The sequence below is a fragment of the Lissotriton helveticus genome, chromosome 9 (assembly GCF_964261635.1).
Source record: "Lissotriton helveticus chromosome 9, aLisHel1.1, whole genome shotgun sequence".
NCBI classification, from domain to species: Eukaryota; Metazoa; Chordata; class Amphibia; order Caudata; family Salamandridae; genus Lissotriton; species Lissotriton helveticus.
In genome coordinates this window covers 3,886,169-4,030,347 of record NC_136070.1, presented here as the reverse complement: position 1 = coordinate 4,030,347, position 144,179 = coordinate 3,886,169, and the positions used below count along the sequence as shown (strand labels likewise).

General features: G+C 48.5%; 1 protein-coding gene across 2 annotated transcripts; it reads left to right on the top strand.

Annotated features, from left to right (window-relative positions):
• Positions 1–29,106: 29,106 nt before the first annotated feature.
• THBS1 (thrombospondin 1) lies at positions 29,107–104,278 on the top strand. 2 transcript variants are annotated; one of them, XM_078659338.1, is made up of 22 exons: positions 29,107–29,673; positions 43,995–44,084; positions 56,310–56,887; positions 58,998–59,073; positions 62,490–62,686; positions 70,858–70,983; positions 73,192–73,285; positions 75,371–75,544; positions 79,001–79,177; positions 81,816–81,989; positions 82,156–82,283; positions 84,466–84,618; positions 85,976–86,194; positions 89,063–89,170; positions 90,540–90,699; positions 92,919–93,037; positions 95,587–95,821; positions 96,316–96,543; positions 97,035–97,306; positions 98,541–98,638; positions 99,089–99,228; positions 101,409–104,278. In XM_078659338.1, the coding sequence occupies exons 2-22, from the start codon at positions 44,018–44,020 to the stop codon at positions 101,414–101,416; spliced, it is 3,531 nt and encodes a 1,176-aa protein (XP_078515464.1). In that variant the 5' UTR covers positions 29,107–29,673; positions 43,995–44,017; the 3' UTR covers positions 101,417–104,278. The 2 variants fall into 2 exon arrangements, with proteins under 2 accessions (XP_078515464.1, XP_078515465.1); XM_078659339.1 differs by having other exon boundaries at positions 43,992–44,084.
• Positions 104,279–144,179: the final 39,901 nt, after the last annotated feature.

Sequence of the window (144,179 nt, the reverse complement as noted above, 5' to 3'; positions counted from 1 at the left end):
GGGAGGGAATGACTCCAGGGAGGGAATGACCCCGGGGAGGGAATGACCCCGGGGAGGGAATGACCCCAGGGAGGGAATGACTCCAGGGAGGGAATGACCCCGGGGAGGGAATGACCCCGGGGAGGGAATGACCCAGAGGAAGGAATGACCCCGGATAGGGAATGACCCCAGGGAGGGAATGACCCCAGGGAGGGGATGACTCCAAGGAAGGGAATGACCCCAGGGAGGGAATGACCCCAGGGAGGGGATGACTCCAAGGAAGGGAATGACCCCAGGGAGGGGATGACTCCAATGAAGGGAATGACCCCAGGGAGGGAATGACCCCGGGGAGGGAATGACCCCAGGGAGGGAATGACCCTAGGGAGGGAATGACCCCAGGGAGGGAATGACCCCGGTGTTATTACATGGAGCAGACAGCAGGCGATGACATCACAGGCGGGAGATGCTATTTAAAAATGGCGTCTGTGTTCATATTGATAGATTTGATGCCCATGGGTGGGACGCCGGCTCTCGATGTAGAGAACTAAAATGAAGCACACTGTGCAGAGTCCAGTGAGTCCCAGAATGGTCTATAGAGGCAAAGGTAGATAGTTCAAACGCTCTCGTTTGTGGTAGTGTGGGCGAGCAGTTATGCTTATCAGAGGACAGTCTTAGGCATTTGCTGTACTCCCGGAGGCAATAAATGAGACACACACTCAAGAATAAATCCGAAACCAATTTACGAAAATAACACCGATTTCTATATAGTTTTTACAACCAAGATCTTTATTCACAGGTAAGTACGGTTTTAGCTATCATTTTTCACAGTTCTGAAAATAACTCACTGAACAGTCGGTTCTAGGGGTTCACCTTCGAGGTTTAGGGTAGCAGCAGGACAAGGTGCAATGTCCCATCAGCAGATCATCGGGCGCTTCCCAGATTCAGCCGGGAGCAGGGTCATGAGGTCGTTGGTAGCTGGCACTCTATGAAGAACAGGGCCCCCTCAAAACAGGCTGCTCAAGGGGACTTATAGGTAAGTCCGGAGGACCCCAAACGAGGATCGGGTGGCAAGGCCCTCAGGACCACGGGAGCACAGCTGGTGTGTGGGTATCCAGGCTGGGCGGGCTGGGTGCAGAGCCGATAGGTCGTCACGCGATGTGTCAAGATGTTCTTCACAGTCAGGGGCAGGCAGGTTGCAAGGACGACTGCCGGACCTCTGGGCAACTCACGGAGTAGGTCTCAGGGGTCTCGATGTCCCTCGACCGGTGTATGCTTCCTGGAGAGTTGGGGCCTGGATTTGACTCTTCGTCTTGGTGTCAGTTGCAGGGGGTCCGGTACCTCTGGTATTTCTATGGCATGGCTCTGGTAGGTCCTGGTGTCCTCTCGCTAGGCAGGGGGACAGGTCGTACCCCCCGGAGCTGGTGCACCTCTTCTTGGTGGGTACTGCATCGTAGTCGCTGAGAAGCAGCAAGTCGGTAAACCAAACTCTGCTGGATTGTTCCTTGCGGGCTGCAGGAGAGTAGTTTCACTACTACAAGGAAGTTGTCTGGCGATTGCCGAAGGGTTGGAGGTGCTCTGGGGCTCTTTGAGGCCTTACAGCAGCAGGACGAGGACAGCACACCACGATGTCGAGTCCTTGGAGACAGCGGGCAGGGTTTCACGACAAAATACTGCAGCCGCTACTCTGCTCTCGGGTCAGCAGCTCTTCTTTGTCTGTTTTCTTCTTAGGTCCGATGGATCTAAAGTTCCGGGTCCAGGAGGGCCACCTAAATACTGAGGGACAGATTTACAAGCCCCTTGCGTCATTTTTGCACCATCGTTGTGTCACTTTTGTGACGCAGTAGCGGCGTAAAAGTTGAGGCCCATTTACAACGTGGCGCATCTAGGGAGATGTGTCACGTTCCTGCGTCAGGTATAATGTATGCAGAGTAGGCGTTCCCGTGCAGGAAAACCTCGTAAAAGCAATGTTTCTCTTCCTCTCCCTCAAGTCATCCAAATGTCCAAAGTCTGCTCACCAGGTCACGTCCCTTCAAAACAACACAAGAAGTATGATGTTGGTTAGAAGTTTCTAGCCACAGCCAGGAACTGCAAGTCCAAACGGGGAACATCCTTTACAACGCAACTTTTACAACGCAGTACCTTTACGACGCAACCATTACAACGCAACTTTTACAACGTCTTGCGCTGGGGGCGCTCTAGGATAGGGAATAGTTTCCAACACCTTCCCTACTCTCCACGGGGACTGGAGTTGGAATAGTAAATTAAACTATTCACTATCCAGCGCCCCCCAACGCAAGTTGTTGTAACGACTTGCGTTGTAAAACTTGCTTCGTAAAGGCATGCGTTGTAATAGCATGCGTTGTAACGTCATACATCCGTCCAAACACCCTGGAAAAGACAAGGTCCAAGGGAGGGGGGTCTTGGAAGAAGGGGGTGCACAAAGTCCATCACAGCTCTGAGCGACAGTAGAACTCGCTAACCTCCATATGAAACCTGACACTAATCCGACGCACAAGTCCTTACATAGACCATCTAGAGAAAATAGTAAGCCCAGCCTCAAACACTGCAAAACGACATGAGCAAGGGTACACAGGATCATTGAAAAGCTACCCGACCACCTCTGCTTTCATAAAAAACAAGACAACAGATCACATGAGATCTAGGGATGCGCCCAAAAGACCAACAAAAAGAAGCCCAAACTAGCCCAAAATAAATCTCCCAAAAAGGGCATAGCCAGGACACCTGGAGCCATGAGGGTCATGGTGCATGCTGCATGCTGCATGCCGGGACTGGAGGGGTACACGTGTGACCTCAGGGTACCTCCTGATCGCCAACAGCATTCAGGTGTGACACGCCCCCTCTTAGTGCATTCAGGTGTGCACGCCCCCTCTTAGTACATCGCCCTGCACACATGAAGGTCAAATGACTCCGCCCACAGCAATAAGCGCCCCATGCACGTACTAGGATAGATTGGATATTGGGGGGCTGGCGTCGCCCACAGAGCACTAGTTAATAACTGAGACCATTTGCATGCACACCAAGATCACCCTGTAACATATATTTTCAGTCACGTACTGGGGGGACGCCCAACAACCCACAAAAATGAACGCGTCCCACTCTTTAATATAAACCCATCAAAAATGGTACCCCGACTGGGGCCATCTTCCAGTACCTCACTAAAAATGTGCGTAAAGGGAGTGCGGAGAGCACACCCTTAAAGAAAAGTACAGGAACTCCAAAGAAAATAATTGACTGTGGCACATGCAATAATGCACTCTTTTCTTAAATAACCAATGAACGCAGCTCTTATCCAATAGGCCGACCGTCGAGTGTTCAAGTGCGCCACCTATTCAGCGCCACACCAACATCCCAACACAATCTACAGTGTGCGAACTGAGAACTAGAAACTGTACTTTGAACTTTTTGCCTCAAACTTTCTTAACTTAAGACACTCCCATTTACCAGAGGATGACAGACATCTCCCCTGAGTTCATCCCAAGGCCTGCAATGTTCAATAAGTTATGCATGGTTGTATCTCTATGTACCCTCTGTTTACTACGGGTGTTGTTGCAAAGAAATGCCTAGTCAAATGGAGTCTACCCCAAAGCTATCACAGCGCTTGCGTAGGGACCGCTCCCACGTCACTTAAAATTACAGAGAATCCAAGACTAGCATTTCACATGCACTACACAGTGCCCTCTTACACAACATATGGTATCAGCACATGACCACCGTGGGCTCCAAGACATCAGCCAGGTCGAGTAACGTCTGTTCGCTGATCCCACATGCAGTGGGCGCAGACAGGCTTTACTTGTCCCAAGAGGTAGCCCCAGAAAAAACAAAGTGCTTTCTCCACCTGTCCCTACGTAGGATCAGTCCAAGATACAACCACTTACTTTCCAGCTTCTACAAACGGAGGACTCTCACCCTGCAAGGCGGATTTCCAAAGTGCTCCAGGGCACCTAGCGCATCGCCACACGAGGTCTCCTGCCAACTCCTCGCCGCACCCGCTCCGCGGGTGCCGCATCGCTGCATTACAACATCGTCAGCAGCCTTGTGGAGAACACGCAGGACCTACAGCGGCAAGGCGGTAAGGGGCGCGAGAGACCAGCAGGGCTGCGAGCGTGCGGGGACTTCAACTCCCAGAAGTCCCTGCAAGACCAAGGAAGAGCTTCCGGTCCGCTCTCCCTGCTGGCCCGCCCCCCGCCCAACAAAGGTGTTTAAAAAGCGTTTCCGTTCCCGCCATCAGCGGGACACTTACTTTCCAGCTTCTACAAACGGAGGACTCTGACCCAGCAAGGCGGATTTCCAAAGTGCACCAGGGCACCTAGCGCATCGCCACACGAGGTCTCCTGCCAACTCCTCGCCGCACCCGCTCCGCGGGTGCCGCATCGCTGCATTACAACATCGTCAGCAGCCTTGTGGAGAACACGCAGGACCTACAGCGGCAAGGCGGTAAGGGGCGCGAGAGACCAGCAGGGCTGCGAGCGTGCGGGGACTTCAACTCCCAGAAGTCCCTGCAAGACCAAGGAAGAGCTTCCGGTCCGCTCTCCCTGCTGGCCCGCCCCCCGCCCAGGTGCAGCTTCCTACATAAAGGCCAATCACTCCCGCAGCGCGGGACGCAGCCCGGGCTAAGACTGAGTACGGAAGAGTCCGGTCCGGCCCCTTCCTCTAATACCTACACTCCGGCCTCTCCAACACAGGTATCTATAACCAGTCCGTTTCCCCTGTTAATCCGTCAACGTACTAATCTTTTATTTAGCCAGTTATTCACTGTAAAATGAATACTAGAGCTACAAGGCAGAAGAAAACAAAAAAAAACGGTATAGCCGAACAACTTCTAGGTCCTATGGACGATTTTCTCTCCAAAGCTAATACGTTTATAGACCAGAGTATTAGTTTAATCGAAGGTAGAGTCTCCACCGATTTGGCGATTGCACGTCGTTCATCATTGGGACTAATTGCTACAGCAAAAACTCCTGAAACACAGCCAACCTCTACGCTAACGGCGGCGACTACGAATAGACTTAGTCTACCCAATAACGTTGATTTGTCAGCATCTCAAATTTCTGTAACCCTCTCAGAATCTGACCTGGAGAATACCCCCGATATATTTCCCGACATAACACCTGAAGAAACCAGACAAATGAGAGGAAAACGGGAGGGGGCGGTAAAAAAAAGGATTGCAAAGAGTAATTTAAATCATACTATAACCTCTGTATCGTCCAATCCTCCGACAACAGTCCCTAGCCCAAACGAGTTGGTGACTTCTAACCACCCCGCTCCCCCAATTAATAACGTGGTAACAATCCATCACGTACCGCGTGACCTCTGTGATACCTTAATGCCTGATCCAATAGCCACATTAAATCCTGGCAGTCAAAGAGAATCAGCAAGACTAGTCACAGAGGTAGCTTTTCTCCTAAATTCTCATATTCGCCCTCTAGAATCAAGACTCAGTAATATAGAGAGGCAGTTAACTAAAATCATTGGTCTCTTACAAACCACACCTCTACAATCCCACACTAAGCCTCCGTCAAACCCAGAGCCTATTCTTCCCACATCCAAAAAAACTGTTACTGTACCTCCCCCAAAGCCCACAAAGCAACTCACACTAAACCTTCCGACAAATAATCCCATTCCACAAAACGTAGCTTCCACGCCCACGGTAATTCCCTCACAAGCTGGCTCCCAATCAATATCAACTGCAAACTCTATTCCCCCGAAAACCCCTGTTTTAAAAACACCTACAACAATAAGCACCAAGCCACCCCAAACAAAAAATACCCCGAGGGGGACAACTGACCAACCACCCACCTTTAATTTACCACCTGAGGCTACTCCTTACGTGGTGGTTATGACGGGGGTTCCCGAACTCACTGGCGAGGGAACCGAACCAAACTGGTCGTTAATGAATAAGGTCCAGTTTTGGCTGAGTACAAACCGTCCCGTTCCGCCGCTTTGGAAAAGTAAAATAGCCTCAGTGTCCAGGACCCCGTGGGTGGGATATAGAAAAAAAACAATACGAGGAGACTGTATAGTTATTACATTTGAGGACCCCTCCATAGTTGAATATATATGCTCCTGGGAATGTAACAACTTTCCCGGAGGTATTGTAACAAGACCCCTGTCTTACTTCTACCCGAAAAGGTATAACAATAATAGCCACCAACGTAAGTTTGACAACTTTTGGAAGAGGCCAATTCCCCAACCATGGGAGCTAGAATCAGCGGCCAATAATAATCTAATGCGATCCACCGAACCTACCAACTTTCGGTATCCACCTAATCGGAGTTTCCATCAAAGAGAAGTCCCTTGGCAGATTGTGGGCCCCCAAAATAGATTTCGAAGTTGGGAGCACTGGGAGAGACCATCCTACCAAACGCTTGATCCTAACTATGAGATCACTAATAATGGGCAACACTGGTTAGGTTTCCCGACCACGAACAGGTTCAGCGGCTTGGAAATGGTCGATTGACAAACAGCTTTACCCCCAGAACCCTTGTTAACTACGGCGGCATCCTCACATCTAAATTCAACATCCACTCCATTTACACCACATAAGCATAAGGATGTACATGATTGCGGACCCACTCAGCTTCCCATGGTTTTCTGGAACGTTGCCGGTCTTCGCAATAAGATCGAAGACGGATCGGCAGCGGTTTTTCTGAAGGGCTTTCAATTCATTTTTCTCCAGGAAACATGGTCAACGGCAGCGCTCCACTTACTGGGATATAGGACTTTCACATCTCCTGCCCTTCCTAGCACTTCAGGCAGACCGAAGGGAGGTTTGGTAACTTACATGGCAAACACCATTGCAGACTTAATGATCATCAAGACAGACCTTCATCCGAATTTTCAAATTCTTACCTTCTCTGTAGGGAAAAAAATCAATGTTACTGCAGTAAACATATACAATAACCTGGACCTAGAAAATTTTGTGAACGTTCTTGACCAAATTCAAAACAAAATAACGGAACACATTCACTATAAACAGAAAGGGGATACTGCTCACATAATTTGGGGCGGTGACTTCAATTTGCACCCCTGCCCCATTATCGAAACCTGTGGAATAGTAGACGACTCCGACAGCCCTTTAACGCACTTTATCCATTCAGAAGCAGGATCCGCGATGAACAAAGTAATTGCAGACCTGGACCTGCAATTTCTGAATCCCACACTACAATCAACTGACATGTTAGAGCCTACTTATAGAGGTAGGGGCTATGAAACAACAGTGGATTATATATTAGTTACAGAAGTTTTAAAACCGCAACTCGGACCATTTAAAATTTTAGAAAATTGTCTCAGTGATCATTCAGCGCTAAGTTTAAACTTTCAAATATATTTCTCGACTTCCCCGATGGTAACCATAGCCAACACTCTATCTCAGAATAGGCTTGTGCTGAACAAAACCAATGGCTTTACAATCAAATGGGAGAAAGTGGATCCCAATATTCTAACGAAGAAACTAGTTACTCTTGCTTACAAAAACATTGAGATCTGTCTTGATCCCCAAGCAGAGGCTAAGCAAATACTGGAAAACTTCAACGCCATTATAGAACTTGTCAAAAGCCTATTAACCAGAACTTTCAAACAAAACAATAGGAAGACCATAGGCTGGTTTAGTCGAGACTGCACGAAAGCACAGTCAAATCTGAGGAAAGCTCTTAGGGAACCCAACAGAGATGCAATAAAGATTCAAAATCTCAGAAGAGAATACTCTACCATTAGAAAGATGAGGAAAAAGGACCTAAAATCATCCTTGTGGAAGGCCTTACATGAGAGTGCTCTTTCGAAGAACTCCCAGGCTTTCTGGAAAATAGTTAAATCACCTTTTCTTTCCAACTCAATTGGACCAAAAATAGACGTGGCCATAGACGAGGCTACATGGACAAGCCATTTTTCGAAAATCTTTCAAACTACATCTAATAGAGGTTTGCATCAGCCTAGCTGCAATCCAGTCACCTTCCCTATTCATCTGGAAATTGACCTTCAAGATTTCGAAGAGGCGTTATCCTTAAGTAGACCCGGAAAAGCCCCTGGCCCTGACGGGGTCCCCGTCGACCTATTTAAATTCCTTCCCGACTTGTGGATTCCAATAATCACGAGGGTCTGTTTTGCAACCATGGAACTTGGACTGCTGGACTCATGGTCTTCGTCAATAATGGTCCCCATCTTCAAGAAGGGGGACAGGCAAGATGTTAAGTGCTACCGCCCAATCTCCCTTCTTGATTCTTTGGGCAAAGTAGTTGGTAGAGTCCTCCTTGGCAAGCTGCAACAGTGGGTGGCTGACGAAAACATCCTCTCAGACCTACAGTTCGGCTTCAGGGAGGGTTTTGGAACCATTGAGCAAGCCTTAAATCTTTCTTTGCTCATTTCTAAGTACACACTGGCAAAATCAGGTCCTATCTTTATGACATATGTGGATCTCTCCTCTGCATTTGACTGTGTCTCACATACCAAGCTCTGGTCATTACTGAGCAAGATGGGAGTAGATCCTCCTCTCCTTGACTTTTTAAGAGAACTCTACAGCGGGGCCACAGCGAGAGTGCGGTTCGGGACAGGAGGAGAACTGACAGCACCATTTAGGGTAGAGCGGGGAGTGAGGCAAGGCTGCGTCCTCGCCCCCTTTCTCTTTTCTTTATACACCAACGGTCTGGAAGAGTGTATGTTGAAGGGGGGAAGAGACCTCCCAAAAGTAAAAGATCGCCTAATCCCCGCCCTGCTCTACGCGGACGACGCTGTCATTTTAGCCCGAACTCCAATTGAATTACAGAAATCTTTGACTAAATACGCAGATTTCATGGCAGCTCTGGATCTGCATATTAATGTTAAAAAAACCTTTTCTATGGTAGTTGGTGGCTCAAAAAAACCCGCAAAATCCATCTTTTTAAAAGACCAAAAAATTGAGAGAACCTCGCAATATCCCTACTTGGGTATCATGATTGATGATGCCCAAAATCGGAAACCGGCGGTAGAAGCCAGGAGGCACCTTTTTAAAAGAGCGAATATGGCCCTAATGAAATTTTCCAACAAACTAGGGAAAAAACCACCAGTGGAACTGTTGCAAATATATGCGGCGAAGTGCCAATCCACAGCATTATATGGTGCCGGGATCTGGGGCTATACAAACACTGTCCCAATCCAAAAAGAGGAAAATATCTTCACGAGATTCCTTCTGTCAACACCACGAGGCACTTCCATCTATGCCTCGCATATAGAATTAGGAATCCCATTTATCGAAGACCTGATAAAAATCCAACCTCTAATGCTTTGGAGAAGAGTTTGGTTATCTGATGAAAATAACCTGACAAAAAACATTATCCAAGATGTTATGGAGTTGGACCATGCTAAAAAAATTCCTTGGATTTCTTACATCAGAAATTTTCTACAAGATCTGGGATTTGAAAAATACTATTATAACCCAGAACTAATGAAAGAAATCTCCAAAAAAGATCTAAAACAGGTAGCATTGAGTCACTTGGATTCCCTGAGACTAACAATGCTGACTACAAAAAAATCTGTCATGCATGCAATTACTATTCAGCAGACTACGAAAATTCAGCTATATCTCACCTTAGGGATTTCCACTTACGAGAAGATGCTCCTAACAAGGTTCAGGTTGAACTTATTTTTCAGACTGGTGACCTTCCCTGAAAAGAACAATTGGAGTACTGATATGGTACTGTGTCCTTGTGACGAACATTCTCAACAGTCCACTATCCACACCATACTTTTTTGTAAGTTTTACCAACCGCACCGAAAAACTTGGCTTATTCCCCTATTGAAAAAATGGGGACACAGACAATGCCGCCCAGCGTTGTTATCACTTCAATTTTTGGACTCAGAATGTACGGTATATCATGTATTAAATTTTTTAAAATGCATCATGAGACACAGAAACAATCTGTAATACTGTAACCTACCATCTTCTGATAGCTTTTCTAAACTGCCTCAAAAATAATTTGGCCGCGCTAAGAAATCAAATGTATAATTCACTTTTTTTAAACTCAATGTCTTTTAAATGTATTTGTTGTCTTTTATGGCTTTTCGAATTGTAAAAACCGAATAAAGATTATCATTATCACTTAAAATTACAGAGAATCCAAGACTAGCATTTCACATGCACTACACAGTGCCCTCTTACACAACATATGGTATCAGCACATGACCACCGTGGGCTCCAAGACATCAGCCAGGTCGAGTAACGTCTGTTCGCTGATCCCACATGCAGTGGGCGCAGACAGGCTTTACTTGTCCCAAGAGGTAGCCCCAGAAAAAACAAAGTGCTTTCTCCACCTGTCCCTACGTAGGATCAGTCCAAGATACAACCTAACAAAGTAGAACCCCAGAGAGTAGTAGTGAATGTGAACCAATACGAGACCAATCCGAGAGCATTGTATCTTTTCACCGAGTCTAGCGACATTCAGACTGAGCTAGTTAGGATGCGTAGAAAGGGCAGGGAAGACAATTTTTGGCCCCAAGACTTTCCAGAGAAGAGATACTTGGAGGTAGCAAACCCACCACACCGAATCACGAGCACGACCACTCCCGCTTGTGTCTGTGGTCCCAGGGTGGCCCTTAGCGTGTCTGGGGCTGCCTTCTTTAATAACAAATAGACTCCAGACATGGAGTTCCAGTGTAGGGCCATTCACCTTGATAATGTAAGGGGAAACAAGTCTTGTAGGGGAGGGTTGAACCATAGCATAGATACCCCATATCAGGAAATCTGGGCTACTGAGATGAATAGATTTATATGGATCGAGGGGAAGGTACAACCCCTAATTGTACAAAAACTTACACTGTATTGCTTGTGTTTCTGAGCCGAAGGAACCATTCCACTGGGAACAAATGAAAATGGTTGCACAATACTACACATTACGGACATGCAGTCGGGCACCTCCAAGTTGATGGATACTGTTAGACCTGGCACCTTGGCGTGAGTCTGCCTTCCACTTTTTTGCTGATGTGCCTCAGATGTTTTGCTGTTGTTAGCTGCTCAGGGCACTGCGCCACGGCCAATCCGTGCCGCAGTGCAAGTGCTCCCAATGTAAAGTGTACCTGTAATTGATTTCCATGATTGGCTCATTTGATTAACTGTCAGTCCCCAGTAAAGTGCACCAGGAGTGCCAGGGCTGGTAAATACAAATACTGCTAGTGGGCCTGCAGCGCTGGTTGCGCCACCCACAGAAGCAGCCTTTTTAAATGTGTCTAAGGTCTGCCATTGCAGAACCTGCGTGCAGTCTGGTACTGTCATGCTGGCTGGGCACGTGCACCCACTTGCCAGCCTCTAAATCTTCCCTTTACTTCATGTGAGTCACCCCTATGGTAGGCCCTAGGGCCGGGTGCATTGTAAGCATAAGGTAGGACAAGCCCTGATGTGTGTGGCATGTCCTAATAGTGAATTACAGCCATGTTCGTTTTTCACTATTGTAAGGCTACCTGTTCTCATAGGCCAGAATGGGCTGCTGGAATTATTACACTCTATAATCCCAGCAGGCTTAGGGAACATGGTAGAAAGTCAAGTTTAGTATGCCTGAACTCAGAATAATAAAATACTTATTTTAGTAAAGTTTATTTTAATATCCTGTGTTTGCAAATGCTACTTTTAGAAAGTTAGTATTTGCTTGCCTGACCATTTCAGCCCGCCTCTGCTAGGATGTGTATCTGCTGTCTGGTTTCTGTGTGTGACAGGGCTGGGGAATTCCAGGGGGCAGTCTGGGCTGCCAGGTGGTGAATAGAGGGTTTACCCCCAGGATGGGTGGGAGGAGTGCCCCTTAACTCTGAATAGGGCTGTGCTCTGCCACCACAATGCTGGCTCCACCTCCTGCGGAGCGTCTGATGTCCCTGCCCTGCACCCTGAAAGAAGAAGGCAGCTCCCTGTAAACAGAGTACTCCACAACTGGACTGAACCAGGCTCAGGCCCCCTGGCCTGCAAAGACAAAAGAAACTCAGTATAAATGTATGAGCCCTGCTGCTAAGAAATTAGATCCTGTTTTACCACGAAGAACCTCTGCCCGACTAGAAGGACCAGAAAGAAACTGAAGGAGGAAAGACTGACCCTGACCTGGGGGACTGGCCTGCAGTGGTGCCTTGCTGACAAAAGGAGAGGAAAAGACCAGAAAGGACTTTGCTTCATTTGTGCTTGAAACTATCTCCAAGGGCTTGATCTGAGCTTGCCCCTGAACTGAGCCCCAGGACCAGTGGGCTCATTGTGCCTTCGCTCGTCTTCAACCGAATCATGTGCTTCCTTCCCGCCGGAGCTGAGTCCTGTGCACCCTCGTGCCCTCCTAGGCCCGTGACACCCAGGAGCCTGGCCGCCCTTGCCCGCTGAGAGCCCCGCTCTTGAGGAGTCGCTCTCTCCCCGTTGGGCCGGGCCGCCTGTTCCCCTGTCACCCCGCCTGCTATTTGGAGCGCGTCATGTGCTCCCTCGCCCCTCCCGCCGGAATTCTGCTTGGAGCGCGATCTACGCCCCGGACGGCCGCCCGTACGTTGCAACGTACCCGGCCGCCCCGCTTTGCCCTCCAGCTCTTGAAAAAGGTCGCGCCGCCCCCTGAAGCGACCCCCAGTACGGTCCGTACTGGAGGCCCTGGGCCGCGCCTGCCTGCCGGAAGCCGCCAGCCGTTGAAGATATGAGGCTACGCTTGCACCATCGGCGCATACTAGGAGAGTACGACTCGTCCCCGCCTGATACGCCGCGTGGACTTGAGCGCCGTACCTGCAACATCTAATCAAGGTACTGTAACGCTCAAAACTCGACAGCGAGTCTACAACGGACTCGGGATCCACACCGTTCTGTTTTCCCCCACTGCGCTGTACGCCTCGTACGCGAGGCGCGTATAAATTGAAAGCCGTTGTGTACGTTAGCGAGGTACGCCTCGCACAGGAGTGTGACGCCGCACCCCCCTTGTGAATCCTTAGCGGCGTACGCCTCGTACCAAGTGCCGCGCCTCGGACTATCGTGTCCGCGAGGCGCGTGAGGGTTGGCGAGGCTGTACCTTGAGCGCCGCACACAGCGTACAGAAGCGCTACGAAGCGCCCGGCAGTGAGAAACACTGCCAGAACAGAACAGAGCTTGTGCCCTACAGTTTGTGGAAGCAGCTTACCCCATACTTAAGAACTTTAAAAGAACAATTGCCCCTTTGAGATCTTGTGGCCTCATTCTTCAATGTTATATGGTCTTCTGATAACTCTGCATACCTACTTATTTTTATATAAAGCCTATGTATTTTTTATACAAATCTTACGCCTGGTGTCCATTTGTGGTGAGTCACTGTGTTTACTGTATGTGGTCATAAATGCTTAACTAACTTAGCGCCCTGAAGATTAGCCTTGTCTGCTCGTGCCACGCAACCTAGAGTGTGAGCAGGGGTTATTCTAAGGAGTGGTTCCCTTGCCCTGACTAGAGGAGAGGGTCCCTGTTTGTCACAAGTGTACACCTGTGCCAACCAGAGACCCCCAATTCTAACAGATACTTTCTGGCAATGCAGTGAATTTGCCTACACTCAGCTCATCCCCAGATGGCCTGGCAACTGCTCCTCATCACCATACACACCCTGACCCTGGTCATTCCCAGAGAAGATCTGTCAGAGTTGCACCAACATCCGCTAAAGAAGAAGCTGACTCTGTTGCATCAGGCTCAACAAAAAAAACTGCTGATATTTTGCCTGGGCCCAGTACAAGGACATTCTGGAAGAATTCAGACGGTTTTCTGAAGCACAAGTAAATGCGGGAGGGTCCGCACCCTTATTCACTGTGCAGACAAAAGCAAATGTCCGCTGGTTAGAAATAACCAGGTGGAAGACGCTCAAGATGATAAACAGCATTGAGCTCGGCCTTAATGCATTGAAGAACTGAGAGCCATTCACCTCATGGTGCTGCAACATTGATATGTATTGGACTTAATAACCACAATTGAGGGAGGGGTGTGCGCCAAGATCAGTGCATCCTGCTGCACATTTATCCCAGGCAAGGACCTGGATGACAGGACTCTGACTCTTGCTATCCAAGCACTACACCATTTACAAAGAAACGTTTGAGGAAAGAGGTGGCCCTGGTCAGGAATGGTACATGAACTGGTTTTCCTCCCTCCCCCAGTGGCTGAACAAACTGTGCACGTCACTGTTGCCTGTTTTCATATTTATATTGTTCTTGTATGGTTTCCTGCAATTGGGGGTTTCCTGTTGTAAAAATGTATGCCTCATATTGGGTAGAATGCAAGTAGCTAGGGATGTAGCAATGGTCAAAACTGAAGAACAATTCCCAATAATGTGACTGTCATGAAATATGGGTTAGATAATGTAGAGGGGGGAATGTTAATATTGATAGAATCAATACTAATGTTTATAACGATACATTCACACATAAGAACAAAATCGCATCACTATTATCAAATTTGCCCATCATGAACTCTACATCAACCCCTACTCAGAAATATGTGATAAGGCAGGGTCTGAGACCTAGGTTTGAGGTTATCGGTTGACAGGTAACAGGTGGGGTGGCACCTAACTGGCAGACAAAGGCGTAAACAGGAAACTCAGGTCAGGGGTGGGGTGTGCATTCCCAAAACACCATAAACTCAGATGACACATGAAATTAGGAACACCCAGCCAATCAGGACACAGCACACACAGTACACACAGTGATCACACGCCACTCATCCCGGACATCTGGACATGTTAACCATTGGCCCTCATTGTGTCCATGCAAGGTTGAGGCCCACCTGTATTTGTTATCAGGGGTCATATTTATGATTCCAAAGACAAGGTCTGCATTCTTTTCGCAACAAACATTTGCGATGCAATAGGTCTAGCTATACTGAAAGTTTGAATTATTGGCGTTGTTAATAATAATGTAATGCCAATAGCTCAAACTTTCAGTAATGTGAGGGCTATTGCATTGCAGAACAATTGCGGCACTCGCGCTTTCGCTTTAAACATCTCAAGCTAAAGCGCAAGTGCCACAATTGCTTCAAAAGTAAATAATACACAAAAACATTGTTTTTCAATTTCTTTGCTTTTGAAGCAATCGCGGCACCAACGCTTTAGCTTAAGATGTTTATAGCAAAAGCACTAGTGCCGCCATTGTAACAAAAGTAAATAAACAGAAAAAAGGCGTGTGGCCACATTCTGCGATCATAACTAACAAAAGAAAGGTGCAGCCAGCATTATTCCAGCTAAGGCGTGCCGGTTCTGGTTAAATAAAAAACAAAACATTTTACGGGAGAGCGTGTCCAAAGCCATTTAAGAAAATAGTGCTACGAGGCTGAAATGAAAATGTATTGAGGAACAACACATGTAACGGGGTGTCCTCTTGGGAGGTTACAAACAGAGAAAAGGCGGTACGAAGGAGGGACTACTAAGCCTTTTGACCAATGAAAAGCTACCATTTAAAAATAACGTGCAAACTCGCCTTCTGCGATAAACGTGTCACCCAAGTGACTCGTTACCCAGTGAGAAAACACCATGTACAAGGAAGCTTAAAAGGATGCACATGTGGCGATTGCACACAGAAATATGGGCTCAGTTGTGCCTTTATGAGTAGTTTTTGGAGAGTCTGTAAGAAGCCTCCTGTCACAGCATACACAAGTTTCAATGCTTATTTTGAAAAGACTATTTTCAGAGTACCATTTTATGACTGTGGGTCAACCATACAGGTAACATTTCGCAAAGTTAGATTTTTGGTTTCCTTTACAATTAGATTTCAAACGTGGCACACTAATCTGAGCAGTTGCACCACAGCAAATTCTGAAAGCTTTTATTGCAACGGTCTGGTGTGTTGTAATTCATTCTACCTGCACCTGTTCAATTCACTGAGGAGAAGCTACAAATTGTGCTGCCGAGATAGCAATGGGTCCATATTTCTGCCTCCCTTGCTTCCTTACATTGGTGGCCTGTTAAGGAACAGGTTTCGTTTAAGTTGGTCTTTCTGGTGCAGAAGGAGATATTACCTACTGGCGGTCGCCCGTAGGTAGTTATAGTTAGGACCACGTTTCCATAGGAAGAGCATTTTTTGGTTTACTTTTAACTTTGGAGTCGTTAGATGAATCTTCATGAAATTTTCTTAACTAATTCTTTGTTCATATCAGCTCCTATGTTGAAAGTTTGGGGGTGATTTGTCAAGGGGGGCGTAGAAAAAAGGGGGTTCCAAAACGTGTTTTCTCCATGTTAATTTCCATAAGAAACTTTAGACAAGGCTACAGGTCGAACGGGTGAATGGAATTACCCCAAATTTGGCAGGGAGAAGGGTCTTGGTCTAGAAAGCGCGCTTTTGTTTATTTGGTGTGAATCCGTTCAGTAGTTTTTGAGAAATATCGAAATTTACAGATATAGATATTTGGGAATTCTGCCATCTGATTGGCTGAGGCGTTACGAGCACGAGCTTGCTGCTTATTGGCTGTGAGCGGTGTGAGCGTTTGCAACTAGGAAGTGTTGGCCGCCATTTTGTGATTCAGTTGAAGCGACGGAGGGGAAAAAAGGGCGAAAAAATTAGGATAGAGGAGAGGAGGAGCACTGTAACCTCTGTGGGGTGTTTAGGGTGTGCAATAGAGGGGGTGCGAAGCAAAGTATTCACCCCTACCGGTGTGAAAGTGCTGGGCTATGGAAATTTAGTGAGGTATTGCGTAGAGGCTGATGCTGGTAAGGTGAGCTGGTGTGGGACTCGGGGATTAAAGCGTGAGCCCAAATTGTGTGTCTTATGCTGTGAAGTCATGTGCCCTGGCCGCTGTACTACACCTGTTGAAGTAGGGTCAGCATGTGCTTATACCTACTAGGATGAACTACTGACCCCTACTGGTCTGAAAGTCCTGGGGTACGGAAAATATGTGAGGTATTGTCTAGAGTCTCAGGGTGCTAAGCTGAGCTGCTGCCGGACTCTGGGATTAAAGCATGAGCCCAAACTGTGTGTCATAGCTGTGAAGTCATGTGCTCTGGCCGCTGTGCCACATCTGTCCAAGTAGTGTGAGCATGTAGTTATAGCTACTTGGAGTAACTTTTGATTCGAACATTGTAACTTGTATATGGTGCTTAGTGGGTGTTGTACAGGGAATGCAAAGGTAAATTTGCGCATATCAAATCAATTTGGTATTTGTGAAGTGCAAACTACTCACTCCTACGGGTGTGATGGCACTGAGGGCATAAGCTGAGCTGCTAAAGGAGTTGGGGTAAAGTCGCTGAACTACTGACCCCTACCGGTCTGAAAGTGCAGGTACAGAAATTAAGTGATGTATTGCCTAGAGTGTCATGCCGCTAAATTGAGCGCTGCGAACTCGGGGATGAAACCGTGAGCTCAAACTGTGTGTGCTATGAAGTGAAGTCATGTGCTCTGGGTGCTGTGCCACACCTGTTCAACTTGTATATGATGCAAGGTGGTGGTGTTGTATAGGGACTGCAAAGGTAAATCAATACAGTATTTGTAAAATGCAAACTACTGACCCCTATGGGTGAGTAGAACCGGTGATCAAAGCGAGAGCTCTGTGCTGCAAAGTGAGATGGTCTGGCCGCTGCGCCACAGCTGTGTGGATAAAAAATTTAGCGAGGGTCCGGGAGTAGCCATTACCTGGCCCTTAAATAGCGGGCCTAAGTTGTGTGTTAAAGGGTGGCTCTAAAAAGAGCCCTTTTGTTCATTAGTTGGATCTACATATACGTGCGGATGCACAGCTCCAAGTTATTCAGGAAACTCGATTTCCCTGATCTGTGAAGTGTACTCCATCACTTCTGTACATATCGTCATATCAAAATGTATGTTGTTGTTGTATATGGACCCCATTTTGTGGTCTCTGAGGTATGCAAACACAGCTTTGTTGACTTTCTTCTGAGATTTTTCAAACTGAAGACAAAATTGTTTTGACCATTTCCACTTCTGTCTTTGGCATATATTGGAATATACAAAAACAGTTTGAGGCAAAAGTAACATCAATTGTCCAAAGGTGACCTTCATAAGCATTGCCAAAGCTACCCCAGTCAATGTGCCTAGGTCGTTTCCATACATTGCACAATTATGAGGTTAGGGTCTTGGAGATGCAAAGAGGTTTTAACCAAAGGCAACAATTGGTGCCACTTCAGTCCTCTCTGTGCAAACCATTTAATGTCCACATTTTGTAAACCTAGGTCTAAGTCAATACGTCTCTGTTCTGCATACCTCTTGCACCAGAAAGCGTAGCTATGTCCTATGATCCACACTAGCATTTTGAAGGTATGGCTGAAAGGTATGGAAAGATGTCTGTAGGGCATGCAGTTCCTTCGTAGAATAAGTGATATGTTTAAAGATGGGGAACTAGTTTTTTTTCAGATACAAAACGATACCTGATTGGGAGATGAAAAGCGTTGTTTTTTAAAAGTAGGGTGCACATTTGTTTTGTGGAAAAGCATCTTTGGGATTGGTTAAGAAAAAGCAGTTTGAACGTGGGGTACATATTATAGGATAACATTTGCTCAACTCAACCACACCTGCTACTTGCATTTGGAAGGCAGTATTCGAACTTAAAGCAATTGTGAACTTGTCTGCTGTGGCCCTTGTGGCAGGCCACACCAGAATACAGACACACACTTACCGCACTTCCTGCACACAGACATGTGGGAGACACCCCGTTTCCCTTGCCGGATAGGCACATCCCTGCGCTGACCTGTGTACGCCGGACTAGCACATGTGTGTTGTGCTTGCAGGAGGATGCGTGTGTAGCTGCGTGCCCAGGATCATTGCCAACGCTAAGGTGACATGGTAATGTCTGCTGAAGACAGCACACTATGATGTTGCAGGGCCAGTGCCCATCCTGCTAACAGAATCACCACACAGACACACTTGCTCAGATGCGGGTTTGGGGGGCGTTGGTGGTCCTGGGGATGTTGCGATGAGTCTTGTGGCCCATTGACTCTATGGCACCTGTGGGTGTTCTGGTGTGGCTCATGGTTGTGTTTCCTTTCATGCTGCAGGTAGTCGTCCTGCTTAACACCGGCAGAAAGCAGGTGTAAAATTCCTGGTGGTAACGTGGGTTATCGCCGGAATGAATTTTGCATTACAGTTGTGAAAGTTGTAATGTCATTTTTTCGTGTGCAGAACAATATACAAACTGGGCAGTGTATCCCTTCAAGATCCAGCACCTGACGCACAATTCCAGCACCTGACGCACTATTCCTAATCAAAATAAATACAATGAGATTTCTTCATTGATTTTGTGTGTGCACTGTAAGTGCAGGAACTACCTCCGTGCAATTCAATACAGGGTTTTAGTATTTTGAATAAATCGCAAAGGTGCATCTCTCGTGTCTTTTTGCATGGGAACGGCTACTCTGCATTTCATTATTAGCACTTTAATGCAACTAAAGTTGGGATAAATTTAACACAGTAGTCAGAAGTTGGTGCAAACTGCAGAGATCACCAGTATTGCCGCAATAAGTGCTCCAAAATTTAACACCATGGTGGATACCAGCAAATAACAGTAATAAGAACAAGAAAGAGTCACACAGCAGTTAAGAAAACAACAGAAAAGGTTAATAATTTTTTGGGGCAAACTTTATTTTTTTATAAACATATATAAACCATAAATTTATTTTTTAATTACATTTTTTATTAATATATATACCAAAAATAAACCAATACACAAAATTTAACAAACATAATAGAAAACAACAAGGTGGAAGAGTCCTGTGGGGACCATGGATGTCGACGACAGAGCCTGGAAAATAAAGCACAAAATAAGGACGTGTGTAATGCGCATATCAAAGGACTGAGAGAGAGAAACAGAGAAGGGAAAACAAGCCAGAGAGAAAAAGAGAGGGAAGGAAAGAAAGGGAGTGAGAAAGGGAGAAGAGAATGAGGGAGAGGAGGAAAGGAATGAAGAGAGTGAGAGAGAGAGAGATGAGAGGGAAGTGAGAGAGAGAGAGAGAGAGAGAGAGAGAGAGAGAGAGACTGTCGGCTCTGCGCATCCATGAGCAAATAATTACCTGTGCCAGAGGAGTGTGCAGCAGTGGGCTGACTCCACGTGCCCGTCAAAACCCCGCCGATCTCAGATGTGTTGCTGAGTCCTGAGTCCTGAATGGCGGAGACATATCGGCTTCTTCGCGGATCTCCCAGATGTCGATAAGTCCTGAATGGTGGAGACCACTACAGCTTCTCCGTGGCCCGGCAGTACTCACACATGTCGCTGGGTCCTGAGTCGTCAATGGAGGAGACCACCTCGGTGTTTGGTGCCGCTAAGCTTGTGGAACTCAAGTTTGTGCCACGTGGTGGTCAGGCTCCTGATGGCCACATGAGTTTGGGGTGGCACTAACCCTATGCATATGAAGTCAGCGCAAAGGGGATGGTAGGCCGCTGACGGCCATACAGCTGAGGGTGCGACTAACCTTCAGAGCAACTTTTCATGGACTTTTTATGGTTGAGACCCGTGGAGCATTCGCCTGCTAGTCAGCACCGGCAAACCAGGATGTGACGTTGTCGATCTATTATATTTGCGTGGTCACATGGCCTGTGCCGCATGTGTCGGATGGGTGTGGTGTGTGTGCAAAGCTGCCCTCAGGGAATGGCCGTGAGATGTTGAGAACTAGACCACTGACCTGCACACCAAGAGCGAGTACGCCTGCGGCAGGTAGCTATGTGGGGCCAACGTTGGAATATAATCGAAGTGGCGTGGTGTAGCGTACGACAGAACAGGGCAGGGATAGACACAATGACGCAGACGGATCGTAGTACTGCATCTGGGAGGCTAGCGGACGGGCCGCAGCTGTCGCTCAGCGAGCCTGGGTCCGAACTGTTCATAGCTCACACTATATAAGTATTAAAAAACCATTTTGTGATTCAGTTTTCAGCTGGCATCTGTCCGAGGCATTTGTGAAAACATATCAGAGTTATTTCTGTGAGTGATACCCCTTTGACGCTCCCTCTCCCCACATTAGCAGGTAACGCACCTTCTTCCCACATTACCAACATACCCCCAACAACCTTCTGGGGCCCGGAAGTGTCCACGTGTGGTTGGTGAAAGAAGAATCTTAGTCATGTATAGATTTACAAATACAAAAATTATTTAAAGAAAAGAACAACAAATAAGACTGAAGGGAGTTTTGTGCTCTGGTCGCTGTCACGGAGTTGGGGTCACTGCCGTTCAGAACTCAGGACACAGTTACACATGTGGGATTGATTTGTGTTAAATAGGGTTAGTGGTACCAGAAGCATTGAGACTGTATGAGCCTGTGATGATGCTTGGTGTGGACGGGTCGCACTGGGAGCATGTGTGTTGCCTGCTGGACTGTGTCATGTGGAATAGGGACAGTATCTGAATTGTGAGGCCTGCTGACCGTAGTTTAGGCCAGAGGTAGTGATGAGGAAGGGCCCACAGCCATGTGCATACGTTGGTGGCCCCACTGGCCTGCCTAGTGCAGGCTCAGTGTCACCACTTGTCGGCAGTCTTCAATCTGTAAATAATCCTCACTAATCGTAGGGAGTGAAATGTTGTGGTCGCTGATACGAAGTTGGGGTCGCTGCCATTCAGGACTCAGGACACAGTTACACGTGTGGGATCGGCTTGTGTTAAACAGAGTTAGTGGCAGCACGTGTTGCCTGCCTTCCTTATGGCACTATGCCTCACTGCTTGAAGGGAGTCTGCTGCTGTAGTTGTCTCACGGAGTTGGGGTCACTGCTATTCAGGACTCTGGACACAATTACACGTGTGGGATCGGCTTGTGTTGAAGACGGTTAGTGGCACCATGTGTCGCCGGTCTTCCACAGTGTAGGTCAGAGGTAGCGGTGAGCAAGGGTCCATAGCCATGTGCATACATTGGTGACACCACTGGCGTGTGTAGTACAGGTTCAGTGGCACCACGTGTCGCTGGCCTTCCATATTCAAATATCCTTCGCTGATTGAAGAGAGTCTGGTTAAGTAACTTTATTGTTTGATTAATAAAAATCATTACAATGGTGAACATGCGAGCACTATAAAACATATGTCATGAATAGTTAAAATATTTACATTTATACCATCACAATGGGAATCAAAGATAAAATTCATCAGAAAAACAATTTAAAATCCTAATAACCGGTTAATAAAAGTAGTTGTAAACCTTAGTTATCCGTTCTAGTTTTCCCATCTGATCGGATCACATGCAGACATTTGCTTATAAGAAGCAACATTTAATGACTTTAGTAGTATAGTTCAGGGTTTGTGGTGAGGATCCTGGGGTTACAGTCCATATATGTATTTAAGCCCCCTGCTTACAGTGTTTCAGAGGATTCACAGGAAGAGCAGGTCAGTCCATATGCCGGGGCCATTATCAGCTAGTCTTGCGCAGCGCAAGGGACTGTGGAAATCAGGTGATAGTACTACATGGGCGCTGGGCTTCGTCTGTTTTTTAATAGTTAACCGTTGGTGGCTTCCAGGGTCACGCTGTTTGTAAATTTTCTTGCTGTTGCTGTAACAAACTTGGTGAACCTGATGTTAAGCTGTGGATTATCTGGGTTCATTGATGCAAGAATAGCCTGACGAGAGTCTGTTGCTGTGGTCCATGTCACGAAGTTGGGGTCGCTGCCATGGACTCCGGAACCAGTCACATATGTGGGATCGGCTTGTGTTGAACAGGGTTAGTTGGCACCACGTGTTGCCGGTCTTCCAGAGTGCAGACCAGAGGCTGCGGTCAGCAAAGGCACACAGGCAGGTGAAGTTGACTTGAGCTGCCCAGATTGGGAGCATTTGGTCTTCTTAACCCATTATAGTCTCTTACACAATTTGCGTCGCTACTAATCTTGAATTGTGAACGTATAACCCCAGTGTAGGGCACATGAAGCGGTCAGGATGGGCACACAGCCACGTGGCGTTGAGTTAAGCTGCACAGTTAGTGGCACCTGGAGTATTCGGCCTGTGCGCACCCTGTGATGATACGTGGCCCCAGCGGGCCACACTGGGAGCAATGTCTTGCCTTGATAAGGCTACGGGGTGATGACTTATGGTGCAGTGAGTTAGTAGCACCTGAAGCACACAGCGTGTGCGCATCCTGCGATGATGCGTGGTCCCGGCGGGCCGCACTGGGAGCAACGTGTCTTGCGAACTGGACTACGTCATCTGCACTCGCCACTGCATCTGAAGTGTGAGCCCTGCTGTCCGCAGTGTAGATCGAAGGCAGTAGTTAGCATAGTCATCGAGGATTGCTTTTTGTCACTTCTTCTTGACAAAATCCGAGGACATAGAGTACAATTCTCTGTGCAATAAATAAATCAAGGCTGAATTCAAGTTGTGAACCCTGCTGTCCGCCGTGTAGATTGAAGGCAGTAGTCGGTACAGACATAAGTCTGCGGTGCTGTGCCGCTGGGTTCGCGGGGGGTCAGTGTGGAGAAGACCCGCGGTCGTGGTGGATTCCACGTGCCACTGTGAGGACAGCGGCTCTGTAGACTCATTGGTCTTCCCACAAGTGAATCACGCCCAGGGCCTGGCCTATTTATTCATACTCCTACGCTGGAGTGGCGTACGTTGGACCAGACAACTCCGCTTTCGCTACCATGTCGGAGACAACACAACTACATGACCAAGATCTTCCCCACAGCCTGAGGTAACATGGTTGCGTCAACTGTGCACTAAACTACAAGTATCAATAGTATATCTCCACATGGAGAAGTTTGTGTTTTGCATAGTGAGGTCTGTGCACCACATTAGTGTTACACTTGGTATTGTGTGAATTATTATTGATGGGCGACTTGCCTTATTCATATATAGTTTGTTGCCACATCTCCCAACATTCAGCTATTGTGCGGCTGAGGAGGCCATGGTATTTTGGGAAGGTCCGTTGTCCTGTTTTGTGCTGCCTCGGTGGTAGTAGCGGGGGTGGTACCGGGGGTAGTATCTGGTGGTGATGGCGCTGGGTGTTGTGACCTTGTTGGGTGTCGGAGCTGCATGATCAGTAGCTCTATCACGTGTTGGTCTTTAGATCTGCCTGTGAGTTGGGTCTAATTCACGCAGCAGATAGTCGACAACCTTACACCAGTTAACGGTTGATGTTAATTTGTTACTGGTAAGTCGGCTTATCGTCTGCTTTTTGGAGCGCATTGCAGATTTGACTGGTTGTTGAAAATATGGGGAAGTGGTGTTTTCATGTTTTTTTTGCATGAGAATGCCTACTTTGCATATCATTAGCGTTCGTTGTGGCTCTCGTTTGTGGCAATTTTGTTGGCGGAAGCTATCGATGGAAGAGTGGTGAGATTTGCAGTTTTCACCAGGTTGAGAATGGGATGATAATTAAAAAACACAAAAAAAAAGATATTTTTAATGAACATTATAATTAGAAATTAGCATTTAAAAACGTTTGAAATTCACTGAAAAAAACATAGGTTTCAGGAACATTATAGTTAGAAATTAGCATTTAAAAAACCTTTGAAATTCACTGAAAAAAACATAGGTTTTACGGAGGTTATAGTTAGGAATTAGCATTAAAAAAAACATAGAAATTCACAGAATAAACCATAGGTTTCAGGGACGTTATAGTCAGTTGGACATTTCACTTATACAAAACGATAGAAATTCCGCTGTTATATTCAGTTGAGCTAACTATAACTCGCCCCCCGCAATGCACTGCTGACGTCACATATTACATCATTCATGACATAGTCAGTGACATCACTGATGACAACACTGATGACATCTCAAATGACATTACTGATGACATCATCCACGTGACAATCTGATGCACCTCATCAGACCTTAATATAACACTTGATACACTCACTCTAAAATACAGACTATATTTTTCGAAACCATGAACACACCAATAGCAGTTAGTATATATCCACTGACTAATTCCTAGGTCTACACACACATCAATTCATTCACCCATACTGTCACTCATACATACAGTCAGCTATCAATACAACATTATCATATCCTCTCACACATCTGTACAGACACTCAGACACCGCCTCTCATTCGTAGAGTTATTCACACACCTGGTCAGTAATAGAAATAATGAATGACGCTTGTATTTACTCACCTGTTCAGTTATACGCACACCACCTCACGTATTTAAACATATACCTACACATACTTACACTCAAATACCATAACTAATACAAGCACACACCGATCCATACAGGCACTCTCACAATCACTCACTCTCACATATAGTCATTTATATACTCCAACACTCACATATACTGCCTTTGACATATAGAGTTACTCACATGTGTACCACTGAGGCATCCATTCACTCACCAAGACACCCATACACACACTCACCCAGCCATGCAGCCCTTCACGGATACAGACTAGAACACATATACGCAGTGAATTATCCACTCACCCATCTATGCACGGAGTCGCACCCCCACCCACCCCCACAGACACTCAGGCACCCGTACAGGTGCTCAGACAAGCGATCAATGGCCCATATCGAGCCCAATTTAGCTGCTAACCAACCCATGCAACCGCTTACACACCATCTGGTAACCTAAACTGTGTGAATGTCTGTATCAATCGCTAACACATGCATTAAGTAAGACACGATTAATCACTCACTTATACAGACAGTCACGCACCTTCTTAATCACGCATCCTGACTCCTATACACCCATTCATTCTTTAATACACCTTGGAATATATATATATAAAATATATTTACATTTTATAGACACACATAGACACTGGATGATGTCATCAGAGATGTCATTTGAGATCTCATCAGTGATGTCACTCACCATGTCATGAATGAAGTAATATGTGACGTCATCGGCAGTGCATTGCGGGGGCGCGAGTTATAGTTAGCTCAACTAACTATAACAGCGGAATTGCTATCGTTTTGTATGAGAGAAATGTCCAACTAACTATAACCTCCCTGAAACCTATGTTTTTTTCAGTGAATTTCTTAGGTTTATTAAATGCTAATTTGTAACTAAAACGTCTGTAAAACCTGTTTTTCAGTGAATCTTTATATCCATCGATCTATATCAGCCCCTCCCTCTCTGATATTCACGGTTTTCTTATTACTCGTGGCAGACAGATAGGACTATTTCCGACTCTGGGGGTCTTGTGGAGGCGACCCCACAAGGCCGATTTACATTCCCCATCCCCCCAAAAAAGGTGACATCATGGGGGGCCGCGGCCAGTAGGTGAAGGGACCCCCTGCCTTGGGGTGAAGTCTGTGCTATAAAACATGGCATTCAATAACAAAAACATACTAACAGGGTGCGGGGCAGCTCCAGCTCCACGTCACGCCCCCCCCCCCCCCCCCGCGCGCCCCTGGTGGAGGCTGGCCTCGCTGCACCGGGCAGAGAGGGGCTCACAGGGGAGGGGGGGGGGGGGGGGCAGAGCCTGTAAACATGAACCTGTGAGCCCCCAGCGCCCCCTGGTGGAGGCTGGCCTCACTGCAGCACCCTGAGAGCAGGCTCAGAGAGGGGGGGGGCAGTGCCTGTAAACATGAACCTGTGAGCCCCCAGCTACACATCACAGCCCCCAGCGTCCCCTGGTGGAGGCTGGCCTCACTGCAGCACCCTGAGAGCAGGCTCAGAGAGGGGGGGCAGTGCCTGTAAACATGACCTGTGAGCCCCAGCGCCCCCTGGTGGAGGCTGGCCTCACTGCAGCACCCTGAGAGCAGGCTCAGAAGGGGGGGGGGGGGGGCAGTGCCTGTAAACATGAACCTGTGAGCCCCCAGCGCCCCCTGGTGGAGGCCGGCCTCTCTGCAGCGCCCAGAGAGCAGGCTCACAGCTGGCAGAGGGCATGTGCGGGGGGGGCAGAGCCTGTCAGCCCCCCCCCCCCCCCCCCCCCCCCCCAGTCCATAGTAAGGTGTTGGCGTGGGCAGCAAGAAAGGAGCCGGTGAACTGGGGGGGGAGGGAGAGTGGAGGGTGACCCCAGAGATTGGGGGGGCTCGGGTGCCAGGGCGGGAGGACGAGGGGGGGAGAGGAAGACATGAAGAGAGAGATGGAGCCGGAAGTAGACGAGGGAAGGGTCAGTGGAGCCGGAAACAGAGGAGAGAGTGAGAGACAGAGAAACAGAGGTGGAGAGAGGAAAACAGAGGTGGAGAGAGGGGGAGAAACAGAGGGGGAGAGAAACAGGGTGGAGAGAGGGGGAGAAACAGAGGTGGAGAGAGGGGAGAGAAACAGAGGTGGAGAGAGGGGAGAGAAACAGAGGTGGAGAGAGGGGGAGAGAAACAGAGGTGGAGAGAGGGGGAGAAACAGAGGTGGAGAGAGGGGGAGAGAAACAGAGGGGGGAGAGAAACAGGGTGGAGAGAGAAAAACAGAGGTGGTGAGAGGGGGAGAGAAACAGAGGTGGAGAGAGGGGGAGAGAAACAGAGGAGGGAGAGAAACAGGGGTGGAGAGAGAAAAACAGAGGTGGAGAGAGGGGGAGAAACAGAGGGGGAGAGAAACAGGGGTGGAGAGAGAAAAACAGAGGTGGAGAGAGGGGGAGAAACAGAGGTGGAGAGAGGGGAGAGAAACAGAGGTGGAGAGAGGGGGAGAGAAACAGGGGGGAGAGAAACAGGAGTGGAGAGAGAAAAACAGAGGTGGTGAGAGGGGGGGAGAAACAGAGGTGGAGAGAGGGGGAGAAACAGAGGTGGGAGAGAGGGGAGAGAAACAGAGGTGGAGAGAGGGGGAGAAACAGAGGTGGAGAGAGGGGAGAGAAACAGAGGTGGAGAGAGGGGAGAGAAACAGAGGTGGAGAGAGGGGGAGAGAACAGAGGTGGAGAGAGGGGGAGAAACAGAGGTGGAGAGAGGGGAGAGAAACAGAGGGGGAGAGAAACAGGGGTGGAGAGAGAAAAACAGAGGTGGTGAGAGGGGGAGAGAAACAGAGGTGGAGAGAGGGGGAGAGAAACAGAGGAGGGAGAGAAACAGGGTGGAGAGAGAAAAACAGAGGTGGAGAGAGGGGGAGAAACAGAGGGGGGAGAGAAACAGGGGTGGAGAGAGGGGGAGAAACAGAGGGGGAGGAGAAACAGGGGTGGAGAGAGGGGGAGAAACAGAGGGGGAGAGAAACAGGGGTGGAGAGAGGGGGAGAAACAGAGGTGGAGAGAGGGGAGAGAAACAGAGGTGGAGAGAGGGAGAGAAACAGAGGTGGAGAGAGGGGGAGAGAAACAGAGGTGGAGAGAGGGGGAGAAACAGAGGTGGAGAGAGGGGGAGAGAAACAGAGGGGGGAGAGAAACAGGGGTGGAGAGAGAAAAACAGAGGTGGTGAGAGGGGGAGAGAAACAGAGGTGGAGAGAGGGGGAGAGAAACAGAGGAGGGAGAGAAACAGGGGTGGAGAGAGAAAAACAGAGGTGGAGAGAGGGGGAGAAACAGAGGGGGGAGAGAAACAGGGGTGGAGAGAGAAAAACAGAGGTGGAGAGAGGGGGAGAAACAGAGGTGGAGAGAGGGGAGAGAAACAGAGGTGGAGAGAGGGGGAGAGAAACAGGGGGGAGAGAAACAGGAGTGGAGAGAGAAAAACAGAGGTGGTGAGAGGGGGGAGAAACAGAGGTGGAGAGAGGGGGAGAAACAGAGGTGGAGAGAGGGGAGAGAAACAGAGGTGGAGAGAGGGGGAGAGAAACAGAGGGGGGAGAGGAACAGGGGTGGAGAGAGAAAAACAGAGGTGGTGAGAGGGGGGGAGAAACAGAGGTGGAGAGAAACAGGGGTGGAGAGAGAAAAACAGAGGTGAAGAGAGGAAAACAGAGGTGGAGAGAGGGGGAGAAACAGACGCGGGGGCAAGAGAGAGGGGGGCAGATAGAGTCGGTGGGGGAGGGTCAGACAGACCCATGGGGGAGGGGTAGACAGACCAGGCTGGCCTGGAGGGGGAGGGGGGTCAGGTAGACACATGAAGGGGGCGGGGGTCGAACAATCCTGAAGGGGGGGGGCAGACTAACTCTCCCCCAGTCCTGGGCTCTCGGTCGGAGTGAGGGGGACCGGGGGGGGGCACAGCGCTGCCCCCAGCACATGGTTTTCTGGGCGCTCATTCACAGCGCGCCTGGGGGAGGGGCGGGGGGGCATTCTCCGTCTGAGTCTCACATTCCTCAGGATGCGTCAAGGCTCCTTTCCTGCGGGAGGGGCCCGGGGGGGCATCACCTTCCCTCTCTTTGGAAAGTTGTGGTTCAGTCATTGCATAAACAGGAGCCCGGCTTCCTGCCAGCCGCCCTCTGATTGGCTGAGCGGAGGCCCAGGAATGTGAGGGGCGCTTTAAAGAGGCCGCCCCGGGGCTGGGAGGCAGACGAGACCCAGGGACGGCACCGAGCACCAGCCGGGGAGAGGCCAAGCAAGGAAGGGGCACACAGAGCCTGAGGAGAGAGGCCAAGGAAGGAAGGGGCACACAGAGTCCGTGGAGAGAGAGGAGCACCAGGGGCAGCTTGACAAGAGAGGCCAAGGAAGGAAGGGTCACACAGAGCCTGAGGAGAGAGGCAAAGGAAGGAAGGGTCACACAGAGCCTGAGGAGAGAGGCCAAGGAAGGAAGGGTCACACAGAGCCTGAGGAGAGAGGCCAAGGAAGGAAGGGTCACACAGAGCCTGAGGAGAGAGGCCAAGGAAGGAAGGGTCACACAGAGCCTGAGGAGAGAGGCCAAGGAAGGAAGGGTCATACAGAGCCCTGGACCCCTCAGAGGCCATCACGGGGAGACCCTGAGGAGGGAGACCCCTGAGAGGAGCGGGGGCCCTCACACCTGCAGAGGGACCGCCGCACAAAGAGACGTGAAACGGGGCGAACAGAACCCCGAAAACTAACTGGGACCCTTTACACAAGCGGAGGAGAATCCGGACCCCAAGAGAGCGGAGTCTGAGGAGGTACGGGGGGGGGGGGCGAGGTGGACGGTGCACTGAGGGGGGCGCCGAGGTGGAGGGTGCACTGAGGGGGGGCGCCGAGGTGCACAGAGGATAATTGTGCTCTGAGGGGCTTCTGTGCGCTAAGGAGACTGAGGGGTGCACTGACGAGGTACAGTGCACTGAGGGGGGCGCCGAGAGGGCACTCAGGGGTTCTGTGCGCTGTGAGGGACAGGAGGACGGACTGGGAATGTAAACGATGTGAACTGAGGGGGGCGGAGGGGGTGTTGTGCACTGAGGGGGGCGGAGGGGGTGTTGTGCACTGAGGGGGGCGGGGGGGGTGTTGTGCACTGAGGGGGGCATCCTGGGGCTTCACATAGACGGCAGCGAGAAAACACACTGGGGCGCAGCACTTGTACTAGTGAGGTACCCGAGGGCTTGGCGTTGGCTCAGTCCTAGTATTATTGGGGTACCTGTGAGCTCAGTCCTAGTATTATTGGGGTACCTGTGAGCTCAGTCCTAGTATTATTGGGGTACCTGTGAGCTCAGCGCTAGTATTATTGGGGTACCTGTGAGCTCAGCGCTAGTATTGTTGGGGTACCTGTGAGCTCAGCGCTAGTATTATTGGGGTACCTGTGAGCTCAGTGCTAGTATTATTGGGGTACCTGTGAGCTCAGTGCTAGTATTGTTGGGGTACCTGTGAGCTCAGTGCTAGTATTATTGGGGTACCTGTGAGCTCAGCGCTAGTATTATTGGGGTACCTGTGGGCTCAGCGCTAGTATTGTTGGGGTACCTGTGAGCTCAGTGCTAGTATTATTGGGGTACCTGTGAGCTCAGTCCTAGTATTATTGGGGTACCTGTGAGCTCAGTCCTAGTATTATTGGGGTACCTGTGAGCTCAGCGCTAGTATTATTGGGGTACCCGTGAGCTCAGTGCTAGTATTATTGGGGTACCTGTGAGCTCAGTCCTAGTAGTATTGGGGTACCTGTGAGCTCAGTCCTAGTATTATTGGGGTACCTGTGAGCTCAGTCCTAGTATTATTGGGGTACCTGTGGGGTACCTGTGAGCTCAGTGCTAGTATTATTGGGGTACCTGTGAGCTCAGCGCTAGTATTATTGGGGTACCTGTGGGCTCAGTGCTAGTATTATTGGGGTACCTGTGGGCTCAGTGCTAGTATTACTGAGGTACCTGTGGGCTCAGCGCTAGTATTGTTGGGGTACCTGTGGGCTCAGTGCTAGTATTACTGAGGTACCTGTGGGCTCAGTGCTAGTATTATTGGGGTACCTGTGGGCTCAGTGCTAGTATTATTGGGGTACCTGTGGGCTCAGTGCTAGTATTACTGAGGTACCTGTGGGCTCAGTGCTAGTATTATTGGGGTACCTGTGGGCTCAGTGCTAGTATTACTGAGGTACCTGTGGGCTCAGCACTAGTATTATTGGGGTACCTGTGGGCTCAGTGCTAGTATTAGTGAGAGACCTGTGAGCTCAGTGCTAGTATTATTGGGGTACCTGTGAGCTCAGTGCTAGTATTATTAGGGTACCTGTGAGCTCAGTCCTAGTATTATTGGGGTACCTGTGAGCTCAGTCCTAGTATTATTGGGGTACCTGTGAGCTCAGTCCTAGTATTATTGGGGTACCTGTGGGCTCAGTGCTAGTATTACTGGGGTACCTGTGAGCTCAGTGCTAGTATTATTGGGGTACCTGTGGGCTCAGTGCTAGTATTAGTGAGGTACCTGTGAGCTCAGTGCTAGTATTACTGAGGTACCTGTGAGCTCAGTGCTAGTATTAGTGAGGTACCTGTGAGCTCAGTGCTAGTATTACTGAGGTACCTGTGAGCTCAGTGCTAGTATTACTGAGGTACCTGTGGGCTCAGTGCTAGTATTACTGAGGTACCTGTGAGCTCAGTGCTAGTATTAGTGAGGTACCTGTGAGCTCAGTGCTAGTATTACTGAGGTACCTGTGAGCTCAGTGCTAGTATTACTGAGGTACCTGTGGGCTCAGTGCTAGTATTACTGAGGTACCTGTGGGCTCAGCGCTAGTATTACTCAGGTACCTGTGAGCTAAGTGCTAGTATTACTGAGGTACCTGTGGGCTCAGCGCTAGTATTACTGAGGTACCTGTGAGCTCAGTGCTAGTATTACTGAGGTACCTGTGGGCTCAGCGATAGTATTACTGAGGTACCTGTGGGCTAAGTGCTAGTATTACTGAGGTACCCGTGAGCTCAGTGCTAGTATTATTGGGGTACCTGTGAGCTCAGTCCTAGTATTATTGGGGTACCTGTGAGCTCAGCACTAGTATTATTGGGGTACCTGTGAGCTCAGCACTAGTATTATTGGGGTACCCGTGAGCTCAGTGCTAGTATTATTGGGGTACCTGTGGGCTCAGTGCTAGTATTAGTGAGAGACCGGTGAGCTCAGTGCTAGTATTATTGGGGTACCTGTGAGCTCAGTGCTAGTATTACTGAGGTACCTGTGGGCTCAGTGCTAGTATTACTGAGGTACCTGTGGGCTCAGTGCTAGTATTACTGAGGTACCTGTGGGCTCAGTGCTAGTATTAGTGAGGTACCTGTGGGCTCAGCACTAGTATTCCTGAGGTACCTGTGGGCTCGGTGCTAGTATTACTGAGGTACCTGTGGGCTCAGCACTAGTATTCCAGAGGTACCTGTGGGCTCAGCGTTAGTATTACTGAGGTACCTGTGGGCTCAGCGCTAGTATTAGTGAGGTACCTGTGGGCTCAGCGCTGGTATTAGTGAGGTACCTGTGGGCTCAGCACTAGTATTCCTGAGGTACCTGTATGCTCGGTGCAAGTATTACTGATGTACCTGTGGGCTCAGCACTAGTATTCCCGAGGTACCTGTGGGCTCAGTGCTAGTATTACTGAGGTACCTGTGGGCTCAGCGCTGGTATTAGTGAGGTACCTGTGGGCTCAGTGCTAGTATTAGTGAGGTACCTGTGGGCTCAGCGCTGGTATTAGTGAGGTACCTGTGGGCTCAGCACTAGTATTCCTGAGGTACCTGTATGCTCGGTGCAAGTATTACTGATGTACCTGTGGGCTCAGCACTAGTATTCCTGAGGTACCTGTATGCTCGGTGCAAGTATTACTGATGTACCTGTGGGCTCAGCACTAGTATTCCCGAGGTACCTGTGGGCTCAGCGCTGGTATTAGTGAGGTACCTGTGGGCTCAGCACTAGTATTCCCGAGGTACCTGTGAGCTCAGTGCTAGTATTAGTGAGGTACCTATGGTCTCAGCGCTAGTATTACTGAGGTACCTGTGGGCTAAGTGCTAGTATTACTGAGGTACCTGTGAGCTCAGTGCTAGTATTACTGAGGTACCTGTGCGCTCAGCGCTAGTATTACTGAGGTACCTGTGGGCTAAGTGCTAGTATTACTGAGGTACCTGTGGACTCAGTGCTAGTATTACTGAGGTACCTGTGGGCTCAGTGCTAGTATTACTGAGGTACCTGTGGGCTAAGTGCTAGTATTACTGAGGTACCTGTGGGCTCGGTGCTAGTATTCCTGAGGTACCTGTGGGCTCAGCGCTAGTATTACTGAGGTACCTGTGAGCTCAGTGCTAGTATTACTGAGGTACCTGTGGGCTCAGCGATAGTATTACTGAGGTACCTGTGGGCTCAGCACTAGTATTACTGAGGTACCTGTGAGCTCAGTGCTAGTATTACTGATGTACCTGTGGGCTCAGTGCTAGTATTACTGAGGTACCTGTGGGCTCAGCGCTAGTATTACTGAGGTACCTGTGAGCTCAGTGCTAGTATTACTGAGGTACCTGTGGGCTCAGTGCTAGTATTACTGAGGTACCTGTGGGCTCAGTGCTAGTATTACTGAGGTACCTGTGGACTCAGTGCTAGTATTACTGAGGTACCTGTGGGCTCAGCGATAGTATTACTGAGGTACCTGTGGACTCAGTGCTAGTATTACTGAGGTACCTGTGGGCTGTGGAGAAGTGTGGCTCAGGGGTGGAGAAGTGTGGCTCAGGGGTTAGAGGCAGCAGACCCAGAAGCTGAGATCGGTCCTGGACCAGGGTTCAATTCCCCGCCTCGGCGGGTCTTGGGCTAAAAATTCCACGGACTCGATAATTCTCGCCCCGGTGCCTCCTCGACTCACGGGTTCACACTCTGCGACTCTGGGCAATAGCTTGCTTAATCTCCACAACGGCCCCTCGCGGCGGGATGCCTGACTTTCACCTTGTGGATACCCTGCTATCTCACAGGGGAATACCAGGACGGGTTCCCTAAGCAAGCGCCGGGAAACCCACTGCGGGTACCTGTGCGCTATATAAGCTCAACTACATTTACATTTACATTACTGAGGTACCTGTGGGCTCAGCGATAGTATTACTGAGGTACCTGTGGACTCAGTGCTAGTATTACTGAGGTACCTGTGGGCTCAGTGCTAGTATTAGTGAGGTAACTGTGGGCTCGGTGCTAGTATTACTGAGGTACCTGTGGGCTCAGCGCTAGTATTTTTGAGGTATCTGTGGGTTCTGCAATAATGTTACTGACGTACATGTGGGCTCACCACTGGTATTAGTGAGGTATTTATGAGCTCAGCACTAGTATTGGTGAGGTGCCTGTTAACCTGGTTAGTGGTTATCTGTGGGTTTAGTGCTGGTATTACTGGGGCACCTCTGGGTTCAGCGCTGGTATTGCTGGGGTACCTCTATGTTCTAGCATCAGTGGGTACCTGTGGGGTTACTGCTGGTATTATGGAAGGCACCTCTGGGTTTAAATCTAGTATTACTGGGGCCTCTCTGAGTTCAGACCTAGTATTGCAGAAGGCAGTACCTCTGGATCACTGCTGGTAGTACTCAGTACTTCTGAATGCAGTGCTAGTAGTACTCGGTCCCTTCGGGTCACTGCTGGTATTACTCGGTCCCTTCGGGTCACTGCTGGTATTACTCGGTACCTCTGGGTCACTGCTGGTAGTACTCAGTACTTCTGGGTGCAGTGCTAGTAGTACTCGGTCCCTTCGGGTCACTGCTGGTATTACTCAGTACCTCTGGGTCACTGCTGGTAGTACTCGGTACCTCTGGGTCAGTGCTGGAAGTACTCGGTACATCTGGGTCACTGCTGGTAGTACTCGGTACCTCTGGGTTTGCGTTGGTAGTACTCGGTACCTCTGGGTCACTGCTGGTAGTACTCGGTACCTCTGGGTTTGCGTTGCTAGTATTCGGTACCTTTGGGTGCAGTGCTGGTAGTACTGGGTCCCTTTGGGTCACTGCTGATAGCACTCAGTAACTCTAGGTCACTGCCGGTAATTCTCGGTACCTCTGGGTCAGTGCCGGTAGCACTCCGTCCCTTTTGGTCACTGGTGGTAGTACTCGGGACCTCTGGGTCACTGCTGGTAGTACTCGGTCCCTCGGTCCCTTTGGGTCACTGCTAGTAGTACTTGGTACCTCTGGGTCACTGCTGGTAGTACTTGGTAACTTTGGGTCACTGCTGGTATTACTCGGTGCATCTGGGTCAGTGCTGGTAGTACTCGATGCCTCTGGGTCACTGCTGGTAGTACTCGGTACCTCTGGGTCTGCATTAGTACTCGATGCCTCTGGGTCACTGCTGGTAGTACTCGGTACCTCTGGGTGCTGTGCTGGTAGTACTCTGTACCTTTGGGTCACTGCTGGTAGTACTCGGTACCTCTGGGTCACTGCTGGTAGTACTGGGTCCCTCTGGGTCACTGCTAGTAGCACTCAGTACCTCTGGGTCAGTGCTGGAAGTACTCGGTACATCTGGGTCACTGCTGGTAGTACTCAGTCCCTTTGGGTCACTTCTGGTAGTACTCAGTACCTCTGGGTCACTGCTGGTAGTACTCGGTACATCTGGGTCACTGCTGGTAGCACTCAGTACCTCTCGGTCATTGCTGGTAGTACTTGGTACCTCTGGGTGCAGTGCTGGTAGTACTCAGTCCCTTTGGGTCACTTCTGGTAGTACTCAGTACCTCTGGGTCACTGCTGGTAGCACTCAGTACCTCTCGGTCATTGCTGGTAGTACTTGGTACCTCTGGGTGCAGTGCTGGTAGTACTCAGTCCCTTTGGGTCACTTCTGGTAGTACTCACTACCTCTGGGTCACTGCTGGTAGCACTCAGTACCTCTCGGTCACTGCTGGTAGTACCCAGTACCTCTGGGTGCAGTGCTGGTAGTTCTCGGTACCTCTGGGTCACTGCTGATAGTACTCAATACCTCTGGGTCACTGCTGGTAGTACTCGGTCCCTTTGGGCCACTGCTGGTAGTACTTGGTACCACTGGGTCACTGCTGGTAGTACTCAGTACATCTGGGTCACTGCTGGTAGTACTCGGTGCCTCTTGGTGCAGTGCTGGTAGTACTCGGTACCAATGGGTCAGCGTTGGTAGTACTCGGTGCCTCCGGGTCGGTGTTGGTCGTACTCAGTACCTCTGGTTCACTGCTAGTAGTAGTACTGGGTCCCTTTGAGTCACTGCTGGTAGTACTGGGTCCCTTTGGGTCACTGCGGGTAGTACTGGGTCCCTTTGGGTCACTGCTGGTAGTACTGGGTCCCTTTGGGTCACTACTGGTAGTACTCGGTACCTCTGGGTCTGCGTTGGTAGTACTCGGTACCTCTGGGTCACTGCTGGTAGTACTGGGTCCCTTTGGGTTACTTCTGGTAGTGCTGGGTCCCTTTGGGTCACTACTGGTAGTACTCGGTACCTCTGGGTCTGCATTAGTACTAGGCACCTCTGGGTCGGTGTTGGTAGTACTTGGTACCTCTGGGTGCAGTGCTGGTAGTACTCGATACCTCTGGGTCACTGCTGGTAGTACTCGATACCTCTGGGTCACTGCTGGTAGTACTCGGTCCCTTTGGGCCACTGCTGGTAGTACTCGGTACATCTGGGTCACTGCTGGTAGTACTCAATACCTCTGGATCACTGCTGGTAGTACTCGGTCCCTTTGGGTCACTGCTGGTAGTACTCGGTACCAATGGGTCAGCGTTGGTAGTACTCGGTACCTCTGGGTCAGTGCTGGTAGTACTGGGTCCCTTCGGGTCACTTCAGGTAGTACTCGATGCCTCCGGGTCGGCGTTGGTCGTACTCCGTACCTCTGGTTCACTGCTAGTAGTAGCACTGGGTCCCTTTGGGTCACTACTGGTAGTACTTGGTACCTCTGGGTCTGCGTTGGTAGTACTCGATACCTCTGGGTCTGGGTTGGTAGTACTCGGTACCTCTGGGTCGGCATTGGTAGTACTCGGTACCTCTGGGTCACTGCTGGTTGTACTCGGTACCTCTGGGTCACTGCTGGTCGTACTCGGTACTGCTGGGTGCAGTGCTGGTAGTACTCTGTCCCTTTGCGTCACTGCTGGTTGTACTCGGTACATCTGGGTTGACGTTGGTAGTACTCGGTACCACTGGGTGCAGTTCTGGTGGTACTCGGTCCCTTTGCGTCACTGCTGGTTGTACTCAGTACCTCTGAGTCTGCGTTGGTAGTACTCGGTACCTCTGGGTCACTGCTGGTTGTACTCGGTACATCTGGGTTGACGTTGGTAGTACTCTGTACCTCTGGGTGCAGTGCTGGTAGTACTGGGCTCCTTTGGGTCACTTCTGGTATTAGTCTCTACCTCTGGGTCGGCATTGGAAGTACTCGGTACCTCTGGGTCACTGCTGGTAGTACTCGGTCCCTTTGGGTCAGTACAAGTAGTACTCGGTACCTCTGGGTCGGCGCTGGTAGTAGCCAGGTATTTGTGGTAGTTTCTGTTGCCATTATTCGAGGGTCCCTGTAGGTTTAGTGTTGGTGTGTATGTGGGACTTGCCCTACCAGTAGTGATGCACCTGTGATGCCACTGTTGTTAAACGTGTGGTATAATCAAGACGTTGTGGGCACTGCTGCAGCATTCCTTGGTATCAGGGCACTTTGTGGATGGGGAGTGAGTGGTGGTGGATGTCACCGGGTGAGTGGTGGTGGATGGCACAGAGTGTACGATGTTGGGTGGTGGTGAGTGTGCAGTCGCGGATGGCACTCAGTGTGCAGCGGTGTGTGGTACTGAGTGTGTGGTTTTGGTTGATACTGAGTATCCAGTGGTGGGTGGCACTGAGGGTCTGGTGTTGGGTGGTGCTGAGTGTGTAGTGGTGGATGCAACTGAGTGTACGATGTTGGGTGGTGCTGTGTGCAGTCGCGGATGGCACTCAGTGTGCAGCGGTGTGTGGTACTGAGTGTGTGGTTTTGGTTGATACTGAGTATCCAGTGGTGAGTGGCACTGAGGGTCTGGTGTTGGGTGGTGCTGAATGTGTAGTGGTGGATGCAACTGAGTGTACGGTGTTGGACAGTGTGAGTGTACAGTGCCGGGTGGCACCGAGTGTGTGGTGGTGGGTGGTGCTAAGTGTACATTAGTGGGTGACCCTGTGTGGTGGATGGCATTGGCTGCTCAATGGTGTGTGGCACTGAGTGCATTGTGTTGGTTGGTGCTGAGTGTGCAGTGGTGGATGGCACTGAGTGCATCGTGTTGGTTGATGCTGAGTGTGCAGTGGTGGATGGCACTGAGTGCATTGTGTTGGCTGGTGCTGAGTGTGCAGTGGTGGAAGGCACTGAGTGTGCAGATGTGGATGTTTTTGAGTGTGCAGCGATAGATGGTACTAAGTGTATTCTGTTGGGTAGTGCTGAGTGTGCAGTGGTGGATGACACTGAGTGTGCAGTGGTGGATGACACTGAGTGTGCAGTGGTGGATGGTGCGGAACCTCAGCGGGTGTCCCTTGCCAGTAAGTTATTGAGTCTTTGGTGGTGGTGGGTTGTACTGAGATGTGCCATGGTGGATGGCACCGAGTGCATGGTGTTGGATGGTACCGAGTATGCAGTGGTGTATGACACCAAGTGTGCACTGGTGGGTGGCGCCAAATGTAGAGTGGTGGATGGCACAGTGCTTAGTGGTGGAGTGAATGGTGTTGGGTGGCGTTGAGTGTGCTGTGGTGGATGGTGATGAACCTCAGAGGGTGTTCCTTTCTAGTAGACATTGAGTCTTCAGTGATGGTGGGAGGAGGCACACCTCCCTTGGCAGTAGGACACTGAGTGTGTGGTGGTGGGTGGTACCAAGTGTGAAGTAGTAGGTGAACCTGGGTACTGAGTGGTTGTTGGTGCCAAGTGTGTGCTGGTGAGTGTATGTTGTTGTGTGGTGCTGAGTGTGCAGTGATAGATGGCACTGAGTGCATGGTGTGTGGTGCCGAGTGTGCTCTGGTGGATGGCATGGAGTGTGTGATGGTGGGTTGTGCTGAGTGAGCAGTGGTAGGTGGCTCTGGGTGCTGAGTGGTGGTTGGAGTTGAGTGTGGAGTGGTGGATGGTGCTGAGTGTGCTGTGGTGGATGGTGGTGAACCTTAGCGGGTCTACCTTGCCAGTAAGTCAATAAATCTTCGATCATGGTGGGAGATGGTACACCTCTCTTGGCAATAGGGCACTGAGTGTGCAGTGGTGGGTGTTGCTCAGTCTGCAATGGTAGATGGCACTGGGCACTGAGTGGTGGTTGGCTCCGAGTGTGTGGGGTGAGTGCATGGTGTTGGGTGGTGCTGAGTGTGCAGTGGTGGATGGCATCGAGCATGCAGTGGTGAGTGGTATCAAGTGTGCAGTAGTAGCTGGCACTGGGTCCAGAGTGGTGGTTGGCGCTGAGTGTGTGGGGTGACTGCATAGTGTTGGGTGGTGGTGAGTGTGCAGTGGTGGATGGCACTGAGTGTGTGGTGGTGAGTGGTATCCAGGGTGCAGTAGTAGCTGGCACTGGGCACTGAGTGGTGGTTGGTGCTGAGTGTGCAGGGTGAGTGCATGGTGTTGGGTGGTGCCAAGTGTGCAGTGTGTATGGCACCGAGTGTGCGGTGGTGAGTGGTATCAAGTGTGCAGTAGTAGCTGGCACTGGGTGCTGAGTGGTGGTTGGCGCTGAGTGTGTGGGGTGGCTGCATAGTGTTGGGTGGTGGTGAGTGTGCAGTGTGTATGGCACCGAGTGTGTGGCAGTGGGTGGTATTGAGTGTGCTGTAGCTGGCACTGGGTGCTGAATGGTGGTTGGTGCAGAGTGTGCGAGGTGAGTGCATGGTGTGAAGTGGTGCTGAGTGTGCAGTGGTGGATGGCACTGAGTGTGTGGTGGTGAGTGGTATCCAGGGTGCAGTAGTAGCTGGCACTGGGCACTGAGTGGTGGTTGGTGCTGAGTGTGCAGGGTGAGTGCATGGTGTTGGGTGGTGCCAAGTGTGCAGTGTGTATGGCACCGTGTGTGCGGTGGTGAGTGGTATCAAGTGTGCAGTAGTAGCTGGCACTGGGTGCTGAGTGGTGGTTGGCGCTGAGTGTGTGGGGTGGCTGCATAGTGTTGGGTGGTGGTGAGTGTGCAGTGTGTATGGCACCGAGTGTGTGGCGGTGGGTGGTATTGAGTGTGCTGTAGCTGGCACTGGGTGCTGAATGGTGGTTGGTGCAGAGTGTGCGAGGTGAGTGCATGGTGTGAAGTGGTGCTGAGTGTGCAGTGGTGGATAGCACTGAGTGTGTGGTGGTGAGTGGTATCAACTGTGCAGTAGTAGCTGGCACTGGGTACTGAGTGTGCATGGTGGATGGTGATGAACCTCAGAGGGCCACTGCTAGACCCGGCGCCCTGGCACCAGGGCACACAGGGGTTACTGCGTTCCAATCGCCTCACCTGGACTGTTCCCCGCTGGTGTGCTGGGGCCTCAGTACTAGTGGACCCAAAACTGGATAACCAAGTACTCCTCTCCAGCACTTGACTGTCTCAGGGTAGTGAGGCAGAGTAGTCTATGGCTTACTCAAGGAGGTGAGGTGCGGTTAGACATTCAGAATACAGTGCACACCGTACTACCAGCTGATAAAATCAATGTCCAGTCAGTGGTTAACTTTTTATAAAAGAAAAGTACTGTAATACACACAAGATAATTATACTACACATAAAACTAGGGTAAACAGTGAAAACCAGAAGTCTCTACAACCCTCTGGGACAGAGTTCTGACTCCAAACAGTATTGCAGTACCTAGATGCCAAGCACCATAAAAACACAGTTAACATGAAGACACACAATTGGCATTGCATCTTCCAGACCATGTGACACACGGCTGCTCTCATTCGCTAGAGCCTTGATACCAATTGTTGGATTGAAAGGATATAGTTTCAGCGTATGATTTGAAGTCAAAGGTTCTTGATAAGACTCACCCAAAGCAACAGAAGTGCCCCCCGCCCTGAGGGAGGACACTGCTCTTGTGGCTTCAGGGATCTGATCACAGGTGCCTGATGTCTTGGCACAGTTTACTGGAGTCCCACTAGTCCAGTAGCCACTGGCTAGCTGTAGGAGGGTAGTGGCTGGACAGAGAGCCATTTCACCCTGATACCCCCAGAGATCACAAAATGAAAGGTGGGGGCCTGTACAGGCTTCCACAGCGCAGGGGAGGAGCTTAGAGGGGATTTGATCTCACACTCAAGGGCTAGAATCAAGCTTCCCCCTATCTGGCTTCCTTGATGCGCTGCAAGCTTCCTTTTCACACCAACTCCATTGATGTGTCGCAAGTTTCATTTTCGCACCAACTCCCTTGATGTGCCGCAAGCTTCCATTCCACACCAGCTTCCTTGATGTGCCGCAAGCTTCCTTTTCACGTGCTGCAAGCTTCCATTCCACACCAGCTTCCTTGATGTGCCGCAAGCTTCCTTTTCACGTGCTGCAAGCTTCCATTCCACACCAGCTTCCCTTGATGTGCCGCAAGCTTCCTTTCCACACCTTGGGCAGCTGTCTGCAATGTCTTTATTCAAGACGGCACACTCCACAAGTCTCACAAAAACAGCTGGTCTTCTCCCATGCTGCTGATGCCCTGGATTCTCATTGAACTCTTGGCAGCAGACGCCATCCGTCATAGAGAAAACTTCCTTAAGTTCCAGAGGCAGTGAACAGTGTCTTATCTCCTCTCATCACACTGGGGGTAGCGGCTGGCTACCTTCAGCCGACCTGGTGTGGCCGCCTCTTCAGTCATAGACCAGTCTTGAACAACAGCTGACCACTCGGGCCAGACTTTTATCACCTCTGATTGATAGGCTCATCCAATCAGAGGGTCTGATACATTTGCATCCTGAAAACACCTCCAATCACAAACCATTCATGGCGTGTTCAAAGCATGGCTGAAGCGCGCAGGATTACCCTCCATGTTTCCTGGCACCAGCCTGGGCAATTACCCAAAGAGGAGGTTTAATGAATTCCAGACCAGGAGGCACTGGGGGGGGGGGTCCTCTTCGCAGAGTTAGTGCAGCTGAACCCATGTAAGAGCTGAGTGTCTACCCCAGCGCGCCAGGGGGAGGGGCACGGGGGAGCTGGGTTGTCCAGCTGAACCGCTGGCATTCCTGGCGCTGGCTCCGCTCACCATCCCTCCCCAGTGCACCCGCGGGCTCTCAGACGCACGCCAGGTAGACACAGGCAACAGGCCCACAGGCATGGCAGACCGCACAGACGTGGTCAGGAGGGTGCCTGGGGACTCACCATCCCTCCCCAGTGCACCCGTGGGCTCTCAGACGCACGCCAGGTAGACACAGGCAAGAGGCCCACAGGCATGGCAGACCGCACAGACGTGGTCAGAGGGATGGCGAGGGACTCAGCCCTCCTGACTGTAGATTTATTGCTGCCACCACTGTCAGTCTACCACAGCCTGGGTAGAGAGGGCAGTAGCCACTCTCTGAAACATAGGGGTGCAGTAGGCATGCCCCCTCGATCTCAGAGCCAAGCTCTAGGGTCTCAATCATGTAAACACGAAGACCCTCAGTGGACATGTATGACTGTCATGCTCACTGAGGTAGGGATCTCAGAAGCCATACAGTAGCATTTGAGTGACTTGCCTGGAGACCAGCATTAGGCAGGGGAAGCACTCTCTCCAGAGACATGCAGGAGAGTGCCCGTCCCAACAGTCTCCTTCGCCAGTAAGTCATTGAGGCTTCAGTGATGGTGGGAGGAGGCACACATCCCTTGGCAGCAGGGCACCAAGTGCACGGTGGTGTACAGGGGTGGGTGGCACTGACTGTGCGGTGTTGAGTGATGCTAAGTTGGCAGTGATGTGTGGCCCTGAGTTTATGGTGTTGGGTGGCGCTGAGTGTGCAGTGGTGGATGGCACTGAGTGTACGTGTTGGGTGGTGCTGAGTGTGCAGTGGTGGATGGCACTGAGTGTACGTGTTGGGTGGTGCTGAGAGTGCAGTGGTGGGTGGCTGTGAGTGTACGGTGTTGAGTGGCACTGAGAGTGAAGTGGTGGGTGGCTGTGAGTGTACGGTGTTGAGTGGCACTGAGAGTTAAGTGGTGGGTGGCCCTGAGTGTACGGTGTTGGGTGGTGCTGAGTGTGCAGTGATGGGTGGCTGTGAGTGTACGGTGTTGAGTGGCACTGAGAGTGAAGTGGTGGGTGGCTGTGAGTGTACGGTGTTCAGTGGCACTGAGAGTGAAGTGGTGGGTGGCCCTGAGTGTACGGTGTTGGGTGGCGCTGAGTGTACGGTGTTGAGTGGCACTGAGAGTGAAGTGGTGGGTGGCTGTGAGCGTACGGTGTTGAGTGGCACTGAGAGTGAAGTGGTGGGTGGCTGTGAGTGTACGGTGTTGAGTGGCACTGATAGTGAAGTGGTGGGTGGCTGTGAGTGTACGGTGTTGAGTGGCACTGAGAGTGAAGTGGTGGGTGGCTGTGAGTGTACGGTGTTGAGTGGCACTGAGAGTGAAGTGGTGGGTGGCCCTGAGTGTACGTGTTGGGTGGTGCTGAGAGTGCAGTGGTGGGTGGATGTGAGTGTACGGTGTTCAGTGGCACTGAGAGTGAAGTGGTGGGTGGCTGTGAGCGTACGGTGTTGAGTGGCACTGAGAGTGAAGTGGTGGGTGGCTGTGAGTGTACGGTGTTGAGTGGCACTGATAGTGAAGTGGTGGGTGGCTGTGAGTGTACGGTGTTGAGTGGCACTGAGAGTGAAGGGGTGGGTGGCTGTGAGTGTACGGTGTTGAGTGGCACTGAGAGTGAAGTGGTGGGTGGCCCTGAGTGTACGTGTTGGGTGGTGCTGAGAGTGCAGTGGTGGGTGGATGTGAGTGTACGGTGTTCAGTGGCACTGAGAGTGAAGTGGTGGGTGGCTGTGAGTGTACCGGGTTGAGTGGCACTGAGAGTGCAGTGGTGGGTGGCCCTGAGTGTACGGTGTTGTGTGGTGCTGAGTGTGCAGTGGTGGGTGGCCCTGAGTGTACGGTGTTGGGTGGTGCTGAGTGTGCAGTGATGGGTGGTGCTAAGTCTTCAGGGGTGGGTGGCACTGAGTGTGCAGTGTGGATGGCACTGTGTACATGGAGGTGGGTGGCACCGAGTGTGAGGTGGCGGGTGCTGATTGGTGGAGGACGTTGCCTCATTCTACCTGTTGACGACTTTTACTCTTCAGCAGGCCTCGGCAGAAGGATCGACGCGATGGTCCCGTACGGAGGACTCTTCCTGCTGCTCATGCTCAGTGTCTGTGGAGCCAAACACATCTCAGGTGAGGGCTGGACTCTGCCAGGCTGCAGGGCGCGACATGTTCTGTCATATGTGCACATCTGTATATATATGTGCACGTGTATGTGTATATTTATTTGCATGTATATGTTCCATGTGTGTGAATGTGCATGTAGATGTGTGTTTATTTGCATGTATGTATGTTTGCAGTCAGGCAAAGGGCAGGAATGCACGTATTTGAGGCATTACGGCACATTGCTGCCTTCTCTCCTGCGCTAGCGCTCTTTGGGCAGCCTAGCGCCAACAAAGACCCCCTTGCGCCATGGTTCAAGGGTGCCATCTTTGCATGCAGGATTGATTTTGAAACAATCCTGAGAGGCGTGCTTCCCTTTCTGTGTGTGCTGGAAGAGGAAGTAAAGGAGAAATAAAGATATTTCTCCTGGTTACGCCTCACCTGAGAAGTCGTATATTTTTGACGCATTCCCAGGTCTACCAAGCTTCAAAAGTATCAGTAAAGAATCCAGGGGCGCGCATTGAGCAGAGTCTAAACATGAAAGAGCATCAGTAAAGAATCCAGGGGCGCGCATTGAGCAGAGTCTAAACATGAAAGAGCATCAGTAAAGAATCCAGGGACGCGCATTGAGCAGAGTCTAAACATGAAAGAGCACCAGTAAAGAATCCAGGGGCGCGCATCGAGCAGAGTCTAAACATGAAAGAGCATCAGTAAAGAATCCAGGGGCGCGCATTGAGCAGAGTCTAAACATGAAAGAGCATCAGTAAAGAATCCAGGGGCGCGCATCAGGCAGAGTCTAAACATGAAAGAGCATCAGTAAAGAATCCAGGGCCGCGCATCGAGCAGAGTCTAAACATGAAAGAGCATCAGTAAAGAATCCAGGGGCGCGCATCAGGCAGAGTCTAAACATGAGAGAGCATCAGTAAAGAATCCAGGGCGCGCATTGAGCAGAGTCTAAACATGAAAGAGCATCAGTAAAGAATCCAGGGGCGCGCATCAGGCAGAGTCTAAACATGAGAGAGCATCAGTAAAGAATCCAGGGCGCGCATTGAGCAGAGTCTAAACATGAAAGAGCATCAGTAAAGAATCCAGGGGTGCGCATCAGGCAGAGTCTAAACATGAAAGAGCATCAGTAAAGAATCCAGGGGCGCGCATCGAGCAGAGTCTAAACATGAAAGAGCATCAGTAAAGAATCCAGGGGTGCGCATTGAGTGTAAACATGAAAGAGCATCAGTAAAGAATCCAGGGCCGCGCATCGAGCAGAGTCTAAACATGAGAGAGCATCAGTAAAGAATCCAGGGGTGCGCATTGAGCAGAGTCTAAACATGAAAGAGCACCAGTAAAGAATCCAGGGGTGCGCATTGAGCAGAGTCTAAACATGAAAGAGCATCAGTAAAGAATCCAGGTGCGCGCATTGAGCACAGTCTAAACATGACAGAGCATCAGTAAAGAATCCAGGGGCGCGCATTGAGTGTAAACATGAAAGAGCATCAGTAAAGAATCCAGGGGCGCGCATTGAGTGTAAACACGAAAGAGCATCAGTAAAGAATCCAGGGGCGCGCATCGATCAGAGTCTAAACATGAAAGAGCACCAGTAAAGAATCCAGGGGTGCGCATCGAGCAGAGTCTAAACATGAAAGAGCATCAGTAAAGAATCCAGGGGCGCGCATTGAGTGTAAACATGAAAGAGCATCAGTAAAGAATCCAGGGGCGCGCATTGAGTGTAAACACGAAAGAGCATCAGTAAAGAATCCAGGGGCGCGCATCGATCAGAGTCTAAACATGAAAGAGCATCAGTAAAGAATCCAGGGGTGCGCATTGAGCAGAGTCTAAACATGAAAGAGCATCAGTAAAGAATCCAGGGGCGCACATCGAGCAGAGTCTAAACATGAAAGAGCATCAGTAAAGAATCCAGGGGCGCGCATTGAGCAGAGTCTAAACATGAAAGAGCATCAGTAAAGAATCCAGGGGCGCGCATTGAGCAGAGTCTAAACATGAAAGAGCATCAGTAAAGAATCCAGGGGCGCGCATTGAGTGTAAACATGAAAGAGCATCAGTAAAGAATCCAGGGGCGCGCATTGAGTGTAAACACGAAAGAGCATCAGTAAAGAATCCAGGGGCGCGCATCGATCAGAGTCTAAACATGAAAGAGCATCAGTAAAGAATCCAGGGGTGCGCATTGAGCAGAGTCTAAACATGAAAGAGCATCAGTAAACAATCCAGGGGCGCACATCGAGCAGAGTCTAAACATGAAAGAGCATCAGTAAAGAATCCAGGGGCGCACATCGAGCAGAGTCTAAACATGAAAGAGCATCAGTAAAGAATCCAGGGGCGCGCATTGAGCAGAGTCTAAACATGAAAGAGCATCAGTAAAGAATCCAGGGGCGCGCATTGAGCAGAGTCTAAACATGAAAGAGCATCAGTAAAGAATCCAGGGGCGCGCATTGAGCAGAGTCTAAACATGAAAGAGCATCAGTAAAGAATCCAGGGGTGCGCATTGAGCAGAGTCTAAACATGAAAGAGCATCAGTAAAGAATCCAGGGGTGCGCATTGAGCAGAGTCTAAACATGAAAGAGCATCAGTAAAGAATCCAGGGGCGCGCATTGAGCAGAGTCTAAACATGAAAGAGCATCAGTAAAGAATCCAGGGGTGCGCATCAGGCAGAGTCTAAACATGAAAGAGCACCAGTAAAGAATCCAGGGGTGCGCATTAAGCAGAGTCTAAACATGAAAGAGCATCAGTGAAGAATCCAGGGGTGCGCATTGAGCAGAGTCTAAACATGAAAGAGCATCAGTAAAGAATCCAGGGGTGCGCATTGAGCAGAGTCTAAACATGAAAGAGCATCAGTAAAGAATCCAGGGACGCGCATCGAGCAGAGTCTAAACATGAGAGAGCACCAGTAAAGAATCCAGGGGCGCGCATCGAGCAGAGTCTAAACATGAAAGAGCATCAGTAAAGAATCCAGGGGTGCGCATCAGGCAGAGTCTAAACATGAAATAGCACCAGTAAAGAATCCAGGGGTGCGCATTGAGCAGAGTCTAAACATGAAAGAGCATCAGTAAAGAATCCAGGGGCGCGCATTGAGCAGAGTCTAAACATGAAAGAGCATCAGTAAAGAATCCAGGGGCGCGCATTGAGCAGAGTCTAAACATGAAAGAGCATCAGTAAAGAATCCAGGGGCGCGCATTGAGCAGAGTCTAAACATGAAAGAGCATCAGTAAAGAATCCAGGGGTGCGCATCAGGCAGAGTCTAAACATGAAAGAGCACCAGTAAAGAATCCAGGGGTGCGCATTGAGCAGAGTCTAAACATGAAAGAGCATCAGTAAAGAATCCAGGGGTGCGCATTGAGCAGAGTCTAAACATGAAAGAGCATCAGTAAAGAATCCAGGGGTGCGCATTGAGCAGAGTCTAAACATGAAAGAGCATCAGTAAAGAATCCAGGGACGCGCATCGAGCAGAGTCTAAACATGAGAGAGCACCAGTAAAGAATCCAGGGGCGCGCATCGAGCAGAGTCTAAACATGAAAGAGCATCAGTAAAGAATCCAGGGGTGCGCATTGAGCAGAGTCTAAACATGAAAGAGCACCAGTAAAGAATCCAGGGGTGCGCATTGAGCAGAGTCTAAACATGAAAGAGCATCAGTAAAGAATCCAGGGGTGCGCATTGAGCAGAGTCTAAACATGAAAGAGCACCAGTAAAGAATCCAGGGGTGCGCATTGAGCAGAGTCTAAACATGAAAGAGCACCAGTAAAGAATCCAGGGGTGTGCATTGAGCAGAGTCTAAACATGAAAGAGCATCAGTAAAGAATCCAGGGGTGCGCATTGAGCAGAGTCTAAACATGAAAGAGCATCAGTAAAGAATCCAGGGGTGCGCATTGAGCAGAGTCTAAACATGAAAGAGCATCAGTAAAGAATCCAGGGACGCGCATCGAGCAGAGTCTAAACATGAGAGAGCACCAGTAAAGAATCCAGGGGCGCGCATCGAGCAGAGTCTAAACATGAAAGAGCATCAGTAAAGAATCCAGGGGTGCGCATTGAGCAGAGTCTAAACATGAAAGAGCATCAGTAAAGAATCCAGGGGCGCGCATTGAGCAGAGTCTAAACATGAAAGAGCACCAGTAAAGAATCCAGGGGCGCGCATCGAGCAGAGTCTAAACATGAAAGAGCATCAGTAAAGAATCCAGGGGTGCGCATTGAGCAGAGTCTAAACATGAAAGAGCACCAGTAAAGAATCCAGGGGTGCGCATTGAGCAGAGTCTAAACATGAAAGAGCATCAGTAAAGAATCCAGGGGTGCGCATTGAGCAGAGTCTAAACATGAAAGAGCATCAGTAAAGAATCCAGGGACGCGCATCGAGCAGAGTCTAAACATGAGAGAGCACCAGTAAAGAATCCAGGGGTGCGCATCAGTAAAGAATCCAGGGACGCGCATCGAGCAGAGTCTAAACATGAGAGAGCAGGCGTCTCAAACAGGTAGTTCATGCTTCCATGTACTAAGTCTGCTGAGGAGAGTATTTCCGTTTCTTCCAGACCATACATGGAAGACTCTTACCCAGTCACTAGTCCTTAGCCGCTTGGATTACTGCAAGGCCCTACTGATATCAGCTAATGAGGCCTTGCTGGATCGTTTGCAGGTGGTGCAAAAAACAGCAGCACGGTTGGTACTGAACACCCCTTATAGATCTCCGTCGAACCCGCTATTGCGGCAGAGGCACTGGCTTCCGGTGCGCAAACGAATACAATTTAAGATCTGCTGCACCACCCATAAGGCAGTGCATGGCAATGGGCCGTCATATTTGGCGGAGAAGCTTAGTCAATACACCCCCCTTAGAGACCTGCGATCCAGTTCTAAATCCCTTCTCAAAGTCCCGCGCATGAATAAGGCCAGGACTGAGGGAGGCCCCACGAACCTGGAATTCACTCCCGCTGTCACTGAGGCAGAGCACGGACCATTTCCATTTCAGAAAGTCCTTGAAAACATTTCTATTCTAGATGTTTCACACAGTATTAGCTTTTTTTCCTACTCGCCCACAAGCGCGGATATACCCCTGCGGGGGTGATTCGGGCGCTATATAAGTAAGAAAATAAATAAATATTGGTGAATCTGGGAATGCATCAAAAACATGGCAGTCATGTGGGTGCAAGCGGAGAGCCTTCCTAGGGCAGAGAAAGGCAAAGCTGCGTTGCTTTACGCCGCACGCGCGATTCATACGGCCGCGCAGGGTGGCCTTGCGTGGCTTCATAGATCACAAGTAAGTTGCGTGGTGCAAGAGCGACGCAAACCGGCTCGTAACGAGGCCCCGTGCCGTGATTATTCTGCCCCACAACGCTGACCAGAGTTCACTTTCACCTCAATTATTTCAGTACCTAAAATGGGGGTAGAAAACTCTTTGCAAGACGGTATTAGGACAGTAACACCGTTGTTGTAAGAATCCCCACATTGGGGCGAAAAAGAGAAGTGTGAAAGGGGAAGGAAGGATCTTCCTGGTGTCTGTAGCGGGAAGGGGCAGTCAGCCAATCACACAGGCCTGTGGGGAGGGCGGGATCGCCCGGTTGAACGGTCCTGGTGGACTAGGGGGTCACCAGAACAAAAAAGTAAAAGTAAACTAGAATAAAAAAATAAACAAAACAACTGTCACATAAAGCAGAGTACAGGAAACCGAAACGAGTTGAAACAGTAAATGTGACAGAGCTGGAAATGGCGCCTGTCTGTGAGCCCCGCTGCTCTCAGAGGCGCTGTGAACGATCAGTCAGTCGATCGATCAGTCCTTCTCTTCCTTGTTTCTTCTGAGGGTCTCCATCTCTTCTCCAGTGTCGCTTCTTCTTCCCTGAGGTCCCCTCTCGCTTGCCTTCTCTTCCTTGTTTCTTCTGAGGGTCTCCATCTCTTCTCCAGTGTCGCTTCTTCTTCCCTGAGGTCCCCTCTCGCTTGCCTTCTCTGCCTTGTTTCTTCTGTGAGGGTCTCCATGTCTTCTCCAGCGTGGCTTCTTCTTCCCTGATGTCCCCTCTTGCTTGCCTTCTCTTCCTTGTTTCTTCTCTGTGTCTCCACCTCTTCTCCAGTGTGGCTTCTTCTTCCCTGATGTCCCCTCTCGCTTGCCTTCTCTTCCTTGTTTCTTCTGAGGGTCTCCACCTCTTCTCCAGTGTCGCTTCTTCTTCCCGGATGTCCCCTCTCGCTTGCCTTCTCTTCCTTGTTTCTTCTGAGGTGTCTCCACCTCTTCTCCAGCGTGGCTTCTTCTTCCCTGAGGGCCCCTCTCGCTTGCCTTCTCTTCCTTGTTTCTTCTCTGGTGTCTCCATCTCTTCTCCAGTGTGGCTTCTTCTTCCCTGATGTCCCCTCTCGCTTGCCTTCTCTTCCTTGTTTCTTCTCTGGTGTCTCCACCTCTTCTCCAGCGTGGCTTCTTCTTCCCTGAGGGCTCCTCTCGCTTGCCTTCTCTTCCTTGTTTCTTCTCTGGTGTCTCCATCTCTTCTCCAGCGTGGCTTCTTCTTCCCTGATGTCCCCTCTCGCTTGCCTTCTCTTCCTTGTTTCTTCTCTGGTGTCTCCACCTCTTCTCCAGCGTGGCTTCTTCTTCCCTGAGGGCTCCTCTCGCTTGCCTTCTCTTCCTTGTTTCTTCTCTGGTGTCTCCATCTCTTCTCCAGCGTGGCTTCTTCTTTCCTGATGTCCCCTCTCGCTTGCCTTCTCTTCCTTGTTTCTTCTCTGGTGTCTCCATCTCTTCTCCAGTGTGGCTTCTTCTTCCCTGATGTCCCCTCTCGCTTGCCTTCTCTTCCTTGTTTCTTCTCTGATGTCTCCATCTCTTCTCCAGTGTGGCTTCTTCTTCCCTGAGGGCTCCTCTTGCTTGCCTTCTCTTCCTTGTTTCTTCTCTGGTGTCTCCATCTCTTCTCCAGCGTGGCTTCTTCTTCCCTGATGTCCCCTCTCGCTTGCCTTCTCTTCCTTGTTTCTTCTCTGGTGTCTCCACCTCTTCTCCAGCGTGGCTTCTTCTTCCCTGATGTCCCCTCTCGCTTGCCTTCTCTTCCTTGTTTCTTCTCTGATGTCTCCATCTCTTCTCCAGCGTGGCTTCTTCTTCCCTGATGTCCCCTTTCGCTTGCCTTCTCTTCCTTGTTTCTTCTCTGGTGTCTCCACCTCTTCTCCAGCGTGGCTTCTTCTTCCCTGATGTCCCCTCTCGCTTGCCTTCTCTTCCTTGTTTCTTCTCTGGTGTCTCCATCTCTTCTCCAGTGTCGCCTCTTCTTCCCTGATGTCCCCTCTCGCTTGCCTTCTCTTCCTTGTTTCTTCTCTGAGGGTCTCCATCTCTTCTCCAGTGTGGCTTCTTCTTCTCTGATGTCCCCTCTCGCTTGCCTTCTTTTCCTTCTTTCTTCTCTGGTATCTCCATCTCTTCTCCAGTGTGGCTTCTTCTTCTCTGATGTCCCCTCTCGCTTGCCTTCTTTTCCTTCTTTCTTCTCTGGTGTCTCCGCCTCTTCTCCAGTGGGGCTTCTTCTTCCCTGATGTCCCCTCTCGCTTGCCTTCCCTTCCTTGTTTCTTCTCTGAGGTGTCTCCATCTCTTCTCCAGTGTGGCTTCTTCTTCCCTGATGTCCCTCTCGCTTGCCTTCCCTTCCTTGTTTCTTCTCTGGTGTCTCCATCTCTTCTCCAGTGTGGCTTCTTCTTTCCTGATGTCCCTCTCGCTTGCCTTCCCTTCCTTGTTTCTTCTCTGGTGTCTCCACCTCTTCTCCAGTGTGTTTTCTTCTTCCCTGATGTCCCCTCTCGCTTGCCTTCTCTTCCTTGTTTCTTCTCTGAAGTGTCTCCACCTCTTCTCCAGTGTGTCTTCTTCTTCCCTGATGTCCCCTCTCGCTTGCCTTCTCTTCCTTGTTTCTTCTCTGGTGTCTCCACCTCTTCTCCAGCGTGGCTTCTTCTTCTCTGATGTCCCCTCTCGCTTGCCTTCTCTTCCTTGTTTCTTCTGTGATGTCTCCACCTCTTCTCCAGTGTGGCTTCTTCTTCCCTGATGTCCCCTCTCGCTTGCCTTCTCTTCCTTGTTTCTTCTCTGAGGGTCTCCATCTCTTCTCCAGTGTGGCTTCTTCTTCCCTGATGTCCCCTCTCGCTTGCCTTCTCTTCCTTGTTTCTTCTCTGGTGTCTCCATCTCTTCTCCAGTGTGGCTTCTTCTTCCCTGATGTCCCCTCTCGCTTGCCTTCTCTTCCTTGTTTCTTCTCTGGTGTCTCCACCTCTTCTCCAGCGTGGCTTCTTCTTCCCTGAGGGCTCCTCTCGCTTGCCTTCTCTTCCTTGTTTCTTCTCTGGTGTCTCCATCTCTTCTCCAGCGTGGCTTCTTCTTCCCTGATGTCCCCTCTCGCTTGCCTTCTCTTCCTTGTTTCTTCTCTGGTGTCTCCACCTCTTCTCCAGCGTGGCTTCTTCTTCCCTGAGGGCTCCTCTCGCTTGCCTTCTCTTCCTTGTTTCTTCTCTGGTGTCTCCATCTCTTCTCCAGCGTGGCTTCTTCTTTCCTGATGTCCCCTCTCGCTTGCCTTCTCTTCCTTGTTTCTTCTCTGGTGTCTCCATCTCTTCTCCAGTGTGGCTTCTTCTTCCCTGATGTCCCCTCTCGCTTGCCTTCTCTTCCTTGTTTCTTCTCTGATGTCTCCATCTCTTCTCCAGTGTGGCTTCTTCTTCCCTGAGGGCTCCTCTTGCTTGCCTTCTCTTCCTTGTTTCTTCTCTGGTGTCTCCATCTCTTCTCCAGCGTGGCTTCTTCTTCCCTGATGTCCCCTCTCGCTTGCCTTCTCTTCCTTGTTTCTTCTCTGGTGTCTCCACCTCTTCTCCAGCGTGGCTTCTTCTTCCCTGATGTCCCCTCTCGCTTGCCTTCTCTTCCTTGTTTCTTCTCTGATGTCTCCATCTCTTCTCCAGCGTGGCTTCTTCTTCCCTGATGTCCCCTTTCGCTTGCCTTCTCTTCCTTGTTTCTTCTCTGGTGTCTCCACCTCTTCTCCAGCGTGGCTTCTTCTTCCCTGATGTCCCCTCTCGCTTGCCTTCTCTTCCTTGTTTCTTCTCTGGTGTCTCCATCTCTTCTCCAGTGTCGCCTCTTCTTCCCTGATGTCCCCTCTCGCTTGCCTTCTCTTCCTTGTTTCTTCTCTGAGGGTCTCCATCTCTTCTCCAGTGTGGCTTCTTCTTCTCTGATGTCCCCTCTCGCTTGCCTTCTTTTCCTTCTTTCTTCTCTGGTATCTCCATCTCTTCTCCAGTGTGGCTTCTTCTTCTCTGATGTCCCCTCTCGCTTGCCTTCTTTTCCTTCTTTCTTCTCTGGTGTCTCCGCCTCTTCTCCAGTGGGGCTTCTTCTTCCCTGATGTCCCCTCTCGCTTGCCTTCCCTTCCTTGTTTCTTCTCTGAGGTGTCTCCATCTCTTCTCCAGTGTGGCTTCTTCTTCCCTGATGTCCCTCTCGCTTGCCTTCCCTTCCTTGTTTCTTCTCTGGTGTCTCCATCTCTTCTCCAGTGTGGCTTCTTCTTTCCTGATGTCCCTCTCGCTTGCCTTCCCTTCCTTGTTTCTTCTCTGGTGTCTCCACCTCTTCTCCAGTGTGTTTTCTTCTTCCCTGATGTCCCCTCTCGCTTGCCTTCTCTTCCTTGTTTCTTCTCTGAAGTGTCTCCACCTCTTCTCCAGTGTGTCTTCTTCTTCCCTGATGTCCCCTCTCGCTTGCCTTCTCTTCCTTGTTTCTTCTCTGGTGTCTCCACCTCTTCTCCAGCGTGGCTTCTTCTTCTCTGATGTCCCCTCTCGCTTGCCTTCTCTTCCTTGTTTCTTCTGTGATGTCTCCACCTCTTCTCCAGTGTGGCTTCTTCTTCCCTGATGTCCCCTCTCGCTTGCCTTCTCTTCCTTGTTTCTTCTCTGAGGGTCTCCATCTCTTCTCCAGTGTGGCTTCTTCTTCCCTGATGTCCCCTCTCGCTTGCCTTCTCTTCCTTGTTTCTTCTCTGAGGGTCTCCATCTCTTCTCCAGTGTGGCTTCTTCTTCCCTGATGTCCCCTCTCGCTTGCCTTCCCTTCCTTGTTTCTTCTCTGGTGTCTCCGCCTCTTCTCCAGTGGGGCTTCTTCTTCCCTGATGTCCCCTCTCGCTTGCCTTCTCTTCCTTGTTTCTTCTGAGGGTCTCCATCTCTTCTCCAGCGTGGCTTCTTCTTCCCTGATGTCCCCTCTCGCTTGCCTTCTCTTCCTTGTTTCTTCTGTGATGTCTCCACCTCTTCTCCGGTGTGGCTTCTTCTTCCCTGATGTCCCCTCTTGCTTGCCTTCTCTTCCTTGTTTCTTCTCTGGTGTCTCCGCCTCTTCTCCAGTGGGGCCTCTTCTTCCCTGATGTCCCTCTCGCTTGCCTTCCCTTCCTTGTTTCTTCTCTGGTGTCTCCGCCTCTTCTCCAGTGGGGCTTCTTCTTCCCTGATGTCCCCTCTCGCTTGCCTTCTCTTCCTTGTTTCTTCTGAGGGTCTCCATCTCTTCTCCAGCGTGGCTTCTTCTTCCCTGATGTCCCCTCTCGTTTGCCTTCTCTTCCTTGTTTCTTCTGTGATGTCTCCACCTCTTCTCCAGTGTGGCTTCTTCTTCCCTGATGTCCCCTCTCGCTTGCCTTCTCTTCCTTGTTTCTTCTCTGAGGGTCTCCATCTCTTCTCCAGTGTGGCTTCTTCTTCCCTGATGTCCCCTCTCGCTTGCCTTCTCTTCCTTGTTTCTTCTCTGAGGGTCTCCATCTCTTCTCCAGTGTGGCTTCTTCTTCCCTGATGTCCCCTCTCGCTTGCCTTCCCTTCCTTGTTTCTTCTCTGGTGTCTCCATCTCTTCTCCAGCGTGGCTTCTTCTTCCCTGAGGGCTCCTCTCGCTTGCCTTCTCTTCCTTGTTTCTTCTCTGATGTCTCCATCTCTTCTCCAGTGTGGCTTCTTCTTCCCTGAGGTCCCCTCTCGCTTGCCTTCTCTTCCTTGTTTCTTCTCTGGTGTCTCCATCTCTTCTCCAGTGTGGCTTCATCTTCCCTGATGTCCCCTCTCGCTTGCCTTCCCTTCCTTGTTTCTTCTGAGGTGTCTCCACCTCTTCTCCAGTGTGTCTTCTTCTTCCCTGATGTCCCCTCTCGCTTGCCTTCCCTTCCTTGTTTCTTCTCTGGTGTCTCCATCTCTTCTCCAGCGTGGCTTCTTCTTCCCTGATGTCCCCTCTCGCTTGCCTTCTCTTCCTTGTTTCTTCTGTGATGTCTCCACCTCTTCTCCAGTGTGGCTTCATCTTCCCTGATGTCCCCTCTCGCTTGCCTTCCCTTCCTTGTTTCTTCTGCGGTGTCTCCACCTCTTCTCCAGCGTGGCTTCTTCTTCCCTGATGTCCCCTCTCGCTTGCCTTCCCTTCCTTGTTTCTTCTGAGGTGTCTCCACCTCTTCTCCAGTGTGGCTTCTTCTTCCCTGAGGGCTCCTCTTGCTTGCCTTCCCTTCCTTGTTTCTTCTCTGGCGTCTCCATCTCTTCTCCAGCATGGCTTCATCTTCCCTGATGTCCCCTTTCGCTTTCCTTCCCTTCCTTGTTTCTTCTCTGGTGTCTCCATCTCTTCTCCAGCGTGGCTTCTTCTTCCCTGAGGGCTCCTCTCGCTTGCCTTCTCTTCCTTGTTTCTTCTCTGAGGGTCTCCACCTCTTCTCCAGTGTGGCTTCTTCTTTCCTGATGTCCCCTCTCGCTTGCCTTCTCTTCCTTGTTTCTTCTCTGAGGGTCTCCACCTCTTCTCCAGTGTGGCTTCTTCTTCCCTGAGGTCCCCTCTCGCTTGCCTTCTCTTCCTTGTTTCTTCTCTGGTGTCTCCACCTCTTCTCCAGTGTGGCTTCTCTTTCCCTGAGGTCCCCTCGTGCTTGCCTTCTCTTCCTTGTTTCTTCTGAGGTGTCTCCACCTCTTCTCCAGTGTGGCTTCTCTTTCCCTGAGGTCCCCTCTTGCTTGCCTTCTCTTCCTTGTTTCTTCTCTGGTGTCTCCACCTCTTCTCCAGCGTGGCTTCTTCTTCCCTGATGTCCCCTCTTGCTTGCCTTCTCTTCCTTGTTTCTTCTCTGGTGTCTCCACCTCTTCTCCAGCGTGGCTTCATCTTCCCTGAGGTCCCCTCGTGCTTGCCTTCTCTTCCTTGTTTCTTCTGAGGTGTCTCCACCTCTTCTCCAGTGTGGCTTCTCTTTCCCTGAGGTCCCCTCTTGCTTGCCTTCTCTTCCTTGTTTCTTCTCTGGTGTCTCCACCTCTTCTCCAGCGTGGCTTCATCTTCCCTGAGGTCCCCTCGTGCTTGCCTTCTCTTCCTTGTTTCTTCATCTCGCTGCATCCCCTCCATCTCCCCCTCTAACCTCTTATTTTCCTCTCTTTGGTCCACTCTAGATCCGGTCTCAGATGATGACAGCGTCTTTGACCTCTTTGAGCTGGTGGGCTTCACGCGGAAGGCAGTGTCGCGCCGTGCGGGGGCGGTCCACCTGGTGAAGGGTCCAGACCCCTCCAGTCCAGCCTACCGGATCGAGGACGCCGAGCGGATCCCGCCCGTCCCCGAGGAGAAGTTCCAGGACCTCCTAGATGCCATCAGCACCGACCGAGGCTTCATCCTGCTGGCCACCCTGCGCCAGAGCAAGAAGACGCGTGGGACCCTCATGGCCGTGGAGCGCAAGGATGGCTCTGGCCACGTCTTCAGCCTGGTGTCCAACGGGCGGGCGGGCACCCTGGACCTGAGCCTCAGCGCCGAGGGCAAGCAGCAGGTGGTGTCCATGGAGGACGCGCTGCTGGCCACGGGCCACTGGAAGAACATCACCCTCTTCGTCCAGGAGGACCGCGCCCAGCTCTACGTGGGCTGCGACAAGATGGAGAACGCCGAGCTGGACATCCCCATCCAGGACATCTTCAACCGCGACCTGGCCACCTCCGCCCAGCTCAGGGTGGCCAAGGGTGGCGTAAAGGACAACTTCCAGGTGAGGCGAGGGTGGGCGGCAGGTCCTTCACCTTACACTGGACAGCCTGGTGACTACCCTCACCTTACACCAGGCACCTTGGTGACTTCCGTCCATTTTCATTAGGCACCTTGCTGACTTCCCTCACTTTACACCAGGCACCTTGCTGACTTCCCTCACTTTACACCCGGCACCTTGCTGACTTCCCTCATTATACACCCGGCACCTTGCTGACTTCCCTCACTTTACACCCGGCACCTTGCTGACTTCCCTCACTTTACACCAGGCACCTTGCTGACTTACCTCACTTTACATCCGGCACCTTGCTGACTTCCCTCACTTTACACCCGGCACCTTGCTAAATTCCCTCACATTACACCCGACACCTTGCTGACTTCCCTCACTTTACATCCGGCACCTTGCTGACTTCCCTCACTTTACACTAGGCACCTTGCTGACTTCCCTCACTTTACACCCGGCACCTTTCTGACTTCCCTCACTTTCCACCAGCACCTTGCTGACTTAAACCAGGCACCTTGCTGACTTCCCTCACTTCACACCCGGCACCTTGCTGACTCACCTCACTTTACATCACGCACCTTGCTAAATTCCCTCACATTACACCCGGCACCTTGCTGACTTCCCTCACTTTACACCAGGCACCTTGCTAAATTCCCTCACATTACACCCGGCACCTTGCTGACTTCCCTCACTTTCCACCCGGCACCTTGCTGACTTCCCTCACTTTACACTAGGCACCTTGCTGACTTCCCTCACTTTACACCCGGCACCTTTCTGACTTCCCTCACTTTCCACCAGCACCTTGCTGACTTAAACCAGGCACCTTGCTGACTTCCCTCACTTCACACCCGGCACCTTGCTGACTCACCTCACTTTACACCACGCACCTTGCTGACTTCCCTCACTTTACACCAGACACCTTTCTGACTTTCCTCACTTTACACCAGGCACCTTGCTGACTTCCCTCACTTTACATCCGGCACTTTGGTGGCTTTCCTCACTTTACACCCGGCACCTTGCTGACTTCCCTCACTTTACATCAGGCACCTTGCTTACTTCCCTCACTTTACACAGAGCACCTTGGTGAGTTCCCTCACTTTGCACTGAGCACCTTGCTGATTTCCCTCACTTTACACCAGGCACCTTGCTGACTTCTCTCACTTTACACCCGGCACCTTGCTGACTTCCCTCACTTTACACCGGCACCTTGCTGACTTCCCTCACTTTACACCAGGCACCTTGCTGACTTCCCTCACTTTACACCCTGCACCTTGCTGACTTCCCTCACTTTACACCAGGCACCTTGCTGACTTCCCTCACTTTACACCCGGCACCTTGCTGACTCCCCTCACTTAACACTGAGCACCTTGCTGACTTCCCTCATTTTACACCCGGCACCTTCCTGACTTCCCTCACTTTACACCGGCACCTTGCTGACTTCCCTCACTTTACAGCGGGCACCTTGCTGACTTCCCTCACTTTACACGAGGCACCTTGCTGACTTCCCTCACTTTACACCCGGCACCTTGCTGACTTCCCTCACTTTACACCCGGCACCTTGCTGACTTCCCTCACTTTACACCCGGCACCTTGCTGACTTCCCTCACTTTACACCCGGCACCTTGCTGACTTCCCTCACTTTACACCCGGCACCTTGCTGACTTCCCTCACTTTACACCAGGCACCTTGCTGACTTACCTCACTTTACATCCGGCACCTTGCTGACTTCCCTCACTTTACACCAGGCACCTTGCTGACTTCCCTCACTTTACACCCGGCACCTTGCTGACTTCCCTCACTTTACACCCGGCACCTTGGTGACTTCCTGCACCATACACTGAGCACTTTAGGGACCTCATCCACTTTACACTGAGTACCTTTCTTACTGCCTTTACATTATGTTTTTCCCTCGTTCAGCCCTTTTCACCAGGTACGCTAGTGACTTCCCTTACTCTGCACCGGACACTTTGGTGACTGTCAGATGTAAGTCTGAGTGGGCCTTTCCTGGACATAAAATATTACCATGAAATCCAGCCTGGCTAGTCTGAGTAATAATTCCCTCTCTGTAACTCTGAGTAACCCGGAGTTGTAATTCTTTGTCTCTCCACAGGGGGTGCTGCAGAATCTGCGCTTCGTGTTTGGGACCTCCCTGGAAGCCATCCTCCGCAACAAGGGCTGCGCCACCAGTAAGTCCACTTTTGTGCTCTGAGCCCTGGCCACCCCCCCTTTCAAGTTTGACCCCCCCCTACAAAACGTTATGGCAGGAATTGTGGGAGCGGGAGGCCTGAGCGCAGGAGGCGGGGCCTATGAGATCATTTCAGAGATACTATCTTTAGAGCTCGTAATCCATATTAAATGTGTGACTTATAAAGGAGCAATGCACCAGACAGAAACTGGCCCAAAACACTGCCCCCCATAGATGGGGAGACGCGAGCCCTCTCCGTCCTGGGTCCCCATTAATGGTGGGCATAACTCGCGTAATTCCGTGTAGTGTAATCTGGCGGAATTACCTAAGAATTCAGCGAGATTACGCAAAACTACGCGAGAAGAGTAGTTCTGTGTTTAGCGCTATTTCTTAGCACAGAAATTCCCCCTTGTGTCCACAATGGACGCATTTTGTGCTAAGAAACTGTGCTAAATGCAACAGAGCACGAATAGTGAGCACCCAACTTACTCCCAGCATTTAACTCTATTTTCTTAGCGTAAAATACCCCTCGCATCCACAATGGACGAGGACGCATTTTTAAAGAAATAGCGCTAAAAGCGCAGAACGTGAGTGGTGAGTACAAGCAGCAGCTTTTCCCCAAATTATGCTAACAGGAGCAATCTCATAATTATAGGTAATTCTGCATAAAAGAGTAACACAGAACTGCTCCAATGACTCCAGAGTACTTGAACTTCTGCCCAGGACGAGTCCCAATGCAACGGCACCTCGTGCCCCAATGATGGCACCGGCTCTGGGTGGCAGGCTGCCTCCTGCGCCTCCTGCCCTAATGATGGGTGGCAGGCTGCCTCCTGCGCCTCGTGAAGAAAGGATGGTACTAGCCTAAATTGGGGTTTAATCGGGCCCTTACACCACTGGGCCCCGGCACCACTGAGCCCTGGCACCACTGAGCCCTGGCACCACTGAGCCCTGGCACCACTGAGCCCTGGCACCACTGGTGCTCTCCATGCCACTGGAGTCAAGCTATCCTGGCTGATGAGGGCTGAAACCCCGCAACGGGTCCCAGGATGCCTGTTTCCAGTCCAGGGAGGACCTGACCTGGCAGTTCGAGCTGGACTGTTCCTAGGTGGCACATGGTCAAGACTGATTTGCATATGGCTGGGTTCAAACTGGAATGGCATGGTGAGCAACAGAATGATGGATTTAGTCTCAAATCTCTGTACTGGGGTGAATGTATGACATTGTTCTGCATTCTGTCCATCAACTGTTGCTTTTGCACCACTGGGCCCTCAGCACCCATGATACTGGCAGCCCTGTCTGCCCACCCCTCCCCACTGCAATCACTGCTAGGCCTGGAGCCCAAAGCAGGCTGCCTCCCCCCACAAAAGGGGGGTTAAAAGCCCCAAACCTTACCCCTCCTGCGTGGGCCATGTTCCCTGCAAAGCAAGGCGGCCATCGGTTCTAATGCTAACCTTGCGTAAAGTGAGACCGTGAGCACCTCGCGCCGATCAGCCGCAGTGCCACCGCGCCTGTGCCCCCCGCCGTGAAGTGGGCTCTCTCCACCCCACATGCGGCCCCCACAATCTCCACGTCCCCTCCTCGGGTCATTGCTCTGAGGCTCAAAGGGACACTGGCAGAGCAAGGGTGCGTCGGGCCCTAATACAAACCACAAAGGACAGTGACACAGCCATGATGGGGGCCCGGTGCCACTGCACCTTCTGCACCTATGGCACCAACAGTTCTGTCTCCTTTGCCCACTCCACTCGGCCAGTCCTCCGAGGCCTGGGACCCAAAGCAGGCTCTCTGCGCCTCTGTGGAAACAGGAAACAGGGGTGAAAGGGTGGGTTACAAACCCGACATGGACCCCTGGCGCTTGGGCCTTGTCCCTCAAACCAATGGGGTCCTGTCTCTAATGCTTGAAGGAGAATGAACCCCCGTTCCCTCATTGGTACCCCAGTAACCATGAATGGGATGCAGTAGGCCCCACACGCCTGGCCCCGGTGCCGCTGCACCTGCTGCACTAATGAAAATGAGGGTCCTTTAAAAATAGGCAAGCTTCCAAACCACGCCCCTTCCTCGGGCAATGTTCCCCGAAGCTGCTTCTGTCTGTCTGTCTGTCCATTGAAGTATCTCCCACAGAGCCCCCCCCTCCGCCACCTTCATTGACGGTATCCACTCATCTCGCCCATCTCCTCTTTCTCCTGGGGGGTTACTTTGTGGTCCCAGGGGTCTGAACTATAACGGCTCTGAATGCGCCCCCCCCCCGCCCCTCCCTCAAACCCCACCTGACAGGACATCTGCATGTAAACAGAGGTCGAAGTGGGTGGGATCTATGGGGACCCCCATGCCAGTGCTTGTTATTTCTCATACTTTTTGTTAAAAAACAACCATACTGAGCAGTTCATGCAGCCCTTGGGGTGTTGGGTCTCCTGAGCTGTGAAGCCGAGAGACGGACACAGAGCCAAAGAACCAACTCTCGCGAGAGTGCTCGCTCCCGAAAGACGCTGGAACGCGTGCGATTAGTTCATCACCAAATGCAACGGCTGCTCCGAAGCCTCTAGACTTTGACACAGACACAAAATACCGGATTTTACCGATTCGGTATTTCAGAATCGGTAAATAGTATGTAGAGAAAAATTTGGTAAATTTTACCGAATCGGTAATATTCGGTTTTACTGATTCAGTAAATACCGAATCGGTAATGGAGGGAACATATTAAAGGGTGGCAGGGTGTCACATTGACACCCTGTTGTACGCCTGAATCGTGCATGTGTGCACATGTGGCAGACATACATGCCCTAAGGGCATGTATGTCTGCCACATCGCACTTTTCAAAAAGCACAAATTTGCTTTTTGAATAGTTTTCGATATTTACCACGAACTTGTAGTTGGTGGTAAATAACGAATACTCTGATCACAAATGCACTCACTTGAGTGCTCCCTACATTGAGGATTCGGTAATTTGCCGATTCGGTATCTTAAGGATTCGGTAATTTACCGATTCCTTAAATTACTGAATCGGTAAACTACCAAATACTTATTTATACCCACCTACATTAAAAAAAGCTAAATACCGGTCGGTAACGGCAAATTTACCGATTTTTGGCCGTTACCGACCGGTATTTGGCTACCTACATGTGGCCCTCAGTTCTGTGACGCTCTTGTACCGCACAGACCTCTGCAGTGATCCCATTAACCAATCGAGGTCTCATCACGTAAAATAGTGCTTTTCCCACTAAGTAGTTTACTGTGCACTTCTTTTTCACGCTACGGCCTAACAACTCTTCATGGAGGAGTCCCTGAGGGCCCCCACCAGACCTCAGGAAAGTGTTCCTCTAGGGCCCTCGATCCGCATCCTGATGGGCTGCTTCTGTTACTACTCTACGAGTCCTTTTTCTCACCCCAGGTCCTCAATTCTTATTCTCTCCCTTGTTTCAGTCACAAGTGCAGTCATCACCTTGGACAACCCTGTGAACGGTTCGAGCCCGGCCATCCGCACCAACTTCATTGGACACAAAACCAAGGACCTACAGGCGGTGTGCGGCTTCTCGTGCGATGAACTCAGCAACATGTTCATGGAGCTGCAGGGACTGCGCACCATGGTCCGGGCACTTCAGGACAATGTTCGCAAAGTGGTGAGTCTTCCGTGGGGTTCGAAGCTTAGTCCTCATCAACAGCAGGTCAGTGGGTTTGTTCTGAGTGTGAAACACCAACGGTGAGTCTTTACTGAGAGTAAAACATCAACAGTGAGTCTTTACTGAGAGTAAAACACCAACGGTGAGTCTTTACTGAGAGCAAAACACCAATGGTGAGTCTTGACTCAGAGTAAAACACCAACGGTGAGTCTTTACAGAGAGTAAAACACCAACAGTTAGTCTTTACTGAGAGAAAAACACCAACGGTGATTCTTTACTGAGAGCAAAACACCAACGGTGAGTCTTTACCGAAAGTAAAACACCAACGGTGAGTCTTGACAGAGAGCAAAACACCAACGGTGAGTCTTTACTGAGAGTAAAACACCAACAGTGAGTCTTTACTGAGAGTAAAACATCAACAGTGAGTCTTTACTGAGAGTAAAACACCAACGGTGAGTCTTTACCGAAAGTAAAACACCAACGGTGAGTCTTTACCGAGAGTAAAACACCAATGGTGAGTCTTGACAGAGAGCAAAACACCAACGGTGAGTCTTTACTGACAGTAAAACACCAACGGTGAGTCGTGACAGAGAGCAAAACACCAACGGTGAGTCTTTACTGAGAGTAAAACACCAACGGTGAGTCTTCACTGAGAGTAAAACACCAACGGTGAGTCTTTACTGAGAGTAAAACACCAACGGTGAGTCTTCACTGAGAGTAAAACACCAACGGTGAGTCTTTACTGAGAGTAAAACACCAAGAGTGAGTCTTCACTGAGAGTAAAACACCAACGGTGAGTCTTTACTGAGAGCAAAACACCAACGGTGAGTCTTCACTGAGAGTAAAACACCAATGGTGAGTCTTTACTGAGAGTAAAACACCAACGGTGAGTCTTAACTAAGAGTAAAACACGAACGGTGAGTCTTTACTGAGAGTAAAACACCAACGGTGAGTCTTTACTGAGAGTAAAACGCGAACAGTGAGTCTTTACCGAGAGTAAAAAACCAACAGTGAGTCTTTAATGAGAGTAAAACACCAATAGTGAGTCTTAACTGAGAGTAAAACACGAACGGTGAGTCTTTACTGAGAGTAAAACAGCAACGGTGAGCATTTTTTGAGAGTAAAACACCAACGGTGATTCTTTACTGAGAGTAAAACACCAACGGTGAGCTTCACATTGAGCAAAACACCAAGAGTGAGTCTTTACTGAGAGTAAAAAGCAAACGGTGAGTCTTTACTCAGAGTAAAACGCCAACAGTGAGTCTTTACTGAGAGTATTACACCAACGGTGAGTCTTAACGAAGAGTAAAACACCAACAGTGAGTCTTAACTGAGAGCAAAACACCAACGGTTTGTCTTAACTAAGAGTAAAACACCAACGGTGAGTCTTAACTGAGAGTAATACACCAACGGTGAGTCTTAACGAAGAGTAAAACACCAACAGTGAGTCTTAACTAAGAGTAAAACACTAACAGTGAGTCTTAACTGAGAGCAAAACACCAACGGTTTGTTTTAACTAAGAGTAAAACACCAACAGTGAGTCTTAACAAAGAGTAAAACACCAACAGTGAGTCTTAACTGAGAGCAAAACACCAACGATTTGTCTTAACTAAGAGTAAAACACCAACGGTGAGTCTTTACTGAGAGTAAAACACCAACAGTGAATCTTTACTGAGAGTAATACACCAACGGTTTGTCTTAACTAAGAGTAAAACACCAACGGTGAGTCTTTACTGAGAGTAATACACCAACGGTGAGTCTTAACGAAGAGTAAAACACCAACAGTGAGTCTTAACTAAGAGTAAAACACTAACAGTGAGTCTTAACTGAGAGCAAAACACCAACGGTTTGTTTTAACTAAGAGTAAAACACCAACGGTGAGTCTTTACTAAGAGTAAAACACCAACGGTGAGGCTTAACTAAGAGTAAAACACCAACAGTGAGTCTTAACTGAGAGCAAAACACCAACGGTTTGTCTTAACTAAGAATAAAACACCAACGGTGAGTCTTTACTAAGAGCAAAACACCAACAGTGAGTCTTAACTAAGAGTAAAACACCAACAGTGAGTCTTAACTGAGTCAAAACACCAACGGTTTGTCTTAACTAAGAGTAAAACACCAACGGTGAGTCTTTACTAAGAGCAAAACACCAACAGTGAGTCTTAACTAAGAGTAAAACACCAACAGTGAGTCTTAACTAAGAGTAAAACACCAACGGTGAGTCTTAACTGAGAGTAAAACACCAACGGTGAGTCTTTACTGAGAGTAAAACACCAATAGTGAGTCTTTACTGAGAATAAAACGCCAACGGTGAGTCTTAACTAAAAGTAAAACACCAACAGTGAGTCTTAACTAAGAGTAAAACACCAACAGTGAAGTCTTAACGAAGAGTAAAACACCAACGGTGATTCTTTACTGAAAGTAAAACAACAACGGTGAGCTTCACATTGAGCAAGACACCAAGAGTGAGTCTTTACTGAGAGTAAAACACCATCAGTCATTCTTTATTGAGAGTAAAATACCAACGGTGAGTCTTAACTAAGAGTAAAACACCAACGGTGAGTCTTAACTAAGAGTAAAACACCAACAGTGAGTCTTTACTCAAAGTAAAACACCAACGATGAGTCTTAACTTCTTCCGTGCTTCTGTCGGCCGTTGGCCGACGGCCGCACTGCCTCCCTAGTGCTGCCGCCCATCCTTTAGAACGCCCACCGCGGTGAAAAAAACGCCACGGTTAAGGCGTTAACTAAGAGTAAAACACCAACAGTGAGTCTTTACTGAGAGTAAAACACCAACAGTGAGTCTTAACTAAGAGTAAAACACTAACAGTGAGTCTTAACTGAGAGCAAAACACCAACGGTTTGTTTTAACTAAGAGTAAAACACCAACAGTGAGTCTTAACTAAGAGTAAAACACCAACAGTGAGTCTTAACTGAGAGCAAAACACCAACGGTTTGTCTTAACTAAGAGTAAAACACCAACGGTGAGTCTTTACTGAGAGTAAAACACCAACAGTGAATCTTTACTGAGAGTAATACACCAACGGTGAGTCTTAACGAAGAGTAAAACACCAACAGTGAGTCTTAACTAAGAGTAAAACACCAACAGTGAGTCTTAACTGAGTCAAAACACCAACGGTTTGTCTTAACTAAGAGTAAAACACCAACGGTGAGTCTTTACTAAGAGCAAAACACCAACAGTGAGTCTTAACTAAGAGTAAAACACCAACAGTGAGTCTTAACTAAGAGTAAAACACCAACGGTGAGTCTTAACTGAGAGTAAAACACCAACGGTGAGTCTTTACTGAGAGTAAAACACCAATAGTGAGTCTTTACTGAGAATAAAACGCCAACGGTGAGTCTTAACTAAAAGTAAAACACCAACAGTGAGTCTTAACTAAGAGTAAAACACCAACAGTGAAGTCTTAACGAAGAGTAAAACACCAACGGTGATTTTTTACTGAAAGTAAAACAACAACGGTGAGCTTCACATTGAGCAAGACACCAAGAGTGAGTCTTTACTGAGAGTAAAACACCATCAGTCATTCTTTATTGAGAGTAAAATACCAACGGTGAGTCTTAACTAAGAGTAAAACACCAACGGTGAGTCTTAACTAAGAGTAAAACACCAACAGTGAGTCTTTACTCAAAGTAAAACACCAACGATGAGTCTTAACTTCTTCCGTGCTTCTGTCGGCCGTTGGCCGACGGCCGCACTGCCTCCCTAGTGCTGCCGCCCATCCTTTAGAACGCCCACCGCGGTGAAAAAAACGCCACGGTTAAGGCGTTAACTAAGAGTAAAACACCAACAGTGAGTCTTTACTGAGAGTAAAACACCAACAGTGAGTCTTAACTAAGAGTAAAACACTAACAGTGAGTCTTAACTGAGAGCAAAACACCAACGGTTTGTTTTAACTAAGAGTAAAACACCAACAGTGAGTCTTAACTAAGAGTAAAACACCAACAGTGAGTCTTAACTGAGAGCAAAACACCAACGGTTTGTCTTAACTAAGAGTAAAACACCAACAGTGAGTCTTAACAGAGAGTAAAACACCAACAGTTAGTCTTTACTGAGAGAAAAACACCAACGGTGATTCTTTACTGAGAGCAAAACACCAACGGTGAGTCTTTACCGAAAGTAAAACACCAACGGTGAGTCTTGACAGAGAGCAAAACACCAACGGTGAGTCTTTACTGAGAGTAAAACACCAACAGTGAGTCTTTACTGAGAGTAAAACATCAACAGTGAGTCTTTACTGAGAGTAAAACACCAACGGTGAGTCTTTACCGAAAGTAAAACACCAACGGTGAGTCTTTACCGAGAGTAAAACACCAATGGTGAGTCTTGACAGAGAGCAAAACACCAACGGTGAGTCTTTACTGACAGTAAAACACCAACGGTGAGTCGTGACAGAGAGCAAAACACCAACGGTGAGTCTTTACTGAGAGTAAAACACCAACGGTGAGTCTTCACTGAGAGTAAAACACCAACGGTGAGTCTTTACTGAGAGTAAAACACCAACGGTGAGTCTTCACTGAGAGTAAAACACCAACGGTGAGTCTTTACTGAGAGTAAAACACCAAGAGTGAGTCTTCACTGAGAGTAAAACACCAACGGTGAGTCTTTACTGAGAGCAAAACACCAACGGTGAGTCTTCACTGAGAGTAAAACACCAATGGTGAGTCTTTACTGAGAGTAAAACACCAACGGTGAGTCTTAACTAAGAGTAAAACACGAACGGTGAGTCTTTACTGAGAGTAAAACACCAACGGTGAGTCTTTACTGAGAGTAAAACGCGAACAGTGAGTCTTTACCGAGAGTAAAAAACCAACGGTGAGTCTTTACTGAGAGTAAAACACCAACAGTGAATCTTTACTGAGAGTAATACACCAACGGTGAGTCTTAACGAAGAGTAAAACACCAACAGTGAGTCTTAACTAAGAGTAAAACACCAACAGTGAGTCTTAACTGAGAGCAAAACACCAATGGTTTGTCTTAACTAAGAGTAAAACACCAAGAGTGAGTCTTTACTGAGAGTAAAAAGCAAACGGTGAGTCTTTACTCAGAGTAAAACGCCAACAGTGAGTCTTTACTGAGAGTAATACACCAACGGTGAGTCTTAACGAAGAGTAAAACACCAACAGTGAGTCTTAACTGAGAGCAAAACACCAACGGTTTGTCTTAACTAAGAGTAAAACACCAACGGTGAGTCTTAACTGAGAGTAATACACCAACGGTGAGTCTTAACGAAGAGTAAAACACCAACAGTGAGTCTTAACTAAGAGTAAAACACTAACAGTGAGTCTTAACTGAGAGCAAAACACCAACGGTTTGTTTTAACTAAGAGTAAAACACCAACAGTGAGTCTTAACAAAGAGTAAAACACCAACAGTGAGTCTTAACTGAGAGCAAAACACCAACGATTTGTCTTAACTAAGAGTAAAACACCAACGGTGAGTCTTTACTGAGAGTAAAACACCAACAGTGAATCTTTACTGAGAGTAATACACCAACGGTTTGTCTTAACTAAGAGTAAAACACCAACGGTGAGTCTTTACTGAGAGTAATACACCAACGGTGAGTCTTAACGAAGAGTAAAACACCAACAGTGAGTCTTAACTAAGAGTAAAACACTAACAGTGAGTCTTAACTGAGAGCAAAACACCAACGGTTTGTTTTAACTAAGAGTAAAACACCAACGGTGAGTCTTTACTAAGAGTAAAACACCAACGGTGAGGCTTAACTAAGAGTAAAACACCAACAGTGAGTCTTAACTGAGAGCAAAACACCAACGGTTTGTCTTAACTAAGAATAAAACACCAACGGTGAGTCTTTACTAAGAGCAAAACACCAACAGTGAGTCTTAACTAAGAGTAAAACACCAACAGTGAGTCTTAACTGAGTCAAAACACCAACGGTTTGTCTTAACTAAGAGTAAAACACCAACGGTGAGTCTTTACTAAGAGCAAAACACCAACAGTGAGTCTTAACTAAGAGTAAAACACCAACAGTGAGTCTTAACTAAGAGTAAAACACCAACGGTGAGTCTTAACTGAGAGTAAAACACCAACGGTGAGTCTTTACTGAGAGTAAAACACCAATAGTGAGTCTTTACTGAGAATAAAACGCCAACGGTGAGTCTTAACTAAAAGTAAAACACCAACAGTGAGTCTTAACTAAGAGTAAAACACCAACAGTGAAGTCTTAACGAAGAGTAAAACACCAACGGTGATTCTTTACTGAAAGTAAAACAACAACGGTGAGCTTCACATTGAGCAAGACACCAAGAGTGAGTCTTTACTGAGAGTAAAACACCATCAGTCATTCTTTATTGAGAGTAAAATACCAACGGTGAGTCTTAACTAAGAGTAAAACACCAACGGTGAGTCTTAACTAAGAGTAAAACACCAACAGTGAGTCTTTACTCAAAGTAAAACACCAACGATGAGTCTTAACTTCTTCCGTGCTTCTGTCGGCCGTTGGCCGACGGCCGCACTGCCTCCCTAGTGCTGCCGCCCATCCTTTAGAACGCCCACCGCGGTGAAAAAAACGCCACGGTTAAGGCGTTAACTAAGAGTAAAACACCAACAGTGAGTCTTTACTGAGAGTAAAACACCAACAGTGAGTCTTAACTAAGAGTAAAACACTAACAGTGAGTCTTAACTGAGAGCAAAACACCAACGGTTTGTTTTAACTAAGAGTAAAACACCAACAGTGAGTCTTAACTAAGAGTAAAACACCAACAGTGAGTCTTAACTGAGAGCAAAACACCAACGGTTTGTCTTAACTAAGAGTAAAACACCAACGGTGAGTCTTTACTGAGAGTAAAACACCAACAGTGAATCTTTACTGAGAGTAATACACCAACGGTGAGTCTTAACGAAGAGTAAAACACCAACAGTGAGTCTTAACTAAGAGTAAAACACCAACAGTGAGTCTTAACTGAGAGCAAAACACCAATGGTTTGTCTTAACTAAGAGTAAAACACAAACGGTGAGTCTTTACTAAGAGTAAAATACCAACGGTGAGTCTTTACTAAGAGCAAAACACCAACAGTGAGTCTTTACTGAGAGTAAAACACCAACGGTGAGTCTTAACTAAGAGTAAAACACCAACAGTGAGTCTTAACTGAGAGCAAAACACCAACGGTTTGTCTTAACTAAGAATAAAACACCAACGGTGAGTCTTTACTAAGAGCAAAACACCAACAGTGAGTCTTAACTAAGAGTAAAACACCAACAGTGAGTCTTAACTGAGTCAAAACACCAACGGTTTGTCTTAACTAAGAGTAAAACACCAACGGTGAGTCTTTACTAAGAGCAAAACACCAACAGTGAGTCTTAACTAAGAGTAAAACACCAACAGTGAGTCTTAACTAAGAGTAAAACACCAACGGTGAGTCTTAACTGAGAGTAAAACACCAACGGTGAGTCTTTACTGAGAGTAAAACACCAATAGTGAGTCTTTACTGAGAATAAAACGCCAACGGTGAGTCTTAACTAAAAGTAAAACACCAACAGTGAATCTTAACTAAGAGTAAAACACCAACAGTGAAGTCTTAACGAAGAGTAAAACACCAACGGTGATTCTTTACTGAAAGTAAAACAACAACGGTGAGCTTCACATTGAGCAAAACACCAAGAGTGAGTCTTTACTGAGAGTAAAAGACCATCAGTCATTCTTTATTGAGAGTAAAATACCAACGGTGAGTCTTAACTAAGAGTAAAACACCAACGGTGAGTCTTAACTAAGAGTAAAACACCAACAGTGAGTCTTTACTCAAAGTAAAACACCAACGATGAGTCTTAACTTCTTCCGTGCTTCTGTCGGCCGTTGGCCGACGGCCGCACTGCCTCCCCAGTGCTGCCGCCCATCCTTTAGAACGCCCACCGCGGTGAAAAAAACGCCACGGTTAAGGCGTTAACTAAGAGTAAAACACCAACAGTGAGTCTTTACTGAGAGTAAAACACCAACAGTGAGTCTTAAAGAAGAGTAAAACACCAACGGTGAGTCTTTACTGAGAGTAAAACACCAACGGTGAGTCTTGACTCAGAGTAAAACACCAATGGTGAGTCTTTACTGAGATAACAGGGAGTCTTTACTGATAGTAAAACACAAACAGTGTCCAGACCTGTACATGCCTCACTCACCGCCTCCTGTTTGTTTCCTAGACTGAAGAGAATGAACTCATCGCCCGGGTGGTCCAGGTCAGCCCGGGGCTCTGTATGCACAACGGCATTCTGCACAAGAACCGTGAGGAGTGGACCATCGATAGCTGCACAGAGTGTACCTGCCAGGTGAGACCCCGGCTCAGAGGCCCATGCGCTGCTTAGTGAGTTACCCACCAGATGAGGTGACAGTGAGAGCCAATCATGCTGGGGGTGGCAGTGGTGAAAAATGAGGGAAATAAAGGTGATGCTGAGGAGTGCGCAGTGGGGCGGTGCGGTGTCCTCAAGCCCCCATCTTACGAGTCACTGGACTCGATCTTGCGTGTACCTTCTCTGTGTAGAGGCAAGAGATGGGATAGGCTTGACCTCCTTCTAGAGGAAGCATAGGCTCGAGGCTATCCATCGCTTGTCTCCTTCTGGAGGAAGCACCGCGCGCTTGAGGCTTATCCTTCCCTTGTATCCTTTTAGAGGAGGGAGAAGTGAGTGCAAGGCGATCCATCCCATGTCTCCTCCTAGAGGAAGCATAGGCGAGCTCGAGGCTATCTATCGTCTGTCTCCTTCTAAAGGAAGCCTAGGCGAGCTCGAGGCGATCCGTTGCTTGTCTCCTTTTAGAAGAAGCTTAGGCGAGCTCAAGACGATCTGTTGCTTGTCTCCTTTTAGAAGAAGCTTAGGCGAGCTCGAGGCGATCCGTTGCTTGTCTCCTTTTAGAAGAAGCTTAGGCGAGCTCAAGACGATCTGTTGCTCATCTCCTTCTAGAGGAAGCATAGGTGAGCTTGAGACGAACTGTCACTTGTCTCCTTTTAGAAGAAGCACACGTGAGCTTGAGGCTATTCCTTCCCTTGTCTCCTAGAGGAAGCATAGGTGAGCTTGAGGCTTTCCATCACTTGTCTCCTAGAGGAAGCATAGGTGAGCTTGAGGCTTTCCATCACTTGTCTCCTAGAGGAAGCATAGGTGAGCTTGAGGCTTTCCATCACTTGTCTCCTAGAGGAAGCATAGGTGAGCTTGAGGCTTTCCATCACTTGTCTCCTTATAGAGGAGGGAGAAGTGATCTCGAGGCGCTCAGTCCCTTGCTTCTTTCTACAGGAAGGATAAGCGAGCATGAGGCTATCCATCCCTTGCCTCCTTCTAGAGGAAGCATAGGTGAACTCAAGGCTAGCCGTTGCTTGTCTCCTTTTAGAGGAGGTACATATGAGCTTGAGGCTATTCTGTTCATTGTCTCCTATAGGAAGCATAGGTGAGCACAAGGCTATTCCACCCCTTGACTCCTTTTGGAGGAGGCACAAGCGAGCTTGAGGCTATCCATTGCTTGTCTCCTTTTAGAGGAGGGAGAAGTGAGCTTGAGGTGATCCGTCCCTTGCCTCCTTCTAGAGGAAGCACAAGTGGGTTCGATGGTATTCTTTCCCTTGTCTCCTAGAGGAAGCATAGGTGAGACCGAGGCTATTCCACCCCTTGTCTCCTTTTGGGGGAGTTACAAGCGAGCTTGAGGCTATCCTTTGCTTGTCTCCTTTTAGAGGAGGGAGAGGTAAGTCTGAGGTGATCCGTCCCTTGCCTCCTTCTACTTCTCCCTCCTCTAGGAGGAGGCACAGGATGGGTAGCCTCACGCTCGCTCGTGCCTCCTGTAGGAGGAGATAAGAGACGGATAGCTTCGATCTTGCTTGTGCCTCCTCTAGAAGGAGACAAGGGATAGATAGCTTCGAGCTTGAATGTGCTTCTGCAAGGAAGAGACAAGGGATAGATAGCTTCGAGCTTGAATGTGCTTCCTCTAGGAGGAGACAAAGGATGGATAGCTTCGGGCTCGCATGTGGTTCCTCTAGGAGGAGACAAAGGACAGATAGCTTCCAGCTTGCATGTGCTTCTGCAAGGAAGAGACAAGGGATAGATAGCTTCGAGCTTGAATGTGCTTCCTCTAGGAGGAGACAAAGGATGGATAGCTTCGAGCTCACCTCTCCCTCCTCTAGGAGTCAAGGGATGGGTAGCCTCGTGCTCACACGGGTCTCCTGTAGGAGGAGACCAGGGATAGATAGCTTTGGGCTCGCATGTGCTTCCTCTAGGAGGAGGCAAATTATGGATAGCCTCGAGCTTGCACGTGCCTCCTGTAGGACGAGAAGACCTATAACCTGGGCTCCAGCTCGCACGCGCCTCAAGGTCCTTAGCTTCAAAGTTCCGTTTTGCAGCGTGAATCTTTCTGGAGTCACTGTGCTGTGCATTATTCTACTTCGGCTCCAGCTCGCAGGCGCCTCAAGGTCCTTAGCTTTAAAGATCAGTTCTGGTGAGTGGCTGCCATGATGGCAGAAGGCGCCTTAGACATTCCCTTCTACATTTACTCTTTTTTTGCAGAATTCTGCCACCATTTGCCGGAAGGTGTCCTGCCCCTTGATGCCCTGCACCAACGCTACCATCCCTGATGGAGAGTGCTGCCCGCGATGCTGGCGTAAGGCTTCTTCAAATGTATTATTCTTTTACATATTGAATTTGTGACATCTCCAGAGGGTTGGCCAACAGCAGCACCACAGCGTGGCGGTCAGACTTCTGAACAGAAGATCCACTCTTTGCTTCTGTCCTGCTGAACAGCTCTACGCCTGCACCATTTGTCTACCTTTCTGTGTCCGTCAGTGCCTTACCTCACCCTTTGCCTGCGTCCGTCCGTGCCTTACCTCACCCTTTCTATGTCCGTCAGTGCCTTACCTCACCCTTTGTCTGCGTCCATCAGTGCCTTACCTCACCCTTTGTATGTCCGTCAGTGCCTTACCTCACCCTTTCTATGTCCATTGGTGCCTTACCTCACCCTTTCCATGTCTGGCAGTGCCTTACCTCACCCTTTCCATGTCTGGCGGTGCCTCACCTCACCCTTTGTCTGCGTCTGTCAGTGGCTTACCTCACCCTTTCCATGTCTGGCGGTGCCTTACCTCACCCTTTCCATGTCTGGCGGTGCCTTACCTCACCCTTTCCATGTCTGGCGGTGCCTTACCTCACCCTTTCTATGTCCGTCGGTGCCTTACCTCACCCTTTTCATGTCCGGCGGTGCCTTACCTCACCCTTTGTCTGTGTCCGTCAGTGCCTTACCTGACCCTTTCCATGTCCGTCAGTGCCTTACCTCACCCTTTCCATGTCCGTCAGTGCCTTACCTCACCCTTTCAATATCCATTGGTGCCTTACCTCACCCTTTCCATGTCCGGCGGTGCCTTACCTCACCCTTTCTATGTCCGTCAGTGCCTTACCTCACCCTTTCTATGTCCGTCGGTGCCTTACCTCACCCTTTCTATGTCCATCAGTGCCTTACCTCACCCTTTCTATGTCCGTCGGTGCCTTACCTCACCCTTTCTATGTCCGGCGGTGCCTTACCTCAACCTTTCCATGTCCGGTGGTGCCTTACCTCACCCTTTCTATGTCCATTGGTGCCTTACCTCACCCTTTCCATGTCCGGCGGTGCCTTACCTCACCCTTTCTATGTCCGTTGGTGCCTTACCTCACCCTTCCTATGTCTGGCGGTGCCTTACCTCACCCTTTCTATGTCCATTGGTGCCTTACCTCACCCTTTCCCTGTCCGGTGGTGCCTTACCTCACCCTTTCTATGTCCATTGGTGCCTTACCTCACCCTTTCCATGTCCGGCGGTGCCTTACCTCACCCTTTCTATGTCCGTTGGTGCCTTACCTCACCCTTCCTATGTCTGGCGGTGCCTTACCTCACCCTTTCTATGTCCATTGGTGCCTTACCTCACCCTTTCCCTGTCTGGCGGTGCCTTACCTCACCCTTTCTATGTCCATTGGTGCCTTACCTCACCCTTTCTATGTCGATTGGTGCCTTACTTCACCCTTTCTATGTCCATCAGTGCCTTACCTCACCCTTTCTATGTCCGTCGGTGCCTTACCTCACCCTTTCTATGTCCGGCGGTGCCTTACCTCAACCTTTCCATGTCCGGCGGTGCCTTACCTCACCCTTTCTATGTCCATTGGTGCCTTACCTCACCCTTTCTATGTCCGGCGGTGCCTTACCTCACCCTTTCCATGTCCGGCGGTGCCATACCTCACCCTTTCCATGTCCGGTGGTGCCTTACCTCACCCTTTCTATGTCCATGGGTGCCTTACCTCACCCTTTCCATGTCCGGCGGTGCCTTACCTCACCCTTTCCATGTCCGGTGGTGCCTTACCTCACCCTTTCTATGTCCATTGGTGCCTTACCTTACTCTTTCTATGTCGGTCGGTGCCTTACCTCACCCTTTCTATGTCCATCAGTGTCTTACCTCACCCTTTCTATGTCCGTCGGTGTCTTATCTCACCCTTTCTGTGTCCGTCAGTGCCTTACCTCACCCTTTCTATGTCCGTCTGTGCGTCACCTCACCCTTTCTATGTCCATCAGTGTCTTACCTCACCCTTTCCATGTCCGGCGGTGCCTTATCTCACCCTTTCTATGTCCGTCAGTGCCTTACCTCACCCTTTCTATGTCCGGCGGTGCCTTACCTCTCCCTGTGACTGATGCCCTCTGACCCCATGTAACGAGAAGCCTCTTCCCTTGCAGCCAGTGACTCCCCTGAAGATGGCTGGTCCCCCTGGTCCGAGTGGACCCCCTGTTCTGCCTCCTGTGGGAACGGGATCCAGCAGAGGGGTCGCAGCTGCGACAGCCTCAACAACCGCTGCGATGGCTCCTCGGTGCAGACCCGGACCTGCCACATGCAGGACTGCGACAAGCGGTGTAAGTATGCGGCCGGCCGGCCTGAGCTGCCACCCTCAAGAGCTGGAAGCGCTGCGAAGCCGTGCTATGAGCTGGAAGCGCTACGAAGCCGTGCTATGAGCTGGAAGCGCTGCGAAGCCGTGCTATGAGCTGGAAGCGCTGCGAAGCCGTGCTATGAGCAGTCCCACCTCTGTAGAGTGACGTAGCATCACCAGGGTTGCATTGGGGTGGAAGATGTGTTCAAGCGCAGGGGATGCCCTAAGAAAAGGGATCACAAGTGGGGAAGGTGGAATAAATATATGGGCAGATTTACAATAACTGGCGCATCCCCAGGGATGCTCGTTATTGTGCGCCACAGCTCCGCCATCCATGGTGCAAGGAAGGGCAGATGCGTGACGCATCTTTTGGCTTACGGGCGGCGCATTGCTGGAGTTGCGTCGCAAGCGCGACGCAACTCCTGCAATGCACAGGGGCCACCCATACATTACATGGTGCGTCACTCCTTATGCCTGCTTCAAGTAGGCGTAAGGAATTGACGTAGCAGCTTTGGGAAAGTGACTCAATGAAATCTTGTAGATTTCATTGAGTCACTTTCCAGGGGCGTCCCTGCGACGGAACGCTCCCCCCCCCTGCACCGGAACGCCTACATAAAACCTGACGCAGGTTTCATGTGGCGCAGGGACTTACACCGTGACGCATCTCCATAGATGCGTCACGGTGTAAATGCCTCGTAGGGATGCACCACGTTTACGCCGCCTTGCGTGATGCAACAGCGGCGTAAACGTGGTGCAAGGGGCTCATAAATCTGCCCCATAGAGGCGATATCAGTGTATCTCCTTCAACTGAAGGACAGCGTGAAAGGCGTTCCCTGTTGAACGCTCCTGGGATCGACGCTGGGCTCCCGCCCTGAGCGATATAAGGTGTTTGCTCAATTAGAAGATACCACCCAGTGCGCGTGCCTGGGTTCCACATTAGTCCACCCAGGTACTGGCTGATTACTGGTCACGCTGGTCATTACTATATCTGGTTAAACATGGGGGGGTGAACGGTGCTTCTCGGACGCCATCTGCATCGCAATGTGTCATTTTGTACTGTGGACCCAGCTATTGCTTTATCATTGGCTGGTATTTTTCCTTTTCTTTTTTTAATAAAAATTGTTTGAAAAAAAAATAATCGCCCCGAGCACACCTAAAAAAAATTGCTCCACATCTGCGAATAGCCTTTCCGCAAAACACTGCTTCGGCAAAGTTTTATGAAAAGAGGAGGGGCGGGGCTCTCTGACAGACGAATGTTTTCTTAACTTCACTTAGATAAAAAAAATGCATGGATGAGTTCAGACGGGTGAGACCACTTCTGCTCAGGCCCCCTGCCCGCTCAATATGCATACATTTATGGTCCGGCCCAGCCAGAGAAAGGGAGTGACACCTCTGCCCGTTGATAAAAGGGGGGTAATGGACGCCCATCGGCCTCAGGCACCCACCGGGCTGCTGGCGGCATCTGAACAGCACAGACACTGCCCAAATCGGCCCCCAGGCTGCCCAAAAAAGCAGCTGGAACTCAAATACCAGCCCCTCGGCTATTGCCCAAGTGCCCGCCTTACCAATCCGACTCTGAGCATTTCATAGGGCTAGCCTGGACTAGGGGGGTCACCCCAGCCTCCAGAGGGCAGAGCTAGTCATGTTCACCCACAGAAACACTCGGGTCCTTCACAGAAACTCACCCCAGAAAGTAGAAAGGAGTGGAATGGTAAGAAATGGGAGATTCCATGGTGAGGGGTATTCTGGGGTGAACAACACACACCCAGACACTCAGAGACACAAAAACAAACACAGAGATACACAAAAACACAGGCACATAGACAGGGTGCCCCGGGCTCAGGCAGGGGTGCTCCGGACTCAGGCAGGGGTGCCCCAGGCTCAGGCAGGGGTGCCCCGGGCTCAGGCAGGGGTGCCACGGGCTCAGGCAGTGATGCCACAGGCTCAGGCAGGGGTGCTCCGGACTCAGGCAGTGGTGCCACAGGCTCAGGCAGGGTTGCCATGGGCTCGGGCAGGGGTGCTCCAGGCTCAGGCAGGGGTGCCCCAGGCTCAGGCAGGGTGGCCCCAGGCTCGGGCTGGGGTGCCCCGGGCTCAGGCAGGGGTGCCACGGGCTCAGGCAGGGGTGCCCCGGGCTCAGGCAGGGGGGCTACGAGCTCAGGCAGGGGTGCCATGGGCTCAGGCAGGGGAGACCTGGGCTCAGGCAGGGGAGACCTGGGCTCAGGCAGGGGTGCCCCGGGCTCAGGCAGGGGTGCCATGGGCTCAGGCAGGGGTGCCATGGGCTCAGGCAGGGGTGCCATGGGCTCAGGCAGGGGAGACCTGGGCTCAGGCAGGGCAGACCTGGGCTCAGGCAGGGGTGCCCCGGGCTCAGGCAGGGGTGCTCTGGGCTCAGGCAGGGGAGACCTGGGCTCAGGCAGGGGTGGCCCAGGCTCAGGCAGGGGTGCCACGGGCTCAGGCAGGGGTGCCACGGGCTCAGGCAGGGGTGCCACGGGCTCAGGCAGGGGTGCCACGGGCTCAGGCAGGGGTGCCCCGGGCTCAGGCAGGGGTGCCACGGGCTCAGGCAGGGGTGCCCCGGGCTCAGGCAGGGGTGCCACGGGCTCAGGCAGGGGTGCCACGGGCTCAGGCAGGGGTGCCACGGGCTCAGGCAGGGGTGCTCTGGGCTCAGGCAGGGGAGACCTGGGCTCAGGCAGGGGTGGCCCAGGCTCAGGCAGGGGTGCCACGGGCTCAGGCAGGGGTGCCACGGGCTCAGGCAGGGGTGCTCCAGGGTCAGGCAGGGGAGACCTGGGCTCAGGCAGGGGTGCCCCGGGCTCAGGCAGGGGTGCCCCTGGCTCAGGCAGGGGTGGCCCAGGCTCAGGCAGGGGTGCCACGGGCTCAGGCAGGGGAGCCACGGGCTCAGGCAGGGATGCTCCGGGCTCAGGCAGGGGTGCCACGGGCTCAGGCAGGGGTGCTCCAGGCTCAGGCAGGGATGCTCCAGGCTCAGGCAGGGGAGACCTGGGCTCAGGCAGGGATGCTCCAGGCTCAGGCATGGGTGGCCCAGGCTCAGGCAGGGGAGACCTGGGCTCAGGCAGGGATGCTCCAGGCTCAGGCATGGGTGGCCCAGGCTCAGGCAGGGGAGACCTGGGCTCAGGCAGGGGGGCCCCGGGCTCAGGCAGGGGGGCCCCGGGCTCAGGCAGGGATGCTCCAGGCTCAGGCAGGGGAGCCCTGGGCTCAGGCAGGGGGGCCCCGGGCTCAGGCAGGGGTACCCCGGGCTAAGGCAGGGGTGCTCCGGGCTTTGGCAAGGGTGTCCAGGGCTCAGGCAGTGGTACCAAAAGTGTACACAAATCTGATATTCACAGGCCCAAAATACAAATCCCATGTCCATACATTGTTAAAGCAACGCTATCCTCAGAGTGCTGTGACAGCAGAGCTGTCTCTCATACTGATTGAATGCATGCTTTTCTTGCAGTTAAGCAGGACGGCGGCTGGAGCCACTGGTCGCCCTGGTCTAGCTGCTCTGTCACCTGCGGCAGTGGTCAGATCACCAGGATCCGGCTGTGCAACTCGCCCACTCCACAGATGAACGGCAAGCAGTGTGAAGGCGTGGCACGAGAGAACAAGCCCTGCCAGAAGGACCCGTGCCCGAGTAAGTATTACAGTACACACGTCACTCTTAATCCGTGCCCGAGTATTGCTGCACACGTCACTCGTAACCCATGCCCAAGTATTGCTGCACACGTCACTCGTAACCCATGCCCAAGTATTGCTGCACACATCACTCTTAATCCGTGCCCGAGTATTGCTGCACACGTCACTCGTAACCCATGACCAAGTATTGCTGCACACATCACTCTTAATCCGTGCCCGAGTATTGCTGCACACATCACTCTTAATCCGTGCCCGAGTATTGCTGCACACGTCACTCTCAACCAGTGCCTGAGTATTGCTCCACACGTCACTCGTAATCCATGCCCAAGTATTGCTGCACACGTCACTCGCAACCAGTGCCTGAGTATTGCTCCACACGTCACTCGTAACCCATGCCCAAGTATTGCTGCACACGTCACTCGTAACCCATGCCCAAGTATTGCTCCACACGTCACTCGTAACTCATGCCCAAGTATTGCTGCACACGTCACTCGTAACCCATGCCCAAGTATTGCTCCACACGTCACTCGTAATCCATGCCCAAGTATTGCTGCACACGTCACTCATAACCCATGCCCAAGTATTGCTGCACACGTCACTCGTAACCCATGCCCAAGTATTGCTGCACACGTCACTCATAAACCCATGCCCAAGTATTGTTGCACACGTCACTCGTAACCCAAGCACCAAGTATTGCTGCACACGTCACTCGTAACCCATGCCCAAGTATTGCTGCACACGTCACTCGTAATCCGTCCCCGAATATTGCTGCATGTGTCACTCGTAACCCATGCCTGAGTATTGCTGCACAAGTCACTCGTAACCCATGCCCAAGTATTGTTGCACACATCACTCGTAACCCATGCCCAAGTATTGCTGCACACGTCACTCGTAATCCATGCCCGAGTATTGCTGCATGTATCACTCGTAATCCGTGCCCGAGTATTGCTGCACGTGTCACTCATAACCCATGCCCAAATATTGCTGCACACGTCACTCGTAATCCATGCCCAAGTATTGCCGCACATGTCACTCGTAATGTGTGCCCAAGTATTGCTGCACACGTCACTCGTAACCCATGCCCAAGTATTGCTGCACACGTCACTCATAAACCCATGCCCAAGTATTGTTGCACACGTCACTCGTAACCCAAGCACCAAGTATTGCTGCACACGTCACTCGTAACCCATGCCCAAGTATTGCTGCACACGTCACTCGTAATCTGTCCCCGAATATTGCTGCATGTGTCACTCGTAACCCATGCCTGAGTATTGCTGCACAAGTCACTCGTAACCCATGCCCAAGTATTGTTGCACACATCACTCGTAACCCATGCCCAAGTATTGCTGCACACGTCACTCGTAATCCATGCCCGAGTATTGCTGCATGTATCACTCGTAATCCGTGCCCGAGTATTGCTGCACGTGTCACTCATAACCCATGCCCAAATATTGCTGCACACGTCACTCGTAATCCGTGCCCAAGTATTGCCGCACATGTCACTCGTAATGTGTGCCCAAGTATTGCTGCACACATCACTCGTAATCCGTGCCCGAATATTGCTGCACTTGTCACTCGTAACCCATGCTCAAGTATTGCTGCACACGTCACTCATAAACCCATGCCCAAGTATTGCTGCACACGTCACTCCTAAACCCATGCTCAAGTATTGCTGCACACGTCACTCATAAACCCATGCCCAAGTATTGCTGCACACGTCACTCATAAACCCATGCTCAAGTATTGCTGCACACGTCACTCATAAACCCATGCCCAAGTATTGTTGCACACGTCACTCGTAACCCAAGCACCAAGTATTGCTGCACACGTCACTCGCAACCCATGCCCAAGTATTGCTGCACACATCACTCGTAATCCGTCCCCGAGTATTGCTGCATGTGTCACTCGTAACCCATGCCTGAGTATTGCTGCACAAGTCACTCGTAACCCATGCCCAAGTATTGTTGCACACATCACTCGTAACCCATGCCCAAGTATTGCTGCACACGTCACTCGTAACCCATGCCCAAGTATTTCTGCACACATCACTCGTAACCCATGCCCAAGTATTGCTGCACACAACACTCGTAACCCATGACCAAGTATTGCTGCACACGTCACTCGTAACCCATGCCCAAGTATTGCTACACACGTCACTCGTAACCCATGCTCAAGTATTGCTGCACACGTCACTCGTAACCCATGCCCAAGTATTGCTGCACACGTCACTCGTAACCCATGCCCAAGTATTGCTGCACACGTCACTCGTAACCCATGCCCAAGTATTGCTGCACACGTCACTCGTAACCCATGCCCAAGTATTGCTGCACACATCACTCTTAATCCGTGCCCGAGTATTGCTGCACACGTCACTCGTAACCCATGACCAAGTATTGCTGCACACATCACTCTTAATCCGTGCCCGAGTATTGCTACACATGTCACACCCATCTTAACCCATGCCGTCCTAGGGTGGCCAGTCCTAGGGTGTGCCTTATCACAGTAGCCTAGAGACCCACGAGCCCTATCAATGCATGCCACAGAAGGTGCAGGCGAGCACCAGCGCATCCACTGCGGACACGTGTGATCCTCGACACCGAACAGATCTTAAAGACACATGCATTTTCTGTTTGCAGTTAATGGACAGTGGGGCCCCTGGTCACTGTGGGACACTTGCAGCGTCACCTGCGGGGGTGGCGTTCAGAAGCGAGGCCGGCTCTGCAACAACCCAGAGCCCCAGTATGGTGGCAAGGAGTGTCAGGGGGATGCTTCGGAGAGTCAGCTCTGCAACAAGCAGGACTGCCCTATCGGTAAGTGCGGCTGCTGTTTGCCACCACAGATTCACCAGTGCGTCGCATAGCACACGGTGCGACTGCTCGCAACACTCCGAACGCACCACTCCGGACAAGCTTTAGCCTTTAAAGAGTTTGCAGGAATGACCAGCTCCCCTAACCCCCTCTCCCGCTTCCCTCTCAGACGGCTGCCTCTCAAACCCCTGCTTCGCGGGAACCAAGTGCACCAGTTTCATCGACGGGTCCTGGAAGTGCGGGGCCTGCCCTGCCGGCTACCGAGGCAACGGCATCCAGTGCTCCGACATCGATGAGGTGAGTCGAGGCGCTTCATTCTTCAGCCCTTACGAGCTGTGACCTCAGTGCAGCAGGGAGGCAGTCAATCAATCATTCATTCAGGGAATTGTAAGCACGCTACTCACCCGTGAGGGTCTCAAGGCGCTGGGGGGGGTCAGCCTTTCACCCTCTTAGACCCTCTGCTGGTCAAACCCACAGTGGCAGTCAAGGTAAAGTGCCGAGAGGCCAAGGAGCTAGTGACCGCAGCGCTGTACAGTGATAACACACAACAGGTGAGCGCCTGAGTCCGCCAATGAGAGGCCGCCGTCGGCCCAGGCTGGGTCCAAGGCTCTGTGTTCTCACCTTAGCCATTCCCTTATTGGCTTAAAGCAGCACACATAGAAGTTGCAAAACAACATTTAAAAAAAAAAGATTTTTTCATAAAGAATGATTGGCAGTTTGCTGTTTCTGTCTGAGCTGCACCAGGCAGCCCACACGGAAACAGCAAAACGAGGAGCAATAAAGCATTTCTCCTTCTTTTGACTGTTTGAGACCAGGTTTTTCCTGGTCTTAATTTTGGTGCCACCTTCTATGTACGCCACCCTTGTAAATAGGGGGCAGCGTCAGAATCAATGGGTGGTGCGGTGGAACGCCCACCGCAACACCCACTGCCCGCCCCTTTCATGCTAAATACAGTGTGAAATGGGGCCTTATTTTCAAGGCAGTGGTGAGCCACGTTAAGGGGCTTAACGCCGCCTTGTAGATCATGCAAAGTTCCTTTCGCCATCAAACGTCACTAAAAGTGACATTGTGGTGGTGATAGGGGCTTGTAAATAGGAGTTCTCACTTAACGTCTCACTGGTGTAAATGCGTTGTAGTGAATGAGTTCTCGCTTACCGTCTCACTGGTGTAAACGTGTTGTAGTGAATGAGTTCTCGCTTACCGTCTCACTGGTGTAAACGCGTTCTAGTGAATGAGTTCTCGCTTACCGTCTCACTGGTGTAAACGTGTTGTAGTGAATGTACGGAGCTTGCAGATGGTCTCATCATGTAGATGCGGTATCTTGGTGTGAGTAGGCCTTAGGGGTCAGAGGTCTCTGTGCACATGTGCTCTCCTGGTGTGAGCGTACCTTGATGGGTAGGCTGTCTCTGTGCACGTGTGCTCTCCTGGTGTGAGCGTACCTTGATGGGTAGGCTGTCTCTGTGCACGTGTGCAGCCGCGGCCGGTAGTGGGAGTACCTGCTGGGTGGTGATGTGGGGAGGGGGAGGGGCAGGGTGGGGGGTAGAAATGTATGGATTACTGAGTTTAACAGGTAAGTAAACATATAAATAAATAAAACGAATTTCGTTGCTCGCACTGCATCGTATTTGGTGATGCAGTGCGAGCAACGAAATTCATTTTATTTATTTATATGTTTACTTACCTGTTAAACTCCGTAATCCATACATTACTACCCCCCACCCTGCCCCTCCCCACGTCACCGCCCTGCAGGTTCTCCCACTACCGGCCGCGGCTGCACGTGTGCTCTCCTGGTGTGAGCGTGACTTGATGGATAGCTGTCACTGTGCACGCATGCTCTCCGGGAAGAGTGTGCCTTGATGAGTAGGATGCCTCTGTGCACGTGTGCTCTCCTGGTGTGAGTATGCCTTAAGGGGTAGGTGGTCTCTGTGCACGCATGCTCTCCTGGTGTGAGTGGCCCTTAGGGGTAGGCTGTCTCTGTGCACGTGTGCTCTCCTGCTGTGAGTGTGCCTTAAGGGGTAGGTGGTCTCTGTGCACGTGTGCTCTCCTGCCGTGAGTGGCCCTTCGGGGTCAAGGGGTCTCTGTTCACTTGCTCTATTTGGTCATGAACGAGCTTTAAGGGGTACGTGGCCCCCGCACACCTGCACTCTTCCTCTGTGTGCACTGATGTCCTGTGAACGGGGGGCTCTAGCAGGCACATGCATCAAGGTAGGATTTTGCGAGTCCTTAATTGCGATAAAAGGAATCGCAATTAAGGACTCGCAAAAGCATATGCATATAGGAATTGCTGTAATAATAGCTATTTGCGAGATGCAAATAAGGTAGTGCATTTTTCAAAGTTTTTGCAAATTACCATGAAGTTCAAATTCATGGTAATTTGCGCCCCCTATTAGCGAAATCGCTCATTTTTTTACTTTAATGCATTACATTTATGGAATCTCAATTTGCATCGCTTGTTCACGGCTCTTCTTTGCCTCCGCAGTGCACGGAGGTGCCCGACGCCTGCTTCGTCTTCAATGGGATCCACCGATGCGAGAACACGGATCCGGGGTACAACTGCCTGCCCTGCCCCCCACGGTTCACTGGGACTCAGCCTTTCGGCCAAGGCGTGGAGTATGCAACGGAGCACAAGCAGGTACCGACCCCACTCCCTGCCCCAGCTCTGGAGGCCTCGGGCAGAAGGAAAGGCCTGTGGCCGGGAGGAGTGCCGGAGACCCTGCATACAGGGTCCCCGCATACAGGGTCCCCGCATACAGGTTCCCCGGATACAGGGTCCCCGCATACAGGGTCCCTGAATACAGGGTCCCCGGATACAGGGTCCCCACATAGAGGGTCCCCGCATACAGGGATCCTGCCAACAGGATCCCAGGGTCCCCGCATACAGGGTCTCCGCATACAGGATCCCAGGGTCCCCGCATACAGGGTCCCCGCATACAGGGATCCCGCATACAGGGATCCCGCATACAGGTTCCCAGGGTCCCCGCATACAGGGTCTCCGCATACAGGGTCTACGGATACAGGGTCCTCGCATACAGGGTCCCCACATTAATGGACCCCGCATACAGGGTCCCCGCATAAAGGGTCCCCACATTCATGTATCCCACATACAGGGTCCCCGCTTACAGGGTCCCCACATTCATGGACCCCACATACAGGGTCCCTGGATACAGGGTCCCCACATTCATGGACCCCACATACAGGGTCCCTGCATACAGGGTCCCCACATTCATGGACCCCACATACAGGGTCCCTGCATAGAGGGTCCCCGCATTTATGTACCCCACATACAGGGTCCCCGCATACAGGGTCTCAACATTCATGTACCCCACATACAGGGACCCCACATACCGGGTCCCTTCATACAGGGTCCCTGCATTCATGCACCCCACATACAGGGTGTCCACATTCATGGACCTCGCTTTTAGGGTCCCCGCATACAGGGTCCCCACATTCATGGACCACACATACAGGGTCCCCACATTCATGGACCACACATACAGGGTCCCCGTATACAAGGTCCCCACATTCATGGACCCCGCATACAGGGTCCCCACATTTATGGACCTTGCACAGATAGTCCCTAACACACGTACCCCGCATACAGGGACCACGCATACAGGGGCCCCTCATGCAGGGTCCCCACACACACACAGACTCCACATAGACTGACTCTGTACACAAGGACCCACAACACACAGACTCTGCACAGATAGTACCCAACACACCTCCCCCACATACATGGACCCCTCATTCATGGACCCCACACGCATGGAGGGGTCATTGCTGCCGGGAGGGGTCACTGCTGCAGTTAGATGTAGGTGTTTTATTCAAGGTGAATGGGCCAAGGTTTACATATGGCAGGTTTCTGACCCACCCATGAAGCTGTCAAATGCCAGAACACATATGTTTAGTTAGTAGGATGCCTGTAAAACAGGACGTGACCTCATCTGACCCCGCCAGGCACTGAGTGGTTCTATTTCTTCCTTCTGCAGGTTTGTAAACCCCGCAACCCCTGCACGGATGGCACCCACGACTGCAACAAGAACGCCCGCTGCAACTACCTGGGCCCCTACAGCGAGCCCACCTACCGGTGCGAGTGCAAGCCTGGCTACGCCGGAAATGGCATCATTTGTGGCGAGGACACCGACTTGGACGGATGGCCAAACGAAGACCTCATCTGCGTGGCCAATGCCACCTACCACTGCAAAAAGGTCAGTACTTAATTTGTAAAAAAATAAAATAAGTTTGTGCCAGGACCCTCGTCAGAGGCCACTGCAGCTTGCACTAGCCGTGCCCCTGCCGCTCTGCCAACGACAACACCAATACTATCGGGTGTGCCAGTCCACAAAGCAGGGGTAACTGAAGAGCGAAAGGGCAACTGAAGAGCGGTGCATCAGGGGCAGTTAAAGAACCGCGCAGCAGGAGCAGTTAAAGAAACACGCTGCAGGGGCAGTTAAAGAACCACACAGCAGGGGCTGTTAAAGAGCCACGCAGCAGGGGCAACTGTACAGCAGTGCAGCAGGGGCAGCTGAAGAGTGGTGCAGCAGGGGTAGTTAAAAAAACTGCACATCAGGGGCTTTAAATGAGATACAGCATGGGCTGGAGAGGCACAGCTTCCTAATTAGAAGAACAGTACGCGCTGTTACAGAGTCATGAAGCAGGAGCTATAGGGTCGATAAGAAAACGGATGGGCAAGAAAATTACAGCAGAGCCACTGAAGAACAGCGCAGTAGGAGACACTAAAGACTGGGACCAGAGGAGCCGCTAACGACTGAGCAAGAGCTCCTAAAGTCGAGTCGAGCAGGAGCCCCTAAAGACTGCCGAGCAGGAGCCCCTAAAGACTGCCGAGCAGGAGCCGCTAAAGACTAGTAGAGCAGGAGTGCTAAAGACGAGTAGAGCAGGAGCTGCTAAAGACGAGTCAAGCATGAGCTGCTAAAGATGAGTCAAGCATAAGCTGCTAAAGACGAGTCTAGCATGAGCCGCTAAAGACGAGTAGAGCAGGAGTCGCTAAAGACGAGTAGAGCAGGAGCGGCTACAGATGAGTAGAGCAGGAGCCGCTAAAGATGAGTAGAGCAGGAGCTACTACAGACGAGTAGAGCAGGAGCCGCTACAGACGAGTAGAGCAGGCGCCGCTAAAGACGAGTAGAGCAGGAGCCGCTAAAGACGAGTCAAGCAGGAGCCACTAAAGACGAGTCGAGCAGGAGCCGCTAAAGACAAGTCAAGCAGGAGCCGCTAAAGACGAGTCGAGCAGGAGCCGCTAAAGACGAGTAGAGCAGGAGCCGCTAAAGACGAGTCAAGCAGGAGCCACTAAATACGAGTCAAGCGGTAGCCGCTAAAGACGAGTCGAGCAGAGCCGCTAAAGATGAGTAGAGCAGGAGCCGCTAAAGACGAGTAGAGCAGGAGCCGCTAAAGACGAGTAGAGCAGGAGCCGCTAAAGAAGAGTAGAGCAGGAGCTGCTAAAGACGAGTAGAGCAGAAGCTGCTAAAGACGAGTAGAGCAGGAGCTGCTAAAGAAGAGTAGAGCAGGAGCCGCTAAAGGAGAGTAGAGCAGGAGCCGCTAAAGACGAGTAGAGCAGGAACCGCTAAAGACGAGTAGAGCAGGAGCTGCTAAAGAAGAGTAGAGCAGGAACCGCTAAAGACGAGTAGAGCAGGAGTCGCTAAAGACGAGTAGAGCAGGAGCCGCTAAAGACGAGTCAAGCAGGAGCCACTAAAGACGAGTCGAGCAGGAGCCGCTAAAGACAAGTCAAGCAGGAGCCGCTAAAGACGAGTCGAGCAGGAGCCGCTAAAGACGAGTAGAGCAGGAGCCGCTAAAGACGAGTCAAGCAGGAGCCACTAAATACGAGTCAAGCGGTAGCCGCTAAAGACGAGTCGAGCAGAGCCGCTAAAGATGAGTAGAGCAGGAGCCGCTAAAGACGAGTAGAGCAGGAGCCGCTAAAGACGAGTAGAGCAGGAGCCGCTAAAGAAGAGTAGAGCAGGAGCTGCTAAAGACGAGTAGAGCAGAAGCTGCTAAAGACGAGTAGAGCAGGAGCTGCTAAAGAAGAGTAGAGCAGGAGCCGCTAAAGGAGAGTAGAGCAGGAGCCGCTAAAGACGAGTAGAGCAGGAACCGCTAAAGACGAGTAGAGCAGGAGCTGCTAAAGAAGAGTAGAGCAGGAACCGCTAAAGACGAGTAGAGCAGGAGTCGCTAAAGACGAGTAGAGCAGGAGCCGCTAAAGACGAGTAGAGCAGGAACCGCTAAAGACGAGTAGAGCAGGAGCCGCTAAAGACGAGTAGAGCAGGAGCCGCTAAAGACGAGTAGAGCAGGAGCCGCTAAAGACGAGTAGAGCAGGAGCCTCTAAAGACGAGTAAAGCAGGAGCCGCTAAAGACGAGTATAGAAGGAGCCGCTAAAGACGAGTAGAGAGGGAGCCGCTAAAGACGAGTAGAGAGGGTGCCGCTAAAGACGAGTAGAGCGGGAGCCGCTAAAGACGAGTAGAGCGGGAGTCGCTAAAGACGAGTAGAGCGGGAGTCGCCAAAGACGAGTCGAGCAGGAGTCGCTAAAGACGAGTCGAGCCAGAACCGCTAAAGATGAGTCGAGCAGGAGCCGCTAAAGACGAGTCGAGCAGGAGCCGCTAAACAGGAGCCGCATAGAGCAGGAGCCGCCAAAGACACGTAGATCAGGCGCCACCAAAGACAAGCAAAGCAGGCGCCACCAAAGATACTTAGAGCAGGAACCGCCAAAGACACGTAGAGTAGGAGCCACTAAAGACGAGTAGAGCAGTAGCCACCAAAGACACGTAGAGTAGGAGACGCTAAAGAGTTGTTGCCACAGACCAGTAACGCCCTCTCAGCCACAGCTGTGTGAGAGGTTTTTGTGGGGGGAGGGCTTGGCTCAGGGGTGGTCTGAGCTCCGGAAGTGACGTGCTATGAAGCTGGTTGTGCAGGAGTGTGAGGTGGCTACTTACTAACCCAAGCTGCTGGCCCGGGGGTGAGTCCCACAGACTGGCACATGATCCTCAGGGCCAACAACCCCATATGATGCTGCTGGGGGGTGGGGATTTGGTTTGTGTGTCTCCTCTTGTTGACCTCTCCCCATCTCTCTCCAGGATAACTGCCCCAACCTGCCCAACTCAGGGCAGGAGGACTACGACAAAGACGGCATCGGTGACGCCTGCGACAGCGACGACGACAACGACGGGATCCCCGATGACAGGGTAAGTTGGAACCTCTCCCTGACCTCTGACCCGACCATGACCATGGTCCTCAAGGGCCCCCTCGTCACCCACACGCACAATCAGATCTGCGCAGAGTTCACTGTCCCCAGGACTCTCAGCCTCCCACACACACTTCCTCCCACACACACTGCAGCCCTGGGGGCTCCGTCCATGGCACGGCTCCTTGGGGGTCTTCGCTCCTCCCCCAGACTCCCCACCAGACCCCTCATTCCTGGCCCCCGTGGGGCCCCTTGCCTCTGTCCCTGGGACTCTCGGACCCTGTCTCAGAGTCTACAGCCACTCCAAGAGCCTTGAAGCTAGTCTCTGCTCTATGTGGGGGGGCTCCTGCTCTGTTTGTGCACTGGGGCCCCTTATCTGTGCTCTGGGGCCCCTCATCCCTGCCCCACATGTGGGGCCCCTGCTTCTTGTGCTTCGAGGCCCCTTATGCCACCTGCACATAGAGCTTGTGTGTCCAGCCGCAGCGCATCATTAGCTGAGATTGTGCCAAGTTAGCAGGTTGAAGAGATTGCTTCTCTGAGGATTTTGGGGTCTTTGAATGTCCTTTGAACTCTTTCAACAATCCCTTGCCTTCTCCTTCCACGACTCATAGCTGCGTGTGAGCTGGGCATGGCGGGTGGGTGCGAGTGACACACGCAAACATTGCCTCCCTGGGCCCCGGTGCAGGCATTCTAGCACATGGGTGGCACTGCCCCCGTGCCCCTGCACCAGGAGGGTGGCAGAGAGCTCCGGTCACAGACTCCGCCCCCCTGCACAGATGGGCAGACCCCGTGTGTGGGACTGTGTCAGGTGTGCACACAGGGCCTGCCTCTAAGCATGTTGGTCTGGTGCACATGTTGGCTATAAACACACCCTTGCTGTGTGCATGCCCACACACATGACACATTATCAGGCAGCCTCTTTCGCCTGCCCCTGCATGTACAGTAACACACAGCCTCACATCCGCAGATTAACACTCCACCCAAAGTTTAACACCCAGCCTCACATGCCCCCACACACATTAACACAAAACCTCTCTTGCACCCACACACACACATAACACAAACCCTCCCTTACACCCACACAGATTAACACAAACCCTCCCTTGCACCCACACACATTAACACAACCCCTCCCTTGCACTCACACACATTAACACAAACCCTCCCTTGCACCCTCACACATTAACACAAACACTCCCTTGCACCCACACACATTAACACAAACCCACCCTTGCACCCACACACATTAACACACACCCTCCCTTGCACCCACACACATTAACACAAACCCTCCCTTGCACCCATACACATTAACACAAACCCTCCCTTGCACCTACACACATTAACACGCAGCCTTCTTCCCATTGCAGGATAACTGCCCGTTCATCTACAACCCTGAGCAGTACGACTACGACCGCGATGACGTGGGTGACCGCTGTGACAACTGCCCCTACAACCACAACCCAGACCAGATGGACACGGACACCAACGGAGAAGGCGACGCCTGTGCCGTGGACATTGATGGCGATGGTAGGCCACGTCCGCGTCCTCTCTCTGTCGCTCAGCAGGACCTCAGTGTAAAACTGAACATGCATGCATCCTGGCTGCAGAGTTAACGTGATTGCATTAGTGGAGGTCTGTGCAGCTGTCCTGGGTGCGTGTGGAGGATCGGTGCCTCTTTCATTGATGTATGTGGTGATTGTTTGTGCATGTCCTTTTGTGTGGTGGGTCTGTGCACCTGTTCTGGCTGTGTGTGGTTGTTGAATGCCTTTGTCTGGATGTGTTTGCCAGATCCTGGCTGTTGTGCATCAGTCCTGGTTGTGTGTGGTCAGTGTGTGGCTGTGTCCTGGCTGTGTGGTGGTTGTGTGCCGCTGTCCTGGCTGTATATAGTCGGTGTGTGGCTGTATGGTTGCCTGCTGCTGTCCTGGCTGTGTGTAGTGGTCGCCTGCTGCTGTCCTGGCTGTGTGTGGACGATGTGTGGCTGTGTCCTGGCTGTGTGTGGTGATCGCCTGCCGCTGTCCTGGCTGTGTATGGCCAGTTTGTGGCTGGGACCAGGCTGTGTTTGGTGTTCACCTGCCTCTGTCCTGGTTATGCGTTGTTGGTGTGTGGCTGCATCCTGGCTGTGTGTGGAGGTTTCCGGTATCTGTCTTGGCTGTGTGTGGTCAGTGTGTGGCAGCGTCCTAGCTGTGTGTGGTGGTCACCTGCCGCTGTTCTGGCTGTGTGTGGTCAGTGTGTGGCTGTGTCCTGGCTGTGTGTGGTGGTTGCCTGCCTCTGTCCTGACTGTGTGTGGTCGGTGTGTGGCTGCGTCCTGGCTGTGTGTGGTGGTCGCTTGCCTCAGTCTTGGCTGTGTGTGGTCAGTGTGTGGCTGCGTCCTGGCTGTGTGTGGTGGTCACCTGCCTCTGTCTTGGCTGTGTGTGGTGGTCGCTTGCCTCTGTCCTGGCTGTGTGTGGTCGGTGTGTGCCTGCCTCTGTCCTGGCTGTATGTGGTGGTCGCCTGCCTCTGTCCTGGCTGTGTGTGGTCGGTGTGTGCCTGCCTCTGTCCTGGCTGTATGTGGTGGTCGCCTGCCTCTGTCCTGGCTGTGTGTGGTGGTCGCCTTCCTCTGTCTTGGCTGTTTGTGGTCGGTGTGTGGCTGTGTCCTGGCTGTGTGTGGTAGTCACCTGCCGCTGTGTGGTGGTTGTCTGCCACTGTCCTGGCTGTGTGTGGTTGGTGTGTGGCTGCATCTTGGCTATGTATGGTGGCTGTCTGCCTCTGTCCTTGCTGTGTGGTTGGAGGGTGTGGCTGCGTCTTGGCTGTGTGTGGTGGCTCTCTGCCTCTGTCCTTGCTGTGTGTGTTCGGTGTGTGCCTGCATCCTGGCTGTGTGTGGCAGTCATTCAATACACTTGGGGGCTTGAGGCATTTTAAATACCTTGCTGGACCAACTCCCCATCAAATTAATGTCACACAGAAAAAGGGGTCACGGGGCCGGACTAGAAGGAGGTAGTCTAGCTGTCTGAATGGGCTCTGCAGTGCAAAAACAGGGAGTTTCCCTTTTCAGGGCGGTTCCCCTCAGACACCAGAGGTGTCATGCTTCATCATAGGGGTGCCTCCTCACGTGCTAGACGTAGTGTTCACGTGGGCTACAACCCCCTCTCTACGAGGGAGGAGCTCAGGGATGTTTTTATTGAGTCAGGCGGGATGTACTAAAGATTTAAGGCAGGCGTGTGTATAAAAAAGTGCAGTGCTGTGATGTGAAAGTTTAAAACTGGCTACAGGGTTAGCTATATGTAACTTTATTCGGCTACCCGGTGTCAGGATTAAAAACAGTGAGAAGCTGATAACACAGGTGCCGACATTAGAGACAATTGTGTAAATCACTCGACCAACATGTTTCGGCCAAAAAACCCAGATAGTGTCACGGCCTTCTTCAGGGTCAGTTGTTCAGTTACTGCAATAAATAAGTGCACATACGTGAAAAAACATGAAAATACATGTGAATAAATCAAGAGTATAATACTGGACCAGTGTAATTGAGTGTTCAGTATGTATTGCATACAACCACTGTCGGTTGCTGAATTCACAACATCTGTCCCAGCATATTAGCCATGTGGTACGTGCACCAAAACCACAAAGTCGTGGAGTGTTCAGCAGGCGGCACACGTCCAGGGGCGGTTGCCTGCCTCTGTCCTGGCTGTGTGTGGTTGGTGTGGGCTGTTGTACAGTCACTAGTGGCAGTCACTGAGCTGAGTCTTCCCCTTCACGTCCTTTCACAGGAATCCTCAACGAGCGAGACAACTGCCCCTATGTGTACAACGTGGACCAGAAAGACTCTGATCGCGATGGAGTGGGTGACCAGTGTGACAACTGCCCCCTTGAGCACAACCCGGAGCAGGTGAGTGACCCCTGCACCCATTGTGGGGTTCCTTCAGGGCATGTAGTGTTTTGTTTAGAAGCGGCGGAAGTTACTCTAAAATTTGATAAGGAAAAAATAAGAGGCTCCGTGAAATAATTTGCTGAGGATCACATACAGAGTGATCATGCGGCAAGCTGAGATTCATCCCAGGTTTTCTGGTTTCCCATTGTGCAATTCAACCACTGGATTGGGAGCTCTTTCGATCTTCTTTTTTTTTTATATCAAAGTGTAATGTTTTGTCTTTAATTCTGGGTGCAGGAGGTTGGAGCGTGGGTGGCAGGAAGAAGCCACGTGGAGGCTCTGCTCACCTTTGACTCGAGGTTCTAGGAGACCTCGAGCTGAACCAGGCTCACTACGGGCCATATCTACGAGGTCACGCAAAGCCAGCCTGCGGGGCGTTCCATGGCCTTGTAGGTGAGGTGTAAGGCCACACAGTTGCGTTGCCTTACATTATGGCAGGGAGGTCTATCATGGGTGTTGTTGTGGGTGTTCCCACGCAACACCCATGGTTTTTGACACTGCCCCAGATTTACAACATAGCGTGAATCTGCGGCAGCGCCAAAAACGTACACCCCCAGAGCAGGTGTAACGAGGAGAACTGCTCACATTTCTCCTCGTATTGCAGCACGTGTGAAAATCAGAAAGCACCTCTCGTTATTTTTGTACACGAAGGTGTCTCTTCCTGCACAAAAACAATCATGCCAACAACACAGGCACCCTTGCACCATGGTGCAATGGTGCCTGCGTTGGTGCACTGCTGCAATGTTTGTGCAGCGCTGGCTGAAAGGACAGGAATGCACTGAATCTTGCAAATATGCTGCCTTTCTGTCCTTTCCAATTGATGTACAGCAGCACAGAAAATGTCTTGCAGTGCTGAACTATGCCAATTATTGTAAATATGCCCCTAAGGGTGGTCTGTCTTGCGTGCAGAACCCTGGACACCACCCTCCTCTCCCTCACTAACCTTGCCCCTCCCCCATTATTTCCACCCCCTACCTGAGCTGGCTCCGCCACCTGTGCCACTCCCAGGTTAGAAGGAGCTTGGGGAGGCCTGCGCCGGCTTGTCCTGCCTGCAGGGCCGGGGAGCTTCCCGGCCCATTACCACTGGAATGTTCCCGCCTCTGGTATGAATGTGAGTCAGTGCTGTCCGTCAGCCTGTCTGCGGAGTCTGCACGCCACCAGCACGGGCTCCCATGAGCCTCCACCTCTTGTATCTTTCCACCGTCCGTGCCATCAACCTCACTCCGTCCATCAACCTCACTCCGTCCATCCACCGCACTCCGTCCATCCACCGCACTCCGTCCATTCACCTCACTCTGTCCTTTCACCTCACTCTGTCCTTTCACCTCACTCTGTCCATTCACCTCACTCCGTCCATTCACCTCACTCCGTCCTTCCACCTCACTCCATCCTTCCACCTCACTCCATCCTTCCACCTCACTCCATCCTTCCACCTCACTCCGTCCTTTCACCTCACTCCATCCATTCACCTCACTCCGTCCTTCCACCTCACTCCATCCTTCCACCTCACTCCGTCCATCCACCGCACTCCGTCCATTCACCTCACTCTGTCCTTTCACCTCACTCTGTCCTTTCACCTCACTCTGTCCATTCACCTCACTCCGTCCATTCACCTCACTCCGTCCTTCCACCTCACTCCATCCTTCCACCTCACTCCATCCTTCCACCTCACTCCATCCTTCCACCTCACTCCATCCTTCCACCTCACTCCATCCTTCCACCTCACTCTGTCCTTCCACCTCTCTCTGTCCTTCTACCTCGCTCTGTCCTTCCACCTCACTCCGTTCTTTCACCTCACTCATCCATCTGTCTCCCCTATGCCTTCCACCCCACTCCATCCTTCCACCTCACTCCATCCTTCCACCTCACTGTCCTTTCACCTCACTCTGTCCTTCCACCTCACTCCATCCTTCCACCTCACTCCATCCTTCCACCTCACTCCATCCTTCCACCTCACTCCATCCTTCCACCTCACTCCATCCTTCCACCTCACTCTGTCCTTCCACCTCTCTCTGTCCTTCTACCTCGCTCTGTCCTTCCACCTCACTCCGTTCTTTCACCTCACTCATCCATCTGTCTCCCCTATGCCTTCCACCCCACTCCATCCTTCCACCTCACTCCATCCTTCCACCTCACTGTCCTTTCACCTCACTCTGTCCTTCCACCTCACTCTGTCCGTCCACCTCACTCTGTCCGTCCACCTCACTCTGTCCTTCCACCTGAGGTACCTGGACACCTGGAGGACTAGGAGACGGTCGACAAGACCATGTACATCAGACAGGGATGTACAGGTGTCGAGGGTCTCCAAGTCACTGCATGAACCGAGCTCCGAAGCAAATCACTGCCTCATGAAATGAGCCTGCTCTTAAATTCAATGGTGGTTTCTAGCACCCCCCATATAAAGAGCACAATGGTCTACTGGTTCTGTTCTATTTCATATTCTGCTGGACATAATCAGATTGAAAGAGGTCTTCCAACTTTAATGACATTCTAAATTTTTCCCGCAGACTGATTCAGATTCTGATCTCATCGGCGACAAGTGCGACAGCAACGAAGACATTGACGAAGACGGTCACCAGAATAACCTGGACAACTGCCCCTACGTGCCCAACGCCAACCAGGCTGATCACGACAAGGATGGCAAAGGAGACGCCTGTGACCATGACGACGATAACGACGGCATTCCAGACGAGAAGGACAACTGTAGACTGGTCTTCAATCCTGATCAGAAGGACACTAATGGTGAGTGAGATGGTTCTATTGAAACAAACTGTGTGAAGCAGCGGCACTCCGGGCACGGCTGTCTCCAGGATGGGATGTGTTCAAGCACAGACTCAACGAGTGGCCAAGAGACACATTCTGGTCTGGGCGGTGGAATTGTTTTCAACATTACAATTGTGGGAAATTAATGTAAGTGCTGTCTTGATTCCTCAGTGGGGTTGGTAGCTTGGAAGGTTTTCAATAGCTTGGAAGGTTTTCTTTGCATCGGCTGTGAGTGGTGGCTCAGCGTCTTTCAGAAACTCCTCTGTTACAAGCAGTCATCCAAGTATTGACGTGGGGAATAGGCAGACGCCAAAGGTTGTACAATGTGGCTTTAGTGGCTGTTGAGTAGCGCTGTGGTTACAAAGAGGTTCATCACATTCTCCAAGATCAGCCTAAGTTGAGAGTCACATAGTTGAGGGATGTAATGTCTTAAATTTCATCAGTCTAACCGTGTGAAATTTCTTTCTTGTTAGCGGACGGTCGTGGCGATGTCTGCCAAGATGATTTTGACAAGGACAATGTTCTGGATATCGATGATGTCTGCCCTGAGAATTATGAAATCAGCGAGACGGATTTCCGCAAGTTCCAGATGGTACCTCTCGATCCCAAGGGAACATCGCAGATTGACCCCAACTGGGTTGTCCGGCACCAGGGGAAGGAGCTGGTTCAGACTGTGAACTGCGATCCTGGCATTGCTGTTGGTGAGTAGAAGCTGTCGGTGGATGTGAGAAGCACTCTTGGGTTGTGTAGGAGCCATTATAATGTATAGGATGAACTTTGCGAAGACCTCAGCCTCGCACACAGGACACTAGGAAGTCAGCAAAGACCAGTTATCAGTGTCTTTCAGGGTCAGAGGGTAATCGCTGTGTCTATCAGGACCAACCAGAGGCGAAGAAGCGCTTGCCTGGTTCTTGGATCTGTAGATTTCCGTAATATCTCAAGCTTCAATTTGAAGCTTTACTGTAACTTCTCACTGAATCTTTCGTAATGCCTTACAATGTTCTCAAGATTACAGATGGAGTTAAGTTAGACCTAAAGCTTCATATTTTAGCAATGTGTGTATCTTACTACACTGGGCCAGCTAGTAATTATAATTTGAGCTAAAAGTGGTTATTTACTTATTGAAGAATGCAAAGTTGCTCCCCATAAAATAAAGCAGCATCGGTCTCACACACATTGTTTTGTCCCTCAGGGTTTGACGAGTTCAATGCTGTTGACTTCAGTGGCACCTTCTTCATCAACACGGAGCGCGATGACGACTACGCTGGCTTCGTGTTTGGCTATCAGTCCAGCAGTCGCTTTTACGTTGTGATGTGGAAGCAGATCACACAGACGTACTGGGACACCACACCGACCAAGGCTCAGGGCTATTCCGGCCTCTCCATAAAAGTGGTGAACTCCACCAGCGGCCCTGGCGAACACCTGCGCAACGCCCTGTGGCACACAGGAAACACGGCTGGCCAGGTAAAGAGCTCCGAAGCCTCTTTCATATTGTGATCAGTGTTCCGAGGAGGTAGAGTCTAGTAAGGCACGAAGGGGCATATTTATAAGCCCCCTGCGTTGCCGGAGCATCACTTTTTGTTACGCTCTGGAGCCGAAATTACAACATCATATTTATGAGGCTATGCAAAGCCACTATGCGTGGGGTTTGCTTACTCTGCGTCAGGGAAGCGTTCCATAGGCGTTGCAGTGCGTTTCCCAGTGTTACACCCATGGATTTTAACGCTGCCCCAGGTTTGCAAGAGCATGTCAACCTGGGGATGTGCTGAATCCTAACGCCTTCCAAGGTGAGGTGTAACTAGGAGAAATGTCTTTATTTCTCCCATTATTTCCTCTTTTTATGTGTACTGCATTCTGCAGCACGCATGGAACGAGGAACACGCCGCTTAGGATTGTTTCCGTGCAGGAAGGGCCACCTTCCTGGACAGAAACAATCCTGCCTGCAACAGAGGCACCCTTGCACGATGGTGCAAGCATGCCTGTGTTGGCGCTAGGCGGCGGAATGGCGCCAGCACAGGGAGAAGGGACAGGAAGGCACTGTTTTGCATAAATATGGTGCATCTCTGCCCTTTCACTTTGGGGCAGGCCTGCGGAGTAAGGTGACTGTGTCACTGTCCTATGGCAAATCCCCATAAATAAGGGCCTAAGTGTTGGGGATGTGGGAGAACTGACCATGACTGGTGGTGTAGACCTTGACTCGGGTCAGACCAGTCCTGAGCTCAACGCCTTCAGAGAGCGGACGGCCTTCACATGTGAGCCTGGTATGATGTGGAGGCTAGAGACCAGAGTGGGGCTGTTTCTTGTCACAGGGTGTGAGCCACCCCAAGTTAGAGGAAATGCTGACCATGCTACGTCCCCCTCTTGCGCTAGAGAGCATGTGTAACCTGCTCACACACCACCTGCTGATGTCTGCCACAGGGCAGTCCTACAGATCGGTGGTCTGTGGGCACTACAGCAACGGTGGGTTTTGGGGGAATCACATAAGGCAATGTAGCCGCCCATTTTTAGGGTCTCTCTAGAGCAGTCAGTAGTGAGTGGGCTTTTCTGAGAATGTATTTTCTCTCTAAAATAAGCGCTCTCATTATTTGTAAGGGGCAGAGTAAAGTCCCCGACACTAGGTAGCAAAACTCCTTCTTTCGTAGAGCGACTGAGCGATACGCACACACCGTGTTACTAACCAAGTTCTTGCACCCCTCAGGTTCGCACCTTGTGGCATGACCCTCGACACACCGGCTGGAAGGACTTCACCGCCTACAGATGGCACCTCACCCACAGACCGAAGACTGGCTTCATCCGGTAAGCACTGTGGCGCTAGGGGTGTGCTCGAAGCTGGTGTCCTTTCAGGAAAGACATCAATGTACCAAAATGCCAGGGGTGGAGAAACTGACCTTGCAGAATTGACCCCTTGCTCTGTCCATAGCCACTCAACAGACTCCTCTTTCATGCTGGAGCTTTGGGGGTGGTGCGGTTGGGAAGTGGAAAGTACAGACTGAAGGGCATAGCTGATGGTTCTTGGTGCCTTTCCTTCCAAGGAGAGGTGTGACGCATCAGCCAGAGCGGCTGCATCCAGAGTGCGGGGCTCGGGGTTCGATCCCTAGCGCCGTCTGCAGCTCAGCTCAGCACCATGTGACTCTGGGCAACAGCTCACTTAATCTCCCCAGCGCCATGAAACCTTAAAGTGTGATATGTTTGTGCTTTCCAAATATGGAATATTTATTATTATTATTATTATTATTATTATTCCAGGGTGGTGATGCACGAGGGGAAGAAGATCATGGCAGATTCTGGTCCCGTCTATGACAAAACCTATGCTGGCGGCCGGCTGGGGCTCTTCGTTTTCTCGCAGGAGATGGTCTTCTTTTCTGATCTCAAGTATGAATGTAGAGGTAAGCATGCAACCCGTCAACGCAGCGTGGGACCCCTCAACGCAGCATACAAACCCTCGATGCAGTGTGCAACCCTCTCAACGCAGCATGCGACCTGTCACAGCTGAGGTTTAAGAGCGATACGTGTATTTAATTCACCGTGGAAGGACATGAATCAGTGGTATAGATGGCGTATCTCTGACCATGATGACTGATCATGGCATGGATCAGAGGTTTAGATGGCGTATCACTGACCGTGATGACTGATCATAGCATGGATCAGGGGTATAGATGGCGTATCACTGACCGTGATAACTGATCATGGCATGGATCAGTAGTATAGATTAACCCTGGGCGTAGTTCGCAAAGTAGCGCTAGGGGTAGCTACACGAAGTGCACTTCGCACTATGCGAGCTACACGTAGCACTACGCGAACTGAGTAGTACCCTGTTCGCAATGATTGCACCGTGCCGGATGCTTGCCGCACTGTGCAATCATTGAAAACGGCATCTTGCACAGTGCGAGCTGTCTTTTACTGCCGCTCAAGTAGATTTTTACTCAAGCTGCAGCTTTCTCAACGCAGACTGGTAGTTTCACATCGCGAGCGGTCGTAAGCATATGCGACCACTCGCAATGAGAAATCTGACCTCCCCATGTTGAGGATGTTGCTGATCGCGAACGAGAAAAAAGTCTCGCCGGGAAGTCATTTTGCTTGCTCGCGGTCGCCAACTTGACGTTGAGGATATCAATCAAGCAAAAGATGACCGCTGCACTACGCTATGCGTGTTCGCACTGTGCCATTTGCAGTTTGTGTAGTGCAAAGTAGTGCAAACTACGCAAGCGTAGCATAGTGCTTTGCCCAGGGTTAGTATAGATGGCGTATCACTGACCGTGATGACTGATCATGGCATGGATCAGTGGTATAGATGGCGTATCACTGACCGTGATGACTAATCATGGATCGGATCAGTAGTACAGATGGAGAATCACTGACAGTGATGACTGATCATGGATCGGATACGCAGTGTAGATGGCGTATCACTGACCGTGATGACTGATCATGGCATGGATCAGTGGTATAGGTAGCATATCACTGACAGTGATGACTGATCATGGATCAGATCAGTAGTTTAGATGGCGTATCACTGACCGTGATGTCTGATCATGGATCGGATCCGCATTATAGATGGCGTATCACTGACCGTGATGACTGATCATGGCATGATCAGCGGTATAGATGGCGTATCCCTGACAGTGACGACTGATCATGTTCTAAGCTGAGGGGATAGAGACACTCATAAACACAGTGATACTGTGTGGAAGAGGCAGAGTGTCAGTGGTTGTTCCGTATGCGGTTGCACGTAGATCCGGTGTTATCCACTTTAATATCATGCGTGCTCACCAGTCATGTAGTCTGTTAGACCATCACACTTCAGAGCGCTTGTCGTGTAAACCCATGAATGGTTTCATGTGCGTGGGGGGGGGTTCTTCTAGCAGCTCCTGCCCAACTAATGGACCACAGAGCTCTGTGGAGTGTTGGTCGTCCTCTGTAGTACAATACATGGAGGGAGGGGGCTTGGTCTTTAACTCTTAAGGTGATGACATAGGTTGTGGGTTGTCTTTGTGGGGTGTCACTGTGGGGGTTCCGGTCTTGTGACAATCCACCTTACTCATGCCAGATGTAGTGCCAATGTCCGGTAAGACCCAGAACAACAATACTGGAGTCTTGCCAGAGCTCACCCTGAAGGCATGGACCCAGACCCACTGACCCTTCCCAAGGTCTAAAGAAGTGATTGTGAGTGACCATGGTAGGGTGGGTGTGATTGGGTGCAAGTAGTGTGGCTTTTCTTTACCAGAATACTGAAGATTAGGTGCACTGGTCTATTCCTTGAACATATGGCGGATTGCTCTTTTCGGCTTTGGTGCTAGTCTGTTGCTGGCCTGAGCCCCATTACGCCTTCCTGTCCTGATGGTTCGCTATCTGGTTTGGACATGTAGATCATGCAAGTGTGGCTGTGGTGGGAGCCAGGTGGGCGAGGAGTGTGGATGTGGTGGGAGCCAGGTTGGGGGGGGAGTGTGGCTGTTGTGGGAGCCAGGTGGGCGAGGAGTCGCTGGAGGGGGCGAGTGCACTTACAATGATTGAGTCGCACCCTGTAGTGTTCGCGACAGGAGATCTCACAGAGTTCATCTTTCTTTTCCAGATACATAATCGGAGCTGCAGTGATGCAGAGGCGTTTAACTAGCTGAATTTGCACCTTCGGAACAGTTTCTTGTTTTTATTGCCACCCTGGGAGCCCTCTTTCCCTCTTCTCTTCTGTCAGCAAGACAGGTCCCCAGGCCCAGCCCCAGCCCCAGAGAGCACTCGCAAGGGCTGGGGCAACGCTTCAGCAGTATTTGTACCTCAACTGAAACCGGTGTTTTTCTTTTCCTTCGCGGGACATCCTGGAATGGTAACGCTCAGGCAGACTTTCTGTCTTGGAGAGACAGACACCTACCTCCCCCCGTCCCGCTGTCCGGCAGATACCCAGACACCGAACTCATTGGGGGCAACCAGAATTCAACTGAGAGGGAAATAGACACTCAGCCCAGTGGGGAATGGCGACCTGAAGTGACTGATGTCTCGAAGCCCCTGGGCTCGTCCTGCCGACTCCGAAGCCTCATGGCGACTCATTGCTTGATAGAATGATGTGTGTCTCTCTAGGCAGACAAAGATTCAGACTCTTTTCAAATGTAAAGTTTGTCACACTGTGTGTTATTGAATGGCTGTGCTGGGACCACTGCTTCTCTTGAGAGTGGGTGGACCGCCATGGCCGCCCTAGTACAGATGTTTACATGGCTTAGGACAGGCTAGCTGCGCCAGTCTAGCTTTCGCTATACCTGGATGACTTCCAGGTTTGTGTTGGTCGTGACGCAGCCGGAAGAGGGAGGTGTGGAAACCGTACCTTCCTACGTAGCACTTGTCAACAAATTTCTTTGTTACTAAATATAAAAACTTGAAAGAACAAATTTAACCTGGACAATCACTCCCTTCCTGCACCTCCCCAGAAGAGTCCATTGTGAAGCAGAGAAAGGCAAGGTAGCGCATTGAGACCTGGACTCCGGCGTCATGGCACACACAGAGCTACCCAACAAGAGCCAACGGGCCAAACACAGAGCAGAAACTCAAGTCCGGTCTATAAGTGAAAGATTGTAAATACACATTATTTATTAACCTGCTTTTATTCAGCAGTGAGATTTTGTTCATAATAGTATTTTTCTTTGATCGGCCAGCTGGTGGCGAGGACAAGGAGGCCCTCTGCTGTATGTGGGCGGTGGGTGACATCAAGTAGTACTTCCATTGGTCACCTGACCAGGCAGGAAGAGCAGAAGGAAAGGTTACAGCAAACTGCCAGGGCAATGCAAGCAGGAAGGATGTTGTTAGGGGGTCTCTGTGCAAAGTGGAAGATCTAATGGACTTCATCTATTCACAAGATGTGGCCAGGAGATAAACTTGGGCAAGCTTAAAAAAAGTACAGGATGTCACTGATTAAGATCTGTCAGACAGTAAAACCACACCAGAAGTCAGGGAATTAGACCCTGCAGAGAGTAATAGCATACAGGAAGTCACAGGATTAGACCGGGCATACTGTAACAGAACACAGGAAGTCACAGCGGATTAGACCATGTAGACTGTACTAGCGTACAGGAAGTCACAGGATTAGACCTGGTTCACTGTAACAGTACACAGGAAGACACAGCGATTAGACCCAGCAGACTGTACTAGTGTACAAGAAGTCACATGATTAGACCCGGCTCACTGTAACAGAACACAGGAAGTCACAGCGTTTAGACCCGGCAGACTGTACTAGCATACTGGAAGTCACAGGATTAGACCCGGCACAATGTAACAGAACACAGGAAGTCACAGCGATTAGACCCGGCAGACTGAACTAGAGTACAGGAAGTCACAGGATTAGACCCGGCAGACTGAAAGAGCAAACACAGCAGATCAGAGAGGGTCAGAACAGGCAGGCTGAGACTGCATTCAGGAAGAGAGATGTTGGACCCAGCAAACTGAGACAGCACACAGGAAGACAAGCGGTTAGACCCGGCAGACTGAGATTGAACACAGGAAGAGAGGGGTTAGACCAGGCAGACTGAGACAGTGCACAGGAAAACTGGGTTAGACAAAGAAGGCGTAGCGTGCACACAGGAAGTGATAGTAGATAAAGACCCCAGTCTTTACTTGTGGTTAACCACCCGGTGTACTGCAAGGGGAAAACTCAAAAGGTCTCTCTAGGTGAGGTGAACATGTCAAATTTCTATCTAGCTAGTGTGCATACTATTTCTGTTCTAGTCCCCCTGGGTTTAAATCAACACAGTATATGGCCAAATAGCTGTTAGTCAGTATGGCCACTGCAAGTGGCTAACAGATTACGAAAGTTAGTGGTTATTGGCCTCAGCAAACACTGCCCGTGCAGAGACCCTCACACTGCCCAGTGAATAGCCCGGTCACTGCCCTGTCCCACCGACAGAGACCAGGACAAAGGTGAAAGTTAAATGTACAAATATTACCTCATTGTTGTGTGAGTGAGACAAAAGGAGGCCTTTGAAATGAGCAGAGAGTCCAGGAAGACTTCAACACGTCTACGTGCTGTCGCGATACTGACGCTGGACAGCCGCGACTCGCAACAACGGACACTGCTTATGAACGATGTTACACCGTTTTCCAAGTTGTTTTGATACTTTTGTGGTCATCTTATAAACATAATTCTTTTGTATTTTTCATAAATGGTTGTGTTTTTCTCCTTCCTGCATTACGTTCGCTCAAACTGGAGTAAATGTTGCTATTTAAGTAATTTATCTTGAGATGCTGCACACAGGGCATTTCTGTTTGTAGAAAATGTTTGCACACCGAATGGCTATTTGCCTTTTTCCATGTTTTTAGCATATACTTTTTGTAAGAGAAATTAAGAGATGAGGTCTTTTTTATATACATGCATTTTTAACCTTTTCAATTTTAAAAGTGATGCAAATTGTACAGTGAAGTTTAAGTACAAAAATCAACAATAAACCAATAAGACAATTGTAACATTTTTCAGCTTTCTAAACATGTGACTTGAGTCAAATTGATAACAGCAAAAAAAGCAAATCCATGGTGAATAGGGGTAGAGAATATAATTTCCGTGCAAAGGACGAAGCTTCATCCATAAACGAATAACCTTTATCATCGATAAAGCTCCAGCTTTTGCTTTGAGGCCCAAAGGCTTCTGGGGCACATGTCTGAAGACACATACTATTAGTTCATGGAACGAGTCGAAACGAGGGAACTTGCTGCGTTGCATGAAAGGGAGAGAGCAGAAATGCTCCATATTTACAAAGATATGGATCACTTCTGCTCCCTCCATGCGTTGCCACACTGGCATATTTGGCATAGTGGCAACATAGGCACCAGTGCACAATAGTGAAAGGGTGACTGCATCACAGATAACCCCGGGCAATGAACTCTGCTCCGCTAGCGGAGTTTGCAGAGAATTGTTAACTACGCATTCCATTCAAAACATGGAATTCAGGCAAAAACTCTGTTCCTCCACGTAGCGGAGTCAGCTACTAAACTGCACCCACAAATGCTTTGTTAAAGCAACTTTACATGCTAAGAACCATATATCCAATTCACAAAAGTTAACTTTGAAAATGAAAATGTCAGGCAATGAGAGAGCTGATGATTTTGGGATCCCCTCTAACCTAGGAGGAGGACCAAGCAGATGCCTTGAAAACAAAGAGCATATCATGCTGAATGAGTCAGTGGTGGTCCCATCCTCTAAGGACCACCCCAAGCACAGTTATGGGCAAAAATACAATCCCAGCCAAAAGCCCTGCAAAGCATTATGGGACGAGATTAGCAGTGGGATGTGAATATAGTATAGTATAAATGACTGCCTTTTTGACTTGGTCTATAAGCAAAGGTATTAATGGCAAAGGATAAATATTTGCAAATTTCAGGCATGGTAATCAATGCAAGTTCTAAGTTCACCATTGGCCTTAGAGATGAAAAAGAGAGGTGACGCTGCCAGAGATTTAGATGGCTGAATATACTCATTAGCCAAATATTTATCCAAATATTGTCTCAAGTGTACATTCTGTGTTTCAGATAAGCCATAGATCCTTCTGCAAGGTAGTACGGCCATAGGAATCAAGTCTATCTGGCAGTCGTATTGCTGATAAGGCATAATTGCTCTGCCTGATGTTACAAAACCTTCAAAAGTACATAGAGGGTCCCTGAATAACTGGATATATTTAGAGAAGAGAACAGGGAAAGATACACAAAGCAAATACAAATAAATACTTCTCCAAATCTATATGCAGCAAAACGATACGTTTATGATCTACAAATACCATAAGTCAGACCAGTTGAATTTATAATTTATTCATTTTGAGTACAAAAGTATTTTTTATTCCTTTTTTAAAACTAAGTACCATCGCACACATTGTTGTGATATTTAATTAATATCCATATATTCATAATCAGTGAGCACCACATGAAAGAACGAACAATACAAATATTCAATCTAAATACAAATACGACACAGAAAAGACACATGACCAATTGAAGAACAATAAAAACAGAAAACTCACACCATGTAATTACGTAACAATATTCACATGACAGACATCAAAAACAAAGAAAATCATAAGGTTCTAAACATTGTTACTCATTGAAACAACGGTTATAGTACAATAAAGATGGTACTGTTGTAATGTGTATTGGCTATGAATATGGCCTGGGATCGCTAGATCTCCAGGACTCCGGTGCGCACTACTTTTGCTCGTTATAACAAATGAAACCAATAGTCCATGTTAAACTGTTGTTTTTACATCAAACAAGTTTTTAGTCAATGCGAATTCATTCATATCATTTTTTCATCAAAATAATTGCATCAGAATAATCCAAAATTCATTTACAATTGTAAAACACAAATCAGTAGATTGTAAAACACAAATCAATACAACACAATTACACTTGTAACCCAATGCATTTCGGGGTTGGCACCCCTTCGTCAGGGGTCTAAAGAAAAAAGAAGGAAAAAGAAGAAGAAAAAGGAGAGAATAGGAAGCTCTTATTAGTATTGATGTTATTACAAAAAGGAATCTGTCAATTACATTTAGAGTGATGTATAAATCACCTTACCCTGGTAATTGGTTGTCTTTAGTGTGTAAGTGTTGTGGTTTGAAATTTTTGAATCTAGAGGATCAAGGAAACGAAAGAGTAAGAGTGTATGCTAAACCAGTATGTATCTATATGTTATGTTAAGATATAGGTCGCAGTAAATACCTGTATTTCCGGATAGAACCAGATAATCTGTAAATGAGTCGAAGGCATATAAATAAGAGAAGGTTCCTCTTCGTGCTTATTTTTTGAGTATTTACATAAAAACACTTGCCTCACCTGTTCGGTTTAAATCACGTAGCCAAAATGGTGGAATCTATTGGGTTTAAACGGGTGAAAGTGGTATCATGAACTATTTTACACATGGGTAGTTTGCAATTGAATTATGTAATGTTAAGTAAACATTTACCTGCGAGTTCAGAGTTTTGTGTCTAATGGCTCGCTAACGTCTTTCTAATCCTTCTCACGCTAAAAGAGAAGTGAGATAATACATGTTTTAGCGGATTGTCGTAGATTATTATTGTCAATCCCGTAAAGCGCGGGTTAACATTTAGGGCTTACCAAACGGCGTTGTAATCAACTCCATATTCATTCTGTGACCGGCGAGTTGTGATGATAGCGCGTTGGCACCCGTGGTCCTTTAGCTATGTCGAGCTTGCTTAATCGATATAGAAGAGAGACTAAGGGCGAAGAAGGAATCTTGGCGGCCATAGTGGAATGGTGTAGCTCGCGATTATAATAGAGGGAGGTTGTGAATAGTGAATTAGTATTCATTGCTAGTAATGCATCTTATGAACTAAGTGAGCGAAAAGATTAGAATGAATGGCTATGGATTGGGGTTTAATGATACCCCAATTATAATGTATTAACTTATCGAGTTAATTCCTGGCATTATTAATTGCCAGTGTTCCAGTTATGTGTCTACATCGGAATTGAAAAACTGCATTTTGTGAACAGTCAGAAAAGCAAATTATGAGGAAAGATGAAAGTCAGAAAAAATAGAGATAAAATAGAAAAAAGGTAATGCTGATCTTCATGTTGAGCACATATGGAGTATTCATTTCATGTCAACTTTTGATACCCATAGAGATTCATATACTTATTGTACATTAATAATAAATTATAATATTGAAAAAATGTTCATGGTGCTCATTATCACGACCTGTGATTGTGTAACACTGTGTTAGTTTCTCCTTTGAAGATTGTAGCTATCTACGTTTATACATAGGATGAAGTATTGTTACTAGCTACTTGTGGTGGCTCTATATTTGAGTTCATGTCTGGAACTTTGATTGTTTAGAGTCTTATTAGGACCATAGGTCATAAAAAACATATCATATCCAATTTATCGTTGAGCCCATTCGGGGCCACAGTCTTAAGTTTGCGGATCCAGTAAGTTTCCCTCCTAAGTAAAGCTTTAGCGTTGTCTAGTCCCAATCGTTGTGGAACCTGCTCGATTATCTGAAAGCGTATTTGAGCTATAGTGTGATTATTTTCGGCCCAATGCTTTGCAAGTGGAGATGTCATGTTTTTGTTGCGAATTCGGCTCTTATGCTCTGATAAACGGATTTTCAGTCTCCTGTCTGTTTTGCCAACGTATATTAGCCCACAGGGGCACTTAATTGAATATACGACGTGTTCTGCATTGCAGTTTGCTGAATGCCTTAATTTGATTTTTTCTCCTGTCTGCGGATGTTGCAATGAGTTCCCTGTGATTACGTTATTGCAGTTTTTGCAATTAAAGCATTTCGTTGTGCCTTTGAAAGTTTCATGACAAGATTCGATTTTTTCTGATTTGTTGAGAAGTTCTTTTAAGTTTTGGGATCTCTTATAAGCAAACAATGGCTTTTGCTCATATAGTATTCCGAAATCACTCTCCATTTGCAAAATATCCCATCTTTTACTTATAGTTCTTTTGATGTCTCTTGAAGCGGTAGAGTATTTGGATGTGAAGACCATTCTTTTGTTTTCAACTTTTATCTTTTTTTGCAATAACTCTCCTCGTGGTATAACTTTTACTCTTTCCATTTGCTTGATGATAAGTTTTTCCGGATATCCTCTTTCGAGGTAGCATTGCTTTTGAAATTCAAATTTCTTTGTGCAGTCTGCTTGATCAGATGAGATTCTTTTTATTCTCATAAATTGAGATATTGGAAGATTATCCTTTAGAGTCATTGAATGGAAGCTTCCATATTGTAGTGATGTGTTTTTGTCAGTAGGTTTTCTATATAGTTCTGTGACGATGACTTTTCCCTTTATTCCCACTGTTACATCCAAAAATGGAATTGTCGTACTGCTTATTTGGCTAGTGAACTTAACTCTTGGATTCACTAAATTTAAGCTGTTGATGTTTCTCTGTAAATCTATTAGTGGTTTCTTCCAAATTAGGAAAATATCGTCTATGTACCTTTTGTAGTATAGGATACCTTCATTCCATGTGCTGTCTTCCAGTATGTAATCACATTCCAGTTTAGCCATAAATATATTGGCGTAGATACAGGCTCCAGGGAAACCCATGGCCGTGCCACTTAGCTGGGTGTAATATTCATTTTGCCAACTGAAATAACTGTTATACAAGCAAAACTCCAACAATTGCATGATTAAATACTTAGTTTCTACTGGTTTGTCCATCTTCAGCAATGCCCATTCCATGGCTTCTAGGCCCAATTTATGTGGAATTGATGTATATAATGATACAACGTCAATTGTGCAAAGAGTCAGATTTTGATGTTCATCAAGATTAATAGAGGTCAAGCTTCTTAGAAAATGTGTAAGCACACATACCGATTAAATGTAAAAACTTGCAGAACTTGAGTGCATTACCCTCATCCATATACATACTGGTAATGTGTATTGGAACAAATTAACAGAATTGCGCTGACGCATGTTTCGGAAGTTACAATTCGATGTCAACAACCTTCATCAGGGCGCTGTCTGTGATAATTTGACTGTAGCAGAAGGCCATTCACTGAGAATATATTCAGAAGAACTATGCACATAGCAGGGGTTCACAAAAAACTTCACAATAACTGGTTATCAGAGAAGGTTCCTCATTCATCTTATATGGAAACAGAAAGCTATAAATTCAAAAGAAGGAAAGTATGGATAAAAAAAGTTCCCACTATGACATCACAATGAAAGAACATCTCCCGGGGTGCTCCATGGGATGAGGGAGTGTAACAAGGCTTACATTGCCAGGAAGGAAGAGGAAGCTTGATATTCACTATCCGGATACAATCAATGAGGAATGAGGTGCTGGGATAAAGGGCCAAAGAGGTCTAGCAAATTGTAACAAGGTCAAACACGCCTCCTCATGGCCTTGATTCGGCATATGTGCATAGTTCTTCTGAATATGTTCTCAGTGTATGACTTTATGCTACAGACACATTATCAAAGACAGCACCCTGATGAAGGTTGTTGAAATTGAATTGTAACTTCAGAAATGCACGTCGGTGCAATTCTGTTCATTTGTTCCAATACACATTACTATAGTGAAGAAAGAGGGGCCCCTTTAACCCAAAGGAATAGGGCACTGTACAGTGAAAAAAGATCAAATCCCTTTAGGTGGATTAATGTAATCTAACCGTCATACAATCAGCATACCACATATAAACCAGGTATTACACTTATCCAACTCACTTATCCACCATACAGAAGATTGAACCATATGAAGCTAGGAATAAAATTAAACTCAAAAATTTAAAAATTACACGTTCATTTATTGATCATAAAAAGTTATTATTATCAGTAAAAAGGACCACACGGTCAATGTACATTATATCTCATAGATAATGAAACAAAGTTTGTTAAAAAATTATTATACAACACACATTAAAAAGAGAATAAAGCTAACATAGACAAATACAATGTGTCTGGAATTTACACATCTGTCATATAACGATATCTGAAGCATGGAGCTCAGTAGTTTGTGATTAGTACTCTTTCTTAAGCCATGCCTATGTTGACAGATTGTGTACTAAATTTAGGCGTCAATGCGTTTCGATGGGTGAATTTATATGTCCATCTTTTTCAAGAGAAATGTATAGACTCTCTGCAACTGTTAAACACATTTTTAGGGTCACCTGTATAATGAAATACAACAATGATACATTATTCCTGGTCTAAAAACTAAAACAAAAATTAAACGCTAAAATTACAATTAAAACATTGGCAGACAATTCAATTTAAACTCTTTCATATATTAGGTGAAAGACTAGCAGTACACACTTTTGGACAAGGCTCTATATATTGATATTGACTGACCATCCACACTTTTCTCTAACACGGCTATAAAGTTAAGATGATCACCCCACATAAAAAGATCTTTGTTAAGAAATCTGGCTTGCTCCCTCCCTTGGATACCGCTTCCATAACAATACCCCATGCTCAATATGGCACAATCTTGTCCCTATGCATACCGATTGTCATTAAGAACTCACAACTCATTACACTCCACTCACATTCTCGTGAAACTTCTGTCAACACCCTTCCAGACCCTTCAATAAGTCACGACAATGCACCTCACCTATTTATAGTAGGAGAATGACACCTTCCATACTCTAATCCGTCATTGACTCGGAATGTCGGGGTAAACCTCACGCAATCGGTTTGCATGTCCTCGCAATGAAACTGTAGGCAAATAAGGATAAGCTTTGTTACGCTTATACCTCAATAATATAGCTCTCCTGCCTAAAAGTAAAACAGGGCAAAATAAGCCTCACCTTCGTACTATGCCTCAAATCTATAGCGAGGGTCCTGGTTAAAATTATAATAAATCCAGAAAGCCAGGGTTTATGATGTTGCTCCCGCCACAGGAGAGTCCGGCAGTGTAATCACCCCTACATCGACAAGATATAAAACATATGATGGCAACAAACTCGAGTGGTTGACTTAACTTTGGACATACCATAGGTTTCAATGTTATTACCTTAAAAAGAAGCACTACTTGTTCGAAGCTGATTATGAAGCTTTCTCCCAGCCGGCCTCAGTAGCTCTTACAGTGGGATTAAAAAGTTGTTCTGCTTATCTTCCCTTTAATAATTAGAGTCGAACTTCCTATTAGGGAAACAATGTAATATGACCGTCACTGTTATATCTCGGATCGGCTGTTAACAAAACCATTAGTACATGAGCCTTAAACTTCCCTTGTTATCCATCGCGGTTTCCCATTCTTTGCGTATGATCTCAACTCAAAACAACTTCGATAGGAAAACTCATGACGGGCCTGCGGGCCTACCCGCGGCAACAGTGCTAGCAGTCGATGGAACAGACCCCTTTTAAACTCGGCCCAGGGTGTCGTGCTAAATTTCCACTCACCGACTTGCACCAGGTGTGCAAGCTCTGCCTGTCCCCACAACACGATGAGAAAGACTGTGATGCGTGTTGATCGTTTCAATCAAAGAAGACGCTTCGTGGCCGTCTGGCTCAACGTCACGAGATGGAACAGCAAAGCGGCTCCGCACCTGACATCCTCGGTGAAGATTCCAACACAGAACATCACGCTCAAGGAGCCGAGGAAGAAGAACAACATATCTCCGTGTCCGAATTCGACTCCGACATGGAAGAAGAGGAGCAGGTTACTCCCGGTCAGTGTACCAGGAGTAGATACCCCATTGCCCCCTCAACAAACAAAGAAAAAGGCTCTGGTCCCTCCTCTGCCTTTGGTATCGCTTCGGGCCAAGGTCGGCACAGACAAAAAGTTTCAGATGCCCCGCCCTTGGGCCAGGCACAGAAACACAAAGTAAAGTTTTCCGGCTGAGGCTCGAGCTGGTCCCATATCGGTGCCCAATCAACCCCTTCGGCACCGAAACCTAAACTGAAACATCGCTCTGTGACAATTCCATTGTTACTGAAGAATCCACCTTTGGCACCGAAAGGTTCGGAGCTGAAACCTTCGACACTGAAACCGGTGAGTAAGGACAAAGACACTTTGTCTAAAGAGCCTCAGCCCGATGCCCCGCCTTCGGATCCGAAGCAGAAAAGGCTGGTGATAAACCCAGATACAGGACATATCCATGCCACCCTTTAAAAAAAACAGAAAATAGATCAGACGGAGGATTACCACATTCCTCTCAAAAGGAAACGTGTGGGTTATAACCCTTCTCTACTATACATTCCACCTCCTTCCCCCACTGATCCCAACTTACTCATCACACCCACAAATTCACCACCACTATCACTTGACCCACAGGATGATGGAAATTAGGACCAGGATAGGCCACAGGACGCTGACCACTGGGAAGATTATCACACTGAGCCACACACGGGTAATGACCCTGATCTATATCCGTCCAGACACTCACCACCTGCTGATAACATTGGTTATATTTAGCTTCTTAACATGGCTGCTCAATATCACGGGGCGAGCTGCATATTGAGGCGCCAGAAGAGGACTTTCTATTTGAGACCCTAAGTTCCACTTAGAGACCCCTCAGGCACTGCCACTGCCTAAAGGGATGTTAATTACAACAAGGGGTGGTGATGGACAGAGTCTCTGAATTAAGCAGAGTACTCTCACCCAGTCAAGAGATCAGGGCTAGATCCAACACCGTTTTTTAGCTCATTGCACCATCCCAGTTTCAGAACCTGGCTGTATGCAAATTAGTCTGTCCCTGGCCCAGTGCATCATGGGAACAGGGCAGACCAGACTACAAAAGCCAATTCTTACACTGGGAAGGAAACAAGCTTCCGGGGACCGGTTTCTGCCATTTCAGGCGTCTTCGGCCCGGCTTGCTTGAATCCTGATGGTGCAATGAGCAAGGGACTCACATCTGAGTATACCCTTCCACGCTTAGGGTGGACAAAATTATTTACAACAAGGGGTGGTGATGGATAGAGTCTCTGAATTAAGCAGAGTACTCTCACCCAGCCAAGAGATCAGGGCTAGATCCAACACCGTTTTTTAGCTCATTGCACCATCCCAGTTTCAGAACCTGGCTGTATGCAAATTAGTCTGTCCCTGGCCCAGTGCATCATGGGAACAGGGCAGACCAGACTACAAAAGCCAATTCTTACACTGGGAAGGAAACAAGCTTCCGGGGACCGGTTTCTGCCATTTCAGGCGTCTTCGGCCCGGCTTGCTTGAATCCTGATGGTGCAATGAGCAAGGGACTCACATCTGAGTATACCCTTCCACGCTTAGGGTGGACAAAATTATTTAAAATGTTAAAGCACACAGATGAAATATTTAAAGATCCTGTGAGGGCAAGAATAATTACGCCTAGGGTGGAGAAAAGTATTAACCAGCACCTATTAACTCTACTAACATCAAAGATTAGTTGCCCTTGGAGACTCTTGTGGTTTCCAACGCTCGCAAGCGAGCTAATTCACAGACCACAGACGAGGTCCCTCCTCCTGACAAGGAGTCCAAGCTAATTGATGCCTCAGGCAAAAGAGTAGCTTCCCAAGCGGCCAATCTTTGGCGCATACCTAGTACTCAAGCTTTGTTGGCCCGCTATGATAGGGCTCATTACGATGAGCTAGAAAAACCCATGCAAATCCTCCCTGACGAGCATAGGTCTAGGACTAATGATCTTATCCAGGAAGGCAAAATCATTACTAATACTTCTATCAGATGTGCCCTCGACGCACCAGACACGGCAGCTCGTGCAGTGAACACTAGCGTACCACTACGCAGGCATGCTTGGTTGAGAATCTCAGATTTCAAGCCTGAGGTGCAAACCTCCATTCTCAATCAACCGTTTGATAAGGAACATCTCTTAGGCCCAGCAGTTGATATCTCGCTGGAGAATATGAAAAAAGACACGGAGGTCGCAAAGTTCATGGGGGGCTTTGCAGACATCTATAAATAGGGGTTCCTTTTGTCACTCCTTTTACAGGGGTGGCTCCAAAAATGTATCCACAGAAACTCCCTCCTCCTCTTACAAGGGTGTTAGACCTGGCATATCTTGGCGTAATTACCCCAGACTTTTTGCCTCTACCACCTTTGCTTTGAGATGCTTTGGGTACTTTGCCACTGATAATCACTGTCAAAGTACAGAAGTTCCCTGTGTAAAATGTAATGGTGATTGGTTGGCCATGATCTGAATGTTTGCCTTACTATCAAAAGTCCCTAGTGATGTGCACTGTGTGTGCCAGGGCTAGTAATGCAAAGGTGCGGAGAAGGGGACTCAGGCCTTCAGTGTAGGGCCTGCGCACAGAATGCTAAGTTAGCATGTAGTCCTGACAAGTGCAACCACTTGTCAGGCCTGACTTTCCCTTTTACATACACATGTGGCACCCCTGTGGTAGGTACCAGGTAGCCCCTGGGCTGGATGCAGTGTAAGTAAAAGGCAGAACACAAGCTTAGGTGTGTGTTATGTTCTGACAGTGAAAAACTCTCCATTTCATTTTTCACTGCCGCAAGTCCATTCTGCCCATAGGACAGAATGGGGGAGGCTGGTTGTTGTGTTTGTTAGCCTAGTTTCCTGTCAGTTTATAATGGAAAGGTGAGGTTTGGTATGTGTGAACTCACAGTGTCATAATGCATCTTTCTGTGGAGGTGGTTTTGTCACTGTGGGGCAGATTTACAATAACTGGCGCATCCCTGCACATCAGCAGGGATGCACCAGTTATTGTGCGCCAAGGCTACGCCACCATGGATGCGCCGCATTGTAAATGTGGCGCACCATGGGGCAAAAATGGACTGATGCGTGACGCATCTGCTGCCGTAAAGGCGGCACATTGCTGGTGTTGCGTTGCAAGCGCGACGCAGCTCCAGCAAGGCTCGGGGAGGCCCTATCCTTAAAATGCTGCGTCAATCCTTATGCCTGCTTCAAGCAGGCGCAGGGTTTTGACACAGCATGGCCTCAAAAGTGGCTGAGTGAAATCTTGTAGATTTCACTCTGCCACTTTTAGGTGTTCCTGCGCCAGAACGCCCCCCCTGCGCAGGAACGCCTACATGTGGCGCAGGGATTTGCAACATAACGCATCTCCCAGATGCGTCACGTTGTAAATACCCCGCAGCATGGTGCTGGCTTTGCGCCGCCGCTGCGTCACAAAAGTGACGCAACTGTGGCGTAAAAGAGGCACAAAGGGCTTGTAAATCTGCCCCTCTGTGTTTATAAACCACTCTTTTAGAACGTGGGTGAGTTTGTGCTCTGAGCATTTCTGTGTGTCTCTGAAATGTGGATTGTCTGTCTGGAATTGAAAGGTGAGAGGAGCTGGGAGAGGTCTTAACCCAGGGAGGGGTTGAGATGGCACCAGGCTGCCCTGTATTTGGAGAGTAGGGGGGCGGAGAAGCCCGGGAGGTGAAAAGGCCTGGGCTGGTGATATAAACCAACTGACCGATCTCCTGCTGAGTGATTAAGGATCCAGACCCCAGTATCAAAGGGAGAAAGGTGACACTGGGAGGGAAACACCCAGAACTGATTTAGGGAGGGGTCAGGGACCCCTGAGCACGTACAAACTTCAAAGACATTAAGGGGTATAACTATGAGAGCTGACACCCCTGAACGTTGCAATGAAACAGAAATGGATTGAGACTGAAAAGGCTTGGACCCGTTCTGTGGTCAAGAGGAACCTCTGCTAAAGAAGGAGCAACTGAAGAGACTGCTGTGGAAAGACCAATCTTTGCTTCGTGATCTGGGGCTGGTCTGCAGTTTGCTGTCCTAACTAAAGAAGAGGCTATTGGGACTGTGCTTGGAGGCGCTGGGTCCCCCTGCTTGAAGAAGACTATGCTTTGTGCTGTGTCTTGTAATCCCAAGGGCCTGAGGTGAGCTAGCTCCCTGTTTGGAAATACAGGTATATATAAGTTTCCAGAGAAGACACTCAGATACACCGTGGGCTCTGTCTAGCCTGAGACCTTGCCAAGTTGTGCCCTGTGAACTTGGGCACCAGAAGTTTCAAGGGAAATTCAGATGCTATGGTAGCATGTTGTGGTGCAGCCTGGGTGTTGGTGAAGAGCGCCTGGGCCTCGTGTGCATCAAAGGATGAAGCGAGACTGACGCGCAGGGTGCGTGCCGTTGTGCAGGCAGGGCATTGGTGAGGAGAGCCTGGACATCGTGTGCACCAATGGAGGAAGTGAGTCTCGGACGCGCTGGGTGCGTGTCGTTGTGCAGCCCGGGTGTTGGTGAAGAGGGCCGGGCCTCGTTTGCAAGAAAAGAAGAAGTGAGTCTCAGATGCGCAAGAATGCGTGTCGTGGTGCAGCCAGAACGTTGTGTACACCAGGAGAAGAGGTGAGACTCAGGCGCACAAGATTGCGTGTTATGTAACCCTGGGCGAAGGACTTCGCTACGCCCACGTAGTGGGCGTAGTGTTGCCTACTTCGCCCTTTGCAAAGTAGGCGTAGCAGGCAACACTACCGTAGCGAAGTTGCCCGCCATCCGCCTCCCTCCCACCCTCCCCTACATACCTAATTTTTGTAAATGCTCAAAGAAAAGTAAATAAAAGGCACTTACCTTGTCCGCTGCATCCCGGGGTTCCCTCTGCTCGTTCACGCCGCCGTCTTGGATACCAATGCGCATGCGCAGCCGCCCGCGCATGCGCATTTTTCGTGAGGGACACTCTCTCGGCCTCCCGCTTCAGTCAGCTGTGCGAGCTGTTGCTTTGGCTCGGATCCCGGCCGGTGCTGACCTGAGATGGGGCAGTACTGGGGCCGGAGTGGGAGTGTAGTGTAGCTCATATATTCCCAATAGGCTCTGCGCATTGGAATAATATATCCTATAGATTAGACGTAGGACTGAGGTCAACTAGGTCTCTATCGAATATACTAGACTTAATTATGTGTGCCAGCTAGTGTGTGTCAGCTAGCTCAGAGGTCACTAGAAACTTTCTCAAATTCACAAGAAGGGATTAGTCTCTGACAACCCCATAAACATGACAACTTTGTTTCCCCAAGATAAAACGTATCTTCAGAGTCGTGGAAACAATAGATAGATATTTCACTCAGTCAATCGTGCATGCTTCGTTTCACTAGAGGTGCAGAGAAAGTAGAAAGACGGGCGTTTTCAATAAAAGGTTTTATTGAACAGTCTTCTTTCTCAAGCATAAGAAATGAACTGCTACAATCGTAACACAGTTTGTAAAATATAATGCGTACAGTATAAATAGTAGAATAAAATAATACTGTAATAGCATTGTATGGTTCCTAAACCATATAGAAATACATACATAAATAACAGCGGCTAAAAGTACTCAACTGGTGCTTCTAAAATACACCTACCCCGGTATACCTAACCTAAGCTTAGTACGAGGGAAGAAGTAAGTGAGGTGTAGCATAAATGTAGTATTCTTTGCCAAGAATCTGCACAAGATTTATCTGCGGGTCTAATCAGCTCCGTACCTAAGTTTAGAATGGACAAGGTCAGGCTCAGGACTCAATTTCCCAACAACCCGCAAGGGTAGCTTGGAAACACTGGAGCTGGATTTCTCGGCAGGAGAAAATACAGCGTCTCTCTCAGTGCTTCTGCTGGAGGGTCGGCTTCCTTCGGCACTTGCTGTAGCAGGGCGCGTCGGGCAAGTAGATAGTCGAGCTGCTCCAAACCACCGTGTTTTTGCTTGGGCGAGTGTGGGCATATTTATACCTTGAAGATGCCGGGTTTGACGTAAGCTTGGACATAATAACGTCATCAAAGAGTCTCAGGGGCATATTACCAAGGGGGGCGATAGACAGTTATTGCCGATTAGCGGCCGTTTTCGGCCGCTAAGCGTCGATAATTCTATTGCCCCATTAGCAAGCTGTCGCTAACTGATGTTAGCGACAGCTTATAGGCGATAGCAAGCGGTTTGGGGCCCACTTTGCATGTCAGCGATGTTTATCGCTAATGACATGCAAAGTGGGCGTACCCAACCCGTTAGCGATTGAAAGCAGTCGATAACGTTGCTATCACCTATTAACAAGGCAGGCGTAGCGTTGGAAATATTCACGCTAAGCGCAAATATCTCCAAAAACTAACGCCTGCTCAGACCAGTTCTTAGCCATGTTATCCAATGGGAGGTGGATAACATGGCTAAGAACATTTTGTCGCTAATGCGTGAATATCGCTGTATTCTCAGCGATATTCACGCTATCGCCGGAAAAATTATCGCTTTGGAGATAAACTTTGCTAATAGCAAGTTATCTCAGCGATAATTTCCGGCGATGCTTAGCGATAAAAAATTAGTTGCTAAGCCTAGTTAGCGATAAATATCGCTAATCGTTGGTAATATGCCCCTCAGTTCTTTGAAAACTCCATGAGTTCTTGGATAAATCAATACTCAAGCAAGGGGAAGTCCCTGACTGCTGAAGGCTGGTTTTTCCAAGAAATCGTTGTGGATTTTCGGAACTAGTGGAAGTAGCCCTGCCGTATTTGGACTGCATGAGCTATGCCTAAATATGGTTATGATTTCTATGCCTATATAAGGATACAGTGATTTATACCTATATAAGGGCATGAATCGGGAAACTTACAATAGAGTCCTAAAATAATACATAACACCCACTCCACACTATTATGTTCATCTAAGAGTAAATACTAAAAACATATAATCTAGAGCATGTGTTTACAACCCCCAAAAAATCATATAAAATGCATTTGAAATGGTTGCACACAAAAAATTAGCATTTTTGTACAGTACACATTTAAAGGAAATGACTTCATTGTAAGCATATGATATGATATTAGAAATGCTAACTGAATGTATCACGAAATTCACATTTATGAAATGGCTCTTAGTTACAGAAAAAAATTGTCGAGACCATCCCATAGCAGAATATACAAACTGTTTAGGTTTGTGGATTACGCTAATATTGTTTCTAGGAAGTGTTCAAAGAATTCTTTAAGCAGATTACTTTTGTGCCAGAGTTCAAAGTTTTGGAAAAAAGTCAAATCAAATCGTAGAAAAAATACAGTTCCCAAGTTAGAAGCTTTTGTTTTTGAAAAAAACTGAAGGTCAAATTTCAGAGTTCGAAAGGAGGCTGTGTGCTAATTTTCAAATGTTATTCTCGGTGTCAGGAGAAAACATTAAGTCATCAAGGCTGGCAAAAAAATCGTCTACCACAGTAGATGAAAGTTGGACTACTTCATTAAGAAGGTAAATTGTGCACACATGTGAAGCATCGCCGTCAGCATCGGTTTCCGCGTTAGCAATGTTCATAGCAGATGGTACCTGTGTGCCTGTTGATCCGCGAATCTCACCTCCAGTTGAGTTTGCCAGTGAGATCTCAATGAATGCCGTCATCAGGATTGGTAGCCACTGGGGGCAATACAACACGTGAGCCGTTACCGGACCCAGTAATGCGTCAGCATCCGTTGGCATAACCGATGGTAGTGTTAGACAGACATCTAACACGCATTTCGCTCCACAAAGCAGGCATCGTAGAACAGGTAAGATGCAATCTTGCCAGATTGGTCTGAATGACAGGAACCATGTGGTATTCAGATCTCCCAAACGAGGCACGCTAAGGATCTGTGTTATTCTGTCACGGTACCTCATAGCCTGCAGCGCATTTTCCATGCTGACTTGGGTATCACTGGTGGCCGGATTTGCCATAAAGGAGCAGGAGGAATAAAAATAAGATCCATGCTACGAGTCCCAAAATGAGAGGCAGGCCGCCGAACACAGAGTGGACGAAGTTAGGAAAAATGCCCAGGACTGCTTCAAAGGGTGCTAACAGTCCCGAAAAAATCATCTTAAATACATGTGCAATACTGCTGGTATCAGACATGTTAAAGATACAACCTAGCATTTTTGCAAAATGTACTGGGCAGTTTGTTGATAATAAAGCATGTATCTCTGCAGAAGTCCTTGCAACTTGCAGACCATACGTCTCTCTGGACGAGGTCAGTGGCACAGTTTTTTGCAAAAGAATGGTTTTCATTCTGCTTAAAGTATCAATTCATATAGAAGAGGTGTCCAGTGAAGGCCATAGTGGCTACTCCCCGTCTGTCTTGGTTTTAGGAAACAATACTTGCATACAGGAAGTGACCCTGGCTGACACAGTAACGAGATAGCTTATTCCTGGCATCATTCCACAACAGCTGTGATCATTTAACATAATGTAGCTACCATTGGAAAGCTGCCTGAAAATTGGATCTATCACTGCTGTAGGCGAACCCTGCAGGTGGCAAGAAAGGTTATTGGAAGAACCTTCGCAGGCTCCGTGTAAATTAATACCTTGACACAATAGTGTACCACTTAGTGAGTTTTCACAATTTTTACCACTAAGAAATACTTCCTTTCCCCCACTCCAACATTTGTGTGTGTATGGTAAATCCCAGGCGGACTTAATGTATTCTTTACCCAACCTTTCATACAGGCCTGCTGGTATGTGTTTTAAGCAATACTGAAACAGGAAAGTCGTCACTGGTATCATGATGGTGCCATGTATTAGCCATTCAACTGATGGTTTCTCAGAAACGGTCAATGGTAATCTCTCCAGTTTTTCACTGCTCAGCACCGTATAGTCTGCCCCCCTTTGTGCCAACGAGATTTGTTTATCTGTAAGGTTAAATACAGTAAACAATGACCTAGTGTTGATTAGACGCCAAGGCACATAGCCAGAACGAAGGTTTTGCAACGTCCAGCCTAGTAGCCTTATAGAACATAATTGAGACTGGCCATGTTGTAGCATTAGCAAGTCCAGTTCCATTATGTCTATGGCAGATGATACAATGCTGTCCAAAGAGTAAATTCTTGACGACAGAGTTGTTAACCCATTGTCAACTACAGAGAGTGATTTCTCTAAATTAATAAAATCAATTTCTCGTATTCTTTCAGCTGTTTCCATTTGCGTGACTTTCCAAGCTTCATTGTAAGCAGCGTATATACCGGCGAATATGAAACATTTATGAAGTGGATTACGAGGTCCTATTAAGAATTCTCGCGAATTAACGCCATCTTTAAGCAAAGATAAGTGTTGTTTTATTTCCGGGAGTGTGGATTTCTGTAGCCATTCAAGGCATAGTTTTCCTGCACTATAAGTTTTTATTATCCCTGGATGTTGTCTTTGGATATATCTTGGATCTGGCAGAGTTACTGTGAACCCTTGTGTCTTGTTCAGGAATCATTCATGACAGTTATTCGTGTTTGTGGGCCAGATTAACCATTTTTTCCATTCAGGATTTGTTCTGTTCCGTTGTAAAATATAATTTACGTCTACCTCCTCATCTGAAGTTAAATTGCTATCAGGTGTGGGCTTAGGTATGGACGATTTGTTTAAATCTTTTATCGTAGCAATGCCAAGACAAGATGTCTGTTGAACAGTGTCATTTAGGAACATCATTTGTTCTGGGATGATGCAGGCTCTAAATAAAGCTTCTAAACCTTGTACCTGCCAGTCTTTTGTGCCCCAAACATTTTTTGTCTCAATGTTGTCTTTCCAAAAGTCAAAGCCTAAGATGGACAATTGAGCATAAAAGGCAGCAGAATAAATGTGTTTAGTATTTGTCAACATAATTTTCATGCCTGTCTTATTCACATTTTTAAAGTAAAAACTTTCTGGGTTTGTAACATTAAAACCTGTGAAATATGGAAATGTTCTAAGAAACGTTTTAGAACAACACTTTGGAGGTGTTGGACAATGTTCCCATTGATTATAAGTTAAAACATTTCTAGGGTTTGCAGATTTATGCAAGTACTGATGGCCAAAATGATTAAAACAATACATTTCTTCACAATTTGATGAACCTTCTAAGTATTCATGTTTTGTATATTTTGCTGAATTTTTTAAGTTTGTCATCATGTTATTAACAGCCTCAAAGTCCCAATCATCAGAAAATGTGCTAGGTGAGACGAAATCACTCAAGGAAACCTTAAATTGATGAGGACTCTTTAGCAGCTCAACAGGGCCATAAATGTCATAATCAGTTGTATCCCATTCTATTCCACCAGGTAGTGGGACCGCTGTGATGTTCACTGATGACAGGTCTCGTTTTTCATGATGAGATGTAAATGTAAATGTAAATGTGTTGGACTTGTAAAGCGCACAGCTGCCCGTGAGCGTCCCGGCGCTGAAGACCGCTGGGGAACCCGTCCTGGCTTTCCCTGTGAGATGGTCCCTTCCGGCTATCTCCAAGGTGAAACCAGGCATCCCCGGCGTCTGTGGGGGGCCGTTGTAGAGATGAGGCAAGCTTAATGCCCAGAGTTGCCGAGTGTGATCCCTGGTTAGAGTAGGCCCCGTGGCGAGAATTGTCGAGTCCGCTGACCCTGGTCCACGACCCTGCCGCGTCGGGAATTGAACCCTGGTCCCGGGCCGTTCTCTGCTTCCGAGTCTGCCGCCTCTAACCAGTGAGCCACACCTCTCCACAGATGATTTGTGTGGCTTCAGGAGCAAGTTGATGTTCTTACTTGCTGTGTCCCTTTTAATGTGCTTTCCATCTATCAGCTTTCCCAAACTTAACACCAGAATGAGCCATAGCAGGAGATAAAGTACACCTAACACAATCCAAAGTTCAACCCAAGGTGAAACCAGGTATGTATTTGTAAGCTCTTGACCAAATTCCTTTACTTTTTCCTTGAAAGTTTTATTTGCTGGCGTAGTTTCAGGTTCACTGGGAACCTCAGAAAAGTTATTGAAGTTGATAAAATAGCCAGAGGCAGTTCTGTCAATAGTTGGTATTGCATCCGGATTATTTGGAATCGTTGGAGCTGTTTTTTCTCTTGACATGTTTGTATGGATGTATGACGTTACATCGCGAACTTTTACAACGCACACCGTTACAACGCAATTTTTACAACGCAGATACATTTACAACGAATGCTTTTACAACGCATGACATTACATAGCAGATGCTATTACAACGCATGCCATTACAACGTAAGTATAGGTAAGTATATTATTTTAAAAAAAATGTAATTTAGTAAAATGTAATTCATTTAATAAATTAAATTATTTTTTAATAATTAATTTGTAAATATATATACTTTAAAAAATAGTTTATTTTAAAAAGAACAATTATTATTAAAGAACTAATATTAAAAAATAATAAAATTATTAAAATTAATTATTTAAATTATTTAACATTATTTATTTAAAAACTGAACCCTAAAAATACCCGTTACCCTGAACCCTTAAAATACCCATGTACCCCATAACCCATACCTAGCCCTGAAACCTAAAAATACCCCTGTACCCCAAAACCCAAACCTAGCCCTGAAACCTAAAAATACCCCTCTACCCCAAAACCCATACCTAGCCCTGAAACCTAAAAATACCCCTGTACCCCAAAACCCAAACCTAGCCCTGAAACCTAAAAAATACCCCTGTACCCCAAAACCCAAACCTAGCCCTGAAACCTAAAAATACCCCTGTACCCCAAAACCCAAACCTAGCCCTGAAACCTAAAAATACCCCTGTACCCCAAAACCCAAACCTAGCCCTGAAACCTAAAAATACCCCTGTACCCCAAAACCCAAACCTAACCCTGAAACCTAAAAATACCCCTGTACCCCAAAACCCAAACCTAGCCCTGAAACCTAAAAATACCCCTGTACCCCAAAACCCATACCTAGCCCTGAAACCTAAAAATACCCCTGTACCCCAAAACCCAAACCTAGCCCTGAAACCTAAAAATACCCCTGTACCCCAAAACCCAAACCTAGCCCTGAAACCTAAAAATACCCCTGTACCCCAAAACCCATACCTAGCCCTGAAACCTAAAAATACCCCTGTACCCCAAAACCCATACCTAGCCCTGAAACCTAAAAATACCCCTGTACCCCAAAACCCATACCTAGCCCTGAAACCTAAAAATACCGCTGTACCCCAAAACCCAAACCTAGCCCTGAAACCTAAAAATACCCCTGTACCCCAAAACCTATACCTAGCCCTGAAACCTAAAAATACCCCTGTACCCCAAAACCCAAACCTAGCCCTGAAACCTAAAAATACCCCTGTACCCCAAAACCCATACCTAGCCCTGAAACCTAAAAATACCCCTGTACCCCAAAACCCATACCTAGCCCTGAAACCTAAAAATACCCCTGTACCCCAAAACCCATACCTAGCCCTGAAACCTAAAAATACCCCTGTACCCCAAAACCCAAACCTAGCCCTGAAACCTAAAAATTCCCCTGTACCCCATAACCCAAAACTAAATATATACTATTACTTAAATTAATTTATTTAATTTACATTTAAAAAAAAAGATTAAAAAAAATAACATACTTACCAATACTTACGTTGTAATGGCATGCGTTGTAATAGCATCTGCTATGTAATGTCATGCGTTGTAAAGGCATGCGTTGTAACGGATCATGCGTTGTAATGGTGTGCGTTGTAACGGTGTGCGTTGTAATAGTTGCGTTGTAAGGGTTGTTTCCCGTTTGTATAGTCAGCTGCTACATCATTGTAGACGGGAGTTTCTTGACGAACTGGTATTTGGGGTTCAAGAGGCACAAGTTCCATGGTTTTGTTGCATAGTCCTTCTTTTCTCACTTTCAGAATCTTCAAAGGTCATGAGTCTTTCAGTTTGAACCTCTTGGATAGTAGCAAGATTTGGTTGTCTGCTACATCTTGAGAGTCCACAGGGCCTACTACTTATTATCGGCCACATGGTGTGGTTTTACCAGGTCAATTGACACAGACCGGTTCTCCTTTTTTACAGCAAGGGGCGGCAGTAGTGCTGTTCTTGATCCGTGGATTGCTAGTACAGGTACGGATTTTCTGTAAGAAGGCCCAAATTCCTTCTTGTCCGCTATTTTCTCCCTGACCAGATCCCCAATCTTTGGAATCCAGACAGGTCTTGCTGGTACAGGTGGTTTTTCTTCAGTGGTCGTTTGTTTTTCGCTTAGACTTCTTCTTGTTTCATTGAAGTCCTGTAAAACAGCCAAACGATCTTTGATATCAAAGGGTTTTTGTTCCACCACTGAAGTGTGACGATCGAGATCTTCAACCAACATTCTAGTACCAAAAAGGATTTCATATGGAGTGATTCCACCCAGAGAATTTCTTGGCAGGTTATTAAGACTACGTTGGACATTTATTAGATGTTTGACCCACCCATCACCCAAACCTAATACCCTAGCTGTTATAGATTGCTGTATGCACGTTTTTTTCTCTCCACAACCAATTTTCCCTCAGGATGGAATGGACTCGAAAATCCCAATGCAACGCCCAAGCTGGCCATGGCCTCCTTGTAATCCCTAGAGCTAAACGCAGGACCCTGGTCAGAATGTAGCATGCCGATTGCGTATGTGCCAATAAAGACTCTCAAATCTTTTATAACAGTTCGGGCGTCAGCTGAGCGCTGAGGCCACATCCAAATGAATCTGTCTTAATATTTGTGGGACTGCATCAGTCCATTCGGACGTCCGCATGTAGATAGCCTTATGCTGTCTAACAGTGGTGTCTGTACTGGGCTGGCTACGCTGTAGTCAGGAATCTGGTGGTGTTCAAAGCTGTGGTATTTGTAACAGTCATCGCAATTAATTCCGAATTCGTATACGTGAGCTTTCATCCCTGGCCACCAGTACATCTCTTCTAATTCGAGTAGAGATTTAGAGAACCCTTGATGTATCAGACCCTCTCCCATAAGTAAATTTACCCAATTTACCAAATGTATCAGACCCTCTCCCATAAGTGCTTCAAAAATGAGAGCACCTCTCCTGTTCCTGTTTGGAATTACCCTATCCCCCACTCCGGGGATTCAAGCAAAAGGAACAGGGTTTGCATCAATTATGTATGTATACTCGAGTGGATAATTTAGAGGTAACGCGGCTCCGCTGCCTTTGCTCGTGGCATTGACAGTAAGCATGGTTTCACCGTCTATCGTTGTTTTCGAACGATTGATTGTAGCTACGGAAGCCGTTTTCACAGCTGCCTTCGCGGCTTCATCAGCCAATGAATTCCCTGCAACGTGAATGCCATCACGCTGATGACTCAGTGTATGGATCACGTGAGTCTTTTGTAGTTCTTTCTGCAAAAGAACTACTTGTTCCCAAAGCTTTTTATGCTTCATTGTGCCACCTTTTGTGTTTTTAAAACCATTTTGAACCCAGGTCTGCAGATATTCATTGTAATTCCTGACGCAGTTATACGAATCGCACACTATGAGTGTGGGGAATTCGCGATCGGTATTTTCCAGCGCCATCTTGAATGCCTGTAGTTCAGCTCGCTGAGCTGTACAGTCTCCGAGAGATTGAGTTTTTGTGACCATAGGTCTGAAATTACCATCGTGCCAGCGACCTTTAACAATCGCGCATGCTGCACTATAGGCTTGTTTACCCCCAATTGCGGGCTGTGCTGATCGGTCCGTATATATTATACAGCCGTAATGTTCTAGAGGTAGAGTTTCAGTAGGCAGAGGACATTCTTGTTCGTATTGAAGAAATTCTTGTGTCTTCAAGTAAGGGTCAAAAAGGTGTTCAACGTCTGTTGCAGCAAGAGAATTAACCCATTGTATCCATCTTGGATGTAGAGCTTTTGCATTTGGAATGCTTGCCTTTATTACTGCTTCTAAGGTAGGTACTGGTGTAACGATTTTTATGTGTTTACCCTGTGCGAGTGCTCTCTCCTTTGCTACAGCAGTCTGAACCGCTGTCAGAATCTTTTCTGTTGAAGTGAATTTCATTTCAGCTTGTGTGTACAAGTGTGACTTGTAAGCTATTGGTACCTTTTCACCTTCATTAAAGGTTAGGTATGTGAATCCGCATCTCCCTGGGATGATTCGGATTACAAGGTTGCGTACATTGTCGCGTGTTTGTAAGTGTTATGTTGCTAACATGTCTGTTTGCACTGAATGCAAAATTTCTGGGTGTTTTTGACTCCAATTAGTTGATTTGAAATCAGGTTTTATTAGTTCGTAGAGAGGTTTAACCCTTTCTGCGTAATTCAGAATGTAAGTTCTTCCGAAGTGTAGGAATCCTAGAATTGACTGTAAGTTTTTCAGCGTTTTTGCAGTTTGGAGCAGCGCACATTTTTTCTAAAAAGTTTGCTGCCAGGCTTTTGCCTTCACTCGAAAGTTCGTATCCCAAGAATAGGACGTTGAGGAGGGCAATTCTGGACTTTTTAAAGTTGAATTTATACCCTTCTGAGGCAAACCCAAGTATTATGGTGTTCACCCTGTTCAAGTGCCTGTCCAAATCATCTTCTGTAAGATAGATGTCATCGACATAAGATAATACCTCATCATCGTATACTTGTAGTAACTCTGTTACTCTGGCTGAAAAGAATCCAGGACTGTTCTTGAATCCCTGGGGGAGACGACAGAAGTGTTGTTGTGTCCCCATTATTGAGAAAGCGGTCAAGTACCTACTTTCTAGTGCAATGTTTTGACCGAAGAAACCGTTTGAAATATCTAAAGTAGTTTTATATTTCTTCCGAACGATATTATTCATCAGTGCTGCACTGTGTGAATTTTGTACTGCAAACTTTTTGCAACAAGAGTTTAAGTGTATGTAGTCCAAAACTAGACGATAGGTATTGTCTGGTTTGAAGACAGGAAACAAAGGATTATTCATTGACGAGGTGCATGTTTCAATCACCCCTTGGTATTCAAGTTGATCTAAGATCTCCCTGACTTGTTTTTTAGCTTCCTGCTTTACTGGATTCTGCCTCTGAGCCGTAGGTTGATTTTTTAACTGGATTTTGTGGTGAGGAGAATCCTCATCCCATCCCACTTGATTTTTATATAATGCTGGATCCTGGGCCACAGCCCATTTTCTGGCATAGGTGTATTTTCTATGAATAGTAATATGATTAGAGAAGGCTGGCATAATGATCTCTTCGCCATGTGGGCACTCCCTGACAAATGTAGGTGGCCAGTCTATTTCAGCTAGAAGGATGTCATAACCTTTAGATAATTTTTCCCAAATGAGTGCTTTTATCTGCCTAGTTATATCCCCCTCTATTCGGAGTGTTACTTCATATAACTTATGGGGTACACTAACTCTGGTGTTGGCTGTTTCAACCTGAATGCATTCATTCAGATCCACTGTCTCCAGATGATCTTTCAGGATCCTGCGAGCTATGGTGACCTCTGCCGCGCTGTCCAGCATTGTCTGGGCCTACTCCCCGATCTTGAGATGAGTCCTCAAGATCCTCGGCATGTCTGATTTTAATACTTGCTACCTTCTTTTTGGAGAATTTAGTTTTCTTATTTTTTGGAACGTGTTGATCGTCTTTGGACTTCACGCGTTCTTCTTTTTGTTCTGATCATCCTCTTCTTTCGGATTTCTGCGAGGAAGTCTGAAAGGTACGAGAGGATCGTGTATCAGTATCTTGATATCTATCAGGTTTTCTTAAATTATCCCTATTTTTAAGGTTATATCTCTTTTCAGAGTGCTCCTTTTGAGGAGATATACCTCTGGGCTGAGAGCGCTTCTCTTTAGGAAGTGACTGTCTACTATTTTTCCATTTCTTTTTAGGAGTAGTTAGATTATTTTTGATAAAAACTTTTTCAGGATTTTCTGTTAGTTCAGGCTTTACTGGTTTCGCTCCCAAACTATCTCTTCCTAGTTCTTTATAGGATTTTTCAATAATTCTGGCAAGTTCATACGGTTGCTCAGTAATATCGCGTTCCTTTAATTTTTGGTGGATTGCCACTGATGCTGCTTCACCTTTAATGTTAGCTAATAAGATAGATGAGACCTGTTTGAAATCTTTCAGTAATTTCGTACCAAGATTCAAGGCTGGTTCCGGAACGTATTCATTTTGAATCTGTCCAGAACGTCTGGTATTACCGCCATAGACGGGACACCATGTGTTTTTGTGTAGATTGAAGCAAAGACCGTACCCCAAGTGTCACAGTCCTCTACGTGTGGTGCAATCCCCATTGGTAAACACATTGTTACAATCCTGTGTTTCTCATGAGGTATACTATCGGGAAATACTGCCTCTATTTGAGTAATTTTCTGGGCTAACCAGAATGGAATTTGTTCCCTTTTTGCGGGCAACTTACAGATTACTGACTGTATAGTCTGTGGTGTGATTTTGTTTGTATTCCCCTGATGAGGGGTGTGCTGTGGAATTCTTACAGCCGGTTGGATTGTTAAAGTCTGCATGACATATTGAACCAATTGTCTATGGATTTTTATTAGTTATTTTAGCTGAGCTAACAGTTCTACATCTTACATTCTTTCAATGTTAGGATGTGGTGTATAGCTGGCTAGTACCGGCCATGTAGCTCCTGGTCTACCTAGTGGACCGAGCCTGGTAATGTGATTTTGATGTTGTAGGGCGCCATTAAACCAGAGCTGATGCTCTTGGTAAGTTAGTGGAATTTCAACGTCCTCAAAAGGAACGTATTCCGCTGGATGTTCCTCCATTTTATAGTAGTGGATCTCATGTGTTGCTGGATTTCCTTGTGGAAAGACAATCCAAGAATAGAATACCTCTGTCTGCCGATATTCATGTGCCTCTACTACAAATATTACTTTACCACCTCTCGATGATACTCCTTTATTTATGAGTTTGTAAGTTATAATTTTTCTTACATTTGCCGGGATGTGTATAACATCCGGGTCATTCTCATTAAAACCTGTTGAATCTAAGTTTTGTGCAACTGCTGCTGCTGCAGCTCTAGATAACTCTTCGTCACTCTCTGTCATTTTTTAGAAAGGTTTGCAGAGCAAGTTTCAAGGAAATAAAGATAAGGTGCACAATATTTTGGAACACTGTATCCTTCAACGTTGAACAAAAACAAATACGAATACATAGGATTTTTCGTCCTACTGAGTTTAAGGCGGATATTTTATCCTTTAACCCACTCCAGACATCTATTGGAGTTTTTACGGGATAGGGGTCTCTGTGAAATGCACGACTGAGTTACTCTAGTATCTAGCGTTAAATTAGTGCCTTACCAAACGTTGGGCGCCATGTAGTGTAGTTCCTATATTCCCAATAGGCTCTACGCATTGGAATAATATATCCTATAGATTAGACGTAGGACTGAGGTCGACTAGGTCTCTATCGAATATACTAGACTTAATTGTGTGTGCCAAGTAGCTCAGCGGTCACTAGAAACTTTCTCGAATTCACAAGAAGGGATTAGTCTTTGACAACCGCATAAACATGACAACTTTGTTTCCCCAAGATAAAACGTATCTTCCGAGTCGTGGAAACAACAGATAGATATTTCACTCAGCCAATCGTGCATGCTTCGTTTCACTAGAGGTGAAGAGAAAGTAGAAAGACGGGCGTTTTCAATAAAAGATTTTATTGAACAGTCTTCTTTCTCAAGCATAAGAAATGAACTGCTACAATCATAACACAGTTAGTAAAATATAATGCGTACAGTATAAATAGTAAAACAAAATACTACTGTAAGAGCATTGTATGGTTCCTAAACCATATAGAAATACATACATAAATAACAGAGGCTAAAAGTACTCAACTGGTGCTTCTAAAATACGCCTACCCCGGTGTACCTAACCTAAGCTTAGTACGAGGGAAGAAGTAAGTGAGGTGTAGCATAAATGTAGTATTCTTTGCCAAGAATCTGCACAAGATTTCTCTAAGGGTCTAATCAGCTCCGTACCTTAGTTTAGAATGGAGAAGGTCAGGCTCAGGACTCGATTTCCCAACAACCCGCAAGGGTAGCTTGGAAACACGGGAGCTGGATTTCTCGGCAGGAAAAAAGACAGCGTCTCTCTCAGTGCGTCTGCTGGAGGGTCGGCTTCCTTCGGCGCTTGGTGTAGCAGGGCGCGTCGGGCAAGTAGATAGTTGAGCTGCTCCAAACCACCGTGTGTTTGCTTGGGCGAGTGTGGGCATATTTATACCTTGAAGGTGCCGGGTTTGACGTATAGTTGGACATAATAACGTCATCAAAGAGTCTCAGCTTTTTGAAAACTCCATGAGTTCTTGGATAAATCAATACTCAAGCAAGGGGAAGTCCCTGACTGCTAAAGGCTGTTTTTTCCAAGAAATCGTTGTGGCTTTTCGGAACTAGTGAAAGTAGCCCTGCCGTATTTGGACTGCATGAGCTATGCCTAAATATGGTTATGATTTCTATGCCTATATAAGGATATGGTGATTTATACCTATATAAGGGCATGAATCGGGAAACTTACAATAGAGTCCTAAAATAATACATAACAGGAGCAGTACTTTTTGTGTCATCATTTGATCCACAATGGGGGCACTGTTAACGGAGCACGTAAAACTGTTGTATTACACTTTGCATTACTGCTGCTAACGAACTGTCGTATGACGCCTGAGTGACCCCATTTGTGCCTTACGAACTTTATGCTTGATGCGTTACGCACTATGTTATTTCTCCCTTGCATATTACCTGATTGTAACGTGGCGCATTGCATTATTTCTTCAGTGCACAGTATCTGAGTATAACGTAGCACAGTGTATTATTTACTCATTGTACCGTACAGGATTGCAGAGTGACGCATTGCTTTGCAGGGAGCCTTCCTCTGTCGTCGCCGCATGGAATATATTCCCTTTAATCTAGATATATGGAACAGGAATTCTATCCTGAATACGTCCCATAAAATTCAAATATCCTTGGAGCGGGATACCTTTGATACAGAGTTCGCCCCATGAGCATTAGCAATCTAAACGCTTCGTGATAGAATATGACAAATAAATCCACCGCCTACGCGATAGCATAGAGAAACTTGATACACCGAAACGCTTTCCGAATGGACAGGACTATTATTTCCACCTTTCACGTGATTGAATAGAGAAACGTGACTCAATAGAAGATTAGCATATGCGCCCTGATGAAGGTGATACCCCAAGAATGGGTGTTTCACCGAAATGCGCATTGGCGCTGTGAATAAGTTCCCTCCATGAATACACCTGAGTTAATTGTCTTAAAAAACTCTTGGAAATATTGTGTTTCCTTGATGTGAAAATATTTGTGTTTAGTTACATTTATTTAGCAGTGTCTATTGGTAGTAGGTTATATTAATTACACTAATTGTACAAAAAAAATCGGTTGGTTTTTGTATTTTCTAAGTTAAAGGAACCGTTGCTCATGTATTGATATACACTATGAGGGGGCTTGATGCATTTCATGCTTTTGTATTATAAATGCGATGTATGTATTGGTGGTTTACATCAGGATGTGTGAGTATGAATTTGTTTAATGGTTATGACTGGAAGGTTGTAAAGGGGTCTGATTTTTCTATTGTTATTTGTCATGAGATTTTTATGAATACATTAATATATTTGTACTGAACAGACACTAAAAAATAAAAAATAAAAAAATCTAGTAATGTCTAAAAGATTCTGGGTGATGTGAATTTCTGAGTGGGTGGTCCAGCCAGAGTGGTCAAGAAAAAATGATGACGTATACCAGGCTTTAAATTATATACGTAGAGTATCTTTTTTGTGTCATTTGCCTGACCCCATTTGTGCCTGACGAACTTTATGCTTGATGCGTTACGCACTAAGTTATTTCTCCTTGCATATTACCTGATTGTAACGTGACGCATTGCATTATTTCTTCCTGGTACAGGGCATGTGGGTAGTGATACGTATTGCATTATTCCTTCAATTCAAAGTACATGATCGTGGCACTACGTATGGCATTGTTTCTCTGTTACACAGTATAAGAGAATATAGTTACGCATTGCAGTATTGTTTCCTTTTGCAACATGTGTGATTCTAGCAATATGACTGGCCTAAACTTTTGGGAAACGGTTAGGAGTGAGCTTAACTGTTGGTTAGGAGCGGTGGTTGGGATTAGAACCTACCAACCCACCAGAAAGAATACTACCCATTCTTATATGTTATTTTTGTATTGTGTGGTCGTATCGTATTATTGCTTATATAAAGATTATACTCATTTCATCAATACTCGTGTAGAGTCTATTCATGATGACATCATGGGGTTACTGTGAGCATGGTTGCACATACTGAACACTCGTGCCTTGGAGATAAGCCTGGCTGCTCTTGCCAAGCTACTAAGGGGGTAAGCAGGGCTATCTAAGACGGTGTCCTTACTTAGCCTAACATTTAAGCGATTGGTTGGGGAGGAAATTCTGCAGGGCTTTGGGATGTCCCATGAAGAGTAGCGCTAAGAAGGAGGAGCTGCAGGTGGCCTTGAGGGCCTGGTGGGAAGCCAAAGGGGCTCAGGAGACAGGTGATGGTGAGGTGGATGAGGATGAGGATGAGGATGACCCAGGGAATGGATTTGGTCCACAGGATTTGCCAGTGGAAGGACCAGCAGGAGGGGCTGGTAGTAGCCATTCAGGGAGGAGTTTTTCACCAGAGGAAAGCCAAAGGGTCAGGCTGCATGAGTTGGAGGTGTTAAAACTTAAAACTCAAGCAGAGGAGAGCAGGAACGCTCTTGTGTTGGAAGAGAAACTGCTTCTCTTCGCTCCCGAGTTAAGCATGAGAGAACTGGACATGAAGGGTAGACAAGCAGAGTCCAGTGTGATTGGTGGGAGCGCGCCACCAGTGCCAGGAGGGAAGGTGTACATTCCCAAGGATTTAGTGCGAGATTACCAGAGGGGTGATGACATTTATGCGTGGTGCACTGCATATAAGATCGCACTGAGGATGAATGAGGTACCTGAAAAGCATTGAGGGGCGGGCTTATGGAAACACTTTGAGGCTGCAGGGATGGACGTTCTAACACCTTAGGGATGGTGGGAACCCTGACCTACGCCAACATGAGGGAGGCTTTATGACTTCGGTATGGGCTCACTCCTGAACAATACCGGCAGAAGTTCAGGGCCGCCAAGAAACTAGAATCCTGTACTTGGGTAGAATGTGTGAATGAGTACACTCGGGCACTGGATGGTTGGATGCTGGACAGCAAGGTCAATGAGTTTAAGGGCCTATGTGGTTTAACCAGTTGTAAGCACTTGATTAGTCTGTGTGTTCCAGAGCTGTGCCAGCATCTATTGGATAGTAAGCTGACTGATCCCAGTAAGGTTGCTGAGGAGGCGGACCACTGGACTCATACCCATGTCCACAAGGGGATTGGGAATACCACTGCCAAGAGTGCGCATGGTCTCCCGCCGAAGGTGGGGGAGGACATGGGTAACCACAAGGAGGAGTCGAAACAGGGGCGTGGTCCAGCCAGAATGCTGGGCCGGAGAGAAGATCGGAGATCAAGAAACCGGAGGCAGCTAAGGGCTTGATGAAGAGTGAAGGAGCTTGATTGCTGAAAGGAACTGGAGACAGGTAGGTGCTGGGGAAAAACGAGGTCAAGCCACGAGTACAGGCAGGAGCACGCACCCTTGCTGTACATGTTTTGCCGGTATTTGTATACACGTTGTGACGGTTTTCAGTTTACACGTTGTGCGGTTTGCCAGTTTACACGTGCTAGAGGCACTGCCACCGGTTGTCAGTTTACACGTGCCGGAGGCATTTCTCAGCAGTTAATATTAGAATACTTGGTTAGTGGAACATTTTAACAGTATTTACGTGTACAACATAAATGTATACTTTCTCGTGTTCCTAAATAATAAAGTGTATAGCCATACAAATAATGATATCGGTCACATTATATCAAATCTTTATAAAAGTTTATCCTGGGCATTTGTACAACGAAATGTATTATTTAGGAATAAAAGACACTTGCAGACATTGTTCATAACAATGCTTAAGACGGACATATGTGAGACAAATAACACCCATGACATTGGTAGCCTGTGATTGACGGGGCCTTGTCCTGTATCTAGTCCTTAAAGCCTGTGATTCGTGGGGCTTTGTCCTGTATCCTGTCCTTCGCAGCCTGTGATTGACAGGGCCTTGTCCTGTTTTTAATCATTGGCCGCCTGTGATTGACGAGGCCTTCTCCTATATCTAGTCCTTGGCAGCCTGTGATTGACTGGGCCTTGTCCTGTATCTAGTACTTGGCAGCCTCTGATTGACAGGCCTTGTCCTGTATCTAGTCCTTGGCAGCCTGTGATTGACGGGCCTTGTCCTGTATCTAGTCCTTGGCAGTCTGTGATTGACGGGGCCTTGTCCTGTATCTAGTCCTTGGCAGCCTCTGATTGACAGGCCTTGTCCTGTATCTAGTCCTTGCAGTCTGTGATTGACGGGGCCTTGTCCTGCATCTAGTCCTTGGCAGCCTCTGATTGACAGGCCTTGTCCTGTATCTAGTCCTTGGCAGCCTGTGATTGACGGGCCTTGTCCTGTATATAGTCCTTGGCAGCCTGTGATTGATGTGACCTTGTCGTGTATCTAGTCCTTGAAAGCCTGAGATTGATGGGCCGTGTCCTGGATCTACTCCCTGGCAGCCTGTGATTGACGGGGCCTTGTCCTGTATCTAGTCTTTGGCAGTCTGTGATTGACGGGGCCTTGTCCTGTATCTAGTCCTTGACAGCCTGTGACTGACGGGGCCTTGTCCTGTATCTAGTCCTTGGCAGCCTGTGATTGACAGAGCCTTGTCCCGCATCTAGTCCTTGTCAGCCTGTAATTGATGGGGCCTTGTCCTGTATCTTGTCCTTGCAGCCTGTGATTGAGGGGGCCTTGTCCTGAACCTAGTCCTTGGCAGCCTCTGATTGACGGGTCTTTTCCTATATCTAGTCGTTGGCAGCCTGTGATTGACGGGACCTTGTCCTGTATCTTTTCCTTGCAGCCTGTGATTGAGGGGGCCTTGTCCTGTATCTAGTCATTGCAGCCTGTGATTGACGGAGCCTTGTCCTGTATCTAGTCATTGGCAGCCTGTAATTTACATGGCCTTGTCCTGTATCTTGTCCTTGGCAGCCTGTGATTGACGGGGCCTTGTCCTGTATCTAGTCCTTGGCAGCCTGTGACTGACGGGGCCTGGTCCTGTATCTTGTCCTTGCAGCCTGTGATTGACGAGCTGTGTCATGTATCTAGTCTTTGCCACCACTGGTCTAGCAGGGCCTTAGTCTGTATATAGTACCTGGTAGTGTATAACGAATAGTTTCTTACCTGTCGGTGTAGTTTTGCAGCTTGAAGATCTTTCTGGATTCACTATGCTGTGAATTATTCCATGGTCTAGTGGTTGGTTCCGGAATTGTAGTATTTTTTCTTTTTGTTTTTTTTCGTAGCCCAGGTGGGCGTCGATGTCCCACCATTTGGTGTCCTTCATGTGACGTCGGCACACTTCCTGCGGAAGCTCCCACCTTTGGGCGTCATCTTCGGATTCTTTTTTTCTTGTTTTTGTGTCATGTTTGTTCGTCCTTGTTGAATCTTTTCAAATTCTTCATTAATGTAAAGGAACTCCAGATTTGTCCCTTGAAAGAGTCTGATTGTATATTGTCTTTGTATTCTCTCCTCCTCCTGTCTCATCTTTCTGGCAGAAGTAGGTGAGTTCGCTAGTGAATCCAGAAAGATCTTCAAGCTGCAAAACTACACCGACAGGTAAGAAGCTATTCGTTTTGCAGTGTGAATCTTTCTGGATTCACTATGCTGTGCAAAGACTTTGTAGCGGTTTGTTATGTTTGTGGCGGCCGGGTGGAAGATGAGCGTTGGTTGTTGAATATATGTTGAAGCACTTTCGATCCTACTTGTGCTTCCTTATTCATTTGTATATCCACACAGTAGTGCTTAGTGAACGTGTGCACAGAAGCCCATGTTGCCGCCAGGCATATGTCTTGAATGGGTGTGTTAGCCAGGAAGGCTATTGTTACTCCCTTTTTCCTAGTAGAGTGGGCTTGTGCCCCCTCTGTTAGTTCTTGACCTGCCTGTTTGTGGCAGAATTGTATAGTTTGTGCGATCCATCGTGCGATGGTTCCCTTTGTTACTGGTCTACCCAGGAAACTGCTTGCGAAGGACACAAAGAACTGTTTTGTTTTCCTGTGCTCCTTAGTTCTTTCCATGTAATGCATTACTGCCCTTCTGGCGTCCAGAGTGTGCATTGCTCTGTCCGCGCTTGTGGATGGTTTATAAAAGAAGCTTGGCCTCTGTATTGTCTGGTTCATGTGAAACCTTGACACCACCTTTGGCATAAAGTGTGGGTCCGTTCTCATTACCACCCTGTCATTGTGTATTTGAATGTAGGGTTCCTGTACGGTCAGCGCTTGTAGCTCGCTTACCCTGCGTAGCGAGGTGATTGCTACTAGGAAGGCTGTCTTCATTGTGAGCATCTGAAGTGAGGCCTTATGGATGGGTTCAAAGGGCGCTTTCATAAGCTCTGTTAGCACTAAATAATGTTCCACGCCAGTGGCGGCATCCTTTTTGGTGAGCCGATCCTTTTAGCCCCTTCCAGGAATCTCTTTACTACTTGGGGTGTAAAGAAGCTCTTTCCCGTCTCCCCTCTTGTGTAGGCTACTATCGCTGCTAGGTGTACTCTCAGCGAGGTAGAGCTTAGGTTTGTTTTTATCAGGTGTGTTAAATATTTTAGCACAGTTGATTCCTTGGCCATTTTCTTCTGTAGTCTTCCTGATGCACCATTGTGTGAATCTTCCATTTTGCCACATAGCACCTCTGTGTGCTGGGTCTCCTTGCCTCCTGTAGCACCCGCAGTGCGCTGGGAGTTTCAGGTGTGCAAACTCTAAGTCTTCAGGAGCCATGCACCTAGGCAGAGGCTTTCTGGCTCTGGGTGAAGTACCTCCCCGTTTTACATGGAGAGCAAGTCTTTCCTTTTTGCAAACTTTTGTGGTGGTCCCTGTGTCATCTCCACTATTTGTGAGAACCAGGACTGCATGGCTCACTGTCGTGCCACCAGAATCAGTGTCATGTTGCTGGTTCTGCATTTGCTGAGTACCCTGTGTATCAGTGGTATCGGGGGAAAAGCGTAGGCAAATGTTTTCAACCAGCTTATCCATAGGGCATTCCCCTGGGATTGTTCCCCTGGTTGCCTGGATGCGAAGTATTGGCATTTTGCATTCTGGTGCGTTGCAAATAGGTCTATTTTTGGTGTCCCCCAACTCTTGAATAGCCTTTGCGTTTCCTGTGCATTGAGCTCCCGGCTTGTGCGATGCTGATGTCTGTCCACTGAGCCTGTCTGCCTCCACGTTGTCCTTCCCTGGTAGTTGTATTGCCAGGAGGTCTATTTCTAGTGGTATGGCCCATCTCCATATCTCTTGCGCTAGGTTGGATAGTGCAACTGATTGTGTTCCTCCTTGTTTGTTGATGTAGAACATCGTTGTTGTGTTGTCGGTTTGTATCAACACTCTCTCCTGTACAGTTGTTTCTGGAAGGCTTTTAGGGCAAGAAACACGGTCTATAGTTCCAGGTAGTTGATGTGCTTGATTGCATCTGTTGGAGTCCACAGACCCCTCACCTTGAGCCGGTTCATGTGTGCTCCCCAGCCCCTCTGGGATGCGTCTGTGGTGATGGTCACAGTTGGGTTTGGTGGTGTTAAAGGTTTCCCCTTTGTTATGTTCTCCTTGTTCCACCACGTTATCTCCTCTTGCACTGCGTGCGTTACAACCACTAGATCTTCCCAACTCCCTGTAGCTTGTGACCATTGTTGTTGGAGCCATTCCTGGAATGGTCTCATGTGAAGACATATATTGGGGACTAGGTGTATGCAGGACGCCATCATCCCTGTGATCTTGCTCACTGTCCTCACTGTCAGAGCTCGCCCCTTCTGGTAGAGGCGCGTCTCCTTCAGCAGGGCAAGTGTTCTCTTGTCACTGGGGAACACCTTGCTCTGTATGGTGTTGATCTGTGCACCAAGGAAGATGTTCACCTGTTCTGGTTCCATTGAGGATTTCCCCCAGGGTAAATTCAAATTCAAAATAGACTTTATTCGGTGTATTTCAACCATAAAAGTGCAATAAAAATACATCAAGTACATACATCAAATTACATTTTAATTCCAGAGTAAGAGGGCTATGAACATTACATACAATAGTTCTTTCATTGGTCCAAACATAATCGTAATTTAAGAGCCAGTTTTAAAAATTCAAGGACTTGAAGGACACCATTACTGTGTAACAATTGTAAGTATAAAAAGGCTGGTCGTATCTGATTAAAATTCATTTTTTTTAAAAGTGAGGTTAAAAAGCGTTTGCGGGGGAATTCATAATATTTACATAGAAACGTGAAATGCATCATGTCCTGTGGAGACTTTCCGTCGCAGCCACAGGACGAGGGAATTTTACAGAAGCTCTCCTTTTTAGGTCTGATGAGCAGATGTTGGAACTGGTTGAATCTAAATCTTGTAAGCAGAAACTTGTCGTGAGTGCTGAAAGTGCCGAGTAAATACGGCTCTGTAGTCAGACATGTCTTAACCATAATAAATTTCCTCACACTTACTTTTTTTAACTCAGCACACTCCCTCTCTGCCTTCTTTTGTTGATAAAACAACTGTTTGACTAGATCAGTGTCTGCCTTCCCAATTCCTGATGGGTTTTCAAACAATTCAGGGCGGCCCAACTCAGTAAAACATATTTTTAAATACTTCAGCCAGGGAGTGCTTAGAGCGTTCTCAAGAGCCAGAAAATCATTAACTATCAAATGTGTCAGCGGGATTTCCTTGCATAACCACATTTTCAGCCAACATAACAGAGGTCGTAGGGACAGGATATCGCTCAAATAGCCCACTCCTAGTTCCTCATGCACCATAAAGTTAGAAGTGCAGGCCGAAACACATAAAAGCCGTTTATAAAACAAATTTTCTGTGGTTTGAAGTTGTTCCCCAGCCATATAGCCCCAGAGCTCACTCCCATATGCAGCCGTTGCTACAGATTTTGCATCATATAATTTAATCATAGCAGCCGTCGGCTTTTTACCAAGCTTTGACGCAAAGTTAAAAATGGAGGCATTGACCTTAGATACATCACATTTTTTTTTAGCAATTTGCGGGGCCCAAGAAAGCTTCGAGTCAAAGAGTACTCCTAAATAAGAAAATGTACTAGAAAAGGGTATAACTGCCTTGTCTAGTTTGAAGGTGTATTGTCTCTTTGGCTGTTTCCCCACCTGCATGATGTAAGATTTGGAATTATTCACTACCAAATCTCTATCTTCCATAAACTTTTTAAAAGCATTAAGAAGCAGTTGAAGGCCTTTTTCCGTTCTTGCTAACAGCACAGCGTCATCTGCGTATAGCAGAACAGGGATGCTTCTATTCCCCACTCTTGGACTATCAGATTTCACCTCCCTTAGAACGCCATCCAGCTCATTTATATAAAAATTAAAAAGGAAAGGGGCTAGTATACAGCCTTGCCGTACCCCCTTCCTAGTTCTAAAATCATCGGTAACGGATAAGTCTTGGGAATACCTAATATTTGCGCTGGTATTATTATGGAGGTCAGCCAGAAAGTTTACGATGTCATTGTCCACTCCTTTGGCCCTCATGGACCCCCACAGCTTCCCCCTGTTAACACAGTCGAAAGCTGAGGATAGGTCCATGAAGGCCAAGTGGACTGTGCCTTTTTGGACTTTAGTATATTTACTTAATATTAGAAAGAGGTTCAAGCACTGAGTTGTGGTCGAGCGGCCGTTACAAAAACCATATTGGGTAGTGGACAGAATATCATTGTCCCTTGTCCAATCGGTAAGTCGCCGCAGTACTATTCTCCCCACAAGTTTTGCCATGGAATTAATCAGGGAAATCGGCCTGTAACAGAGGGGACTATCCCTATCGCCCTTTTTAAATATGGGCACAATGGTTGAGAGCCCCCATGAAGGCGGGCAACCCACCTTTGCAGCTGCGTTGATAACCGCTGCAATAATCGGTGCCCAGAAGTTGGGATCTGATTTAAAAAGGTCCGGGGGTATCCCATCCGGGCCTGGTGATTTACCCGCTGTGAGTCCCTCTATTCCCACCATGACCTCTCCTATACTAACATTCAAGCATGTACCGCCCGAAGTACGACCATCGGGTACCACATTAGTTTCATTTCCCCCGTATAGTTGTTCAAAGTGTGCGACCCATTCCTCTTTAGTAATGACACATTCTAGGCCTTCCCCTGAGTCTTTCACCAGGAAAGGTTTCTTGAGCACCGCCCAAAATCTAGCACTATTTTTCAGTGTTTCTGGTTCTAGAATCTCAGCCCAGGCTTCGTTCTTCAGTACCTCCTTTCTTGTTGTAATAACTGATTTGTACTCTTTACGTGATCTCTGAACTAATTCCTTGTTTCGGGGTTTTAACATCAAGGCTGTTCTAAGATCACGAGCCGCTTTAGAGCATTCCTTGCTAAACCACCTCGGGCCAGCCCTCCCTTTGCACGTTATAGGTTCTGTCAGTGATATAGCTATTTTATCAGTTAGGCTTTTAAAATCAGATAGAACCTGAAGTGGGTCAGGGTCAGCCTGAGTACATCTAGTGATAATGTCACTACAGTTAGTTTGGATATTCTGGTATATAAGGGCCGGAGTGCACATGGACCATTTTAAGCGGCGTCTACCGTCAGTTACTGTGAGCCTACCCTTACCTAGATTTCGTCTTTCTGTAGCCACCCAGGGCCCCCTTAGGTGTATGGTCAAAGGGTTATGGTCACTGAGGGGATTAGTGTCTATGGAGAATGAACGCACGAACTCCTGCATGGGGACGGTTAACAACATGTAATCAATGATTGTTCCCTTCCCATGGCCTTTAAAGGTTGGTGTAAGAAAGCGCTTTGATGGGTCACATAATGCCATTGCAATGGTAAGACCATATTCATTAAGTAAATTATTAAAAATTCCCCCCACAACGGTGTGTTCCAGGTGTAATCCATTTATTCTGGGACAATGCAGTTCCATGAGATTTTTCCCTGGAAGGTCACCGCAGGGGTGAATGTTAAAATCACCCATTATCAGCAAATTGTGGGAACAGTCCCTCATTGAGGTATCAATGTACTCACTTAAGGTTTCTGAATTGCCAAGACTTGTAGCATTATTAACAGAATTATAAAAATTGATCAGACCAACCTTACAGTTGCCTGCAGATAAAACTAGACCTTGAATGTCAAGGTTATTAGAGGGCCTGTTAACAATTGTACATCTCAATGCTACCGATATAAACATTACCATACCCCCCTTTGCTCTCCCCCGAGTTACAGGCACAGCAGGTACAAAATATGCCTTATAGCCTTCAATATACACATCACATTTTACAGACCAAGTTTCTTGTAGGCAAATAATTTGAAAGCCCCTAATGTAAGCTAACCAGCTTTCATCCTGCATTTTATTTTCTAAGCCCGCCACATTCCAACATATAACATTCTTTTTCGGTGTAGTTGAAGAAATCACTTCTATCTGTTGAACTGCAGGCGACTGAGCGGTACTCTGAACTTCCGAGACCCTCAGTCAATCGCAGGCATCCAGCCTTGAGAGCATATTAAAACGGTTATATAGTGGAACATTATAACCTGTGTTAATCTGCTTATCAGCATTAAAGTTTCCTGGTGGTGTCCGCCAGTTGTCAACATTTAATGCAGGTGTTTGCCACCCGTTCAGCCCACTAGTGTTGTTATTATACATGTATGGTGTTACCGGACTTGAAATCTGAACTTGTGTTAAAGGTTTGTACCCATGGGGGTTATTAAGGTTTTTTTTAGGTAGGTTCTGATCGGGCGCATAAAAGTATCCCAAGGGACGCACACAGACACTATTTGCATTATAAACAAGTGAGGATGCACGTAGCAAGACTGTGGCGACATGTTGGGGGTGCTGAAAGTTCACTATCACGCAGTCCCCCGTAGTTGATTTCCTTGAAGGACCGACCCAATTTACTCTTTCAGTGGATATAATTTGATCATAGAAGTGAGATGGGTAGCCACAGTTTTTGTTTAGCCATCCCACCGTTTTATTTTTTAGGGAGTCTTGGGGTTCTCCATGAGATTGGGCTGATACTTCCTCATGGCGTGGAACATTGGTTAGTACCACCACGTATGGGACACACTCAGGAGGGAGATTCACATTCCTGAGTCTGGCCCTCTGTGGGACCGGTACACAATTGCCTGAAGAGGCAGGGACCTGCTGAGTCGGCTGGTTTAATGGGGCTGTGCGAACCACCGCCACAGGGCCTGCCCTATTTTCAGAGTTTGATTGCCAATTCTGTTGCACACTCTGACTCCTGGCTTCAGTCTCCTTCCCGCTCCCAACAGCGATAGTTTTAGCGATTGTTACGCCTGGAGCAGGGGTCATATGAGCCGTCACTAGAGTGCCCAATCTTTCTACCTCAGACGCTACTTTTTCCAATTTGGCCATTATTGGAGTAATTAAATCTACAATTTTGGTCTCCAGTTTGCACACCAATGTATTTATTAGTGCTTCTAAGTTAGTGTCGGACAGAATCACACTCCCCTCGGTATTACTAGCCACATTATTAGGTTCATCCAAAGCCTGGTTGCTTGTACTATTGATGATGATGGCTTTGGAATTGTTGGGTTCTTTAGTGTGTGTTTTAGTTTTTGTGGACTTTCCCCTACGGCACCCCTGAGTCTTTCTACACTTCCTCACAGGTCTTTGTGAGGAATGGGCCTCCACTGACTCTTCTGCTGAGGAGTCTTCCTCCGTTGTAGCAAGCATATCCACGGACTTCTCAGGGTGCACCTGTGCCTGTGCTACTGTGAAATGGCCCTCTGTACTGTGTGTGGCATTTTCTAAAGTGCCCTCTGGGACCTCTATAGTTTCATTAGATACAGAGTCCAAAACAGGGGGAAGACTTTTACTACCTAATGAGACCCTGCGTTCTTTGTTGATTTGCGTTACTTTTTTTACCATAAAATTATCTATGGTACGCAGACCCGATGCCGCTGGGTCCACGATAGTTGCAGGCATGTTAACAAAAGACAGAAAAGCTGTAATAACCCACTCGCAATCAGCAATTACCCAACAATGTTAAGATGCAATACAATACAATGTTGAATGTCTTACGTGGAGGATTAAAAGGCTCTATGTTCGTAGAGCCAAAGTTCGTGGCCCGTCCCGTCCTCTTCTGACCACTGAGGGCCACAGAGGGCCCGCCCTTTGCCCGGGCTTAGCCCGGCGTCCCGCTCGCGTCCCGCTACGCGAGATGCAATCCTTAGTAATAGGGTCGTTGCGGGCGGTGGGGCGTGGTGTCCAGGGGGCGTGGCGTCGAACACAGCCCTTCGCTATGACACCTGGGCAATGCAGTCCCTTGCGCTTGATCCGCTTGATCCTCTTTCC

Excerpts from the sequence above, each read along its gene's own strand:
- THBS1 (XM_078659338.1), top strand. The coding sequence starts at position 44,018 with ATGGTCCCGTACGGAGGACTCTTCCTGCTGCTCATGCTCAGTGTCTGT. Across the intron at positions 97,307-98,540 it reads CAGGAAACACGGCTGGCCAG|GTTCGCACCTTGTGGCATGA; the intron begins GTAAAGAGCTCC and ends TGCACCCCTCAG. Across the intron at positions 98,639-99,088 it reads CCGAAGACTGGCTTCATCCG|GGTGGTGATGCACGAGGGGA; the intron begins GTAAGCACTGTG and ends TTATTATTCCAG.